This window comes from Zingiber officinale, chromosome 1A (assembly GCF_018446385.1).
Source record: "Zingiber officinale cultivar Zhangliang chromosome 1A, Zo_v1.1, whole genome shotgun sequence".
NCBI lineage: Eukaryota > Viridiplantae > Streptophyta > Magnoliopsida > Zingiberales > Zingiberaceae > Zingiber > Zingiber officinale.
In genome coordinates, this window is record NC_055987.1 from 127566375 (window position 1) to 127694334 (window position 127960).

The 127960-nt window shown below is 38.6% G+C and overlaps 6 protein-coding genes and 1 long non-coding RNA gene across 13 annotated transcripts; 3 read left to right on the plus strand and 4 right to left on the minus strand.

Moving 5' to 3' along the window:
- Positions 1–17855: 17855 nt before the first annotated feature.
- Positions 17856–22611, minus strand: LOC122031857 (presenilin-like protein At1g08700). 2 transcript variants are annotated; one of them, XM_042591056.1, is made up of 2 exons: positions 21266–22611; positions 17856–18405 (listed from the first exon to the last, which is right to left on the minus strand). In XM_042591056.1, exons 1-2 carry the CDS (start codon positions 22520–22522, stop codon positions 18394–18396), a joined length of 1269 nt encoding a protein of 422 aa, XP_042446990.1. In that variant the 5' UTR covers positions 22523–22611; the 3' UTR covers positions 17856–18393. The 2 variants fall into 2 exon arrangements, with proteins under 2 accessions (XP_042446990.1, XP_042446983.1); XM_042591049.1 differs by having other exon boundaries at positions 21215–22611.
- Positions 22612–23072: 461 nt separating this feature from the next.
- LOC122031872 (nuclear pore complex protein NUP214-like) lies at positions 23073–49500 on the plus strand. Of its 4 annotated transcripts, XM_042591077.1 has the most exons (19): positions 23073–23428; positions 23498–23709; positions 25041–25209; positions 28344–28484; positions 29647–29771; positions 31339–31451; positions 32744–32886; positions 33979–34141; positions 34220–34386; positions 34521–34838; positions 34929–35293; positions 38069–38221; positions 38320–38377; positions 44473–44606; positions 44674–44798; positions 45092–45440; positions 46480–46699; positions 46806–48860; positions 49349–49500. In XM_042591077.1, exons 1-19 carry the CDS (start codon positions 23224–23226, stop codon positions 49462–49464), a joined length of 5331 nt encoding a protein of 1776 aa, XP_042447011.1. In that variant the 5' UTR covers positions 23073–23223; the 3' UTR covers positions 49465–49500. The 4 variants fall into 4 exon arrangements, with proteins under 4 accessions (XP_042447011.1, XP_042447001.1, XP_042447019.1 ...); XM_042591067.1 differs by having other exon boundaries at positions 34521–35293; XM_042591085.1 differs by lacking the exon at positions 23073–23428 and having other exon boundaries at positions 23575–23709; positions 25045–25209; positions 34521–35293.
- Positions 49501–50139: 639 nt separating this feature from the next.
- On the plus strand, positions 50140–53850 carry LOC122031892 (myb-related protein 2-like). Of its 3 annotated transcripts, none has more exons than XM_042591106.1 (6): positions 50140–52583; positions 52654–52816; positions 52900–52976; positions 53051–53202; positions 53284–53353; positions 53428–53850. In XM_042591106.1, the coding sequence occupies exons 2-6, from the start codon at positions 52654–52656 to the stop codon at positions 53791–53793; spliced, it is 828 nt and encodes a 275-aa protein (XP_042447040.1). In that variant the 5' UTR covers positions 50140–52583; the 3' UTR covers positions 53794–53850. The 3 variants fall into 3 exon arrangements, with proteins under 3 accessions (XP_042447040.1, XP_042447049.1, XP_042447057.1); XM_042591115.1 differs by having other exon boundaries at positions 53434–53850; XM_042591123.1 differs by lacking the exon at positions 50140–52583 and having other exon boundaries at positions 52719–52816; positions 52887–52976.
- Positions 53851–53975: 125 nt separating this feature from the next.
- LOC122031907 (expansin-A1-like) lies at positions 53976–55143 on the minus strand. Its single transcript, XM_042591135.1, has 3 exons — positions 55007–55143; positions 54590–54905; positions 53976–54476 (listed from the first exon to the last, which is right to left on the minus strand). The coding sequence occupies exons 1-3, from the start codon at positions 55008–55010 to the stop codon at positions 54173–54175; spliced, it is 624 nt and encodes a 207-aa protein (XP_042447069.1). The 5' UTR covers positions 55011–55143; the 3' UTR covers positions 53976–54172.
- Positions 55144–77180: 22037 nt separating this feature from the next.
- LOC122031916 (reticulon-like protein B6) lies at positions 77181–79427 on the plus strand. The gene is made up of 6 exons (XM_042591147.1): positions 77181–77319; positions 77686–77874; positions 78419–78599; positions 78688–78829; positions 78909–78978; positions 79061–79427. Exons 2-6 carry the CDS (start codon positions 77697–77699, stop codon positions 79228–79230), a joined length of 741 nt encoding a protein of 246 aa, XP_042447081.1. The 5' UTR covers positions 77181–77319; positions 77686–77696; the 3' UTR covers positions 79231–79427.
- Positions 79406–81115, minus strand: LOC122031924 (protein LURP-one-related 8-like). The gene is made up of 2 exons (XM_042591158.1): positions 80772–81115; positions 79406–80067 (listed from the first exon to the last, which is right to left on the minus strand). The coding sequence occupies exons 1-2, from the start codon at positions 81036–81038 to the stop codon at positions 79678–79680; spliced, it is 657 nt and encodes a 218-aa protein (XP_042447092.1). The 5' UTR covers positions 81039–81115; the 3' UTR covers positions 79406–79677.
- Positions 81116–91825: 10710 nt separating this feature from the next.
- On the minus strand, positions 91826–93848 carry LOC122031933. Its single transcript, XR_006125898.1, has 2 exons — positions 93526–93848; positions 91826–92150 (listed from the first exon to the last, which is right to left on the minus strand). It is a non-coding gene; the product is annotated as an uncharacterized LOC122031933 (long non-coding RNA).
- Between the last annotated feature and the right edge of the window lie 34112 nt (positions 93849–127960).

The following is a 127960-nucleotide window of genomic DNA, read 5'->3' on the forward strand; positions in this document are numbered from 1 at the left end:
TCTCCTGGTACCTCTCCCACTTTGTCCTCCACGGGGAACTTGATCTTCTGATGGAAGGTTGAGACGACCGCTCGAAATTCGCTGAGCGCCGGTCGTCCCAAAATGACATTGTAGGAAGAGGGAGAGTCGACTACCACGAAGTTTGTTGTTCTTGTCCTCCTGAGCATCTCTTCTCCCAGCGAGGTAGCCAGCCGGATCTGTCCGACCGGCTGAACTTCGTTACCAGTGAACCCATAGAGCGGAGTTGTCATGGGTAACAGCTCGGCTCGATCAATTTGCAACTGATTGAGCGCCTTCTTGAATATGATGTTGACTGAGCTCCCTGTGTCAACAAATACGCGGTGAATAGTGTAATTGGCTATTACCGCTTTGATGAGCAGAGCATCGTCGTGGGGTACTTCAACTCCTTCCAAGTCCTTGGGTCCGAAACTAATTTTGGGACCTTTTGCTCGTTCTCGGCTACAGCCGACCGCATGAATCTGGAGCTGCCGGACGCTCGCCTTTCTAGCTCGGTTGGAGTCTCCTCCGGTCGGCCCGCTGGCAATAACGTTGATCTCGCCTCGGGAAGTATTGCTTCTATTTTCCTCTTCCCGAGCGGACGGTCGGGACCGTTCTCTGGACGCCCGACGATCCTCCTGCCTTAGAGAACGATGCCGATCGGGAGTTTGTTGCTGTGGCCTACCAGCTCGCGTCCGATCGGCTTCATGAGTTCTCCGTTGCCTATCGACTGAAGGCGACCGTCGCCCGGCATTCCGGGGTACGGGATGAGCCACGAAGGGAAGACTTCGGCAATCCCTTGTGTTGTGCGTATCCGTCCGGTGGAAGGAGCAGAACATCGGGGTCCATTTCTTCTTTGGCTTGGGTCGGGCGGCAGCTACCTCTTGCACATGAGACCTGGCGTGGGGGGATCGGATTGCTTCGGCCCTTGGTCCTCTAGGCGGCTGATGAGCGGCTTGCTGTTTCCGCTCGGCTGGAGGAGCCCGCTCGGCTGGAGTTTCCTTTTTCCTTGCCGCTTGTGCTTCTTCCACGTTGATGTATTCGTTCGCCCGGTGTAGCATGTGATCATAGTCTCGGGGCGGCTTTCGGATGAGCGATCGGAAGAAATCCCCATCCACTAGGCCTTGTGTGAAGGCATTCATCATGGTTTCCGAGGTGACCGTTGGAATGTCTATCGCCACTTGGTTGAACCGCTGGATGTAAGCTCGAAGCGATTCACGGGCTTCTTGCTTGATGGCGAACAGACTCACGCTCGTTTTTTGATAGCGCCGACTGCTTGCAAAATGATGGAGGAAGACCGTTCGGAAGTCCTTGAAGCTTGTGATGGACCCGTCCGGCAGCCTCCGGAACCACCGTTGAGCCGATCCCGAGAGAGTGGTGAGAAAAACTCGGCACTTTACTCCATCTGTGTATTGATGGAGAGTGGCTGTGTTATCGAACTTACCCAGATGATCATCCGGGTCGGTTGTCCCATTGTACTCGCCGATCGCCGGAGGCACGTAGTGCTTGGGCAGAGGGTCTTGTAGAATGGCCTCCGAAAATTGGCGATTGATCCGCTCGGGAGATGCGTCCGCTCCGGGGGCTTTCCCTTTTCTGTTGTCTCGTCTTGGTATTTCATCCGAAGATGATCCCCGCTCTCGATTAGTTGCTACAGCTTCAGGAGTGCGGAAGAGAGCCCGATGGAATGGTACTGTCGCTGGTGGTGCTTTCGCTCGGCCACCAGACGCTGATGTTGCTTGTTGCTCCGGCCGCTCGGTTGTGGCTTTCTGTTTTTGCTCCACGAGCTTGGCGGCCCTTATCTCAATCAGAGCGTCGAGTTCCTCGTTCGAAAGCATCACCATGTGTTGTCGTCCAGCCTCGTCCATTGTTCCCGTTCGGATGCAGGAGCGTTCCCACAGACGGCGCCAAATTGATCCTGTCCGAACGGCTGACTCAACGGACGCTGGGCACGTGGCGCTCTCCGGTTGCTGATGTGGGTCTTCGACTGGTCGTAAAAATCTCCGGCGATCCTGCACAGAAGTCGGGCCGGGAAGGGGTTCCCGGCGGCGACCCTCCGACGCTCAAGTCAGGTAAGCGGACAGCAAAAGGTGGCTCCAAAGCTTGTAGAATGCGTACCTCCGGCGAAGTAAGAGGCTCTTTATATAGAGCGGTGAAAGAACTAATGCACATCCACCGAGGCGCATACGTGTCCGCAGCCCATACCTCGGTATGTACCTGTCAGAGAGCTTACCTGACACCATACTGCTACAGTCCAATCACGTCTTCGATGGGACAACAGAACACCTTGTTGTCAGACTTAGAATATGGCCTAGACATAGGACTTGACGGCTGTCAGAAGATGTTCCTATCCTTCACCCACCGCCCGGTCGGGATGTACGTCCGGCCGGCTGGACGGAGACCATCGTCCGGACGGCCTTCATCCCCTGCGCCGTCCGGCCGGCATTGTTTCACCGGGCGAGTGCCTTCCGCTCGGCTCTTAGACATTGTTTCATTGAGCGTCGGAACCCCAACTTTAGTCGAGGCGCCTATTGCCTCAGCTATTCACCGGTTGGTCTGCCTATCCGGTCGGCCACTTGGCATTTTGCCTCCAGCGTGGCAGGGACCCCTCAGAATGGGGGTCCCCCATTCTAACCGTCGGATCAAGGGTGTTTCACCAATTTTGAGAACAAAATAAAATAATAAAAAAATATTATGAAAAATTTGTTCAAAATGGCTATTTCACCAATTTTGACTAATAGTGAAAAAATAAAAGTAATTTTTTAAAAAATAATTAGAGAGAAAAAATAGCAGGCGTAAAAATAATTTTTAATAAAAAATGATATATAATTTTTATTTTAAAAAGGAACCCTTGCTCGATTGGTGGTTTCACTAATTTAGAGTTACCTTGTTCTGATACCACTTATAGGATCGAAAAGAATTAATATATCTCCATAATAGTATGATGTTGTGCACTTTAGGTCTAAGACAATTTTGCTCTTAGGCTCTACCAAAATGCCTTATACCAAAAGAGATATATTTTTCTTAAAAACCCATGATATTTCCCATGTATTTTCAATGTGAGACTATATTTGTAATCTTGTAATCCCAACAATCCCCCCTCAAACAAAGGACCACAGGGTCTCTCTCAAGTATCGGGTCACTTTTAACATGCTCAAGGTCTCTCCTTAAACATTGAGTCACTCTTGACCTGCTCAAGGTCTCCTCTCAAGCATCAGGTCACTGACCTGCTCAGGGCCTCCCCTACTTTGTTTAAGGTTTCACCCACATGGTTCAATCTTGGATCATGCTTCTGACTTGTGCTTCTTCTGATGGTTAGTCTAGTAAAGAGCAACCTCGTTGGATTTTTTCTCTAGTTGCTTACCTCCATTTACCAACTGCAATCACTTGACTTGTTTTTGACCCATAAGGTCTTCTCGTCAATTTTCAGGTCTATAGACCCAACTGGACTTCAACCGATTATCAGGTCTTGCAGACCCAACTAGACTTCCCACCATATATCGAGTCCCGCGGACCTATCTGGACTTCACACCAGCTATCGGGTCCCGCGGATCTAGCTAGATTTCAACCTGGTATTAGATCCTTTAGACCCGTCAATTCCTATATACTTGGTAAAGTAATTATATCACAAAACACTCTAACTTTAATACACTTGTTATTCATCAAAACCTGAATTTGATCATTAGTGCAAATTGTACCAACAGTAAGCACTTCCATGGGCGCCGGTGTTGAGGCACCCGAGCAGGAGGTCCCCTTTGAGCGGAGTCTCTTGTGCTGCTGGCACTGAATCAGTGACTCGCCATAACCCACTAAGTCGGTCGGCAGCGACTTGGATGGAACGACCATCGGGACCATGGTGGGCCGCTCGACAAGTAGCTCCCTTATGGTAGCGGTTGCACTGCTCCTTGCCACTACTCGCATCTCCAGTGTGATCGGCAGAGCTCCCGATCAACAAAAGTCCGTGATTTTCCAACTCGGCAGTACCACATGCATTGATCTCGATGGTAGAGAGCTTACTCTTGTCGCTTAGCAAAGACTTCAACATGACTTTAGCTGCAAAAAAGAAAGAGAAATCAGTTAAATTCTAAGGCGACCTAAGAAGAAAATGTTTACCTAATGAGTCTGACAGCTGTGAGTGGAAGGGACTTAGTCCAAAGATATGCAGAACGCCTTCGTGCAACAGCTTATGTACATGGTACTTCTGACCGGCAAGATGATCGGCCACCTTGAGGTAGGTCGGCTCCCAGTTATACTTGCGCAACATGGGAGGCTGCATTAGCTCCATCTGCCAGTCAGTCGAGAATAATGGGCGCTCGGGAAGGCAAACAAGAAAGTAATGCTCCTTCCAGTGCTTGTTGGAAGAAGACATTTTTTCAAAAATATAGAGCCCATTCGGGCCTGTAGCAGAAAAGTCTCCGCCTCAAAGAGCTTGGGGAAGTAGAAGTAATGAAAGATGCGTGGGACGAGCGAGATGCCATACAAGCGGAATAAGATCACCACCCTCACAGAAACCTAAAGGAGTTTGGAACTAACTGGGGCAAAGGAATATGAAAATTTCTACAAACTTTTGAGAAGAAAGGGTAGATCGAAAAGTGTAGACCGGCTAGAAATTAATTTTTAAAAAAAGTAAGGCAGTCATCCGATGACGTATAGGGGCTTGCATATGTAGTGACAATAATTATTTGGTAGTCATCGGAAATATAGTAAGACATTTGCATCTGCACTATCTCATCGCTGTTAAAATCTGACTAGGTGGACATATACCACAGTCCTTATGTCCACAGTCCAGTGATGGGAGGAGGAGGAGGAGGACGAGGAGGAGGAGGAGGAAACGAGGCAGCCATGGAGAAACAACAAAAAGCAAAAGTAGGGAGGTTGACGAAATTCGAAGACTGGACGAACAAAGAGAGAGAAAGCTTGCGAGGGAGTTTCACCAGCGGGAAGTGATGGAGAAGAAAACCAGTGAAGAGTGCGCATGAGGAAGAAGATACAATAGCGTAAAAGAAAGACGACAAATAAGGGTTTATAAACCCAGAATATAGATGTTCTGAGCCGTCCGATCGAGGGCTACGCAAAACAAGGTCAAGATCTGACCATTGAATTCAAAATGACATTGCCACATCAGCCGCGGATATCCACCTATCATATCAAGTGTGCGGAGGCCGAAAGTGAGACACACTGGCAATAGGGAAGCATTAGTGAGACTTAATTAAAGGGCATAGGTGACGTGCTTGGCATTAATAGTAGAAGAATTGCACAGTTTTTAAGAAATTAGGATGGCGTCGGCGACCATTATGAGGCACTCACTCAGCAAAGGAAGCAACGGGTAGTTGAAAAATTGCCAAGTGTTAGCAACAAGCCTCCCAATCAACGACAATCTCTAACGCGGGAGCAGCCGAGCGGTGACTCTAAACTTAAGTCAGTAAAATACAGTTGAGCGGCAGCTCTAAACTCAAGTCAGTGAAATATAGCCGAGCGACGACTCTAAAACTTGAAATGTCTTATCGACATTTAAGGTTAGTGAAGAGACTGCTTGTCTAATCAGTCAGACTTACAACCTCCTTCAACTAGACTTGAGGGGAAGACTTGTGATACGGGAATAAAAGAAGCATACCGAGGATGAGTCAAAGGTGAGAAAAGCTGCCAACTTGGAGGTCAAAGTTAAGGCGGTTCGAGGAATCACTCGGTCACCAAACTTGGCCGAGCGGATTAGAATGGGCTGATTAGGTATGGTGGTCCGATCGAGCATTAGTATCCACTTAGTAGCCGAATGTCAAAGGAACAAGGTATAACCCGAAGGATAGTTCGACCGGACCGCCTGTTCGGCTAGATGAGGAACAACGTCCCATCATCCGAATGACTAAAGGGAAGAGAGCAGATGTGCACAACTACGACGACTAAATGAAGGATAGTCCAACCAAATCGCCTGTCCGATCGGACCAAGAACAGCTTACTGCGCAAAGCGATCATGGAGAAGAACAACCTTGATCAATCGAGCGGGGAATCCCGGTCGAGCGGCTCCACTGCTCAACCAAACAGTGGGACCCTTTGCTTGCTCATCGTATCCTCCTGGGAGTTCGTGTCGCTCACAATAGGGTATGATCCGCCAGCAAATCGTACGGTGGAAGCTTCTATTATCATATCAAAGATACGCACACTCTATTAAGGAAATGTGTCAGAGACACTTTTCTGACTTATCTTTTCATAGCATAGTTGGGGAGACATGTCTATGCATTGAAAAGCGTGCATGTCCGCTACAAGACTCTATATAAAGGGGGGTCCATGCACCGGCAGAGGTAAGCATTGTTTATGCTAGAGCTCTTGTTGCTACTACAGTTTCTTGCCGTCTTTTCCACTATTCGAGTGGTTGACTTGAGTGTCGGAGGGCTAACACCGGGGACCCCTTCCTTGGCCCGACACTGACGTTCTTTGTGTCACAGAGTGGAGCACAACGAAGTCTTCACCGAGTCAACAGCGAACCCACATCCCCAGCTAGCTGTCTTCACCGATTTCAGACAGGATCAACGATGTTGTGATATATTCTCGATTTGAGGTGGATCATGAACATCTTTGTTTAGTTCAGAAGATGCTTCGACGAGAAGATCTATATGTGAAATTCAGTAAATGCGTATGTTGATTATCTTCTGTGGGATTCTGGGATACGTTGTCTCTAATAGATAGGGGTGTCAATTCGGGTGGGTCGGGTCGGGTTGGGTCGGGTTGAGTTTTTTTTTAACCCAACCCGAACCGACCCGAACCCGAGTTCAACCCAAAACACCTCAACCTGAACCTGAACCCGAACCCGACCAACCTGATCAACCCGAACCCGACCCATATAACTCGAAAATCCTATTCAAAATAACTTTTTTGGACTATTTTCCCTATAATTCTTCACTTTTATCTCAATACTCCATCATTATCATACAAACATTATATTAATATACATAAAAACATCTAAATTTTTAAAATAAAATTTGATTTAACAAAAAAAAAACTCACAAAACCCTATATTTAAGTCAACCCGGGTCAACCCGAATCAACCCGAACTCGACCCGACCTAACCCGAAACTTTTTTACTCTCCAACCCAAACCCAAAAATGCCCAACCCGAACCTGATTTTTTTCGGGTCGACTCGGGTTGGGTCGTCGGGTCGGGTTTATTTTTGACACCCCTACTAATAGAGGTATATCAGTGGACTCATAGAAAATAGAGGTTGATACAAGTCGGGAATAACTGAAGACAGTGTAGGAAGTTCATGGTCTTCTAGATTAGCTAGATATTATTGGGGATTGGTTGAGATATTTTCCAGCATTGTTATATCGTTGACCAAACTGATCAGGAAGGGTATGAAATTTTCTTGGACAGAGGCTTGTGAGACCATTTTTCATGAGCTTAAGTAAAAGCTAATAACTGCAACCATCTTAGTTTTACCTTCTAGTATAGATGAATTTGTACTCTATACAGATATAATTCCTGAAAGATTATGACTGCACCGTTAGTTATCATCTAGAGAAAGCTAATGTGATAGCAGATACTTCAAGTAGAAAATCTCGAGGAGTTTTGTCTTGCCACCAAGTTATGATCACAAGATTGGTATAGAGTTTCCGAGTTAGAATTGATAGAGTAGAGACGGACAGAACCAGGGGCTCTGCTATCCATGGTTGCTTAGTCACCTATTGTTGAGCAGATTTAGAGGGCTCAAACTAGTGATCAACATTTTTGATTTTATGTAGCAGAGAACTCTAGGAAGTACACCTTAGGATAACAAACAGAGTTTTATTGTTATAAGAACGAGATACAATATTCTATGGGGAATTACGTGTTCCTGGGCCACATCCCGTTTAGGAGAATTTACTCCAAGAAGTACATCGATTTGGATTTACGATACATTCAAATAATACACAGATGTATAGACACTTGAAGCGTTCCTATTGGTGGAAATAACATGAAGAAAGACATCGCGAATTTTATAGCTCGATGTCTAGTATATCAACAAGTGAAAGTTGAACATCAGAGACTAACAGGATTGTTTCAGTAGATTCATATATTGGAATGGAAATGATAGCATGCTACGATGGATTTTTTTTATGAGATTACCTAAAACACGGAGAGGATATAATGCGATTTGGGTAATCGCTGATTGGTTGACTAAACTTGCTCATTTTCTATTAAACTGTAGGACGGACCCATTGGATTGCTTAGTAGAGTTATACTGCAGAGAGATTATCAAACTTCGTGGTATACCTCTGAGTATCATATCAGATAGAGATTCGTGATTTACCTCCCAATTCTGGCAAGATTTATAATAAGCCATGAGTATAGAGCTATGTTATAGTATAATTTTTCACCATCACATAAATGGATAGTTTAGCGTACTATATAGACGTTAGGGGATATGCTGATAGCGTGCATTATGGATTTTAGAGATGGTTGTGAAGATCATTTTTGTCTAATGGATTTTACCCACAGTTGGTTAGACAATAATATGAGAGTAGTGGAAGAATGATAAGCTCATAACTTACAGAGTCATAACTATCTACTTGGAAGTGGATCATCATGTAGTTCCGTAAGGGAACCCTTAATCCCTTACTGTTGGAGATTTGTTCATAATACTAGGATGAAGTAGTATATGGATATGTTACTTAGTTGTTACCCTTTAATGAGGATACATGAATTTGAATAGTAAATTTGAGGACTAAATTTTTATTAGTGGGGAGAATGTAAGATACGATAATTTAATAATAAGTATTATTTGAGAAATAACCTTATAAAATTTTTGGAATTTTTTTATTTTTTTTGAAATTTAAACGAAGTTCGCATGACATGTTTAAGAAGATTAATCAATTAGGTTTAGAGAAGATCTGTTTGGAATAACCATTAAATGAGAGTTGGTTGAAGAATTAACTTAGAGTTTAATTTATCAAATCCTAAGTATATAAATACTAATTACAATGACCTAATCACTAACGCCGCATCTCTTCTTCTCCTCCATGACTTTCCCTCCCCACTGCTCATCGTGTTCGCCCTCTTTCCACTCGAATGCCGCTGAAGTCGATTCGCCACCAAGTGTCGTAATCGCTGGAGGAAGGATCAACGCAAGGGGGGGGGGGGGGGGGGGGCTAGGGCTAACTCTCCCTCTCACTTGCGGACCCGATCGATGCCTCTACCATTGACCGCCGACACTGGCCGAGGTGTAACCGATGATCGTCATTCTTCCAACCATAAGAAGGTATGATGTGTCGTTTATTCTTGTTTCCCTTTCCTATCCAATTGCCACCATAGTTTGCCACCAGATTGACACATTTTAGATTACAGATCCCTACTGATGGTGATTCCATCCCTTACCGAATCCCAACCACTATAGTTGGTTGATGATCGCTAAGGTGTTGAGCACTATTGGACAAATTCATCATTTCTAGAGAAGGAGCCAAGCTACGTGCCATAGAGGTAACAATCTGTAGGATACATAATTTTGAATGCCAAATTCCTGTTTAGAATTTTAATTCGTGTAAGAATCTAAAATATGGAAGGGCTAGTGGTGTGGATTGGATTGATTATTAACAATAGGTTGAGAGGATAGCTTCCTTTCAAAATGATTGATGTAAATTAGCTTGGAACTAGTTCATTTCTGGCTTGGAGACTAATTCATTATTGATAGACCCTAATCTAGTTAGTTTGTGGCATGTTTAAGGTTAATTGATCTGAAATAACCTATATCTTTAGGGATATTGTGATTGATTATGAATGAGATTAGTCAATTCTTATTAAGATGAATTAAGTATGGTTGATACATGATGAGTTTAATTTAATCATTAAATTAATTAAGGATGGTAATATGACTAATCTTAATTTGGTCAATGAATGAGATTAATTAAAGTTAATCATTAATTATGGATTAATTAATGATAGTTCGATTGAGATTTTTTCTAATTAGGTTGGAGTTTAAATTTAGCTATTAATTTCATATGTAATTAGCTAAATTATTCATGTGATGCAAGACTCTAATTTGAGGCGAGCATTATGACGTGAGATTTATTTTAGCACGATCAACAGGTAAAGATAGATACTTCTTGCTTGGCCTCTATAGTTCATTGAACTTAGTGAATGATTGTTTTTAATTAATGGATTAAGTTGTTTTACCTTAAATCTGCTCATACTTATCCTTTCTTGATACTCACATGCTTGATTTTAGAGATGATCTAGTTATTTCTATACAGTCTTAGTTTTGGACATCTATACTCTGTAGAGTATACACATGTAAAGTATGTACTGTAAAAGATACCTTGTTGATTGAGGTAACATATTTATTATGCATATGATGTTGAGTGTACACATGTTTGGTATGTGCTCTAGGAGTTACCATATTGACTGTCCATTTGCATGTTGTGTGTATACACGTGTCTGATGTGTACTATTGGAGGAATCATATTGATTATACCTATGTTGTGTATGCACACGTGTTTGGTGTGTACTATCGGAGGAATCATATTGATTATATCTATGTTGTGTGAGCACATGTATCTGGTGTGACTATTGGAAGTATTATGTTGATTATACCTATATTGTAGTATCAAGTATGCATATGTGTCTAGTATGACTTTTGGAGGTATCATATTTATTATACTTACATTGTAGTGTACATACGTGTTTGGTGTGTACTATTGGTATTGCTACTTACTATATATGTTGTTTAGTAGCCACCTGTGAGATATATTCATATCTATAAACTTAGGTGATAGACAGATCATATACCGGATGTACCTATGTTGTTTGGGTTATTGCATTGATGATATTTGCATTTGTATCATGATTATTTTATATCATGTTGACTGTATGTTGACGACCATTGTCTCCTTTATAGTGTGAGAGAGTCGCCAATCATTTTAGCTACTTATTCGACCACTCAGTGAGAGTGATTCTATGATAGTTTGGAGTGGAGCTTGTCCTGTCGTGCCACCCGATTTCTCAGGGGTAGTGATATTCGACGTTGTGAGCAATAAGGGCCCCCATTGTTATGTAGTTAGATAACTACTTAGCAATCTGCCCGCCTCGGCCACTCGAGAGTAGTGGTATCTGAAGGGTAGTATAGTTATCACGGATCTGGCCTCTCGGCCATACAGGGGTTGTGGTGTCTTGAGGGGTGGTTGAGAGTGACCATATTACATGCATGTGATACGCATATGATGCGCGGTGCATCTTTTGGAGATATATCTGTATTTGCTCGTGATTGTTACATTTACTCGAGATATGATTGCTGCATATGGTAATCATGCTTTATACATGTTCATATATCATACATGTATATGTGTTAGTTATATTGCTCAGGTGTTACAAGTAGCTCTATTATTGATTCCTAATGAGTTTACCGATTACTATATCGTATGTGTTAGATTCAGATTGGGTATGCACATTCATTATATTAGTTATGATTATGTTCATTTATTATGCCATAGGTGATCATGTTCTTATTTCCTTATTGAGACTGTATTCTTTAATCTCCATATTTTATATTGACCATGCACTATCTTATCGATTACCCGCTAAGTCACCTGGGCTCGCCACCCCTTTATATGCTTTACGTTTTTCAAGTAACTTGTAGGCGTTGCAGGGTTGCTTGGAGTATCTTATTTGTCAGTCTCACTTCACATCTAAGGACGATCTTTCCTTTGCTTTTGCTTTCTTACATTTCTTTGGATTTTATGTACTTGACATTATAATAATCTTGATGTGGACTTAGTGTTTAGCCTTGTGTCTACTTTTGTTATTTCCGATAGTTGTTATGTAAAACCTAGTCGGCTAATAGTCTATCACTTTTGATTTATAAATTTTCCTTATGTCTTCCACTGTATTTTATTTGTTACCAGCCATCGTGTGGCCTACATATTAAACTACATGATTATATTTTATTCCAGCTATGTGGGCTATAGATTATTATACTTGTACAACCATGATGTTATATATCCAAATTTTATATGTTGTCATAAAAGAAAAGATGTCCATTTTCTGGACAGAAACTTTCTTAGGACATAACAATTTATTAGCATAAAAATCCCTTATAAACATAAGATCAACCTTCGAAAATAAATCATATTATCATTAAGTAATATTATTTAATACTTTATAGAAAATTTTTATTTTATAAAATGTACATATATTCATATATTATAAAATTGCTCATGGTATAATAATTTTATTAAGTCAAATACTTTTTATAATAATTTTAATCAAATTGAAATATTTTTTATATATAATAATTTTATTTAATAGTTTTAATTAAACTATAATAATTCTATTTTATATTATAGTAATTTTAGTAAAAAAATTATTACAACAGATTTTAGATATAAAATGACACAATTTTAATTCTCACGCCATCTACATGTGGAAGTTGCATGGGAACCATTTGATGTCATTCAACCCCTCTACCCATCTCTTCCCCTCCTTTGTTTTTTTGTTTTTTGTTTTGGTTTTTTTCCAGCAGTGCCGTCTCCAATCTCCAAACATACGTCGCTTGCCTCGTGATTTGAGAACGAAGGTGGAACGTCCGGAATCAGCTCCGGTCCTAACATTCAGGAGGCCCTGGGCAAAACGATAAAATAGACCCTAATTTTTTTTAATAAAGTAAAATTTATTTACAATGACTTCTTCTAACTTTCCTAGAAGCAAAATCATCTATAATATTATTAATTTCAAGATTTTCTAAAATATCTTTTTCAATAGATAAAATTACTAATCCATTCAATCTCTCTTGCGACATCGTTGATCTCATGTATGTTTTCAGTAATTTTAATTTTGAGAAACTTCTTTCAGCTGATCCTACAGTAACAGACATAGTCAACAATATTCTATAAGCAATTGCAACATTTGGATAACAATCTATATTTTTTACAAAATTAAGAATATCAACTGCCGATATTATCTCATTTGGTAAAGTTAGTTGTAGTATTTTTAATTCTGTAAACAAATCATCTAACTCAACATCTAATGAATTATCATGCATAAAAGTGGATGTCAGATTAACACAATATTTTCTCAACTCATCATTATCTAATGATTTTAATGTTTTCGAATCAAACAAAAAATCAAATATATTTTCAAATATTTTCATTTCATCAAATCTACTTTTCAAAGAATAAATTGCTATGTCTATAATAATCACAAAATAATCAATTCTAAAAGATTCTTCAGGTGATAGTGAAATTTCATCATCTTCTTTCTCATCAAATTATTTTTTTCTAAAAATACGACGTTTCGTTGAAAATACTGGCTCTATATTCATATCAGATGCAAGACTTTTAGCAATAGTTAAACTTGTTGCAAAACCATCATTCCTATATTTTTCAAAATATGATATTATACCATCTAATTGTTTCATAGCAAAATCAATGCACATAGATTTTGATTGTAACTTCTTACTTATCATGTTTATAGCAAATAAAATATCATACCAAATAATCATACCAAGTAAAAATTCAAAACTTTCAATTGAGTTAACTATACTTTCAGCTTCACTCTTAGACTTTGCATCATCACAAATGTCATATAACTCTAATAAAGCACTTCGCACTTCAAGAGCTTGAAACCTAATAGCTTGAACACTTTTAATACGACTTTCCCAACGCGTGTTTGAAAAAGATTTGATAGTTAATCCTTTCACATTATCAAGTAAAACTTTCCATCTTTTAGGAGAACTTGAAAACAATGTATATATGCGTTGAACTACTCCAAAAAAAGAAACGATTTTAACACAAGAATGTGCCATATCACTAAGAGTCAAATTCAGACTATGACAAGCACATGACATGCATAACGCTCTTGGGTTTATTTCAAGCAACCTCTTTTGAACTCCTTGGTGTTTTCCTTTTATATTAGAACCATTATCGTAACCTTGACCTCTAATATTTTCAATACTAAGATCAAGTGATTTCAAAACATTTTTTAATTCATTAAAAAGTCCAAGACCAGACGTATCATTAACTTTTAGAAACTCTAAAAAATACTCTTCTATTTTCACATTGCTAGATGACATATTAACACATCGTTCTATGAAAGTCATTTGTTCTTGATGACTAATATCCGGAGTACAATCAAGAATTATTGAAAAATATTTTGCCTCCTTAATTTTTTTAATGATAATACTTCTAACATTATCGGCTAAAAGAGAAATCAACTCATTCTGAATTTTATGACCAAGATAATGATGATGAATTTCATTATTTTGAATGCGTCTAATATGATCTTGCATCACAACGTCAAATTCAGCAATCATTTCAATCAACCCTAAAAAGTTTCCATTACTTTCTTGATATAGTTTCTCATTAGATCCCCGAAAAGCCAAACAACGTTTAGAAAGACATTTTACAATTGCTAATATTCTTGTAAGAACTTGTCTCCAACGCTCTCTTTCTTTAAAAATTTCTCGTTATAGATCTTCATCAATTGTTTCATTTTTATCTAATCTCATTTTTAATTCCTTCCAAAAGTTCATATTAGTTATATGTTCAATAGAATTTTCATGTTCTTTAAGTCGTTCACTGATATGTTTCCAATCTCTAAACCCATCATTCGCTAAAGAACTTCTATTGTTTTCAGATTTAAATAACTTGCAACAAAAACAATAAACTTTATCTACATGTTTACTATATATGAACCACTTTCGATCTCTTTCCTCTCCATTACTTAACTTTTTAAAATAATAAGTATTTGAAAAATGTCTAGAGTAGTGATCAAAAGGAAATGTGAGATTTATTTCTCTTATAGACCCCTTTTCAACTAAAATATCACGTGCATTGTTATCAAGATTATCCCAATTTCTTGGGTCATATATATCAAGTGGAGAAATAAATTGTTTATCAATATTATTATTCTCATTATCTACTACATTAGTAACATTTTCATGCTCTCTTAAATTATCTTTATCTTCATTAACATCATGAATTTCATTAGATTCATCATTAACATCATGAATTTCATTAGACTCCTCGCTAACATCATGTATTTCTTTAGACTCATTTATATTATCCCTATTTAAAATTTCTATATTTTCATTAGAACTTGTACTTTTAACAAAGAATTTATTAAGAGCACCTCTTTGTGATTCAGTTAATTATTCTAATTTTTTTTTTCCTTTTTCACATCCAGAAATATGTTTTTTAGGTAACATATTATAATTCACAAAATCACAATTAAAAAGCTATAATTTAAATCAACTTAATCTGAGTATAAAAGGAATAATAGCACCTGGATTGAAATTATTTGTAGGCTTAGCACTTAGCAGCTTAAGCACCCCGCCTCGGACACGGTAGATTGTAGTAAAACACCTGTTATTAATTTAATAATCAAGTCAACATTAAATTCCAAATTTACAATTAATTAATTAACAAAAAATTCCTATTCTATGAACAATTAACTAATTAACAAAAAAATCCTAGTACAGCACCGTGTAGAGTATGTAGACTTGCAATCGTCGGCTTGCAAGTCGCAGCAAGTCAGAGCAGCCGTGTAGAGCAGAGGCGGAGCGATTCGCTAAAGGAGAGGACTCAAAGCCAGAGGAGCAGGCGAGCAGCTGAACAGAACAGGCCCTGGCAGCGGTAGGGAAGCAGTGTTTTCTTCTTCAGCAGTTCAGCTCCTCGTGCAGTCGTGCGTGGATAGACGGACAGTGTGTTTCCGGCAGCGGCGCGACCGCGCGGGGGAGAGCGGAGTACCGGCGGAGAGGGTCCCTGCTGTCCCTCTCTGTCGCGCGGCCCTCCGATGCGCTCGGAGCAGCAGTCGCCGGCCGACGGAGGTGAAGGAGAGTACGCAGTCTTGCAGCCGAACAGGGCGATTTCGCCAAAGGAGCAGCGCTGACGATGGATTTCGTGGAGCAGCAGCCGGCGGATGCAAAAAGCAAAAGGAAGGATGCAAAAAGCAAAAGGAAAACCAGCAGCAGCCGACGGATGCAAAAAGCAAAAGGAAAATAACATAACACTTAACCTAATTACTAAACATATATTTACCTATAAATTTGGGCCCCCCAAAATATTGGGCCCTGGGCAGACGCCCAGGACCGCCCGGCCTCTGGACGGGGCCTGTTCGGAATGAGCATTTCAACACGAGAGTAACACGAACCGTGCTAAATTTCTGATATATAACATTCCAAACCTCATGGCATCATCTTCTCTGATGATAGGTCATGGCGGCAACGACGTCTTCTCCGACAACAAGTCACGGTGGCAGTGGTGATGCCATTACGTGCTGAAGAGGTGAAAGCCAAAGGCGAGGGAAGTGATTTGGACCTTTGGGGTGATGACGAAGACGTGTGAGGAGAAGGCGGCGGCGTAAGAAACAAAAACATATGGAATTAATTGAAACCATAACCTAGGGCAATTAATTTCCAATTTAAATTGACTTAATTATATTTTAACTGAATTATCCTTTAAAAATATTATATAAAATCTATTTTAAATTTTAAAAATTCCTAAATAAATTTTATATATTTAAATTTATTTATTTTACCTGTCATTAACTAATTATTAATCAAATTATTATTCATTTAATTACTAAATTCATTCTAACCAAAAAATCCAAATGATAAGTTTTAATTTTTTTTTTTATAAATCTGTACCGTGATCGTTCCGTGAAATGACATTAGAACTGGAACGATAGAGTCCGTGACGATCGCCGCGATCATTCCGACGAACCATGCTTGCTTATACACTATTAGATCTCCGTCCCACGCCACCATATATGTAGGCTTCAACATGTCGTAGAGAAGCACCCCTAGCCTTCGTCACCTTCGAACTCTGACACCTCCAATATCCTTGACCCCTGATCTCGGCACACATACACGTTGTAGGGAAGCACCCCTGATCTCTATCTTCCTATTCGACTTCTTCCAGCCATTTTGATAGGTGTCAAATCCCAGGACGCGAAACACACCGTCGGTGAACATGCCTTTACTCGCGTACATCCCAGGAGCCATGATATGTTGGGCGGCCACACCCACTCATCCCCCGCCATATCATATGACAGCGCTGAGTTCAAACGGTGGTTGAATCGGTAGTTCCCACCGACTAGGAACATCGCCCGCAACCCAGAGGCGTACGTAGTGGAGTAGTGACGCGGTAGGGACGACCAAGGGCAGATCCAGGGGGGGCAGCATCGGCGGTCGCCCTCCCCGCCGGTAGTGGAATCCCTTCTAGTATGGAGTTCCATCGTGGAGATAGAGGATACCATTCATCGTTCCGTGTAAAAATCACTCATTCATATTTGAATTTATGGATCCACCACGGGGGACGACATCGGCTTACCCTGACTAGATTTCCACTACATTAGTGAAACCGTTTTGGAAGGGCAGCTAAATGACCACCTCACCATGCTCCAATAGATGTGACTAAATTCTCTATGTTAATTGCAATAACAGAGGAATTAAACAACATAATATTAATTTTTAGAAATAGTCTCATGTGTAATTGACTGAATCAATATATTAATTTCAAGAACATAGAAATTAAAAGAATTTAAAAGCATAACTCTTTCATATACTTTTGAAGAAAAGTGATATCCCACGTCCCAAACAGCCCAATAAAAATATTTTTCCCTAGCACAATCATCCTTTATATGGGAGAAATCAGGCACAAGTCATTTGACATCCGGTAAAAAATTAATTCCAAAATTTATTAAAGCAAATGCTCATGCAAATTCCAAATGGCATAACTTTTTTTATATACGATTTATATAAAACAAACATTATAATAATTTCTATGTTAATATATAGAAATATTTTACATGGTTTAGTCAATAGATTTATCCATCAAACTGTATTAGATAATTCAATATATAAAAAAATGTAATTAATTGCTTTATACTCCTTCCAGATTAGAAGTGCCATTGGATAAGAATCCCTTCTTCATATAGATATAATCTCTCTAGTGCCATGATAATCAACATCCACAACTATAATATCTACTACTAATTTATCATTTGTTCAACTGATTGAGCCAGTGTAAAAATAAACTGTGATAAAAATATATTTAAACTATTTATTTGATCTTGTAACGCGGGTCTCTCATGCTACGGAAACTAATGTCTTGAAGCTGTAGGAAACATAAGCTAGCAACAAACATAGATTAGCACTTTACTCTGTCATATGTTCATAGACAGGAACACCAAATGAGTTCATTTATAATAAGTGAAAGGCAGTTGGAGAGGGAAAATGATAAAATTATACATTAAATCCAATGAATTTCGTAAACTAATGGCAGAACAATGATGAATAAAGTAGAGGGGAATAAATGTAGCAGTGAGATACCTGAAGAATGTTGAAAGTTGAGCACGAGCTGAATGCTGTAACAACAGAATCAAGTTCAACTGTTTCAGAAGCAACCAACTACATTTCCATAATCCAACAGTGAAGGCCAGTCAATTAAGCCACTGTTTTTTTTTTTGTAAACAGAGCAGTGGAGCAACTGGTTTGATTTTTGATCAAAATACTAGAGTGGAAAGAGAAATAAGGTAGATCACATGAGTTCATTCCTAAAATTGCCTCCAAATTTATCTAGTCATGGTATCTGATTTAAACTAGCATGCAAACATCAACTGAGGCTTTATTTATTTTCTCCTTTATGGAACAATAATACCCATTATGGAAAGAAAAAACTGCAAGCTAGACATGGTTTTAAATTTTCAACTAACAAATGACTTTCTGGACAGAAAAGAAATGCTTGAAAAAATTAGCAATTAATCAAGCCACATTTAATAATTTGAACCCTGAAATTATTGTTACATAGAACATTAGAAAACAAGTTGCAACCATTCAGAGTATCAAATTTAGCAATGCAATTCTCTGAAGTATCTGAATAATAAAACTTAACAAGTGAACTGTTATATCATACTGGCCTAGGAAATGTCTGTTAAACTAGGATCACAAGCAACACAACAATCAACAGGCACAAGAGAATTGAGATAGAGAGCATTAGAAAACAAATTACAACCATTCAGAATATCAAATTTAGCAATGCAATTCTCTGAAGTTTCTGAATTGTAAAACTTAACAAGTGAACTGTTATAGAGTGATCATGCTGGCCTAGGCAATGTCTGTTAAACTAAGATCACAAGCAAGACAACAATCAATAGTAGAGAATTGAGATAGAGAATATTCAGAGATGAGGATGTTAAGATGAATATATGTTGGTGTAGTTCAATACTAATAGTCAAACTCAGGTTTTGATGAATGACAAATAGTTTAAAATTAAATATTGTGTGATTTGATTCTATTACCGAGTGTGCAAGAATTAAAGGGTCTAGAAGACCTGACACCAGGTTGTCCAATTAGGTCTGAGGATCTGATAACATGATAACTGACACAAAATCCAGATAAGTCAAGGTGTGACCTGATATCTAGCAGGAAGTCCAGCTGGGTCTGCGGGACCTAATAACTGGTTGAAGTCAGGGTTTGTGGATCTGACAACTGGCAGGAAGACCAGGTGGGTCAAGAGGCAAGTCAAATGACTGTAAATGGTAAATGAAGGTAAGTTGTTGGAGAGTGATCCAGGACGAGTCCGGACTATAGGCACTGGTCCAATTTAAAGTTATTTTGGAAGTCTAAGCTGGGACCATGACTAGATCCTGGTCTTGATAAGACAGGATCTAATTAATAATGTCATTTAAATATTATGATAACTCTGTTTTACATGTTATACATGGTTGTGCTAATCTTGTGATGCAGGAAATCAAATGGCTAGAAAAAGGGCTGCAAATGCCTAGAGGTTCGGGCGCCCGAAATTGGTCCAAGCGCTCGAAAAGGGGCCGAACAGGCGACTAGCTATGCTGAGGTGGCAGACTCTGATAAGCCGACACACGTTAGGGTCCAAGCGCCCAGACCGGTCTGGGCACTTGGAGATGGAAGAACTCTCAGAGATAGAGATTCGACAAGACACAAACAGTGGTCCGGGCGCCCGGATAGGTCCAGGCACCCGGGCAACAAACATGGATAAGCCAGTGACGAAGTAGGATCAGATAGGTCTCGATCCAGGCGCCCGGGGTGGTCCAAGCGATCGGAGATGCCCATAAAAGAGCCTTCAACCAGGAGTCTCAACACAACTTTTGTACGCTTATTCTCGACCGTCTAGCTGCTCCAACTTCGTGCTACCACTCCGCTACGACGCTCCTACACCTGATTGCTACAGTTAGACCATCTCTAACACCAGAACTCAATCCAGATCTTCTTCTTCATATGTTGGGTACTTTATTTGCTAAGGAAAGTATAGGGTTGTTACACTTTCCTATTTCTCTTCTTGTACTCGATTACTCTTCCGGGAGTTTACCGGTAGAGAATTTAGTGGATTGACCATTGATAGGTCCGAGAGATCTGAGTCATAGAGTAAGAGTCGCCGAAGGCTCTGAACCAAGTAACCGATCGTGTTTTAGTTTTTCTCGTGTTTTATTTTTCTTTTAATTTGCTGTGCACTCATGTTCTTTTAAGTTTTTACAAGATAAAGTTTTTCAAAATTCACGTGATTCACCCTCTTTCACATGCCTCAATCCTATAGTGTAGATATATGAGGATGGACAGAATACAAAATGAGAACATTAGAGAGAAAGTTGGAGTTACATCTATTGAGGGAAAACTTCGAGAGATACATTTAAGATAATACAGGCATATACTTAGACGACCAATAAATGCTCTAGTTAGGCAATGCGAAATTATGACAAACACACATATCAAACGAGGTAGACCAAAAAAGGTTTGGTTAACAATAATAAAACGAGATAAAATTTATTTAAGTATAGATGATGATATAATAGGAGATAGAGCTCAATGGCATAAAAGGATCCATAACCAACCCCACCTAGTGGGATAAGACTTTGTTGTTGTTGTATCTGAATTGTAAAACTTAACAAGTGAGCTGTTACAAAGAGATCATGCTAGCCTAGGCAATGTTTGTCAAACTAAGATCACAAGCAACACAACAATCAACATGCACAAGAGAATTGAGATAGAGAACATTAGAAAATAAGTTACAACCATTCACAATATCAAATTTAGCAATGCAATTCTCTGAAGTATCTGAATTGGGAAACTTAACAAGTGAGCTGTTATAGAGATCATGCTGGCCTAGGAAATGTCTGTTAAACTAAGATCACAAGTAACACAGCAATCAACAGGCACAAGAGAATTGAGATAGAGAACTATAAAAGAAAAGTAGAATCTGTGATAAAATCAAGATCTTTAATGATTAACCTTTAATGTCTCTACTATGAGATTGAAGGAAACAAAGTGTCAGAACATCACCAAGTTAGTCGATGCTCCAACAACAAATGGCTCCAATAGCAAACGCGTCAAGAAATAGAACCCCACACCCAATGCGATTGAGATTGGAAGGGCAGGTAGCGCATGGCGGCATATCGACAGCAAGATCAATGTGCAGGCAAGACCAGCAATAATTGCAAGGTAGCAAGCATATACTGTCATCAGATCGTACATTGCTGCTCTTCCTACAAGCACACTATAGAACACGAAATCCCCAAGGCCGAGTCTGATTCCTCTTGATGTATCAAATTCCTCGCTTTCTGAAGTGGGCATCAGAGATGAAGAAGAAGAAGGATCTTGATTGCTTTCCACATCTCTCCCCCTCATTGTTGCAATGTATGGTTGATGTACATTGCCGGTGTCACTATTGTTGGGCTCGTTTGACATCAAAGGTGAGGTTTCCTCCTCATTTCTATGTACTTCTATGATTCTGGGGCCTGGATCAGGATTTTGAGTAGAAATGGTAGGATTGGGGGTGGTGGTTTCCACTGGTTGGAGCTCGACGGAGCCAAAGGCGGCCATGGCATGGGAGACAGAGGAGCCGGCTGGGCGAGATTCATAGACGAGCGCAGGGAGCTCCTCCTCCCGGGAGGACGCGAGCTCAACGAGGACGCGGAGGGGGCCCCGGGGGCAGAGCACAGCGGCGAGGTCGTACAGCGCGAGGGCGACGAGAAGAGTCCAAGTGGTCCACTCTGGGAGGCGGGAGAACCAGGCGGCGACGATCACAGCGAGGGCGACAAGGTAGGCCTGGCGGAGGAGGATCGGAACTGCTGCGGAGAGCACGGCGGGAACGCCAATAGCGGAAAGGTTGAGGAGGAGAATCATCGCGGTAACGGCGTCTAGGGGAAGGGAAAGGGCGCGGAGAACAGTGAGGAGGATGGATCCGCCCATGGAGGCGATAACGAAGAAGGCGGAGAACCGGACGTAGTTTCGGAGGAAGCCGGTGAAGCGGTAGTAGTAGAGGACAACGAGAAGAGTGGTGACAACCGCGACAAGGGCCACGAAGGCGGCAGCGTTGAGTAAGGCGCCGACGAAGCGGCGGGCAGGGGGATCGGAGGGGGACTCAGCGTAGACGAGGGTAGCAGCGGTGGTGGCGGAAGCGGCCGAGGATTCGAACGAAGAGATAGAGGAGGGGGATAGGGTAGAGACAAGGAGGACTACGAGGAGCATGCAGATGGAGACGGGAGACATGACGCCGATGATCTCGACACCGAGGGAGTCCAATATGCTTTGCTCCATCGCCGGAGGACGGGGAGAAGCGGCGACAGGAAGGGATCCGGCGAATTGTATAGGCGGAAAGGAAATAAATTTGGGCGGAGAAATTGGAGACGGCCGGGGGCTGGTCTGTGTTTCCGTTAACGTTTTCTTCCCTGTTCACTTTCTGGTAAGGATGGCCTACAATATCTCTTGTAAAATGAAAGGTGCAACTTCTTTATCAACCGCTCGTTCTTAATGATTGGCATCTAAACCTTTGGCTTGTTTTAAATTTTTCTCGTTTTTATTGGAAATAATTGGATATCGATCCGTGATAATCACTTTTTTTATTTTCGACCTAGAAAAATCTGTATTTATTTTGATCTTTATTTTCTTTTTCTTCTCTAGAAATAAAATATAAGGGCCTTGAACAATATTAGCAACGTATTGGTTTGGTGTTTTTCGTTTTTATTTTTTAAAAAATATATATTTTTTAAAAAGTAGAAAATAATTTTATTTTTCAGAAAATTTTTATCTAATCTTTGAAAAAAATATATAAAAAATACAAACTAAACACACAATTTATCAAAAATGAAAATAGAAAACGCAGAACCAAACGCAGTCCAGAGTCTCGCTGCGCGTCCGATTGCGTCTAGGGTTTAAGCTTCTGCTCCTCCTCCACCGATACTGTTTTAACAGCTTGAAACCCTCTTGTTTTCAGTCTTCGCTTCTTCCGACGCTCTCCGATGGCGGAGCGGTCGCCGCGTCATATCCGCCTCGAGGAAGAGATCGATGGCGACCAGGAAGGCACTACCGACTTCGTGTTCTGTCGCATCGGGGAGCCCACGCCCCTGAAGGCTTCTGACTCCCAGTTCGACCTCAAGGATCCACCGTCACGACCTCTCGCCGTATCCGAGCGCTTCCGCGTCATATTTCTGGCCCATTCCGAAGGTGCAAACTCTACTTTACTTTCAGTCCTTGCGTTTTTTGTTCACTTTTCGTGATAGTTCGCTTCCGTAGGGTTCCTGGTGGCTAAGACGAAGGATGTAATCGGGTTGGGGAAGTTGATCAAGGAGAATGGGAAGGGCCCCTGCATTGAAAATTCAAGCATTGTGGATGTAAAGATCGGCAAGGTGTCTCTACTTGCGCTCTCCAATGATTCCTCGGTGCTTGCGGCGGTTGTAGGCAGTGAAATCCAGTTCTTTTATGTGCCATCTCTTGTTAATAATAAGGTTAGAAACCTGATGCCTAGATACTTTAGTTGCTCAAGGATTGATCGCTTTTAGCTGCTGCCATGCTACGGTTTAAATGTGTTACTTACGAACCTCAAATTGGAATGATGAAAATAATATCTCCCATATGATGTAGTGTTATCTTATTATTATTATTAATTCTTGTCGACATTATCATCATAACAAGCTAACATGTAAACCTTTTCTGAAGGCATGATGAAATTTTAGTTCTCTAGGGGACCAACAATCATATATGTGGCTGTTTATGCTGTTACTTGTTGATGCTACTGTATATACCGCTTTAGAGCCTAATGCATAGATTTGCATGTGGAAATGTATTTTTTTCCTCCTAACGAGATGGTAGATGCTTAATTTTAAGCAATGTGGTGTTGTGGGATAACAATGGTATTGAAGGAATTTTCTTTGGGGGGTATGATTTCAATAGGCTGATGTGGTGAAGCAATATCCCAAATTCTAACAGCCTGTGGCTGTTGTTTTCCTCCTGGGAGTTAAAACCAAAGGCCTGCTGCCCCATTTTAATGTGTACAAAGGTGAATATTATCTTGTGGCAATGATATTGAGAAAAAAAATAAACCATTGGAAATGTTTATCCTATTAAGTTTGCATTTATCAACTTTTACTTCAATTTTTACTAAGCAATTAGTTTGCACAAGGAGATATTTTAATCCCTTCTCTTTTAAAATTTGTAATTTAAAGTTGCAAGAAATTATAATCAAAATATACTTTCACTAAGAATATTAGCTATAATCTGCTTAGTTGTGGTTAATCACATAAATAACATCTGAATATTTCTTTTATTTAATGTTCTTACTGATGATGACAAGACATTTACTTAGTTCATTTAGATTGAGCCACAGAATGCTAATGTTCATAATTCAGGAAAAACCAAATTTAGGCTATTTAGCGTTCAAGTTCTGCATTGCACTAATATAGAATCTTCTCATTTACAAATAAGTATCTATTTCACCATTCTGATTGGGTGCACTTTACACAGAAGATCATTCTAGTTAATGGCTTAGAAGATCATTCTAGTTAATGGCTCTGGTAAGGTTGTAAGAATCTCACGTTGTTGGCACCACTACAAAATATCTTCCATTCTAGATCGTCTATTAAAGTTCATCAACTATTTTGTTTGTTGAATTATTATTTTTAATTATTCATTACTTTATATTTATATCCTTTTTTGAGAATTTAGAATTTAATTTAGTATACAATTTTGCACATATATATTTATTGTCTTGATATTAGTCATTAGATAGACTTTAATCATCATTTTTTTAATTTTAAATTTTGAAAACATTTCTGTGTAGGAAGATAAACCTTCTTTTTTATGTTCAATGAGAGATTCTCGCACAATCAAGGACTTCAAATGGCAAAAAAAATCTCAAAAATCTTATGTTGTTCTTGCAAGCGATGGTTTACTTTGTTATGGTCGCATAAAAGAGCCCCTGAAGGCTGCCATGGAAAATATTGATGCAGGTTCCCTCTTTTCATTGCAAAATTGCTAGATGATTTAATATTGAGTTGCAATTTTTGACAATGTAGAAAAATATAATTTCTCCCTGATTCTTTAAAATTTCTTGAAAATTTCACACTTCTATACTGTGTTTGTAGGCTGCCAACTTTGATGGAAGACGTTCAGAAAATGCTCGCCTAGCTAACAGGCTAAATAATATACAATAATAACTTATGCCCTAACCAAATAATTAATCATATCATGGATGAATAGCATATGATAGTGTACATGTCCTTTTGAATACATCATTTCATTATTGGCTATAAAGAAATCCGGATTCTCCAACATGTTTATTTACTAGACTGAGCTGATTGAAATATGAGATTTGTTGATTCTCGACATTTGATCTTTTGCTGCCTACCACTTGCCTCCCCTTTCTTCCTATTTCTCCCACTTAATCTTATTTTTTTCTACTCAGACCATTGATCTCTCTCTCCCTCTCTATGTAAAGAACCCCTTATTGTGAGGTCAACTGCCCCATTTTTGTTTTATTTCAATGTTTTATAAGGTCATCCTTGAGACCTTATATGATTGCAAGGTCATTCCTGGAGAAAGCTTAACTATCCAATATAAGTCAGTAGTGTTGGATATACGCCTCAAACATAGTATCAATAGAAAGAAAATATATATGACTCCTAAAATTAAGTGGTGGAAGTTAAATGATGGGAAGCAAAGTATATTTTAAAGAGAAGGTAGGAGTACAAACATTAGGTGAAATATACGGTGATTCTAATACGACATGTGATAAGATGATATCAAAGTTGAAAATAATAGTTAAGAATGTACTCGGTGAGTCAAAGAGACATGCACCACTAAGTAAGGAATTTTGATAGTGAAATGAGAAAGTACAAGAGAAAGTAACGGAAAAACGAATAGCCTATAAGGAATTATATATTTGTAAGAACGAGGAAAACTTAAAAAAATATACAATAGAAAAAAAAGAAGCTAAGAAAGTAGTGAATGAAGCATAGAATGAACCTTTTGAACGATTATATCAAAAATTGGATATAAAAGAAGGGGAAAGAGACATTTATAGAATAGCTAAAGTGGTCTTCTCCAAATAAAAATGTATTAAAGATGAATGTACTAGGGTACTAGTAAACGATGGAGAAATAAATGAGTAGTGGATGAGATATTTTCATCAACATTTTAATGAAGATTTAGGTGATCAACTTAACTTAGGTAATTTAAGTAGGTCAAATAAGCATAGAAATTTAATTTTTTATCGTAGAATTCAAACTTTAGAAGTAGAATAAGTTTTAAATGGGATGCACAATGGAAAATTTGTTGGACTAGATGATATTCCGATAGAGGTATGGAAGTGCCTAGGAAAACAAGGTATTGAATGACCTATAAAATTATTTAACATGATATTGAAAACGAAAAAATATCTGATCAATAGAGGATAAGTATTCTAGTTATCTTATATAAGAATAAGGGAGATGTACAAAATTGTGCAAACTATAGAGGTATTAAACTAATGAGTCATACCCTGAAACTTTATGGAAAAATAATACAAAAAAGATTAAGGAAGGAGACCTTGGTGTCCGAAAATTAATTTGGGTTAATGTTTGGAAGGTCGACAATAGAAGCTATACATCTTCTTAGACAATTAATTGAAAAATATCGGGAGCAAAAATAAGATCTACACATGGTATTCATTGATTTAGAAAAAACTTATGATAAAGTTTTAAGAGAAATTATACGGAGAATTTTAGAAAAGAGAGGTGTTAGCGCAACATATATTGAACGACCAAACTAAAAACTTCAGGCGGAGTAATTGAAATATTTCCAATAAAAATAGGGTTGCATTAAGAATCAGTTCTAAATCCCTATTTTTTTTACACTAATTATAGATGAACTCATTTGAAGGGGAGCTTTGGCGCAACGGTAAAGTTGTTGTCATGTGACCAAAAGGTCACGGGTTCGAATCCTGGAAACAGTCTCTTGCAAAAAGCAGGATAAGGTTGTGTACAATGGATCCTTCTCCGGGACCTCGCATGGCGGGAGCTTCGTGCAACGGGTTGCCCTTTTTTATGGACGAACTCATTGACTGTGTACACAGTACCGTGGTGCATGTTGTTTGCAGATGATATTGTTTTGGTAGATGAGACACGTGAAAGAGTAAATGCTAAACTAGAATTTTGGTGGGAAACACTAGAAGGGAAAGGTTTTAGGCTTAGTAGAATAAAGACAGAATATATGAAATTTAAGTTTAGCTACTTAATGAGACAATTGTTAAGATAGGAGATGATAAGTTGCTTGGAACCGAGTTTTTAAATATTTAGGATCATTTTTACAAAACGATGGAGGGATTGAGAGATATGTCTTACACAGAATACAAGTTGGATGGTTGAAATGGTGGATAACGTCGAGTGTCTTATGTGACTGAGAAGTATTTCTAAATTTAAAGAAAGTTCTACAAAATCGTTGTGAGATCTGTTATGTTATAGAGTTGAATGTTGGGCTATGACTCGAGCACATGAGTAGAAGATGAGAGTTGCGGAGATGAAGATGTTAAGATGGATGTGTGGACATACGAGGATGGATAGAATAAGAAATGAGAGCATTAGAGAGAAAGTTGGAGTTGCGAGGAAAAAATCCGAGATACACGTTTAAGATAGTACGGGCATATACTTAGACGACCAATAAATGCTCCAGTTAGGCGATGTGAAACTATGACAAACACATATATCAAACGAGGAAGAGGAAGACCCAAGAAAGACTTGGTTAGCAACAATAAAACAAGATAAAATTTATTTAAGTATAGATGATGATATAGTAGGAGATAGAGCTAATGACGTAAAAGGATTTATTTAGCTGACCCCACCTAGTGGGATAAGACTTGATTGTTGTTGTTGGTCAATGTTTTATAAATTGGACTAATGGGTTGACCCATATCTTATTTCTGTTGAATGTTTCTTTGTTTATTTTGATCTGCCACATCATGTACATATCTGACAATTATTACCATATGAAACTAAATTGTTTTTAAACACATTCATTTATATTTGATTTACAATATTGCAATTTGTTTAGAAACGCAGAATACGAATTTAGATATGATTGTGTTTGATTTTCCTTGTTGTATTGATAGTTGATTGGAGCGCAGATGGCGATTTCATTGCTGTTGCAAAAAAGAGTAGTGTAAGCATATTTTCATCTGATTTTAAAGAGAAAATTTGCATGTCCCTATTCGTCCAATCATGGTCAGATGCTGAATGTGAGAGCGTAAGAGGTATGCTCCCCTATATTTTATTGTTTTTGCATTGTCTTTGAACTTGAGTTTGGTAAATTTGTCCTTTCTTGGTGAGCAAATATGGTGTTTTAAAATACTGATTACATCTCAATGGGTAGTAGGTCTGTGCTTTGGATGTTGCTTTATTCTGTCTTTTTTTCTTTCAAACGACGGTTTATCATTTTGAATCTTGATTAACATTATATATACTTCAGTGTACATTTGGTTCAAAGCATTCATGTGTTGTTACGCACCCTCCTTTTGATCATGATATGGAAAGACCCACTCAACATGGGATTTGACTCAGTTAAAATAAACCATCCAGATAGTCTCATATAGCTGGAAGTGCGTTAAACATTATTTATTTTATGTCTTTGATTCATCTTCTATCCATTCCATAATTAGTTAAACCAAATAACATAAATTTGTGTAGCCAATTTAATCTCATCTGGTTATTCAGTCATTTCCATAGAATGTCGAGTCTCTTTTTGTGAAATAAGAATATTCTTTCTATACTAAATTCTTATTTCCAAGTTCCCAGAGCACTTCTCTGACTTCTCAGATTCTCCTATCATTTCTATTTCAGAAGTGGTGTTATTTATTCTGAAGTTTTTTACTGTTTGATAACAGGGTAAAAGCACGCATTTTGAGAGATTAGCTATTAATACCATCTCTCCACTGTCTTGCCAATTTCGGTAGCTTGTAAGCCTATAAAGATTATCATCCCTTTATTCTGATTAAGCATGCACTAGTTTCTTACTGATGGGTACTATAATTTTTTTATATTTATGGATTTCATAAACCATATAGTTGTGACAGTGAGCTAACTGCCATACCTGGATGAGGAACAATTGAATTGGAGTGGCTTTTATGCTTATGTTTATACTTTATTTCTAATATATACCAAGTCTAACCTCCATATACATCCCCCTACATAATACATATACTCTATGGATTAAACCTTCTTCCATGTAGTTCTTAACTTCTGTAACGGTTTGTTTAGAATTCTTTCTGCACATGCTTCAGTTTCCTTTGCAACTGCTTCTGTTTATGACACATGTTGTTTGTATTATTCTTGTGCTTTTAATGTGTCAAATTTCAGTAATTAAAATAATCATTGGCCTCAAAGCTGAAAACATGACATGTTCTTTTAATCACCCAGTGGATTCTGTTGAATGGATACATGATGATAGTATCATTACTGGAAGCATTAGAGTCAATGCAGATGGGAGCGAGGAGGGTTACATGGTTCAGGTGATCAGCAGTGGGGCAAAAAAATTTACCGAGGTCAGTGTTGGTAATTTAACCACATGCAAGATTGATGGCTGGTTATCATGTATTGCAATATTCTGGTTTTATTTTTTGGTGGTCATCTTCTCTAATAGAAGAAAGACAAAAAGGCTCTTTATTTAGAGGATCTGAGAGTTGTTTATCCTTTGAAAATAATTTCTTCATGTAATCTACGTGTTGGATAGAGTATTATATGCATCACCAATCTATCACTCGTGCAAATGATGTGTCTTATCCTTGGGGTAGATTTTTAAACTAAATTGCTAGGACATCTTGAGTTGGGTTTCTCTTGGAAATGATGATTTGATTTAGTGTAATAAAGAACTATCTTATTTGCTGTCGCCAAGAGAACAATGTATTGAAACATATTTACCAAACTGGTCAATAACAATATTGGTAAGTTAAAATACCTCACCAATACTAGATACGGGATTCATTTTTTTGCTATCCTAGCTAGTCAATTTTTAAATCCTTTGCTGGACATGTAAGTTCAAACCTCATTGATATCTCAAAGGTGCTTCTGGTACTATTAGAGCTCACTTACAAGTTGTCAAATAAGCAGGCATTTTTGCAAAAAATATACCTATTTTTTGAGCTTCCCAAAAAAATCCTCCCTACTTTGCAATTTCGTGAAAGACATGCCTAATTTTGAGTTTTCTAAAAAATCCTCCCTACTTTATTTTGGCTGAAGCCTCGTAGTTTGTCACTCTGCAAACTCAAAATACCACTTAATCAGTAAAGTAAACCATTTTTTTTCCAATTATTTTGATAGCTGACTTTTATTTTGGACAAAAATGATACCATGGGTTTGTAAGAACAAGAGGTAACTCTTTTTCTTTTCTTCTTTTTTGAGTTGAAATGTCCTCTAAAGGAATTTTGACCAAAAATTCCTAGATGGTTCAAATCCTATTGTTTTGATTAGAAAATCATACCAAAGGCTTTTTAGGAGTATCAAATTTCAGGTTAAGGTGTTTTATAGTTGAAATGAGCCATTAATGAGATTTGCCAAAATCTCCTTTGGGGGTTATTCTAAACTTAAAAATGGTTTGGACACTCCACTTGAGACTCCTAGTAAGTCTTCTGGGATTTTCAGTAAAGGGTAACATCCTTAGAGTGTTATTTTCAACTTTAAAATGAACTTTGCAACTGAAAAGTATTTGAACACTCCACTTGTGACACCTTGGAAGCCTTTCAGGATTTTTCCTTGAATTCCTCTAACCCAAAGGTTTCTCTATGAATCCACTTGAACCTATAATTTTTTCAAAAAGATTAATCTGTCCCTAAAGCCGCACTGCAGTATTTGCTTATTTATGCAATTTTGTTTTTCCAAGAAAAGCATTTTGTTACTTCTTAATTTGTTTCATGTATAGTCTTGAGGATATCCTATATATACATACAACAACAACTAAGCCTTTATCGCACTAAGTGAAGTAAGTATGGATCCTTCTATGCCATTGAGTTTGATCCCCTACTATATGCTCATCTATATTTAAATTAATTTTATCTTATATATATATATATATATGATAATATCTAACTGTTTCTTTGTTTGTTTATTTTGCAGAGTTCTTGTAATCCAGTGGTCATTTCCTTTCCTTGTTTATTTGAAGGTATTTTGGATGATGTTTTGCCAGCTGGAGCTGGACCCTATTTGCTCTTGAGCTATTTGGATCGTTGGTATGGTTTATATTTAAGCTATTATCACTTACTATAAGATTAAGTTTTATAGTTTGTACAACTTTTTCTAGATGTTTTTATTAATCTTTTCTATCTAGCTGTTTGGCATTTTGACTTGGTTTACGCCTACGATACAAAGACATAAATGTTGTTTTTTCTCCCCAAGCCCTATTTTTTATAAAGGAAACAAGGTTGCTAGGATTACTAAGCTCCATAATTTGTGACGATCCTAGCGTGAAATTATTTCCAGATGAATGGGAAATTTTATTTCTAGAAAAATGCTTTAAATCAGTGGACAAACTTATTTATTATACTGAAATTCTTCTCAAAATGCTGCAATTTAGTTCCTAGTTTCTTGTCATATATTTGTGGGATAGCATGATAATAGGGAATTGTGGAAATTAGTGCAACCATTATATCAATGTTATACAAAATTGATGTTGCTAGTGATGTAGCGTCTTTGCAAAGCTAATAAAATTTTCATGGCTGATCCCATGTTTCAAAAGTTGAATGCATAAGTTGTTTTAAGATTTTTCTCTAACAAAATTTTTTGGGTTATTACCAATTTATGTTTGTGGTAATAATTAACTAGTGTATAATAATTATGATGCACTTTGGCATATTTTTGAACTTTGCAAGTATATTCATGCTAAAAAGTATCTGAAGGTGTAAAATTAAAATTAATATTTTTGTGGGATATTTCCCGGGACCCCGCATACCGGGCTGCCCTTTTTATTTTTGTGGGATATTTATTGTTATTATGTCTTAAAGAAATGTCTTTCTCATATACTAGGAATTATGAATCTTGAACCTATTTCAACTATATTTTGTGCTTCTTCAGGGTCCAATCTAATTTAAGTATATGTAGTTTGAGGTCCAAGTGTTGTGGTTAATGGCCATATACTTCTGATTATTGACTGATTTTTTAGTGTGATTTGTATACTTCCTATTATCTTTTGCATCACAATATTGAACACTATACTTACTACAATACCCTGACTGTATCTTTATCAATATTTGAGGTTTATTTATTTCTCTTCATAATATCTACTGTTAGTCCGATCTATGGTATCAAAGAAAGTTCATGAGAAGTAAGACTTCTGTTGTAGAAATATTTAAGATCGTGCAAACTGTGCTGATCTACCACAATATTACACACTTCTCAATTGGTAGGTCACACACACACACACACACACACACACACTTTTTAGTTACATAATTGTTCTTAACCACGTTAAAATTTGTTGTTGAACATCTATGTCAACTATCATTACTAAAAACTTTTCGCCTAGGGGGCTTCTTCTCACTTCAAATAAAAAGAACATTGATCAGCATGTTGTTCTGGTAAAGGATACAATGGATGAGTACTATCGGAGGGAGGTGTCATGGCTTGAGTTTCAAAATGACAAGTATAAACCTTCTATTGGTCTACAAGGTGAAATTTTCAATTTAAGTTTCACTGTTGTTGCAAACTTGTTGCCCTTTCTATCCTTCTGGTAAACATCATATTTGTTTTTTATAAATCTTAACCAGCTGTTTCTTGTACTTATGCATCATGCTAAGTATGTGCTTGTCCATCAGTTGCAAATTATATTGAACATCTGTCAGCAAGTGCTTTCTATTAGTGCTTCCTTCTGTCATGTTCATTGTTATTTAGGGTTCTTTAATAGTTGAATGCATTCAACAAGGTTGTCAAATTCAGCTTCATAATCATTTTGATTGATTTTTGAATTATCAATTGCATGAATCGTGGATTATAAGGTTCTGTTAAAGCAGAAATAGATTTTTATGTCACCTTGGACCACTTTTTACATGCAAAAGTAGTATATAAAAACAATATAATACCATATTTGCTAGCATAATATTATTATTTGAGCATATTAATGACGATTTGTAAGGAAAAACATATCAAATATTATTTCTTCTCATTTAAAATTAAGATGAAATGGACCAAGTATTTCATCTTTCATTGTTATGGACAATAGGATAGTTTTTTTTTTTTTTTTGATAATCTAGGTGTTTGGGCTTTCGCCCAACTAATTTGGAGGTAGACGACCTTCTCCCTTGGTTCATCATTAAGTGTAAGTCTTAATTGCATTTCAATGGTTGAATAGTTGTATGAAGACAATTCATTTTTTATTCTATTCTTGATATCAACCCTGAGTCTATTGATGGAGCATCTTTACATTTTATGTTGAATATGATACATTATTCCACAAGAACAACTTTAATTGACTAATATGGTAACTAGCAATGGAGCATATGCTAGCTCAGACTCAAGCTGCAAAATATGCACATCAGTCATGTTCAACTTGTTGCATAATATAATGACATGAAAAATTCCCATAGACTTTTAAGTTATAAGTATGTCATTTTTAAGTAGAGGTTGGAGGAATTATATTTATGAGCTTTTAATGTAAAGGATGAAATGATTCTTGATGGTTTGAATCATTATAAAGTATTGTTCTATTTTCATTACATTTATCTTTATGAATGATATTATTTGTATAACATTTTTCTCTTCCAGAAAATGGTGAAGACAATCTGATATTGGGGTTTGGTATCGATAAGATTTCCCTATATGAGAAAGTTGAAGTACAGGTTGACACAGAATTTAAAGAACTATCACCATATTGCATCCTTTTTTGTCTTACGTGTGAAGGGAAGCTTGCCATGTTCCATGTTGCAAGGTAGAGGTCTAGTGTATGATTATTAAGTAGATTGTCTTGAGATTGTTGACTTTTCATTAATGGTTCCTTCTTATTTAGAATTTCAGATACTTCTGATCTTCCTCAACCCTCCATTCCTCCAATGGATGTGCCACTGGAGGATGAGTTATTTTCAAACACTTCCAAAATCAAGAATGGTACAGATGATCTAATACCAATTGACAGGTCAAAACAGATTTCTTATGAAAGCGCTTCTTTTCCTGAAGGTATGAGATGATGCAAAAGCAAAGCAATAATATATTGGTTTTTACAAGATTTCTAGATAATTATTTAATGCTGTAAATTGAGTTTTAGCAATTATATAGATTTTCTTGATAAAAACAATGAACTGTAAAACCAGGTGATGAATTGAAAGATGGAGGAAACAAAAATTTACCTGAGTTTCCTAGAGTCAACACCCAACTTGGTAAGGGGGATGAAAGAGGTGGCGTTTCATTTCATAGGCAATCCATAGGTTACCCTCAACAGACAACCCAGCTTTCCACAAACTTGTCTTCAAAAAATGGACCTGACTCAGTCATTGATAGAACATCTACAGCAGCAGAAACTGTTTCTTCCTCGAGAACCCAAGTGCAAGTTCCTCTCCTTGTTGGTAACATGTCGAGCGAAACTGCTGCGACCAAGAAAAATGAAGCAAAAGGTTTGGTCAAAGGTGTAGGTCAGGTTGCAGTTCCTACATCCAGTTTTCAAAGTGGTGGTTTTTTCAGTTCGAGAAGTATCAACACAAATTCTTCATCATTGGCTTCAGGCACAATTTTCAGTGATTCCGGCGACAAGTTACCGTCAGGACTGGGACAAACACCCGTTTCTTCTCGAAGTAGCATTTCATTTAATCTTCCATCAGTCAGTGCTCCCATTTTAAAAGGAACTGGAGGACCGCCATCTATGATACTCTCTTCAAGCAAAGATGCTCGCAGTGAAGCGCAGACAACTTTTCTGAATAAATCATCTAATGCTGAAGCAGCTGCTGCCACCTCCTTTTCATCACAAGAAAGTTCTGGAATAGGCAAAATTACATTTTCTAAGCAACAACCTTCCTTTTCCAATTTAAGAACTTCAAAGCAATTGCAGATGTCGGATTCTGAACCAGAGCTGGTGAAACAATATAATAATGTATGATATCATCATCTTTTTCCTTTCTTCAGTATCTTGAATTTATTAATTGAAATAAAAATATATTGGCACTTTTATATGAAAGTTCTTAGCTTGGCTTATCCTTGTATCCCATACTGAACATGATTGCAAAAAAATGCTTATGTTTTATAATATTGTACTACTATCTCAAATTGTAAACTTCAACCACTGCTAATCATATTTCATGTTGGTTAAAACTTTTACATAGAGTTTGGTGGTTGCCGTTGAATAGGGACACCACCTCAATTTTTTTTCTCATTTTGTCATTTCCTTGTAAGTATTTTTACCAAAAATTGCTTGGTCTAGTGGTAAGTGACCTAGATATGGAGATGGTAAGTGACCTAGATATGGAGATCTTTCAGCTAAAGGTTGGGATTTGAATTTGTATGATGGCATTGTTAGGAGGGGTTAATCTTGTTGCTTCCGCCTCGAATAGGGAATACACCTCATTCAAAACCAAAAAAGGAATATAAGTATTATTTTTTTTATTCTTCCTGGCAACTCTAGCACTCTCATTTGTGCTGCATTATCTTTTTGTATGTTTTGATTCCTAATGGCTCAAAACTCTTCATATGAATAATATTTTGGTTTTAAGTCTTCATCACAATGGATTGGTGGTGTTCTAATATCAAAATGTGAACCATGCATATCATTGGGTACCTTTTGTACCCAAGACATGAGAGTGTCTGTATTGAAACAAGCATTATTTTTCTTGTTAATCAACTTGTATGCCGTATAACTAAAGTTAATGACTGTTTATGTTTTCTGCTTCATAATTGTCTGTCCTATGCGTTGGTCTTTTCTAATCCTTGCCTATGCCTATCTGTGCTGGGTTAGAATGGCAGATGGGCTCTTCTTCTGCTGCTTTTCCTCTTGTAGTATGTCGTTTTCCCCATTCTTGCCTATGATGTATGTGGTTTAGGAAATTGGAACCTTTCTGTTTAATTGCATTTGCAATTGTCTTACAGACTGTATTTACATTTTAATCACTTAAGTCGCTTCCTTGGCAATCCTTGTGTTGCTCACTAGATTTTTTGAGTTCTTGACTTGCCATTGACTTTTACAATTCCTTACTCAACTCTGTAAACTATGAGTTTTTGTGGTTCCTTAGACTTTTGATTCAGCACACACAATGGTCTAGCTCGATAGCAAGCCTACTACAAGTAGCAGGAGGAAATGCCCCCTACTTAGAGGCAGAGGAGCGTAGAAAAGAAACAACAATTTGTCCTGTCATTGTCAGTAACTGTTGTGTTTTTAAGAGTTGTTTTTAACTCCTTCGTTCTCCTTTTCTTGTTATTAACAACGTTTATCATGACTATTTGCATCTTGAATCCTTGATATCCAGTCTATCTCTATTTTTTTATTAAAAAGGGCAGCCCGGTGCACGAAGCTCCCGCCATGCGGGGTCCCGGGAAGGATCCATTATACGCAGCCTTACCCTGCTTTTTGCAAGAGGCTGTTTTCAGGATTCGAACGCGTGACCTTTTGGTCACAAACTATCTCTGTTTTTTATTAAAATTAAATTTATCATGATTATTTGCATCTTGAATCCTTGATATCCAGTCTATCTCTATTTTTCATTAAAATTAAATTCTTCATCATTTCTATCAGCCCATTTATTTAACATTGAGAAAAATAAAATATATTTGTTTATCCATCTTTTATTTTGCAAGCTAAGGCTATTGAGCTTGCACTACTCGTACCCAGTGCTATACTTGTACTCCTTAGTATTGCTTACATGTAGATGAACTGCCTAACATTCCTTATTTATCCACAGAACATTTGTGTACTGGACGATATGAATTGGTACACCATTCTCCCTTTACATTTAGAATGTTGAGTACAAGATGGAAATCTTAATTGGATGACATCTATGGCATATATCAGTACCAGATATGCTAGTTTCATATCCATTTTTAGGTATATTTGTCATCCATTGTTTTTCCGGGTTAATGTACAGAAACAACCTTTCTACTTTTGTGAGGGAGTACAATCCATAGATCTTGTATTGGCAAGAACTTTCTGTGTTTCTCTGCTCTTTAATTTTAGTATGTGGTATTGCGTAAGCTGTGCAAGTTCAATTTTAAGTGTGCAATCTCAGTTTTCTAAAATGATAGAAAACTGGCCAACTGGCAAAACTGAAATCAAATGTATAATGAACTTGGTTTCTGGTTTGTGATCAATGCTACAATGTGTCACTATTATTAAGGCAACCATCATTGAATTAAGATTTAGTAAAAAAAAGTACTATCTAATTTTTGTTGTTAGGCTACCCTTCTTAGATCTCATAGTTCCTGTACCGTCTGGAGCCACGTGCAGTTGAGTATGTGCCCAAGGAACTTCATGGATCCCTTCTAGAAATTAGCATATATGTGATTAATCTGGAGAGTCATACATGCATGCACTCAACAATAAGAGAGAAACAAGGATCATAATCAGCATAGTCATAAGTGGGTCTGTTACATGGGTCTTTTCCTTAAAATTGAACTGTATTCAAGACTATAGAAAATAGGAATGTAAATCTTCAACTACATTCAATTAAGTAAAACCAAATTTGTAGGCTGTTTTGGTTTTGATGCATCATTGAACTGATCAACTTCCTGGATGGGTCAGTCTTTAACAGCTCCATAGAAAATGCATGTGTGCCATGTAAACCTTATCCTCATCAACAATTTGTTGACACTATTTTAAGCAAGCAGACTTGCAAGTTTAAAATTACGCTATCCACTTAATCATCAAAAATTTTCTGATCAGGTGAAAGAGATGGCCAGGGAACTTGATAATATGTTGGAGCTGATTGAACAAGAAGGGGGATTTCGGGATGCTTGCACTATCTTTCAGCAAAGTGCAGTTCTAGTGCTTGAGGAAGGTCTGAAAAATCTATCAGAGACATTAAAGATACGCAAGGTATCATTTTCATTTCTTTTTCTGATGGTTTTTCAAATGACATTATGTGCGCTTTATCTTACATTTTCAAACTCTGTTAAACCATTTTGTTATTGTAGAGATATGCAGAGGACGCACTCATGGAAGTTCAAAATCTTCAGAGAAAGATGCTACAAGGCATGTGATTTATTGTTTGCAGTCATATTTCTGAACCTGATTCTCATACATTTTCTTGACATTCTTATTAAGAAACGAATGGTCCAAATTTTTGTGGCCATATTCTTGACAAGACCAAATGGGTTGGGTCACCAGCTATTTGGCTTGGCTTGTCATGCTCTGTTGTGTCGCATCACAAATGAGCATGGTTGGATTGTGGCTGCACTTGAGTTGGGGTGAACCAGGCTTTGATCTGCTCCAAATTTGGCTGTATTTTGCATTTTTTTTCCTTCTAAAAAATAAGCTTGTCTGGCACAAACCAGCCTGCAGGCCAAGTTGACTAGCCATGAATCCATTTTGATTTTACATTTAAAGAAAAAGTTTGTTTTCTTTTCAAGTTTCTTTTTAATTTCAAAACTTATAGTTTAAGATTATTTCTTATGGTTTTTATTTCTTTTCTTTTTAAATTCTTTTTAATTTTTGAATGTTAATTAATTTTAATAATTACATGATATTTTAAAGATACTAAAAATATCTGAGCCCAACGAGCTGTGCCTGCCCAAGTGTGACATGACAAGCACTGGGTTGGGCCAAGCTCAGCCCAAAAATATGCATTCCTATCTGGCTGGGCTTAGGCATGTCAACTAGACAAGATGATGCAATCAGAGTAATTAGAGACTATTGAAATATTGTATATTGTTTTGTGTTATTTCGCTAAGAAACTGGTAATACATTTATAATTTTCAGATTCAATTAAGTTGATTCCTGCATTCCTTGCAGTTTTTTTTTCTAAATAAACTCAAGTAGAGAGCGAGATTTTGAGACAACCATCTATGCTTATCTTTTTCTATTTTCAGTCCTAAAGTTGAATAGCATACAATTATGTTAGTCTTGTTGATAATGCTGAATCACAGGCTTATATATCTGAAATTATATGCTCAATTAATTTGTAACTAAAGTTATGCTCACTACTCTTTGGCAATTCACATAAGCCTTTGCATGATAATTTGTTTAAATGATGCTCACATAAAACAAGAAATTGAAAATTGAATCAATGGGTTAAAATTATTTGAGTATTCTTTTAGGACCAAAAGGGATTTAGATATCTCCACAATGAGATGATATTATCCACTTTGGACCTAAGCCCTCATGATTTTATTTTTGGGTTATACCCAAAAGGCCTCATACCAATGGAGCCAATGGAGATATCTTTCCCTTATAAATCTATGATGTTTCTCATGTATTTTCGATGTGGGATTTTGTTTGCAACCTTGCAATCTGACAATTCCCTCTCAAATGAAGGACCACGCTTCCCACGTCCGATCCTCGACCCACTAGGTCTTCTTGCACCTCGGTCCACTCGACTTACTAGAACTTCCTGTCTGGTGTCTAATCCTCTTGATTCGGACATGGGAGCCCCCACTTCCTTTGTTCGAGGTCAATATTCTACTTACATGGTTCAATTAGACTATAGCTCTTGTGCAGACTCGGCGGTTAGACCTTTTGGCATTCCGGGCCCTGATACCAATTGTTAGGACAAAAGGAATTTTGATATCTCCACAATGACATGATGTTGTCCACTTTGGGCCTAATCCCTCATGGTTTTATTTTTGGACTCTACCCAAAATGCCTCATACCATACCAATGGAGATATCTTTTCTTTATAAATCTATGATCTTTCCCATGTATTTTCAATGTGGGACTTTGTTTGCAACCTTGCAACCCAACATATTCTTCTGGCAATTATGAAGTGTTGGTGCAACGGGGTCGGCAAGAGGGGAGGGGTGAATTGCCTGCAATAAGAAAATACTCTCCTCGATCTTTCAACTCTAAAATAGCAATAATAAAATAATAACAAATAAAATAAAAGAAACAGAAAATAAGAGACTCAGCAATTTGACTTGGTTACAACCTAGATGGTTGTTAATCCAAGGTGGTTGAAAAAACGCACTATGAATCTCCTTCTCTGAAGGCGGAGAAGCCTTTTACACTCTTAAAGAGCTCAAGAGTTGCTAGGAAATTGAATACAGAGTTGAATAAATAATTCCTAGCTCCAGGGGCCTTTATATAGCTCTTGGATATCCTATCTCGAGTCTTGAGGGCGCCTCCAAAGGGGTTGAGGGCGCCTCCAAGTGGATAAGCGGATAAAGTTTTATCCGTTCGTTAACGGGCAGTTTGACCAGCTGAGGGCACCCTCAAGGGCATTGAGGGCGCTCTCAATGCCGTTGAGGGCACCCTCACTCTGGTGAGGACAGAGACGCCTCCAACGACTGTTGAGGGCACCTTCAGCTGATTTTCCAACATTTCTTCACCTTCACTTTAGCTTCCAAAGTTCCAATTGCTTGGGTGATTGCGGCCAATCGAAATAGGGCTCATCCGAACTCAATTTCCGGCCTTCTCCTTGAGCAGACTTCCGTCCCGGCTTCTCGTCCCTTGAACGTCGCACACGTTCTTCTCGTCTACTGGTGTATTCTTCCGCAGCTCTTTCGTCCTTCGGACGCATCAAGCCCGTCGGCTCTCTCTCCGTGCCGTCCTTCTCGCTAGCTGCGTCTTCCGCTCGACTTCCTACGCTCCTGCACATTTAGACACAGGATCAAAACCAAATAGGATCTAACCTAACTTGGTTGATCATATCAAAATAACCACGGGGACCAACAATCTCCCCCTTTTTGATGTGCATCAACCCAAGTTAAGTTAGGGAAAAAACAGACAAGAAGTAATTTAAAGAAATTACTAAACTAACATTTTAAGCATAAAGATTGCAATAATAGAATTTGTAATTTTCTAGGTAAAAAAAAAACTTGTTCCTATCCATTTTTTTTTTTAAGTACCAATTAAAAAATATTAACTCTCCTTAAACTTGTTCCTATCTCTCCCCCTTTGATCACAGCAAAAACGGGGTAGGAATTTTTCAAAATAAATTCTAAGCTAATAAAGAACTTTAACCTTTAGACAATTTAAACTACATATTTTTGAGAAATTTCCCAAAAAAATGTTTAGAAAAAAAACTTGTTAAAGCATTATCTAATTTCTATTTTTATGATTTATCAGTAAGTTAATTAAATATTTTTATTTCAATATTTTGGCTTCCAGGCAGTGGCGAGGCACTAGGCCTTTTTGGTTATTGGAGCAACAACCACTTTCTTAGACAAAGTCTCATAAAAAAATTGACTGTTTAATTTTTCTTGCTGAAAGCGCTAGCTTACAAAAATTTAATCTAGAAAAGATTTTGGAACCCAGTATAGGTTCCTTCCTACTGGATTAATCAAGTATTTAGGAGGTACATAACTTTTGGGAACTTTTTTAAGTTGCCCCTGATGTTTTCTAATATACCAATTCAACTTTCCATAAATTCTAAGCTTTGATTTTCGAAATTTGTTTGGTTTAAAGCATGCATGATCATTTTTCAAGTTTTCAATTTCAATTTTTAATTTTTCGTTCTCTAATTTTTAGATTATCATATATTTCTAGAGGGCATGCCTTTGCTAAGTTTAATTTTAACTCGTCATTTTCCTTTTCTAATTTAACTAAATCTTTGGTAAGCACTTTAATGAACTGAAAGTACTACTTGGGAGTTAGAGCACGTACCTTACTTACCTCAATTTCTGATGCTCCCCCTTCATCGCAGTTTTCTTCTTCTGATGATCCTCCCCCTTCATCTATGCTCATCTCTGAGCTGGTTTCTTCTTCAATTTGATGGTTGGCCATCAGTGCTAATCCCGAGAAGGTTTCGACTTCAGATTCGGAGAATGAAGATTCATCCCATGTAGCCTTCAGACTCTTGCGTTTAGAGGGCGTCGGTCTTTGGGACTTCTCCTTGTCCCTTTTCTTCAATTTTGGACAGTCATCCTTGATGTGCCCTTCCTCATTGCAGTTGTAGCATTGGGTCGTTCTTCTGTTGCGTTGATGCTTTCTCGACTGCAATCTAAATTTATTAGTCTTAATAAACTTATTTAACTTCCTTACCAATAGCGCCGCTTCAGTTTCATCGATCGACGCTTCGGAGTCGGGATCGTCCATCTCGGCTTGTAGGGCAACATTGAGATTTAACTTCTCTATTTGTTTAGGTTCTGCAATTCGAGACTCGTGAAGTTCAAATGTAGAAAATAAATTTTCTAGCGTACTTACCTTAAAGTCCTTAGAGATGTAGTATGCATCTACTAAGGACGCCCATTCTGGAGTTCTTGAGAAGGCGTTGAGCGCATACCGGATCGAGTCTCGGTTTGTTACCGATTCTTCGAGGTTGTTTAGTTGAGTTATTAGCTTCTTGATTCTTGCTTGGAGTTGCGCTACCTTCTCGCCATTGTTTATTCGGAGATTTGTAAGCCGAGTTCGGAGGATGTCGCGCCTTGCTAACTTCGCTTCTGAGGTGCTTTCGTGAAGCTCTAGGAATTTTTCCCAGAGGTCTTTGGCGGAGTCGTAGCTTCCGATCCGACTTACCTCATGGAGCGACAGAACGCTGAGTAGATGGAACTTTGCCTTTCCGTTGGCCACGAAATCAGCTTGTTTCTTTTTCTTCCAGTTGTATTCTTTCTCGTCTTTAGGGGCTGCAAAACCATATTTCATAACTAAAAGAATATCAAATTCTGTTTTAAAGAATTCCTCCATTCTGCGTTTCCATGTAGCGAAGTCTCCGTCGAATTTCGGGGGATGAATACTTGCACCTGCCATCGTCTTGATCTTGATGCTTCAGTCGACGGTCAGTCCTTCTGAGACGGTCTAGCTCTGATACCACTTGTTGGTGTAGCGGGGCCGGCAAGAGGGGAGGGGTGAATTGCCTGCAATAAGAAAATACCCTCCTCGATCTTTCAACTCTAAAATAGCAATAATAAAATAATAACAAATAAAATAAAAGAAACAGAAAATAAGAGACTTAGCAATTTGACTTGGTTACAACCTAGATGGTTGTTAATCCAAGGCGGTTGAAAAAGCGTACTACGTATCTCCTTCTTTGAAGGCGGAGAAGCCTTTTACACACTTAAAGAGCTCAAGAGTCGCTAGAAAATTGAATACAGAGTTGAATAAATAATTTCTAGCTCCAGGAACCTTTATATAGCTCTTGGAAATCCTATCTCGAGTCTTGAGGGCGCCTTCAAAGGGGTTGAAGGCGCCTCCAAGTGGATAAGCGGATAAAGTTTTATCCGCTCGTTAACGGGCAGTTTGACCGAGCTGAGGGTGCCCTCAAGGGCATTGAGGGTGCCCTCAATGCTGTTAAGGGCGCCCTCAATGCTGTTGAGGGCGAAGGTGCCTCTAACGACTGTTGAGGGCGCCTTCAGCTGATTTTCCAGCATTTTTTCATCTTCACTTTAGCTTTCGAAGTTCCGATTGCTTGGGTGATTGCGGCCAACCGAAATAGGGACCCAATTTCCAGCCTTCTCCTCGAGCAGGCTTTCGCCTCGGCTTCTCGTCCCTCGAACGTCGCGCACGTTCTTCTCGTCCACTGGTGTACTCTTCCGCAGCTCTTTCGTCCTTCGGACGCACCGAGCCCATCGACTCCCTCCCCGTGCCGTCCTTCTCACTAGCTGCGTTTTCCACTCGACTTTCTGCGCTCCTAAGCTCTTGCACACTTAGACACAGAGATCAAAACCAAACAGGACTTAACCTAACTTGGTTGATCACATCAAAACAACCACGGGGACTAACACGAAGGGGAGCCTTGGTGCAACGGTCAAGTTGTTGGCATGTGATCTTGAGGTCACGGGTTCGAATCGCTGAAACAGCCTCTTGCAAAATGCAAGGTAAGGCTGTGTACAATAGACTCAATGTGGTTTGATTCCCTAAGACTATATAGCGGAAGCTTCGTGTACTGGCTATCCTTTTTTATTCTTCCTGTAACTACAGTTTGGTTAAATTGAAATTTTCTTGATATGGGAACTTGTTTTGTTGTTGAAAGGTCTGATGGCAACTAATGAAAAATAATGCTGTGAATCTGTCCACGTATGCTCTATCTAATCATGAGGGTAGAAATTGTTCAGATTGTTACCAAATATCTTAGTATTTAACAATCCTTTTGAATGCAAGAATATCTGTGTTTCGTCTTTTATATTACCATGTTTTTTCATTATCATTGTCAGTGACTGAAAATTTCTTACACTTTGTATTTTTTGTTCTTTCAGTTTCAGCTAAGCAAGTTTACATGGCGGATATAGTTAAACAAGCTTCTAGTACCCAGTATTGGGATATGTGGAGCCGTCAGAAGTTGAGTCCTGAGGTTGAACAAAAGCAGCAAAATATCCGGAAGGCACACCAGGTCTATCTTACAGCTAAAAATTTCTTCATACGTTTAAGATACTGATGGTTTGTTTCTTTATTTTTAGAATTTGACAAACCAGCTTATACAATTGGAGAAACATTTCAATAATGTTGAGATTAGCAAATTTGGTGGAAGTGATACAATTTCTGCTGGCCAAAGAGCTTTTCACAGTAACCTGAGACAATCAAGGTATGAGTAAGCCATGGGAGGAAACTCGGTGCCATCTTCAGTTTCTGTTTGTTTTGGTCTTTCATGTGCAGTATTTCTTATAGCATATTCCTGCATCACTGTGATAAGTCAATTTTCTCTTTTGTTCTCTGCAGGAAATGTTGTTTTTTGTATATTGCATAGTTGCTTATGATCATCCTATGATTACATTGCCATCTCCCATTTAAGATATTTGCTAAAGAATTATTATTCATTTTCTGCATAATTAACAATCTCCACATGGTAAACTCTATTAGAGATGGTGTGTTTTGCAGGCATAGTCAATCTTTGCATAGTGTTTGTAACACATTAAACTCACAGTTAGCAGCAGCCGAGCAGCTATCTGAACGTCTTAGAAAGCAGATGGATTTGCTTAAGCTAAATGATACTTCAACTAGAAGAACTGGTGTAGCAAGGGAATTGTTAGAATCAATTGGTCTTGCTGGTGAAGACATCACTTTGAAATCTCCAATTGGCAAAAATCCTTTTCATACTCCAGATTCTATGAAGAGAATTTCCTTCATTGATACTTCTAGTGAGGGACGTCTCACGAGAGCTTCAACAAGTGCTTTATCAAACATTGAGCCAGGAACTACAAGAAGGAGAAGAGAATCTCTGGAAAAAGTTAGTACACAACTTATGTCTTTCTGAATTTGCATTTTTTTCGGTGTCTAATTGAATCAAAATAGTGCTTATTCATGTGCTCCATCAATTTCAGCTAATTCATTTTGAATTTGCCTTTCTCCCAGTTGGTTTATCCTACTTTCAGCTTCTGATAATGTCATTTTGTCTTGAATTGGATATTTCACATCAATAGAATGCACATCTTTTTGCTTTGATTCTACATCTGCAAGTGTATTGTAAGCAATGAACAAGTCTCCTTTTGGTGCAAGTTTGATGTGTCATCTTCTTGGAGGTTATTATTCATCTTGGCATGTAATTTTTGTTGCAGGGAACAATATTTACATTTAGAAGCCAGAATAAGGTCAAGTATAAGAGATTTCCAATAGATATATATTCTATAAATCAAATGGTAAAACAGACCCTATAATGCATCTAGTTGATGATACAAAGGTGCATGTCAATAAAATAATATTTTCATCATGCTTGTAAATTTCAGTTTTAGTTACCAGAACAATACGTAATGGAATTAATATAAATTGTGAGCAAATGTGACTTGCCATATTTGTTGTCCAGTGTCATGTATCCATTCTCCATCTGACTCAGGCACACATATCTCACAAGGATCTATTAGCTTTGTGCAATGCAGATAATTGATTGCACTTGTAGGCCTGTTAACAGTTTATGAAATCAATGTGCTGGCTGGAAGTCCAGAATTTTCTTTTCTAGTTTATCTTACTGAAAGTTGATTCATGTTAGAGTTTGGAGATACCGTACCTCAAATCCTTTGAGTAAAAGTCAGTTTAATTTGTATTGTTTCAGATGTTTGGCCTTTTGTATCCACCAATGGATTGAGGTTATTTCGAATTGCTATAATGTACCTGGTCCATTGTTCTCTCTTTCAACTTTAAATTTCAAATTCTAGTTGTTGAAGTAATCTTAATCGTGTATTGAAGTTTTAGAGCAATACATATATACCATTGATTGCATATATTGTGTTGTCAAACAATAGTATTATTTCAAGGTGATTTGCTTAATGCAGAGCCGGACTTGCTTTGAGCCTTCAAAGACGGTTGTGAAAAGAATGACTCAACAAGAAAGTGTCAAAATTGATGTTGGCAATCCCTTCCAGACAGCTAAGAAAGAATTTGATTCTAAACTTGAGATGTATGCCATAATCCAGCAGAAAGCCACTGGAAACTCGTCGTCTTCAACTGATTCCATCAGTAAGGTTCAGCCAGAAGGTTACGCTGTGAGCAAAGGTATGACAGTCAATCATTTCATAATCAACTTGTGCCACTTGGTTTCATTTGTACACCTTCACCTGGATCTTTGCTCTGATGATATCCTTTTTTTCTATTTCTGTAGATGTTTATGTGAAACCCTCTAAGCAGGCCTCTAATTTGCCAACTAGTTCTGTTTTTAAATGGGCCAACGAACCATCTGGAATACCACAAACATTAGTGTCAAAGCCTTATCCTGTTGAAGATGGAAAGAAAATTGTTATTCCAACATCAGTCACATCACCTCAAAAATCTTCTCTTTATGGATCTGGGTCATCACAAATTCCAGAGTTGATATCTCGTCCTATGGAAGGGTTACCTAAAAGCACTATGACATCAACTCCATCTTTATTTAATCGCACTTCAAATGTTCCAAAGGAGAGTATTGTACCAATGAAATCTGTTTCACCACTTCCAACAGTGCCTAATCTCCAGATGGAAGCACCTAAACCTGTGACAACATCTTTAAATCTTGTAAGTGATTTATCAGCTACCAAGAGTACATCAACAGTGGAGAAAGAACAAGGAAACAAACAATCAGATCCCAAGCCTTCCGGGGAAGGCTGGACTTTAAAATTACCAGGAAGCATTCTGCAGTCTGCAGCCTCTCCACAAAAGTCTTCTGCACTATCAACCAAGAGTAATGCATTTTATTTCTCTACAATGTCAACTTCTACATCTTCTGATGTAGGACAAAGGAATCATACAGAGAAAACAACAAACAATGAGCAATTCAGTGTATCTGCACCTAACTTGCAGACCAAGATGGTAGCTTCACAGATTCCATCATCAACATTTGCATTGTCAGCTCCTTCAGCATCAGGTTCTTCTGCATTCACTATGCCTTCCTTACCAACATTTGGAGGATCATCTCCATTCCAGGCTAAAACAGTAGGAGAAACTCGTTTAGCTCATTCAGCATCAGTGTCTACCTCAACTTCTGCTCAGTTTACTTCCTCTTCCCAATCCCAACCATTGGGTTCAAAAACTGATCCTCCATTAACAGCAAGTGAAGGTTTCCAATTTTCACTATCACAACCAATTGAGGTCAATTCAAAATCAGAACCAACCATACCACAAGCTAGCTCACATGACCAGGCTACATCAAAAATTGAACCACTAACATCGCAAGTTCCTGCAAATATGGGTTTGACTGGATCAAGTATGACAAAAGAAGTGAGCTCTGTTCCAATGGTTGGTAATTTGATTCCAGCTTCAACTACTCGAACTGAGGAAGGATCTGCTGTTGAACATCTTGCAATCACCAAAGCAACAGAAAGCAACAATCAATTGGATGCTAACTCAATCCAAGAAGAGGAAATGGAAGAGGAGGTTTCTGATGCAAGTAATGAACTCAACTTGGGAGCCCTTAGTGGATTTGGACTTGGACCATCTTCTTTTTCAAGCACTCCCAAGCCTAACCCATTTGGCAGCAATTTTCTTGTTGGCAATGCAAGCACTGTGGGCTCTGCGCCAGCACTGACAACTCAACCGGGTCAGCTTTTCCGGCCTCCATCTTTTAGCCTCCCAACAGCTAAAAATGTATCACCATCACTATCAGGTAGCCCAACTGGGATATCAAGTGGTATTACAAATGTGTATAGTGGCTTTGGGAAACCATCACAAATTGGTGCAGCACAGCCGGCACTTGGATCAGTATTGAGTAGTAATACTAATGCATTAAGTGGTTTTGGGCAACCATCACAAATTGGTGCAGCACAGCAGGCTCTTGGATCAGTTCTTGGTACTTTTGGAGAATCACGACAGCTAGGTCCTGGTGGATTTGGTGGTGGGTTCGCAAATGTAGGTACAAGTGGTGGAGCTTCAAGTGGATTTTCTGGAAATATTGCCGGAGGTGGTTTTGCAGCTCTTGCTTCTCAAGGAGGCGGCTTTGCTGGTGCTACTGGAGGAGGTTTTGCTGCTGCTGGTTTTGGTACCGGTGGATTTGCTGGTGCTTCTGCAGGAGGTTTTGCTGCTGCCGCCTCCAGTACTAGTGGATTTGCTGCTGCTGCCTCTAGTGGCAGTGGTGGTTTTGCTGGTGCAGGTACTGGAGGAGGATTCACTAGCTTAAATCCTACAATAGGTGGTTTTGGTGGTGCCGCTTCTCAAGGCAGTGGTTTTGGAGGAACTAGTTTTGGTGGTGCGTTAACAGACTTTGCATTTATACTAAAACATATATATATGATTGAATTTTATCCCTCACATTTTCTGTCGTCATTTATGGAATGCTTTTACATTCTAATTTGTTTAACTAAATCTCAACTCAGTTTTAGCTTTCTTGCTCTGGAACACAGATGAATGTAACATGTCTTTTCCATTTCACAATAACACATTATATATGGCATTGTCTATTGATTGATCGGTCTTTAGGAGTATGTATCCCTGATAACACGAAATTTGTTTTATATGCTCTTAAATTAAATAGGTTTATCAAACTTCAAAATGTCAATCTGGTTTATCTGTTTCTCTTCTTGTGTATACTATTTTAGATTTCAGTAATAGACAAAGTTATCAACTAGATCGTCATGAAATTACTTTTTCAAGAGAGTATTTCACTGTAGGATGCCTGCTCACACCATTTTAGCTCTAATTAAACTGATTATCTTTACTGATATTATGGCTTTGTAGGTGGATTTGGAGCTTTTAACAGTACTCAGGGAGGTGCTTTCTCTGCGTTTGGAGGAAGTGGCTCCACTGGAACAGGAAGGCCACCAGCCGAACTGTTCACTCAGATGAGGAGATGAGTTATTGCTACATATCTCTACAAATTATGAGAACAGGTAATGATCGTTTGTCTCTAAGAATCATGCTTGTTGCTGCTACATTTAGAAAAACTAAAACAAATAAAAATTATTCATATTGAAGTTGCAGGCTCTTTTTCTTGTATCGAAGAAAGAATAGCTTTCTTTTGTTATCATTAAAAGGATGGGTGAGCTATCTTGACAGACAAGCATGGATATCTTTGTATTTTGAGACAAGCGTAGATATCTTATTATTTGAATTTTTGCTAATATCCAGATTCGTATGCTTATAATTTTTGTAGGAAAAGTTTTAATTCACCTTGTCTTTCCTCCAGAATTTCAGAGTTTCAAATTGCTGTCCTGTTACCTTCAATCATTGACAGTGTTGTACTATGAAGGAAATATGGACGTGGCATTATTTTTAGAGTTAAAAAATTGTCACTGTACTATTCCGTTACATAAATAATTGGTGTTAGCTGTAGGGTTTAAACGATAACAGTAGCATTTCAATGTTGTTGATCTCTATTTTGAAAAGCATGTAAAGGTTGAGAATGAATTGAAGTTTCCATTTTAATTTTATATGGAATGTTCCAATTCAATTCGTTGCATTAAAGTTATATTTTCTGAAAGCCAAATTCTGACCCAAGATATATATATTTTTTTAAGAAAAATTTTTAGGTATGAAGCTGTGTTTTTTGATGTAAAACTTCTGTATGCTCGGATCTGGCTCAAGCACTGACCAAGAGCATCAAATCATGCAAATTGTATGAACATTGCAGTTCATTAAAATGCAAACTAGCTCCAGTGTGAGTATACACTATTATATGCAATAACCCTTTTTGTACCCATGATATGCAAATTCTTTAGTTTCTGATCGGTTTACTTTCTTGATAACCGGACCGATGGCTGGGAATCATGTCAAACTATGGGATGATTGTTCAAACTTTGCGACTCCAGTATAAGGGTTATGTAACCTTATGTTTTACTCAAACTTTTGGAGATAGTTATGGTTAAGGTTGTGTTGTTGCCAGCCATTGACTAGTTTTTGGAATTGGCATCAGGAATGTGGGCATCTCGCATTACGGCATTAGTTATGTTGATGCTCGTCCGAGGCAATGTGAAGATTGATATAAACTACTGTTTGGATTAGTGCAATGACAGGTAATTTGTAACATTTGACCAGACTTGATCTCGAGCGATGGCCCTAAGTCGGCCACAAGGCTCCCAGTCAAAACTGCCCAAATGGAATAATCCTTCTATGATGCTTCAAAAATGTCCATCCTTCTCCGTAGAGGAAAAGCAGGAACAAGATGAGCTAGTGGTTTTATTTTTATTTTTGTGTTCTTATCGTCGCCCCTTTTTATATGGGTTAAGTAATCTCATATCTTCGAGGAATCTACTATGATTTCTAACAAAGATTAACTGTTTGTTTTTTTATTATGATTTTACAAATATAAAATCTAAAAACTCCAAAGAAAAAAAGGGGCAGATGTAAATTCCTCAGCTAGAAGGGGTCAAATGCAATGGTCATTCTGTCTGTTGCTTCACATAGCTTGCAAAAAACCTTCCCTGCCTACTTCGACAACAAAGAACAGAATCATATTCCAGTGCCACTCACAAAAACATCCTCCAGCTCATAAAAAGTACATGATACATCAGGAAGGAATCAAGTTCCCTAGCTCAAATCTTGCATTCGTAGCAGAAAGTAGTAGTTGAAACTCCACTTCAAGCTTCAATGGAGTTTTCAGTCAGATTAGAAAGACCACCCCATGAGGTAACTAGTAAACACCAATCCATCATCCAACCAACAACTGTAAGTTTCACAACTGGGACAGCTTGTAGTCCTCTTAACACTAAACAGTCCACAATGATGATTAGCGAGAAGTTGAGGCGAGACAAAGAGGCTCTCTTTCATGGGGGCGCAGCATATTCCACTGTCAAGTTTATTTCATCAACATGAGGAAGGGATGCACTTATTCTTATCATGCAAAAGAGGGATTCTTCCATAGACTTTATGGGTTTTTCAATGCTTTGGAGAACAACGAAGGGATGATCAACACTTGGTTATGAGCAACATTCCGCGAACAATGTCCTTAATGACTGCAGATATGGTAATCTCATTGCGATGCTCAATTTAGTGTTTGCAAATCTAGTACTTGTTCCGCGAGAATCATATCCATCCTAGCTATTTAAAAGTGCTAGATATGAATGAGAACAGTTAATAGGCCAGGCCTGCTTCATTTACAACTGTGTGAAACATTCAAGAAATTTCACAAACTATGATGCCTTTCGCAGAGATTGTTTTTCGACTGCCAGATTGTACAATCATATGATCAGATGACACTCGAAAGACGGGATGCTTCAACTTGATCGACAACAGAAGGAAGGATGATACTTATTTCATGTGCTGGATCTCACATCGACAATTGGCTTCGAGTAAATGGATAACTTCTCATCTCCTTTCCACTGTTGACAATGATCGAATGACGAATATAAAGTATCAAGAAGAGAAAAGGGAATCTCATGCTCATTTCATATTCCTTCAGTTGTTTATATAAAAGAATGTATCTGATTCTGCTGTTGCTAACCAGTCAAAGAGAACCTTCAAACTTGCTTAATTAAATAATCTGAGCTCGAATCGAACAAGCCTGTTCGATGTTCAGCTTCTTAGAATTCAGTAACCTGGAAAGATGGCAGTCTCAAAATTCTCTTTACAAGTATATGGTTCTTTGATTTTTTTTTTATCGGTCTTTAGCCAAAGAATAGATATTTAAGGATCTATTCTTCTGCACATACAACTAGTTAAAGTTGTTAGCTAAAAAAAAAAATTGCCTCTGAAGAATATAGTGCCAACTTAAGTCCTTAAGAACAGAAAATCAAGGACTAGATCTCTTTTCGAGTTGCTCTGAAGATCGGATCGACTTACGGGTGGTTTATTCAAATGATTCCAAATTCTCATTTGCATTTGCAATTTGCCTTATAAAGTGAGCTTTGTGCCAACTCTCACCTGCAAGAGAAGCACTTGAGCTTATATAGACATGTCCTGAAGCTATCCGTTTCGACTACTCACCGATACGACACACCCGTAATTCAACCTAGATCAAGGATCCGATACACATAAGGTAAGAAAAGAAAAGAGAAAATAAAGCAAAGAAATGTTAGCCTTTTTGTTTGACGGCCTTACTATTTCAGATGTATCATCATCACCAAGACTTCAACAACATGCTTCAAGGAGGAAGCATTCCTGATGAGTCAGGATTATTCTTGTCAACCGACGCGAAGCCGAGGCTGAAGTGGACACCTGAGCTCCATGATAGGTTCATAGAAGCAGTTAATCAACTTGGTGGAGCAGACAGTAAGTATTCATTCATTCAAACACAAAAACCCAATCTCCTTGCCCTGAGAACTGATTGTTGTTGTTCAAGCATCGTCTTGCAGAAGCTACACCGAAAACAATCATGAGACTCATGGGAATTCCTGGACTGACGCTGTATCACCTCAAAAGCCATCTTCAGGTTCGACTAACTTCACAATTTATTTGTTAATTCCTTCTTCAAAGAATGGTGTTTCTCTTGTTTGGATATTGTAGAAGTGCAGGCTCAGCAAAGCTCAGGCACACACTGGAGGAGGCAGTAAGAGTGGTAAGAGCAGCATCCCAATTTGCAATCAAACTGTCTCAATAAGACACAATGTTGCAGCAGAGAGACCGAGCGAAACTGATATTATTCGACAGCCGAATAGGTAAGGAAGCATAAAAAATTAAGTACTATAATGATTCAAAAATGGATGCATCTTCTTCAACTAAGACACTGTCAATTTCAGGCATATTCAGATAAATGAAGCACTGCTAATGCAAATTGAAGTGCAAAGACAGCTACAAGAACAATTGGAGGTAAATCACTTGGAATTTATCATTTTTCAAACTTGTTGCAGCTCAGTGATGTTGCAAACTGATACTTGTAAAAGGTTCAGAGGCATTTACAACTCCGAATCGAGGCGCAGGGGAAGTACTTGCAGTCTGTGCTGGAGAAGGCTCAAGAGGCACTAGGGAAGCAGAATCAACTCTCTGAACTGGTCTCCAGTGCAGTCTCAAATGGATGCTTAAGCAATGCAGTTCCAGTTCCTGAAGATCTTCTTCCCAACTCCAACAGTAGTTTACTTACACCATCTGAAGGCTTACAAAAGGAACGAGAATCGAATCGAAAGCCATTTTCGTCTTCTATCTCGGGAGGAGGAGGAGCTGCTGCAGAAGCTGACACTGAAAAACTCGATCTCAATGTGGATGAAGATGATGATGAAGGTGCAATTGAGAGCAAAATTGACTTGAACTGAAAGTGAAATAGAAGATGATTTATGGAGAATGTTGAATCAAAATTTGTGTTTTAGATGCTTTTAATGGATTGATATATAATTAGCTCTCCAAAAACATAATTAAGTAGTTGCGCAGCATTACAGATTTGGAGATGACATGAAACAAAAAGCATTCATGATTCATCTCTTCTTCTCCATCAAACTTAAAAAAACCACAACGATACGACATTTAAAGGAAGAAAAAAGACAAGAAAAATTAACTAGATACTGCAAATCGATGAAGTGAAGGCATGGAAATCGACGGGGCCATTTCAAAACAGAGCCCAGAGCTTGTGCATGCCTCGACGGTATACGTTTATTGAACTCCTACTTCTGCTGTGATAAGTGAGGTTCGAGTTGTTCAGAACTGGACGCCGGCGTAAGTCTGGCCGAAGCTCCATCCGGGCGGCGCGACTCCGGCGGATGTGACGCTGTGGCCGTCGCTGGTGGTGATCTTGAATGACAGTGATTGGCCGTCGAGGTAGCTGTTGCTCTGCCAGTTTTGGCCCCAGTTGCGGCTCATCGCCTGCCACCCGGTCCTGGATCCCTTCACCGACACCGCCGCCACGTCGCCGGCGCCGCCGACGTTGGTGATCAGCACCAGGTTGAAGTAGGAGTGGCCGTTGATCGTGAACCTTATCCCCCCTTTCCTCACACACGACACTCTGCGACAAAATTGGACATGATTGATTGAATTTTTCTTTTCTTTTCGATGTTTTAAAAATATTTTGCGTTAGTTTCAATTGTGTTCGTGAATCTTTTAGCACTTTCTTTTCACCTTCTGAATTGAACGGGGACGATGCCGGCTTTGTACTCGGCGATTCGCTGGAACACCGGCTGAGAAAGGTCGAAATGCTGCCGCGGCGGGTTGCACCAGCCGCCGTCGGCGGCGGCGAGGGCGTAGTTGGGCGGGCAGAAGTTGGTGGCGGTGACGACGACGGAGGCGCCGCCAGGGAGGCATCCACCGCCGCCTGCGCACCTGATCTCGTAGCAGGCGCCGCAGCTCCGGCCGCCAGAGAACAGGGCAGTGCTCAGCGCCGCCGTGTTGGTGCCGTAGCCCTGGCTGTAGAGGTTCCCATACCCACAAGCTCCTCCTGTGAATTCCACGATCGTCAAAACTCAAATCAAAATCAGATCTTGATGCCATTGAACTGAAAAAAAAATCGAACTTTGCGAAGATTGTGTGATGAATTACCCATCGTTCCGGCCGCGTCGCCGCCGCCGTAGAAGGTAGCATGAGCAGTGGACCATCCGCCATTGGTGACGGCTCCATGAACATGAAGCACCCTGGCAACGAGGAGGAATGAACAGAGGAAGAAACCAAGCAGGGACTCCATGGCGACGATTAATGAGGAGTGAAGTGAGCGACAGGCAAATCTTCTTATAGATCTCAATAGAGGAAGATTTTGACCTCACAGGTCATCCGAGTTGATATGTGGTAAAATACTTATCACATGAGGTCACGGGGTCGAAATTCAGGATAGTCGAGGTGTAAATCCCCGGTCCCTGTACAACTCACCCCACCTGCCATATGCTCGCTCAGGATATTGTGATTTACCTCCCTTGTGATGACCTTGGGTCGGGTGCGACGGAGGCAATGGGGGTGAGTGATTTCGCCTTTGTCACATTAATAGAGGAAGATTTTGATTTTGATTTTTTTTCTCTCTCTAAAAAAATCACTTTTAAATTTCATTTTATTTTCTAAAGTTCAGTAAATTGCATTTTAATCCATCATAATTTTAAAAGGCATCTTTGATATCTGTATATCTTTACACACGACTGTGTCGGAGATGGACGTTCTTCCTAGTTTCTCTATCAGGTACATAGACGCTTATAGTAATACACCGGTAGCTCAGGTAAACTCTCAATTTTTTATGCACGTGGATGCGTCAATCAAGTTCACTCAACACGAGCTTATACTATTTTGTACGTGGATGCGTCAATCAAGTTCACTCAACACGAGCTTATACTATTTTGTAGATTGTTAAGAGTTGCTTGCGCTTGGTTTATCTAAAAATCAAGGCTCAATTTAATTGAGTGAGTGATCGACTTTTTAATGTCTTTCTTATGTATTAATCATTATTTTAAAGGTTAATAGTCGTCTGTGATTTACCTCCTCTGTGTTGATCCTGAGACGGATTAACGGGAGCGCTGAGGATGAACGTGTTCATCTTTACCATCATTGTAAAATTTTTTAAGGTCCTCTCGGAAGGTACAGTAGTTCAGGTATGAGCTATTGTCATTATATTTTAGGAACAAAACTCGATGAGTCTCTTTAGGATGATGTGGTGATTAAGATGTGGATGTTGTCATATTAGATCATAAGGTCAAAATTTAGCACGTTCAAGCATGTCTTCCCTCATATTTTAGCCACTGTATTAATGATTAGTAGTTATCCGTGTCGGTTTGGTGACGGATTGATGAAGACGCTAGGGACGAGTGAATCATTTTTTTTTTTTTTACCGGATTATAAAATTTTTCAATGCCCTCCATGTTAGTGTAGTTAGTACATATATAAATATTTACTCCAATAGATATCAGAATCAATTTCTAAAATCTTATTAAATGTCTGTAAAAGGTTAATGCATTAAGATAAAATATCCCCTTCAATTTACTTACCTATATTTGAGGTGGGGTCGTGCTCTTAGGGAGGAACTATATCACTTTCTGTCATTGTAAAGTTTTTCCGTAATGTAAGGGCTAAAAATTATTTTTATTAACTTGGGAGTTAAAAGAGAAAACACTCGGAAAATTTTAGGAAAAAAAAGAAAATTCTTTATAAGTTTTCTTTTTTAAAAAAGAGAGATGGACAGGTGGAAGAAAAGAATCATAAACAATGAACTGAAACTGAACTGAACTGCTCAGTAACAAAACTAAAATTATCTTTCACTTCCTAATTCCAATACTGACTTTGACCCTAATGGCCTGCCTGTCTTCTTAGGCTTACAGATTTCAAGGTGCCCAGGTTTTTGAAACTCGCACAATTTTTGTTTTTAATATAGTTTTTTTTTAAAATTTGTTTCTCCTACAGAAAATAGAAATGCATACATAAAGTTGAAAATAAAAAGTTATCAGAAATACAAATCTGATACCACACACCATAACATACTTCCGTAAAAGAAAAGAAAAGAAAAACAAAACAAAAAAAAACAAGAGAGATGATGGCATGCAAACCCTAATCAACCCCAGTGGGGGACCAAGCCCTAAAGCACACAGCTAGCTAATCAACTCATCATCTCAGTTTCAGGAATAAAATCCACAGTAATTATGATATATTTTATCGTAATAATTAGTTGTCTTAATTAGCTTTACAGGGATTTGCTTTAAGATAATTAATTAGCATGGGATATTGTTTGCTTTTGTATATATATAATAATATATAGAGTATTAGGGTTTGTGATATCTCATGCATGCATGCATGTGGAAGAGTGTTCAGCAGCATTTGACTGTACGTTGGTAAATTTCCTAGAGAGTTTCGTGGCCTTTAGACGTTGCCTTGGGAATCGAATCCTCGAATTTGTTCAAAAGGAAGCTGGGAACGGAAGGTGGCGTCCGGTGGGAGAGGAAGGAGATGAGAGAGGGTCAGTCACACGTGGCAACCGCACGACATTAAAGGAAGAACAGATGGCTGTCAACCTTCCACTTTGGGATCCATGGACACCTAGAGCTTTACCTACCTTTATTTTTATTATATATCAAATAAAAGATACATAATCCACTAAAAAAAAATGGTCTTTATGATGAATTTTACGATAATTTTCTTTTATGAAAAAATTGTTAAAAAAATTTTATGCAAAATCTACCATGAAACAAATTCTACTATGAAAATAATATATATTCACGGAAAATTTTGTCATAAATTTTATTTTCTTCGTAAAATTAGTTGAAATTTTATAACAATAAAAAATCGTCACAAAATTGAGAAACACAGATCTAAGACGATTTTTTTTCTTCTCAAATTCAATGACTAATCCGTTTTTGTCATAAATTTTTCAATGAAAAAAGATTTTATTGTCAAATCTTAAATTAAAATATGATGAATTCGACAACTAGTGAGTGGAAAAGAATTTACAAGAAATTCTATAATTTTTTCTTAATAAACTCATTTTCAAAATCCTTTCCCCTTTCTGTCTCCCACTCACCTTCAACCATAAATCTAAATTATTATTAACAGATGACTCAATTTCCTCACTAACATATGAACTCTTCTATGCTATCTCGAGCTCATCATATTTATTCTATATTATATGAATAAAATTAAAATAAATTTATTGTAACAATAATTTATAAATGTATATATTTTTAATTATTTCAAATCTTTATTGCTTTAGCTTTAGCCCCGATCCAAGACTTATTTTTTTTTGTAAAAATTTTGGTGAAAGTTTCTATGGATGAAGATTTCTTCCCCATATATGTGGTCTAAAAAACACAATTAGAGCTAATGAAATAGTTGCAAGTTAAAAAATTATTAATCTACGTCTATGCTCATTTATATTAATAGAACCTCCTGAAGGTCCACGTTAAGCCGACTAGAGAGGGGTGAGTAGCTCGGACAATAAAGTTAAAAAAATTTCTTACTTTTATCTTGACAAGGACATAATATTAGATAATTTAAGTTAATAACATAAAAAGAAACAATTATATAAAACAAGTAAAGGACAAAAAGGTTTTATTTGGTAACAACCTAAGTAGTTGTTAATCTAAGGCAGTTGAAAGCTCCACTAAAAAAATCTCTTTTGTACAAGCGGAGTAGTCTCTTATAGACTTTGGATGCTCAGAAAAAGCTAGGAAAATAAATACAATGATTGTTGAATACTTTCTAGTTCTAGGGGACTTTTTATAGCATTTTGAAAAAGTTACCATTGCTTGGAGGTGCTTCCAAAAGGATCCAGGATGCTTCCAAGCGAATAAACTTTTATCTGCTTGGCAACTGTTGACCAATGACTCAATCGCGTTGGAGGCGCCTCCAAGGGCTTCAGAGGTGCCTTCGCGCTTATGCTCGAGGCGCCTCCACACAATCGAGGCGCCTCAGGTCTTGTTGACTCCAATAGTCAACCTTAGAGTTGACTTGTTTGGACTTCCTTCACGTCCGTCCGGAGTTGAGCTTCGATCTTCTTCTCCAGCAAGCTTCCTCTTCGGTTTTTTGTCCCTCGAATGCTCTACACACGCCCTTGATCTCATCCGCCGATGTACTCTTCCACAGTTTCTCATCCTTCGAATGCACCAAGCCTGTCGACTCGCTTCTTGTGCCATCATTCTCGCTTCCGGCATCTTCCGTTCAACTTCTTGTGTTCGTAAATTCTTGCACACTTAAATACAAGACATCAAAAAACACATGATCTAACTTAACTCAATTGATTACATCAAAATTAATCTCAGGTGCTTACAATCTTCCTCTTTTTTATATGCATCAATCTGAGTTAAGATTAAGGTTAAACTAACAAGTGAAAAGCAAAAGTATTTAAATTAAACAGATAAATGGCAGATAAATTGCAACTAAGTAAGTGTGACAACTAAACAAAAAACCTCCCCCTAAATAGGGTTGTAAATGAACCAAGCGTTCATGAACAAGTTTGGTGTTCGGTTTGGTAAAAGCTTATTTATGTTCATTCAATATACATAAGATTAATTAAACAAACAACCTTGAACAACTCGTTAAACTAAACAAACAAGCTTGAACACATATGTGTTTAGCTCGTTAACGTTCGTGAACAATGTTCACGAACCATATTCATTAATAAAACTCTTTTCAATATGATAAATAAATAATAAAATAAAATAAATAAATAGATTTAAATTATCAAACTCAATAACCAATTAAACAATTAAAAATTTCAAACAATCAAACAATTTTAAATTGAGAGCTTGATAATATCTAAACGAACCAAGGTCAAACCAAGCTAAAGCCAAGCTTGAATTGAGAGCTTGATAACATCTAAACGAACCGAGCTCAAGCCAAGCTTCAAACAAGTTCAAGCTCATAAAAAATAAACCAAACCAAACTTGAATACTTATTTCAAAAGTTTGGTTTATTTTAAGTTCGGCTCAGCTCGACTTGATTACCTTATCAAATAAGCTCGAACACTCCAAAGCTCGGCTCAGCTCAGCTTGTTTACAACCCAACCCCTAAACTTGATATGTAGTTATTCTTCCCCTTTAATCATATCAAAAATTAAATTTTTGGTATCTGTTTGCATAATATCTAAATTTCTATATTTTTACTAAAATTTTTTTCATATAAAATATTTTTTAAGAGATATTTCTTATATTTACCATAAATAATTTAAAAATTATTTTTAAGTGATAAAAAATTCAAAAAAATTGTCAATATTTCACAAAATCATTCAAACTAGAATAAAATGTTTTACAAAATATATATTTTTATTTTGATTAAATAAATATTTTTTAGCATAAATAATCATTTTCTAAATAAAATGCTCAAAAATAGATTTTGTTATAAAAAATTGTTACTAATTTTTCTAAGCAAATAAAATATAATTTTTATCTAAAAAAATTAAAATTTTCAAAAATAATTTTTTGAAAATTTTTAATTAATAATTTTTTTTACAGTAAAAAAATTATAATAATTCAGATAACGGTCGAAAAATGTTAAAACTTTTTTCTAGAGACAGGGAACATAATATTTTATGAAAAAAAAGTTTTCCAAAATATTTTAATTTTAAAATTTAGTTTGTGGAACAAAAATTCACAAAAAATTAATTACTCATCAAAGAAATTTTATACTAACAAATAATCCATTTGTGCATAAAAAAAAAATTAAACAGAAAACATGAATAGTAGGTAAACGAAATAATTAATTATATCAAACATATTAATAATTAATGCAAATTCAATTTAAGCATACATATAAAAATAATTTAATAGTTTAAAATAGATTTAGGAACCCAATATAGATGTTTACCTACTAGATTAATCAAATATTTTCTTAGAATATATTTTCGTGTCACTTTGCTAATTTGATCCTTGTGAATTCTAAAATATCAATTAAGCTCTTGAAAAATTTAAATTCTCAACATTTGAACATGTATAGTTCTTTTCTAATGTTTTTATCTTATCTTATATTTTAATTTTTCATTTTTAGTACTTTATCATAATGAAGGGGAGCCTTGGCGCAACAGTAAAGTTGTTACCATGTGACCAAAATGTCACGGGTTCGAATCCTGGAAACAGCCTCTTACAAAAAGCAGGGTAAGGCTACGTACAATGAATCCTTCCCCGGGACTATCTTCCCCTTCATCGATACTTATTTCGAACGAGCTTTCATTGTCTTCTTGATGATTCACCATCAGTGCTAACCCAGAGTATTCTTCTAGCTTAGACTTGGATGAGGACTCGTCCTATGTTGCTTTCAACTTCTTGTGCTTGGATCTGCTTGTCCTTTTGTCTTTTTCTTTGTTTTTCAACTTTGGGTAGTTATCTTTCATATATCCTTCTTCTTAGGAGTTGTAGCATCGAATCTTCATTTTACTCCAAAAAAATTTTGTTGCCCATCTCTTGTCAAAATTGTTAGATTTTAAAAATTTTGAAAACTTTCACATCAAAAAGGCTTCTTCATTTTCATCTTCATTGAGAGAAGTTTCAGAGTCTGGTTCATCCCTTTTTTCTTTTAGGATGATGTTTTGACTCGACTCCTTTCTTAGTCCTGTGCATCTAGATTCATGAAGTTCTAATATAAAAAATAAGCTTTCTAACATACTTATCTCTAGATCTTTAGAGATGTACTAGGAGTCGATTATCGATGTCCAATCCGGGGTCCTCAGGAAAGCATTAAGAGCATACCTTAGGGAGTTTCTGTTCGTCATCATTTTTTTGAGATTTGTGAGTCTAGTGATCAGCTCCTTCAGTTTAGCGTGCAGTTTGACAATTGACTCTCCTTCTTTCAGCCAAAGGTTCGTCAGTTGATTCCGAAGCAAGTCCCATCTTGCGAGCTTCACTTCGAAGGTCCCTTCATGAAGCTCTAGAAATTTTTCCTAGAGCTCTTTTGCAGAGTCATAGGCGCCTACCCGATTACCCTCCTGAAGTGGCAATACACACAGGAGATGGAATTCGACCTTCCTGTTCGCTGTGAACTTGTTATGTTGCTTCTTGCTCCATCAAAATTCTTCTAGTTCTCTTCCGTTCTCATCTTTTGGTGCTTTAAAACCGTATTTACTAGTTAGCAAAATTTCAAAATTTGTTTAAAAAGATACCTGTATTTTACGCCTCTAGACAGTAAACTCTCCCTCGAACTTTGATGGGTGGATGCATGTTTTGACCATTGTCTGCTTTGCTTTAAGCGGCAGTTAGTCCTTCTTAAATAGTTGGGCTTTGATACCAATTGAAGGTCTACATTAGGCCGGCTAGAGGAGGGAGGGGGGAGGGTGAATAGCCCTGACAAGAAAGTTAAAAATTTCTTTTGCTTTATCTTAGCAATTTACATACAAATCTTCTCCTATTGGTGATCCTAGGGGTAGTGTTTCTACGAAGCAATCTCCTACGTATAAATCATCTCTCAACCGACATTAATCCACAAGAATTAGCATATACTCCCATGTCTGAAGTATCTTCTAAAGCTGCAGAATAATCCTCACACTCAACATCATCAAAAATATCTAGAAATAAATCAATATCAGAAAAGAAATCCATACTGCTCAACTCCTCTAAGATATTCATACTAAGAATAGAATGATCTTCTCTTGGGTGCTTCATGGCATCAAGAATACTAAACTGGACCACTGTGTCTCCTATCTCCATAAAAAGTGTCCTCGCATGAACATTAATCTTTGTCCTTGCAGTTTTTAGGAATGGTCGCTTAAGAATAAGTGAGGATCTATTGGCCAGATAGTCTTCCTCCATATTTAGGATATGAAAATCTATAGGGAAAGTAAGTTCTCTCACCTTAACTAATATATCTTCAATAACTCTAGTTGGATGAGTCTGACTGCGGTCAGCTAACTGAATAACAATCCTTGTAGGTTGTAATGGTCCAATCCCTAAAGTCTGAAAAATTAATCTTGGCATGACATTAATTGGAGCTCCCAAATCTAGCATAGCATTCTCAAATAGATTGCTCCCAATCTCACAAGGCACAGTGAATACTCCAGAATCTTCACATTTCTGAGGTATTGGTTGAATAAGTGTTGATACATTCTTTCCCATACTAATCAACTCATTTCCCTTCAATTTCTTTTTATATACACAAAGATCCTTTAAAAACTTTGCATACTTGAGAATTTGTTTAATCATTGTGAGTAAGGGAACATTTACATTTACCTCCACCTTGCTAAATAAATTCACAAGCTCTTAAAATTCTCTAGCCTTTTCCTCCTCTACATTTTTCCTTAGTTGTACTTTACGTTGAGGAAAGGGTAAACGAATGTTTGGCTCGACAACTTGCTGTGCTGGAATTACTGTTGGATTTTCTGTTGGAATTGCAACTGGTTCAGCTGGAATGGAGCTGTTGGAATTTCCCGGATTCATGCGACTCTTCTCTTGTTCTTGAACTAAAATCATTGGATCAATATGAATGGGGTTTGAGCTTGAGTTTTGATAGAAGTCAATTGCTGAAAAGTCCAAATCATGGTTGTTTGAGGCTATTCGAGGGATGCTGGAATCTGGAAAAGGAATCACTGGAAATTTTTCAGCAACATCAGTTCCTCTTAAATCCTCACCTGAAATTTGTCTTCCACTTCTCAAAGTTAATGCACTAACATTACCCTTAGGATTATGTGTTGATTGAGAAGGCAATTGACTTGATCCTTAAGCTTTCATTTAATTAATGTTGGAAGCCAATTGTCCAATCTGCTTCTTAATATTTTGCAAGGTAGAATCAGTTCTTTGCTGATGTTGTTGCTGCTGCAATAATTGTTGCATCATTTCCTCCATCCTAGCTTAATGTGCATCTGAATTTGAAGTGTTGGAGCTTCCTTGAGTCAAACTTAGTCTTGAAGGAGCTGAAAGTGCTTGCTAATTTTGATTATGCCCTTGCTGAAAATTCTGTTGTTATTGATTGTGCTGAAATGGGAACTTATTTTGTTGATTATACTGAAAATGATGTTGATACGGCTGCTGCTAGAATGCATGTTGATTATGCTAAATTTAATTCTGAGCAGGTTGAAAAGGTATCTGAAAACCTTAAGATTGCTAGCAATTCTGACTAGAAGTTGATTGTTGATAGAATGCATTCTCATATTTCAAATTTGGATGATCTCTCCAGCCAAGATTATAAATAGAAGAATGAGGATCATATTTTATAAATTGAGCTCTAGAAAATGCTGCTAATGACTTATCTTGATGAAGATTGGGACATAATTCTGAATTATGATCTTGGCTCGAACAAATACCATAAACTCCCCTTGATTGATATGGAAATTGTATATTTGGAAGTAAAGATGTTTGGCTAGCATTGCCCAATGCCAATTGCTTCACCAAAGATGTTAACTCCAACAATGAGTTCCTTATCTTCTTTTGTTCTAATTTGAATCTCTTCAACTCCTCTTGCAGTTAATGTCCTAGCTACTTCTAAATTATTGTGAATTCTCTGCCATATTAGAAATAAGCTCTCTAGTTTGCTCTGGAGTTTTGTTTACTGAAGCTATAGATAACAAACCCTTATAGAAGTACTGTACTAATAATTGCTCACTTATCCGGTGCTGAGGACAACTGGAATATAATTTATTAAATCTCTCCCAACAATTATACAGTGTCTCTCCCACTACTTGTTGAATCCTATAAATACTCTTCCTAATAGTTACGGTTCTTGAAGCTGGAAAGAATTTCTCCAAGAAATCCTTCTTCTTCATATCAATCCACGATGCAATATATTCAGGTGGCAAATAGTACAACCAATCTTTTGCTACTCCCGTTAAAGAAAATGAAAAAACTGTTAGCTTGATATCCTTTACTGAAATACCCTATGGCTTTATGGTAGAACAAATTACATGGAACTCATGTAAATGTCTATTTAGGTCTTTTCCATATAATCCTTGAAATTTGGATAGCAAATGGATCAGTCCCGATCTCAACTTAAAGTCTTTTGCTAAATCTAGATAAGTGATACATGAATACTTGAATGTCTCATCAGGAGCTGCAAGCTCCTTCAGAGTCCTATTATGTTCTCCATGGAAGTATCAAAGTGTGAAGAAGTATTATTAGAAACTTCTGAGGATTTCTCCTAAATTCTCAAAGTCTTGAAAGTTCTTTCAATCTCTGGATCTAACTCAAATAATTTGTCTTTTGAAATCCTGATCATAAAAACAAGTCAAACTGAGAATACAAGTAGATATTCAATAAAATCAAATAGGATGCAAAACAAGAAAATGAAACTATGCACAATCTAAAATCAAAGACACACTACTAGTGGTTCCTCGACAATGACGTCAAAATTTGATGTTAACTATTTTGCATGTCACATAACACTTCAAATTACTTTAATTATTGAAACCCATATAAACTCAAGGGTATAGTTATAATAAGGAGTCTCAAGTCTGTTGGTGCAATATCCCTCAGGTCAAGGTTGACCTGGGTAACCAAGCTGAGTCTTGGTTTGGGTTTAGATGTTTGACAATAAGATATTGATTGAAGAAGAGTCAAGTAGGTCAAGGTTGACTGGATACTTGACTGGGAAGTCCTAACTGGGATGTTAGGCAAAATGAAAGACCTAGTGAGTGAAGCTAGGCAGTATGAAAGTTCTGGTGAGTGAAGCCAGGCAGAAGAAAAGTCCTGGTGAGTGAAGCCAGGCAGAAGGAAGTCCTAGTGAGTGAAGCTAGGCAGATGGAAATCCTGGTGAGTGAAGCCAGGTGAAAGTCCTAGTGAGTGAAGCTAGGCAGATGGAAAACCCTAGTGAGTGAAGCTAGGTGAAAGTCCTGGTGAGTGAAGCCAGGCAAGGGAAAATCCAGATGGATCAAGGAGGATCGGACATCTGGTGCTGGGAAGTCCAAGTAGGTCAAAGGATTGACCGGATACTTGGCACAGAGAAAAGTCCAAGTGGGTCAAAGGGATTGACCGGACACTTGGTAAGGGAGTCCTAGCAGGTCAAGGGAGTGACTAGATGCTAGGCATGACATACCAACAGGTCAAGGTTGACCGGATGTTGGTTTGGGATGTTTAGGACTTGGTTTTGGACAAAAACCAAGTGCTGGATCGATCAGTGGATCGATCCAGGCTCTGGATCGATCAGTGGATCGATCCAGACCTGTCCCAGCGAACAGAGAGCTTCTGGATCGATCCGTGGATCGATCCAGAGGTCCCAATCGATCAGTGGATCGATTGGGACGCGGCTGCTTCGCGCGATAAGCGCTGGATCGATCCGTGGATCGATCCAGGCGCGTTTCCAGAGCACAGAGGCGCTCTGGATCGATCCGTGGATCAATCCAAAGCCTCCCCGATCGATTGGGAACATTCGAATCGATCGGGATCCGACCGTTGACATCGTTTATAGCTGCAGGCGTTCGATGGCTGCGGGTATCTCTTCACGATTTCATCTCAGATCTTCGCCAGCTCCTCCACAGCGCTCTCAAAGATCATATCGCCAGTTCTTGAAGGATCTTGGAAGCTTTCCAAGTCAAGAGGCGGATCAAAGGCAAGAAGAGAAGCTAGGGTTAGGGTTTTCTGTACTCATTGTAAGCTTTGCGCTTGTATTTTGTTTCCCTTTCCTTTCTTCTTGTACGGAGAGTCTTGTAGGGCTTCTCCGCCCTCGGTAGTTACCGAAAAGGAGTGTTTTCATAGTGGAGGGTGCGTGCGTGGTGTGGATCCTTGGACTAGTCACCTCTTGTGAGGTGGATACCAAGTAAACCAACCGTGTTAGCGTTGTTGTATTTGTTTCTGTATTTTCCGCTGCACATCTTTGAAGGAACAAGCAACGCCGAGCACCGAGCGAACGCGACGAGCTATTCACCCCCCCCCCTCTAGCTACTTTTGGTCCTAACAAGTGGTATCAGAGCAAGGTTGCTCTTCACCGGAATCATCGCCGGAAGGGTCAAGCATATCAAGAAAAGCTAGAGGGTGAAGAAGTTGGAGCAAATTCTTCAAGTTCAAGACTTTATCAAGCTCAACTTCAAGATGCAATTCCAAGATGGACTTGGATTTGACACAAGGGTGGCTCCACCATACACTTCTACGAGTTTCGATTCTTGGAAATCAAGAATCGAAAATTTTCTTATGATGGAGATAGAGCAATGGTTTGCTCTAATGGAAGGCTTCAAGGCTCCAAGAAATTCAAAGGGCAAAGTTCTAAAGAAAAGCAAATGGAGCACGGAACAAGTCCAAAGGTGCGAGGCAAATGACAAAGTGACCAAGCTTTTGGTCAATTTATTGCCAAGCACCATTCTTTGCAAAATTGGAGAAGTTGAAGATGCAAAGGAACTTTGGAGCAAATTGGCTAAGCTTCATGAAGAGATCCCCTCCACTGCACAAGAATCCAGAGAGGGTGACTCTTTGGAGCAAGACCAAGAGGAGGACTCCGAGGTTGAGAGATACTCAACCTCCGAAGAAGAGGAAATCCAAGAAGCTTCATCCTCAAGGGAATGCAACGAAGGGAACAAGGAGGGAGCATACTCCTTGTTTCATATTCAAGATGATGAAGCCTCCACCTCTAGGATTGAGGGGGAGCAATCCTTGGTGACACCGGATCAAGAAGAAGAAGAAGCTTCTACATCCGGGTCAAGAGAAGAAGAGGAGGAAGAAGCTTCTACCTCCACAAGTCAAGAAAAATCAAATGGAGGAGAATCAAGGTCCGATCAAGAGGAAGCTTCTACCTCCGGATCCAAAGAAAAAGATGCCACCCCTACAAGCAAAGGTATAAATATTTCAATTAATAATAAAAATCATATAATATGTTTTGAGTGTAGGGAACATGGGCACTATAAGAGCAAGTGTCCCAACTTGGCCAAGAAGAAGGGCCAAGTGGCACAAAAGGGCAAGGAGAAGCCCAAGGTGACCACCCCCGGGACAAAGAAGAGCAAGGAGCACATTGTGTGCTTCTTGTGTCAACAAAAAGGGCATTATCGAAGTCAATGCCCCAAGGGGAAGAAGATGGTCAAGGCTCAAGGAGGCACTAGTCAAGGGGGAGCCTCCAAGGTAAAAAGGAAGGTAACTTTCATTGAGCCTATTCCTTTGCAAAATGGTAAAAAGCATGCTAGGTCAAATTTTTATCATTTTAATGCGATTTACCATAAGAATAGGAAGCATGAGGGCTTTAAGGAAAAGCATGTGGCCCTACATGCCAAAACTACTATCCCTAAGGCTAGGAATGTAGGTAAAAACCTAGGCAAGAACACTAAGGATAATAGATACAAGCCCAAGAATAAAAATGCTCATGGATCAAATGAAAAATCAAAAACTAAGGACTTAGTGATAGAAAATCAAGTCTTGAGATCAAGGCTTGATAAAATGGAAAAGACCCTAAAAAGGATGGAAAATATCCTATTAGGGCAAAATGAGCATAACCTAGGTTTAGGGGTACAAAAGCCATCCAATGGCCATAGAGATTTGGGATACAAACCAAAGGCTAAGAAGGATGTGTCCTCTTACCATAGAGTTCCATATAGTTATGGAACAAACCCTAGGTCTAGTGGTCAAGCCAAAAATACTAAGGAAGTCATCCCTAAGAGTACTTTTGCAACAAATGTGACTAAGACTTCTAAGAAGTCTAAGAAAGTCACAAACAAGGTCACAAGGGAGGCTATCCCTAGAGTTGACCTAGAAAATGTGACCAAGGCTTCTAAGAAGCCCAACAAGGTCACTAGGAAGGTATCTAGGGAAGTTATCCCTAGTGAGTACCTAGAGCATCCAAGGAGCACCAATAGGTGTTGGGTTCCTAGGAGCATCTTCTCTACCTCATAGATGGGTTAGAGAGTGTCAACTCCGATTAGAAGGGTAGTTAACCCAACTTTGAGGAAATTGACACTCAAGGAGCATTTTCAGGGTTTTTGTTAACCTTTGAAAATGAAATGGAATTATTACTTTCTCTTTGAAAGAGTAAAATGTGTCTAATGGTGGAAGAATTGATTTTAATCTTAAATGGCACATATTGGGAAATTCATAAGAACTATCAAGTTGGGATTTTGGTATGTTCTTAGGCAATTTAAGGCAATCCGAGCCTTAATTTAAAAGTGCTACTCTTGTGGAAAAATGGAATATGCCAACATTTGAGGAATATGCTTAATTTTAATTGGCATAAATTAATCAAGGGAATAAGAAATGCAAACTTAGGCTTTGGCATTTTCTTGAAGCACTTTAGGGCAATCTAGGTTTAAGTTGTAAGTTTAGCTAAGACTTTAAGGATACTTAGATAGTTAATCTAGGTATATTTTATTTATGCTAAACCTTGCCATGATTGTTTGCCCATCATATGCCATGACATCATGTCTATTTTTGCATTCATGTTTTATTATGAAAAATCCAAAAATACCATGTCATGACATTCATACATCATGTAGTAATAGGATATTTTCTTTTGAAAATTATTTTCTGTTGATGTATGCCATAACATAATCATGCGTTAAGTTTAATTCCTTGTAATTAAGGACAAATGGCATTTAACGGCACTTATTGACAAGTGACATCCTAGGTAGATGTCTAATATTTCTAAAATGCCTAGATAAAAATGCATGATCCCTAGATTAGGGCAAAAACCAAAATCTACATCTCACAAAGACCTCTAAGGTGACTTGTATGTGTTTTAGTGCATATTATATACAAGTGAGATGTTAGGATGATGAACAAAGCTCAAGATGTTGATTTAGTGCATTCCTTTGAGTTTTAAATTCATCAAAACACATAGTTATGTGTTTTCCCATCATTGGGAAAGCTAATATACAAGTCATGTGTATTATGCCCAAGGAACATGATGGGATATTGGTTTTGAAAATGTTTTTGGAAAACCTTGGTGAAGGCTATCTTTTGATAGTAATCACCATTGAATAGTTAGACACAAACTTGAAGAAAAACACTAAAGTTTTTGCAAGTTTTCAAGGTTGTGTCAATCTTTGAAAATATGATGTATTTTCATAGAAAGCTATTTTTCCATGATTAAGTATGCCCTAAATAATGTCTACACGAAATTTCATAATTTTTAGATTTTTGTAGAATTTTCTAGGGGTTTCTGAAGTTGACTGAAATCGAATTTCAGCAACTATCAGAGCTCCGATCGATCCATGGATCGATTGGAGTTCCTGAATCGATCCATGGATCGATTCAAACGGCAATTCCCGCGAGCAGAAGCTCGCTGGATCGATCAGCCGATCGATCCAGGGAGTCTGAATCGATCGATTCAGAAAGGTTCAATCGATTGGAACCCAACTCCAATCGATCCAAGTTGCTGATTTTGGCTGGGAAGGCCTGATTTCAGCATCTTTGAACCTCTTTGAATCTAGGTAACCATTCCAAACCCCTTAAATACATCTGTATACATACAAAGGGTGTTTTCATGTTGAAAACAAGGATGGATTGGTTAACGAAGACTAAGTAGAAGTTTAGGTTGAGGTTGTTTCAAATTTTGAATATTTGAACCTCAAAACTTCTAAATTTGGGTTTCCTAAAGGTTTAGGGATTCCAAGTCATTGTTGGTGCAATGACAGAAGTTACCACCATGTCTTTAGGGGGAGGGACTCTTTAAAGACATGAAAATTATTTTTCATGAACCTTGGAAGGTGGTTAACCGTCTGTTGTGAACTTGCTCAAGGTTGAGCATTTAAACTTGAAATGGGGAGAAATGGGGAGTGGATATCCTCATTATTTCAAGTGGACACTCATGTGGTAGATAAGGCTCAAGGTTGGGTAGTTGTCTACATTGAGGGAGAAGTTAAGGATAAATGAAGGGTATGAGACCTTCATTATCGTGTTGATCACAACGAGTGATGTTGTGAACAACGATGAGCAACTCTTCAGGGGGAGAGTCTTCAACAAATGGATTTGTTGAAGTGTGCCTAGAATTGGAGCATAGGTTGATGTGTGTCCAACGATGGGTTGATGTGTGCCAATAGGGGGAGAATGTATGGTTAAGCTTAGTCCTTCATTACCTATGGGAAGGTCATAGGGGGAGAATGAAAGGACTCATGAAAGGGAGTAAGTTAGGCTTTCATTACCTAGAGGGAGTTTGCCCTCTTAGGGGAGAATGAAGAGCTTAATTTATGCTCTCATTACCTAGTGGCATGAAGAAGGAGGCTATGGGATTAGCCTAACTTACATATGGGATTGTAAGTGTTATTGTGGTATTGTCAAACATCAAAAAGGGGGAGATTGTTGGTGCAATATCCCTCAGGTCAAGGTTGACCTGGGTAACCAAGCTGAGTCTTGGTTTGGGTTTAGATGTTTGACAATAAGATATTAATTGAAGAAGAGTCAAGTAGGTCAAGGTTGACTGGATACTTGACTGGGAAGTCCTAACTGGGATGTTAGGCAAAATGAAAGACTTAGTGAGTGAAGCTAGGCAGTATGAAAGTTCTGGTGAGTGAAGCCAGGCAGAAGAAAAGTCCTGGTGAGTGAAGCCAGGCAGAAGGAAGTCCTAGTGAGTGAAGCTAGGCAGATGGAAATCCTGGTGAGTGAAGCCAGGTGAAAGTCCTAGTGAGTGAAGCTAGGCAGATGGAAAACCCTAGTGAGTGAAGCTAGGTGAAAGTCCTGGTGAGTGAAGCCAGGCAAGGGAAAATCCAGATGGATCAAGGATGATCGGACATCTGGTGCTGGGAAGTCCAAGTAGGTCAAAGGGATTGACCGGATACTTGGCACAGAGAAAAGTCCAAGTGGGTCAAAGGGATTGACCGGACACTTGGTAAGGGAGTCCTAGCAGGTCAAGGGAGTGACTAGATGCTAGGCATGACATACCAACAGGTCAAGGTTGACCGGATGTTGGTTTGGGAGGTTTAGGACTTGGTTTTGGACAAAAACCAAGTGCTGGATCGATCAGTGGATCGATCCAGGCTCTGGATCGATCAGTGGATCGATCCGCACCTGTCCAGCGAACAGAGCTTCGGATCGATCCGTGGATCGATCCAGAGGTCCCAATCGATCAATGGATCGATTGGGACGTGGCTGCGCGATAAGCGCCGGATCGATCCGTGGATCGATCCGCCGCTCGATCAGAAGCTCGGATCGATCCGTGGATCGATCCAAAGCCTCCCGATCGATTGGGAACATTCGAATCGATCGGATCCGACCGCTGACATCGTTATAGGCCGCAGGCGCTCGATGGCTGCGGTATCTCTTCACGATTTCATCTCCCAGCTCCTCCTCAACGCTCTCAAAGATCATATCGCCAGTTCTTGAAGGATCTTGGAAGCTTTCCAAGTCAAGAGGCGGATCAAAGGCAAGAAGAGAAGCTAGGGTTAGGGTTTTCTGTACTCATTGTAAGCTTTGCGCTTGTATTTTGTTTCCCTTTCCTTTCTTCTTGTACGGAGAGTCTTGTAGGGCTTCTCCGCCCTCGGTAGTTACCGAAAAGGAGTGTTTTCATAGTGGAGGGTGCGTGCGTGGTGTGGATCCTTGGACTAGTCACCTCTTGTGAGGTGGATACCAAGTAAACCAACCGTGTTAGCGTTGTTGTATTTGTTTCTGTATTTTCCGCTGCACATCTTTGAAGGAACAAGCAACGCTGAGCACCGAGCGAACGCGACGAGCTATTCACCCTCCTAGCTACTTTTGGTCCTAACAAAGTCATATTTTTTTCAGGGAATACTAATTGTGTGTGTAAATTCTAGATTTAAAACTATTTTTTTGGGTTTTCTTATCACACTTTGGGAAATTGGTTTTGGTTAAACTAAAAGTAAATATATGAAAGTTATGTAACCAAAGAATGATAAATCATGCTAACTAGGAATAGAAATGTTCTACAATTTTACTAATAATCAAACAATATTAAGCTCTTCTTTAGTAAACTCTAGAGATCAAATTCAAATCAATTAAGATATCTCCCACTGAATTAAATGAAATAAACCCGGAACTCAATCAACCAATCCACAAAACTTAAACTCTAGCTCTCATGAAACACGATCATCTCAACAAGTTAGCAATAATAAAATTTAGATTCCATGCATTCACTAAACTTGAACTAAAGATTTCAGACACTAGCTGAATCAATTGACAACTCAAGTGAGAACATACAACATTAAAATCTCCCAATGTCAATGCAATATTAGTCAAGAAACTATAAAGAATTTGCTTTGGAATTAAGCTAGTGAATGCAGTTCTAAAGGTTTCCAGATTCTAATAATAGATTAAGGAAAAGAAAATCATAGAATCTTCAAAATCTGCTTCCGAAGGCATCAGTAAAACCTATTCCAACTTGTATCCCTAATTTCAGAACTCCTCGACAATTCAAATTGTAGCAAATCTAGCTCAACACATCAAATGTTTTTGAACTTAAGAAAAGATTTCAAACCGACTCAGTAATTGCAATAGGAAATTGAACACAGAAATTCAAACTAAAAAAAAAACTAAACTGCGAATGAAAGAATTCAGATCATTAGATCTGAGCCATTTAGATTAAAATTATATGTAAAGAAAATGTTCCACAACTTAAATTGAAATTATACTCCTTCTCTCTGTAGTGACACAAAGATGCTCTTGGAGACCTCCCTTCAAGCAATCGCCTGAGAAAATCCAAGCTCCCAGCTTGTACAAACGACTCTAACAACTCCTGGGTACCTCCCTTCAAGCTCGTGATTGGCTGACACACTCAACGCACGATGAATCAGAGTATTGTAACTGGTACTTGCTCACTTGATCGATTGATCTGATCGATTCAGGAGTCGCGAGTAGAATGACAGATGAAATGGAATTGAAAATGTCGGTAAAACTCCGCTGTCATCTCTGTTGGAAGTGGAAACTGTAGATCAAAGAACCTCCCTCTGATCCGCGGCGAGGTAGGGGAAACACAAGAAACAAAATCGCAATTAGAGAAACTCTGCCTGATGCACTCTTCCCTTTAGGCGATGGCCACTAGTGGCTCGATGTTCGTTGTAGATGAAGAAAGTCGATTCTCAGATCTGGAAGTGAAGCGGGGCTCCGCGATGGTGCTCGCAAGAAGAAATTAGCATGGTGAACAGTGGCGAAGCCACTGTTCTTCATGCCAGGATCAAGCTTTTAAACTCCCATTGAATTGGTTCAGCTGGCTCAAGTTGGGTTCAGTTGGTTCACAAGGTTTGGATTCGAATTACGAGCTGGCTGCAATTGGTTGAACCTGAATGCAATCAATGAGTCCAATCCTACAAAACCCAATTACATTTGTAAAGTAAAATGTTGTTAAGAGTAATAAATGTGGTTAGCTCAAATCAATCCTTGCTTAATAAAACCAACTTGCAAATCAATTTCTCATTCAAAATAGTCTCTATAACTAGACAATTCCTGCAAAATAAAATGCCACATAAACACATCATCACCAAACATCTGGTCCTCCAAACCTGTTTGGACTTTCTCTGATCCTGCTTAGTGCTTGATCAATTTAATCAACTAAGACTTTCCTACAACATCAAGTTAGCACAATATATATAAAATAGTAACATAAAATAGCATTAGTAGGGTCACACATGCTTGAAATTCACTTCTCCAAAACTTCTTATTACCTAGGGTTACCTCCCCCTAGGGTTTTCTATTGTTTAGTTTTACTCATTAGGATTTTCACCACCTAGCTTCACTCACTAGAGTCTATCTTCACTCACTAGGACTTTCATCACCTAGTTTTACTCATTAGAGTCTAGTTTCACTCAATAGGGTATAGCTTCACTCACAAGGGTCTAGTTCACTTACTAAGACTTTCACCGTCTGACTTCACTTACCATAACTTTCATCACTTAGCTTCACTCACTAGGACTTAGCTTCACTCACTAAGAATTTCACTACCTGGCTTCACTCATCAAGGCCTAGCTTTACTCATCAGGACTTCCATCACCTAGGGTTACCTCCCCCTAAAATTTTTCCTTGCGTAGAGTTGACTCCTCCAAGACTTCTCACTTGGCCAACCTCAGTTAGGACTTCCCTTGCTAGTCATATGGTCCTGACTAGATTTCTTTCACATCCAAACATCAAGTCCCGTTTGGATCAACCCTTAGTCAAACTGACTAGACTTAGGTACATTGTCAAATATCGAAACCCTAAAGGATGATTGCACTAACAGTTATATGTCAAGATGATTTGAATTGATTATCTCAAGCTATCGCCCTAACAAGCCAATTACCAACTTCATTCGAGCTCTTTATGGGATTACATGAGCCAGTGGGAATGTAGTGTCCGAGACAATCTATTGTCGAGTCGTTAAGTGCTCCGAGTACTAAGTTCGTGAAGCCAATGCTAAATGCTCGGGATGGACACCAAACAAACCTGAAGCCTAAGTTCGAGTGGGTTGTGTGAGGAGCATCGCCCGAGGAACAAAAACAACAAGTCTTGTAGCAAGACAATCTCTTTAAAACAAATTCGTTCCCTCTAGCAGTGCTAAGAAGTCATGCTTGGACATTTGTTTTCCGAGATAAAATGGTGATACCACTAACATAACATACAGATTATCATAGTGAACTGAGTGTATGCCTAAACACTATCACAGATATCCGTCGAGTAAAAAATTGCTTGATAGAAAGAAAGAAGAACAAAAAATGAGAGTATCAAGTGGAATGATCTCTCGTCTTTTTTTGTTAATAATCTCTCTTTGTTTTTTGTTCAAACTTTCTTTACTTGATTCCTCCTCTCATAAGGCTGTCACTCTTGAGTAGTACGTAACAAGTCATCTATGTAGCTTGATCATCAAGCTTGAGTAACAAGCCAAAGTGCGTATTTGAGTAACCAGTCAAGCCGGTCTTGAGCAAGAGGGTAGATCCTCTGGTCCGCTTTTTGTGAACCAGGGGAGGACCGACCACTTACATGTATTAGTGGGGAGTCATGGCCCCCACCTATTTTATAGGTGGGTACCATGACTCTCCACTAATACATATAAGTGGGTCCTCCTCTAGATCGCAAAAAGCTGACTAGAGGATCTGGGCTGCATGAGCAATAAGCTAAGCATGTGAAAGAGAATGGTGACAAACATTAGCTCACGTGGACACATTATGACTCGATAGATCCGATACGAACATTTGCATTTACAATAGAATCTTGGTTAATTTAGGGTTTGGATTCGCATGCCCTTCTACTCTAAATATCAACCACTTCTCGATGTCATCCAACTCACAATATGAACTAATATCTTTTTCATAGTAGAGCAGTTTTTTCCATCCATCACTTTATTCATTCACATTTTTCAATAATATTTTCTGTTAAGAGTGTCAAAAATAAATCTGATCTGATGACCCAATCCGAATCGATATGAATAAAATCAAGTTCGAGTTAAGCATTTTCAAGTTCAGGTTGTTGGGGTTGCAAGGTTGCAAACGTAGTCTCACATTAAAAATGCATGAGAAAGATCATGGGTTTATAAGAGAAAAATATCTCCATTAGCATGAGACCTTTTGGGAAGAGCTCAAGAACAAAACCATGAGGGCTTAGATCTAAAGTGGGCAATATCATACCATTGTAGAGATATCTAAATTCTTTTCGATTCTTCAATTGGTATAAGATCCTGGACTGCCAGAAGGTTAGACACCAGGCAGGAAGTCCTAGTAGGTCGGGTGGACCAAGGGGCAGGAAGACCTGGTGGGTCGAGGATCGAATGTGGAAAGCCTGTGGTCCTTTGTTTTGGGGGGAGGGGGAGATTGTTAGGGTTGCAAGATTACAAATATAGTCTCACATTGAAAACATATGGAAAAGATCATGAGTTTATAAGAGAAAGATATCTCCATTGGCATGAAACCTTTTGGGAAGAACCCAAGAACAAAATCATGAGCGAGGTATCTAATTTTTTTTCGATCCTATACAGGTCAGGTTCGAATTAGAGGATTTTCGGATTGGATCGGGTCAAGTTCGGGTTAACTTGGGTTGAAACGGATTGACCAAAATATAGGGTTTAGTGGATCTTTTAGGGTTAAATCAAATTTTATTTTGAAAATTAAGATATTTTTATGTATATTAATATCGATGTTAATATGATAATGATGGAATATTGAGATAAAAGTGAAGAATTTTAAGGAAAATAGTTAAAAAAAATCGTTTTGAATCAAATTTTCAAATTATCTGAGTCGGAATCAGATTGATCGAGTTCAAATTCAAATTTAAAAATTTCAAGTTGAATTCAGAATCAAATTGAGTTAAAAAAAATTCAATCTAATTCAACCATCCGAATTGACACCACTATTTTATGTCAAGTTATGTGGTTCGGGGTAGCATCAAAAGTTGATAAAACTGGTGTCATTTTGGCAATTCTGAAACATTGGGGCCATTTAGAAAATGGTAAATTCAGAGGGGTAAAAATGAAATATATATTTATAAATTTACAAAATTCCAATTTTTTTGGGCCTCCGCCATCTACTCTGGTTAATGGCTCCGGTTCCTGTTTAATCGAGAGCGAGGAGAGAGAGAAAGAGGAAACCGAGCAAGGGGATGAGAATCCATTTCCCAAGAGCAGAGACTCTATTTGGAATCGTCCTGTGCCTCTAGGTATGTATTCTTCGATCGAACTCTTCCTCGATTTCAATTGCATTGGGGATGTTTGTCGTTTCGTTTTCCTTTTCCGTTTCGAATCGAAAGGGGAAAACTTTTTAGGCGATCGGAAAATGTCGTCTGATGTTCTCCCGATCTTGGCAGTTGCAGCGTGTATCGATTCTTTTCACATAGGGCTATTTCCAAATCAATCAAGCTTCACTCTTTCTTCTGCCACAAACAGAATATGTTTGTTTCTGGGACGATTTTGTAATGATCCGATGGAAAAGAAAGATTCTTTTTATTGCGTTCTAGAGTTTGATTTTTTGATTGATGGATCAACTTTACTCCGTGTAAGTTTGGATTGGATTTCCATTTTTGCAGAGGAGTTGTGAATGATGATGTCAAAGATGAGCGAGCACATTGAACAGATCAATGAGATGATCCGTGAGTTCAGGGGTTCACCATCGTCTTCAGATTCGGAAAGTGAGAAGCCTTCTTCTCACAATTCACGGAAGAAGCATTTATTTGGGAGGAAGGAACCAATCCATGCCTTACTCGGAGGAGGAAAGTGTATGTTTCTATTGTCATCACAACATTTATTTACAGCGTGTATCAGTTTTATCCTTGGAATTGAATTTTCCTATTCACTTCTTGTGCAATTGCTAGAGTAAAACAAATAATGTTATTGTGGATTAATGGAGGCTTAAAGATATAAGGATTGGGAAACATGAACAATATAGCAATCTTTCACTGATGGAAAGAAGATGAATTGGATCAGGATCAATTTTAAGTTAAAAGGAAATTGTGGAAATATATTCTTGGTGTGTGTGGATAATCACTGACTAAACATGGAGCTTCTTGGTCTTTTAGTCAATTCAAGGTAGAATTTCGACTTTCTTAGATTTTGTTTTGAAACAAGCATTTCACAAATACAATAGTTGTTGCCTTGCCAGTGGATGTTATAGATTTTCTTGCTTGGAGAATTAGTCGATCGAGTTAGTATTAACTTAGTCTCTTGTTTGCTAGTAGGTATCAGTGCGGCCTAAATTTTCCATTAATCACATACACTAGTTCAGTGAATACATCCTGATTTATGACTTTGTTTTTCTTTCAGCCGCTGATATTATTCTATGGAGGAACAAGCAATTGTCTGGAAGCATACTTGCTGGAGTTACTGTCATATGGCTTCTTTTCGAATGGATTGGATATCATCTATTGACTTTTATCTGCCACTCTCTTATACTTACATTGGTTGTGTGTTTCCTTTGGTCTAGTACAGCATCTTTTGTCAATAGGTAATTAAGCCAAAATATGTTCTCTTGGAACAGCAATCTGATAAGAGTTTGAATTGCCTCATGATGTTTTCCTAACTCATGGTGTTAGGTCTCCACCAAAATTTCCTGAAATTATTATACCTGAGGATGCATTCTTATGGATAGCGCATGTGGTAAGACATGAAATGAATGAAGCATTTGCAACTTTTCGATATGTCGCTTCCGGGAAGGACTTAAAGAATTTTTTGAAGGTATGTTCTCTCTTTTCTTCTTCTTGGCTTTCTTCATTTTGTCGGCTTCAAATTTTTCATCGAAAAAGGTATTTCGTAGGTGATTGGAGGTCTGTGGATCGCATCAATAGTGGGTAACTGGTTCAGTTTCTTGACGCTTATATACATCGGTCAGTTTCTTAATTCTTCTGTTCTAAATTTCACAATTTTACGACTCAAAATATAACTATCTTGGATCTTGAATGGGGCCAGTCTTTATGCTTGTGTATACGGCTCCAGTCCTGTATGAGAAGTATGAAGACCATGTCGACGCAGCTGCTCAGAAGGCGATCCGTAAAATTAACAAGCACTACGCAGTCCTCAACAGAAAGGTACTGCAGAAACTTTCAGGGGCACCTTGTTCCAGCAAGAAGCAGAACTGAGTCAATCTCTTCGACGTCTTTTTTACAACGAGTAATCTTCAGAACAAATGTGTAGATTGCATTACAGGCTATTGTTTGCATAGAGATTGTTAGTAGATGCTTGATTTCAAGCAAATGCATTCTTTCAACTTTCAGTTGCATTCTTTTATTTCTTCACAAAAGAAGACATCGTTCCTTTGAATTCAGACGTGAGTTTAAGAATTAGAGATGCCTGAATAGACTGCATTAGGTTGCCTTAATACATATATATCTTGCTCTTTCTACAGAACAAAAAGAAGAATGCAAACTAACACACTTTGTACTCTTGAGTTCTTTCTTATCATCTCATCTCATTAGGTTCACAATTGATATTTGTTCTCCTTGTGTGTTTCTTAATTCTAACTCCAAATGAGATGGATGCTAAAATAAAGCCTAGCAATCTTACAAATTCAAGCTCTGCAACAATAACTAAAAGAGCATCCAGCCGTCCAAAAGCGACCGCTGGGATCCAAACATCTGCTCAAGGAGTATCACCATTGCCATGGCAAAGGATGCATCCAGCCCTGGCTCTATGATTAGCCAGAAGACATCAAGGCCAAGGGCAACCCCCTGGGCACTTTCCTTCCTCTTGATCTCTGCCAATTGCCGCCGCTCATCGTCAAAGAAAGCACAGCTCCGTCGTGAGTAAGTGCCTTCGACGTTGTAGCCAAGGCGAGAGTTGGAGCCTGAAGCACAAGGAGTTGCATGTGCCAGAGTCTTGGAGTGCAGGAGCCGAGCGTGATTCTTCTTGACAGTAAACTGAGGGTTGATGGTCTCTTCGGCATTGTAGATGAGCCACTGATCACCTAAACTGAGCCTCTGCATGTTCAAAATTCAAATGCTGAATGATCAGTTATGAAAAGTGGAATCTACCGACTACTAGCAAAATCACATCAAGGCCCCCCTCATGCTAGTTCTGTCTCTAAGAACAGAATTTAGCATATCAACAAACACTCGGTAAGCATTCTTTCAGCCCTAGCATTCCTTTGTTCCCTTGTAACCAGAGAAATATATACATAGACTACAGAAATAAGAGAAGGGTCTTTGATCCACACTAAGTCAATCTCCTATTGAATTCTACCAATGGTGCTCGAGAGTATTTGACCAGACGAATAACTCATCAGTCTTTGTTCTAAAGCACGCAGCAATGATTCCACAAGAATAGTCAAGGTCTTTTCTCCAAAGTTGGTGGCCATCAAATTCTATGTCATAAGCCATCTGCTAGTGTGTCCTTAGGAAGATTCTTCATGATTTCTGTGTAAGTATTTGGTATTTCTCCATTTGCTCTTTAAGCTTCTAAAATGTTTGTTCAATTTTACTTGCAAAGATCTAATTACCTAAATCTTGAATGAAAACAGTAGGCTGCTGGATTCAAGAAAGCTGAAAAATGGTAGCTACAAATTTAGGGAAAGCATCAAATGATCCATGGTAAATCAAACCAACTACAAAGCCAATTTTTCGAGATTCACCAGAACGAAAACCACAGTTTTAGGGATTCGACACAGATTGGTCCTTTGCCTTACCTTTCTCCGGATCGTGTGGAGCGGCTTCCCATCGGCGTCCATGAGAAGGATCTCATTCCTACTCCCCACGGCGTAGTTATCGACCCGGAACACCAAGTTCCCCTCCGAGTCGAAGACCGTGAAGCCGTTCCCGTTGAAGAGGAGCGACTTCCGCCACACCGTCAGCTCCACCGCCGTCCGCCCGTCGCCGCCGCAGGGGGGCTCGGCCCCAGGCGACTCCGCGGACACATTCGACGCCGGGGTAGCGTTGGGGTGTATCTTCGCCATTTTCCTCCGGGGCCGAGAAAATGGAGAAGCTAAGGAAGCGATCGGCGATGGCGACTTCGACCTCGGCAGGACGGCGAGTATTTAAAGCCCCCAGCTTCCAGGACCACCCCAGCACCAACACGTGCGAAGCGAGTGAGTATGAACATTCTCTCCATCTTTCTCTAATTCCCAAAAGGTCCTCGAAGTTATAGAATTGTTTTTTTTAAAACCCTCAAAGATTTCATAAATACCACACCGCCCCAACTTTTTTTTTAAAAAAAATTCTACATATTAATTTATCTAGCAAAATAAAAGCACATTAATATAAAACATTTTGTATTAGTGGAGAATAACTTTAAATATTGATGTTTTTCTTTAATATAATTTCCAAAGTCCATACAAAAAGGGCAGAATAACTTTACTAGAATATACAAAAAAAAAAAAAATGAAGAAGATAAACACACAAACAAACATAATTATTTTAACAATATTGTAAAATACAAAATCCAAAGTTGACTTGCGATTTTAAAAAGTCATGCAATAATACATATTCCAAAGTTGAAAGAACATCAAATCAATGCCAAACATGATTCTCTACTTTATTTATGCACCAAAAACAAAAACAAAAAAAATAAAAAACATAAGCATTTGCAATAATTGGTTATGTGGCTTAGGAATGTTAGAAAAGATAGGTGTTACAGAGTAAAGAAAGGAATGAGGTAGTGGAGAAGCTCATGAACATTAGCAACCATGAATGGGAAGTAGGCATGTACTTGATAATGATGTTGATTGTTCCGAACCTCACTAAGTGGGTGCTTGATTCGTTCATTTGTTTATCTCTTTCGAGTTTCCAATTCGATGGTGCAATTTAGCATTATGTTTGTGGCACACTAGGTGCTTGGGAAATTTTGGAAAGGCCATGGATGTTTCATTCTCGATCGACTAATCTTTGTACTATTAATATTGATAGATTGTTGCATTAATTACGTTAGGTTTGGAGGGGGGGCTTATTGGATAGGCATCATGACTTGAATGGAAAATTAGCTCAAAAATATTTTTCAAAGTTTGGCAACCTTTCTTTCTCACAGTTTTGTTGTTTCACCAATTATTTTTGTTTGTATTTTTTTGGAAGTTTGTAACACATGTTGAATTTCATCAATATTTCATTTTCATACAAACTTCATTTTCATTTTCTTCATGTTTTAATTTTATGACTAGCTCTGTGCGATAAACTTACATATAAACTACTCCACACCCATCACACGAAAAAAAAAGGTGCCTCGTATTTTCAGTTTCACAAAATGATACAAGCTTATTGCATAGTATAATGTGAAAATATTTAATTTTATTAAAAATCATAAATCAAATTGAACAATCTTCTCCTTCAAATTTATTTTTCCTATAAGAATTAAATTAGTTTTATATATATATATATATATATATATATATATATATATAAAGCTCCTCCATGATCCTACGTATAAGCCGGTCGCTTAACTGAAATGTCTTTTATTGAATATATTTCAGGCTGATCTTTCATTTGGCCGGGCATTTATAGTAAACCCTATGAAATGAAGCACCTTTAACCTGTATTGATACCAATCTGCTCTATCGTGTGCTAAATACTGCGAAGATCTGTTCAGAGACTAGTATGGTGTTTATAGTATGCCAAAGATCTATTCAAAGAACCATATGATAAATTATGTATGTTAGAGTCTTTATTTTTAGGGACGATATGACCTCAGGTAATTTTAAACCTAGCCAACCTCTGCCCGACCAGCTATATATGTAGAGTCTTCTAAAGATAAGTATCTTTAAGCCCGCTCGGTCCTTTGTCCGACCGGACGTACATAGAAAGTCTTATGTTTAGTCGGCCTTTATCTGATCGATCATATATTAAGAGCTTTACGAGGCTAAGGGCGCTAAGCCCAGTGGCCTTTGCCCGACTGGGCATGTACAAAGAACCTTATGTTCGACCAGTCTTTATCCAACCGATCATATATTAAGATCTTTATGAGGCTAAGGGCACCAATCCCGACGACCGGCCTTTGCCCGGTTGGGCGTGCACAAAGAGCCTTATGTTCGATCGGCCTTTATTTGATCGATCGTATATTAAGGTCTTTGCGAGGCTATGTATTTGGGATTAGCCGAACTTTGTCCGGTCAGGCATACACAAAGAGTCTTATGTTCGACCGACCTTTATCCGGCCGATCTAGTATAAAGAGGTATATGAGGCTAAGTATTTTTAAGCATGCTCGGTCTTTGTCTGACCGGACGTACACAGAGAGTCCTATGTTCGACTGACCTATATCTTATCGATCTAGTATAAAGATGTTTATGAGGCTAAGTGTCTTTAAGCCCGCCCGATCTTTGTCTGTCTAAGCGTACACAGAGAGCCTTATGTTCAACCGACCTATATTTGGCCAATCTAGTATAAAGAGGTTTATGAGGCTAAGTATCTTTAAGCCCGCCCGTTCTTTGTCCGACCGGGCGTACACAGAGAGCCTTATGTTTGACCGACTTGTATCTGGTCGATCTAGTATAAAGAAGTTTATGAGGCTATGTGTCTTTAAGCCCTCCTGCTCTTTGTTCGACCGGACATACACAGAGAGCCTTATATTCGATTGACCTTTATCCAGCTGATCTAGTATAAAGATTTTTAGAAGGCTTAAGCGTTTATAGCCCGGTCGAACTTTCCTCCAGCAGAGCTCCTTTGAACCCGACCGACCATTTACTGACCTAGCGTATTATTTCTTTAATTTCAATCGTAAAGCCCTAGAGTCTTTATATCTGATGGATTTGTAACCGGTCGGTCTTATACGAGCGTCCTTCTTTAGGGTCCTGCGGGTAGGACTCTAGATCCGCTTAATGTAATCTGTATCACTAGCCTTCCCTTCGAGTTTAGTTGAAAGATGTGTAAGCGACTAACTGGATTCAAGTCCTATTTTTGCCCACTCGCCTTCTTACTATGGTCATTCGGTAGTTCGTGCTCTTACTTGTGCCTTGGACATTTACTGGGTGTACAAAGGGCCTTTAAAAAGGCATTTTGGCTACAAAATGTGTTGCTTGTCATGTTCATCATAAATGCTCATTTATGGGTAAGTGTCACGTGGTACTACTATTCATTCTCTACAATGTCTTCTGGCATTCTCCACTTCACATAATGCAATGGCAAGTTCAACTTTGCAAATCAACAACCCTCCTTAGTCCTGATGTTTCAATCTAACGGTGACAATTAAACTACCTTTTATAAAACCCTAGGCTCTATGGGTTCCTTGCACTTTGTCCTTTATCTTTTCGGGTTCATTTTCTCCAACGACCTTCTTTCTTCTGTCTATTTTCTCCGACGACCTTCCTTCCTCTGCATCCCTTTTTTCTTTAATCCTAGATAACCTAGTAAGTTACTCATCATCTATCTAAGTTTCGTTCTATCATGGCTCAGGAATCTTTTGCCCCTTGGTATACTTCTACTTCTTCAAGTTTTGATGTCTTTGATCAGGCTTACCTCTACTCTAGATATGAAATCCCTCATGATTATCGTATTTGTCTTTCTTCCCCGAACGATCGTCCTCACCTTCCTCCTGATAATCATATCACTTTCTTTTCCGATCAATTAGTGGTCGGTCCACGTTTCCCCATTCATCCTTTTTTTAGCGACAGTAAGCCAAATTTGCATATCCCATTGCAACAGTTTGTGCTGAACACTTTTCGTTATATATGCGGTATGTTCATGTTATTTCGTCTATTTGGAATTCCTCCTACTCCCCATTATCTTTATCTGTTTGCTTACCCTAAAAAATTAGAACTCGGGGTTTTCCTCTTCCAGTCCCGATTGAAAGTGATCTTCTTCGAGAACATGTCATGCTCAAATAAGGGTTAAAAATTTCACTTCTTCTTCTTAGAGATGCCAAATCTTGCTACTTGGTCTATCAATTGGCAATCTTCCTTTCCTCCTCTTCCTAACCCTACAAAACTTAAGCAGAATCCAATCTTCCTTTCTTATCTTCCCAAGCTGAGTAATCAATGTTTTAAAATTCACAAGTGGTTACAGGAAGACTTTTTATACCTTTTTGGTTTGAGCCCCATTCAAAAGAGACTACCCTATCCTTTTGATAAGTTTTGATAATTTTGATATTTACACTATTGCTAACTAAGGTTTTTTTTTTATTTTATACAGTGGATGCTATTCTTATGTCCTTGATTGATGAATTAATCGATCTGAGAGTGGAGGAGCTTCGTACCAAGGAACAATGGTTATTAGCTGAGCTGGGCTTACCATTACCTCCTCCATCTAACGAGGCATCCGAAGATCTCACAACTGAGGCAAGTGCAACTGCTGCATCTGTGGAGTTACCTACAAATCTTCCTCCGATATCTGCGAGCTCTCTTTCAGAGAAAGCGACTTCACCAAAAAGAAAATGAAAGAAGTGCAAGCTAACCCTTGCCCCTTATCCTATGAGGAAAGCAACTTCCGTTCAATCAGATCCCACCTGGGAACATATATGAGAGCAATCCCCCGAGCAAATCTTGGTCTTCCTTTTATCTTACCCTCTCAACTTCTACCCATGTCCAAACTCAAGAGGATACTTCTTTACCAGACTGCGCTTCAGATCCCATTCCTGATGTATCTCCTGGCACGAAGACTACCCTTGCTCCTCCTGAGTGTCCTCCCCAATCATTAATCATTTTTCCTTTGCCTTCCACCCAAGCTTCAATTTCTCCAACATCTTTTCTTCCTTCTACCCTCCTAATATTCTTAGGAGGTTGCTTAATAGATGCTTGGACTGAGGCCAAAAACTAGCTCAGCGAACTCACACCTACAAAGTTAGCAGATGAATTTTCTTATGAGCAAACTAAGGTATTGTAATTTAATCAATTATCCTTAACTTATTTTGAATGCTCCTCACTAGGCTTACCTTTTAGCATTGGGCAATTAGCATGAGTGCTACTCAGTAATTGCATGAATTGGCTAAAGAAAATGAGTTATTAAAGCAGTAAATTTCCGAAGTGATTTCTACACAAGCCTCTGAGCGAATAAAAGAATTATCTGCTCAACTTAAAGAGTCTTAAGAGCTAGCTACAACTGAGCGCAATAAGACGACCCAGTGGACAACCACCTTGAATGCTCTTAAGGCCCAACTTCAGTCGGAAACAAGCCTCCGAGAAGAAATAACAATGAAACTTGACAATCAAACTGTAGAGAATAGGCAATTATGCGCTCAACTTCAGGAATTAATGTCCACCTATGCAACCGAACGAGTTGCTAAAGAATATGAGTTGATGGCCCAAAAGGCTGAACAGGATTCCTTGCTCTTAAATTTACTAACTGCCCAAATTGAAACAACAACTGCCAAAGTGGCATTAACAGCCTATTGGGCGGGGGAGGATGAGCGATTTGAAGTGAGGAAGAAAATCTTTTTTAACACACATGGCTTCAATGCATCCATTGTCGACTCCATTTCCAGGGCTCTTTTTCTCGGAAAAGAGGGAGTGATGGCACAGTTAAAAGAAGGTGGATATATAGCTTCTGATCCTCCCACCAGCTTTTTAGACCACAAGAAGATAGTTCATTCTGCCCTATCTAGCTTGCTTCCTTATTTGTTTAACTAATAAATTGATTTTTAGTATCCGCTATACCTTTGTTGCATGTTTAAGTCTTTGGTTAAACTCATTAACCACATTTTCTATAAAATTTTGTTGTGTATCAACCGTCGTTTTTAATATATGGGTGCTATATTAAAGATAACCTGACTCCATTTGGGTAAAAGCTCGGATGAGATAGGACAACGCTGCTTAGGACCAACCAAACTTGAAACTCGTTTAAGTTTATACTTGGTCGGATGTAAGCCTTAAAAAAGAACTAACTATAATACTCATTGCTTATTTAAGTAAAGGAACCAAGGATTGGTCGAAATTAAACATGCCCAGTATAACCTCTATTCTGAATTAAGAATTACCTTGGTCCAAATGTAGTCTAGTTTGAGACATTTTTAACTTAGTATCTCCCGAACGAGTTTTGAAAACTCGTCCGAGCTTAGGATTAGTAAGGACTTGTCATGCTATCCCCTTGAAGGATTATACAAAAAACTGTGCTTACCTCAATAAAAACATTGACACCCTAGGTAAATGCACGTCAAATCAATTATCACTGCAGTCTTTTTATTGGTGGCACGTGCGTGTGCTTCATCATAGATGTACAACCTTTTATCTACCCCCTACTTTTTCTAACTATCTGACGGTTCACAACTGAACCTGTCTTTTCATTATAATCCGTCGGTTTAAGTCGAGAGGTATTTTCGAAGAATCCTTATAAAGTATTTGTGAAAAAGATTGAAAACCCTAAGGCTTTGTTCTTTTCTTCTTTTTCGTTGTTACTTTTTTTCAACACTTTACTCATCTCCTCTATTTGTTTTTGTAACATTTTCTTTCAAAAATGGATAAGAGTGACAAGTGGTATACACAATATTCTTCTAGCTTCACCATTGATGATGCCTATGACCTCAATATCAACTATGACCTTCCTACCTTTATAGTCATCCCTACCAGTGAAGATCGTCCTAATCGTCCTCTATCAGAGAGCATCGTCGTCTTTAGGGAACAAGTGGTATCGGGACTCTGTTTTCCCTTGCATCCATTTTTTGTTGCTGTCGGCTAATATTTCAACATTTCGCTACACTAACTTGTTCCCCAATCCCTTAACATCTTAAGTGGTGTCGTTGTTGTCTTTTGTTTGCTCAACATCCCCTTATCTCCTCACTTATTCCACTATTATGTGTATCCTCGCCAAATAGCGAATGATTTGTTCAAATTTCAAGTTCACCCTAAAGCAATTTTGTTCAACAGAGTTCCAGCCCAAGAAGAGTGGAGGGATAAATATTTCTTTATTCGTCTTCCAACTCTTTCGCCTATTGCCACCACATGACAACAAAATCTCTCCCCCATCCCTAATTTAGGTAACATCTCCACAGATCCCATCCTTCGGAAAGCTTTAGAGTGACTGAAAGGCATGAAATTCAGCTTATTGGCGATGACCATAGAAGGTTTATTATTTATTTTTGGACTGACCTTGGTAAACCTGGAACTAAGTGTCCCCTTTGATGAGTAAAAATTCTTATCTTCCTCATAATTACCATTTGTTATATAAGCTTTTAACCTTTACTTATTTTTACAGTTGAAGTCATTCTTCTAGCTTTTTTGTATAAAAACACTCAGCTAACAAGAGTAGTCTTAAACACGATGGGGGAGGATTTATTGAAGGAGCATCAACTCGAGCAAGCTTCTGCGTCTACTAGCCCTCTCCCCCCGGCTGAACCTACTCATGAGTCCCCTTTCGACTTCTCGGATACTCCTCTTATCATTAGGTGCAAAAAGCCCCGAACAGAGGCTTCCGGCCTGGATATGCTTGAGCAACCCCTCACCAAAAGGTCTCTCCTTGCTTTGGCCGAGATCTCTTTTGATTGAGGTAAAGAGCCTAGGTCTCAAAAATATAGTCGTTCTCGTTTTGCAATTGCTATGATGAGGCCAGCCATGTGTCTGAAGGCTCAATACCTTATCAACGTCTTGGGTCGGTTGGACAAATATCAGAATCTTTACCTGTCCAACTGGCTCCTATTCATTTACAATTGCCTGATATCCCTCTTGGTCCTCCTTCAAGGCCTATGTCTTCAACTAAATCCTCATGTCTTTTTAAGTTATCCCATGGGTTGCCATCTCAATAGGGAGTGGATACTACTTCACCCTTATCTTACAGGATACTTAAATTGAAGGGTCCATTAGCGGAGTCATGGGTACAAGCGTATAAACAAGCACAAGGTATCACGATTTTAGAGTGTGCTGATGAACACGACCAAAACGCTATTGCAGTAAGTTTATGACTAAGTTTTCTAAAATTAGTTTTATGAACTATAACTTTGTTGTTATTCTATTCAGTTCTATGCCTCTGAATTACACTTGGGTCAATTGTTTGTGGATTTAGAAAGGGCCAACAAAGTTTTGAAGGATCACGTGGAAGAACTAGAGGTTGCTTCCACTATTCCTGGTAATGAAATGACCTAATTGTAGGGAAAATAGAGGAACAGGCTGAGCTCATTTTTTGTATGGAAAAGACTTTACAAGACTACCAATGGTTATTGAAGTCTCAAGAGATGGACAAGCAGAGTTTAGAACTCCAGTTACAAGGCAGCGAGTCTAAGCTCTAGGTGGAGAGAGCAATGAAAGATAAAGTCCTTTCAGACCTAGCTCACAAGACTACTTTGCTAGAGGAACTAGGGCTTGCATATGCATCCAGATCTCCTGAACTAACTGAAGAACTATCTACTAAGAATTTCTTGCTACTAAAGCAGTAAACGGAGTTAAATGTACAAGAAGTTTAGAGAGAACCCCTACAGGCCCAGTTGGATGTTGCAAAAGTTAAAATAGACGCTGTTCAGGTCGAGTCATCTACTTATCAAGCTGGGGAGAATGAACGCATATATGCAAGGAGGAGAGCTTATCTCTACTCTGTTGATTTTAAAAGAAAATTAGCTAAGAGATTTTTCAGAACACTCAATCATGCAGTGGGGGGAGTGATCTAACAGCTGTGGGAGGATGATCATCTATCATCAGAACCTTCTCGCTAATCTATAAACCAACACCAACTTCTCAGAGAGCTCCTGAGGGATCTTTTGAACAAATACGACTAAATTTTTTCATGCTAGATTTCACGTCATGTAACTATATGTGATTATTGAATAGGACCAAAATCAAATATCTAAATATTTCTTAAATATTGTAAAATGTTACCTGCCCCTTTGCAAATCTCTAGAACTACCAATATTTCAATATTTCCAATAAAAATAGATCTCATACATGCTCTTTAATATATATATATATATACATATATATTTTCATTGTAATAGGACTGACAAGTAAATACACTTAGCAAAACGACCGGAGCAAACGAATTACATTGTAAGAACTTCCCAAACTGAATAATATACCGGATGGGCTGGGTGCGCCGAGTAAAATAATTAGATCGGATATTTATAAGCAATCTTCATAATGGATTTCCAGACTGAATAATTGAAAGCATATAATACCGAGCGAAATAAATAGACTGGATACTTATAAATAACTTTTATAAAGAATTCTTAAACTGAATAATGAACTGGATGAGTACATAATGTCGAGCGAAATAAATAGACCGGATACTTATACTTGGGTTTAAAGTCGCAGCTTGACTGTATATAGTTTAAAGTCGTAATTCGACTATATCAAGTTTAAAGTCGCAGTCCGATTGTATAGAGTTTAAAGTCATAGTTCGACTGTATAGAATTTAAAGTCATCATTCGACTATATATGGTTTAAAGACGTAGTTCAACTGTGTAGAGTTTAAAGTCATCATTCAACTATATAGAGTTTAAAGTCATAGTTTGACTATATAGAGTTTAAAGTCACAATTCGACTATATAGAGTTTAAAGTCATAATTCGACTATATAGAGTTTAAAGTCGTAGTTCAACTGTATAGAGTTTAAAGTCGCAATTAGACTAGATAGAGTTTAAAGTCGTAGTTCGACTGTGTAGAATTTAAAGTCATCATTAGGGCTGTGCAAAAATATCGATAAACCGAAAACCGGACCCAAACCGATAGTTTACCGGTTCCGGTTAATCGGTTAATCGGTTTTAACCGGTTCCGATTAACCGGTTCGGTTTTTGGTTTAGTATTTTTAAAATCGATTTAACCGGTAAACCGGTTAATCTGGGGCTAATAACAAGTGATAAATAAATCACGCTGATTGATTAACGTTTTAAGCATTTTCTTTTTACTAATTAATCACGCTGCCGGCTTGCCGACACTCTCGAGTCTCGAACACCAAGCATCAATTACTGTTATAATATATATTAAAAATAAATAAATAAATAAAATTTCAGAATTTCTAATGCTTGTAGTTCCTTTAGTGGGACGTCGAAGGCTCAAAGCCAATATCCCTTGACACCTCAACCTCACTAATGATTTTTCTAACCCATTTGGTCATTTGGACGCTCGAGTACACACATGGCTCAGTTATTGAGCATCACACACATGGCTTGAGTACACCTTAAGCTCAGTGCCCCACTGCCCCTTCTCTTCCTCACCAGCGACGGTGAAGAAGCAGTATTCACAATGTGGCGAGCCCTCCCCAGTCCCCACTCTCCTCGCCATCGTGTTGATTTTGGTGGTCGGCGAGGCTCCGTTGGCATGCAGCTACAACATCACCAAGATCCTAGCAGCTCACCCAGAATTCTCCACCTTTAACCACTAGGCTGGCAAACGAAATCAACCGCCGGCAGACCATTACCCTCCTTGCTGTGGATAAATCCGGCATGGTTGGTTGACCTCCTTGCGAAGCATTTCTCCATCCTCACCATCCGAAACGTTCTTGCCCTCCACATTCTCTCACTGATTACTACGGGTCCAAGAAGCTCCATCAGCTCACGTCAACTACTTGCCGGTTGGGCTTTAGTCCACTTAGCTAGCTGGGCTAGGCTTTAGTCCACTTAGTGGCACTTAACAAGCCTACCAGTTCTCGGTTGGAACCGGTTAACCAACCAAAACCGGTTCAACTGGAACCGATATAACCGGTAATAATACCGGTTGGTTAACCGGTTGTCTATAAAATACGATTAACCGGAATTAACCGGAACCGATAAACCGATAAACCGGTTAACCGACCGGTTGAACAGGCCTAGTCGTCATTCGACTGTATATGGTTTAAAGTCGCAGTTCGACTGTATATATAAAACATCCCTAGACTTCCCTCACCTACTTGGAACCCATAACAAAAACATATGCAACATTTACCAATCAATTGTATACCAATGTTCAATCAAAGGACAAACCCTCTAAAACATTGTCATTAATGAACTATGCTAGGAACCTTATCGAATGAACTGCCATACTCAATGTACACGTAGCATCACAATCCAAGGAGTTCATCACAAAGATAGGGAAGCACCAAGATATTTTTCCATACAATTAAAGAAAAGACTCAAAAGAAACAAAAGCCTTTATAGCACTCCTAAAGACACCCAGACAGTGTGTCATGTGTCTATCCCGCCTCCTCGTCTATCCCGTCTGCATTGTCTCCATCATATCCTAGGAGGTGTCCCTCTCACTTGTAACATAAGCATCATGAGTTTATGAACCCAGCAAGTATATTACAATATGAAAGGTATGACATCATAATAAAGTAAGAGCAGTAGCTAATAAGCATGGAACATAAACTTAAATGCAATATATAATGGGAAAAACATAACTAAGATACGAAATTCCGGAAAGCATACTAAGTAGGAAAGCCTTCACACATAGTAAGGGTGGATATGTCACACATGTAGTAACCACCATTTGAGCCAGTTAATCAGTCCATAATCATAACCCTAAAGGTACCTCCTAGGAGAACATGCAGTCATAAGGTTGAAGCTAACATAAGTTATAGTATCAGTCATGTTTGGAAGGGCCCTCCCGGAGCTAATCTCTAGGCACCCAACTCGTAATATCACCACATGTGGCATACACATCCTACTATCCTATATCATTAGCATGACTTACACATATCATTTCTTGCAAACATACATGCACAATCCGTGAACAGAACCTACGTGAGAGAAGCATAACTCTATCTATTTCCTAATCATGCATATTTCAAAGAAGTACTGGAAAATAGACATTTGATATTCACGCAAATCTTGAGGTAATAAAGGAAGGACTGCTACGTTAACCAACACCCAACCTCTTTCTCCCCAACTGTCCCAGCATTTCAGATCCTCTAGAGAAACAATCTCAACGCTGAAACCAATTCGAAACCAAAATGAAATAAAACATTATAGAGAACCCAAGCTACCACAAGAGATTATGATCACAGCAAAACATCAACCTAATCTTCAAATCCGCACTGAAAACTCGACACCATCACAAAAGAAAATGAGACAATCTTAAAGACCTTACAAGTCACTAGGATCATTCCCAGAACTTTCAATCCATTGAGCAAAGGAACTTATCGTAACAAAATGTGAAAAACAGTATTTCACACCTCACCGAAAACAAATCACCAGTACTTAATCCAATTCCAAAGTTTATGTGGATAAAAATCCGAAGGAACATTGTAAAGAACAGGGCATTAAAAAAAGAATTGCGCAACATCCCAAATATCACTGAGTTCATCAGTACGCACATAACCAAGAACAAATCAGACATCGAAAAATCCCCATGAAGAACCACAACGCCATCATCCAACCCAAAACCCTCAAGAAGTTTGGATCCAGGAACCCAAACTGTCGAGAAGAAGCTAACACACCCCATTCAATCACAAATGCCCAGTTCCATGGTGGAAATCCAATAAAATTCTCTAACCGAATCAAGAACATTATGAAATCTCAAACCGAAGCAGGAATATCACAGAAAATAAAATAAAAAAAATCAATCCACAACACCATCCACCAATCGGACCTTGTAGGCAAGTATATCGACCCCTCTAGCTACCTATTCCTTACCTCACCGATCCCACATTGTCATAGAGGAGTGTACTTGTCTTTCCCTTGCTCTTCCCCTCTTCGTGCTGCTTCTAGAAACGATGCCGCGGGTGAGATGGATTCTACGTCTGATCGCGTCGTCCTCGGAGAATCGCCTACGTGAAGTGGCGCCTGGCCGGATCTCAGAGCCCAGCGGGAAGATCGGTCGGAGATCACGAGGTGGAGAGGGAGAAGAAGTGTGACATTTTCGGAAGGCACCGTAAAGAGAAGAATCAGGCAACTTCTGATTTTATACCTAGGTCATCTAACACACTTAGGGTAATTTAAGGTCAATCAACCCCCAACTAATTGAGTGACATATGTTTCCATCAAGCTTCATATCTCTATCCCCTTGAAACGTGTCGTACGAGTTCATTTGAAATTTTTAAAAAATCCTAAAATTTGTAGAAAATTTTATAAGTTAATCTCATAATTATCATTCGTGTGACCATAGAAAATTTCATAAATAATCTCCCTAATTATGCTCGTGAGATCTGATAATTCTTCCCCCACTTAAAAAAAAATTCGTCCTCAAAATTTGACTTACCGAATAATTCGGGGTAGCGGTTGAGCATATCCAGTTCAGTCTCCCAGGTAGTTTCCTCCATCAGCTAATTTTCCCATAGGGCCTTTACCATTCTGATCTCCTTGTTCCTCAGCTTCCGGACTTGACAATCAAGGATTTATTTTGGCACTTCCTTATAAGATAGGTCTGGTGTCCACTGCACATACTCATGACCAATCATATGAGAAAGATTAGAAATGTACCTCCTAAGCATGGATATATGGAACACGTTATGAACTCCTGACAAGTTCGGTGGTAGAGCAACCCGATATGCTCGAGTTCTGATCCGATCCAAGATCTCAAAAGGCCCAATATACCTTGGACTGAGCTTCCCCTTCTTGCTGAACCTCAATACCCCCTTCATCGGTGACACCTTGAGAAATACATAATCCCCTACTACAAACTCTAAATCTCTTCGTCTTTGATCGGCATAGTTCTTCTAGTGACTTTTTGCTGATTGCATCCCGTCTCGAATCTTAGCCACCAGATTCACTGTATGAGTCACTATGTCTGAACCCAAAATTGCCCTCTGTCTTACCTCATCCCAATGCAATGGGTTCTGCACTTTTTTTTATATAACGCTTCATACGGAGTCATACCTATTGTGGCTTGATAACTGTTATTGTAGGTAAACTCTACCAGGGACAACTTTGACTTCTAGCTTCCTTTGAAGACTACCATACATGCTCCCAGTAGATCCTCCAAAATTTGAGTCACCCGTTCAAATTGACCATCAGTATGTGGATGAAAGGCGGTACTAAACGTGAGCTTTGTACCTAATCCATGGTGCAAACTTTCCTATAATCCAGATGCAAATTTTGGATCTCTATCTAACACGATCTGAGCTAGAATTCCATGTAACCGTACTACCTCTCGTATATACAGTTCTACATATTACGTCATAGTGAAAGTGGTTTTTATTGGCAGAAAGTATGCTGATTTCGTCAGTCGATCCATAATAACCCACACCGCATTTGATCCTCTGGGTGAGGTTGGTAATTCCACCACGAAATCCATTGCAAAATCTTCCCACTTCCAAATGGGAATCGGTGTTGGTGCGGGAAGCATTCGATGATCGAACCTGTATTTTGATTAAGTCAAAGGGACGAAAGTTAAGTTGTCTTGTTATCTAACAAGATTAATTGAACTTGCAAGAAAGTCCTAAGTTGTCTTAGGCAAAAGTCCTAGTAGATTCTAGGCAGGCGAAAAACCCTAGAGGGCAGAAAATCCTAGGGGCGGAAAACCCTAAGTCCTAGGGGGTGGTAACCCTAGGTCCTAGGAGGTGGTAACTCTAGGTGGTGGAAAGTCCTAGCTGCGGTTAGGCAGGTGAAAAACCCTAGGGGATGGTAACCCTAGGTCCTAGGGGATGGTAACCCTATGTCCTATGGGGTGGTAACCCTAGGTCCTAGGGGATGATAACTCTAGTCCTAGGGGTGGGTAACCCTAGGCAGAAAGTCCAGTCGGTTTGGAGGACCAAGCTAACAACAGGTAAACTCTCTTGAGAGTAGTAGGTGAGAGCGCGTTCCCTGATGAGGGAACAGTAGGCATCGGTTCGACCTAGAGTTTCAACGAAACTCGAAGGCAGAACCGGACAGTCAGAGGCTGTCATAATTTCACATTATATATATATTATTTTTGCCTGAACTTTGTTTTGTAGAAAACAAGGGCTGTTGAGGGCTCCCTCAATGTAGTTGAGGGCGGAGGTGCCTCAACAGTTGTTGAGGGCGCCTCTAGTTGCTTTTCCAACACTACTTCATCTTCACTTTAGCTTCCGAAGTCCCGATAGCTTAGGTAATTGTGGCTAACCGAAATAGGACTCACCCGAATTCAATTGCGGACTTCTCCTCGAGCAGGCTTCCGCCCAGGCTTCTCGTCCCTCGAACATCGCGCACGTCTTCTCGTCCACCGGTGTACTCTTCCATAGTTCTTTCATCCTTTGGACGCACCGAGCCCGTCAGCTCCCTTCCTGTGTCGTCTTTCTCACTAGCTGCGTCTTCCGCTCGACTTCTTGTGCTTCTAAGCTTCTGCACACTTAGACACAGGGATCAAAACCAAACATGACTTATAACTTAGTTGATTACATCAAAACAACCACGAGGTCCAACAATCTCCTCCTTTTTTATGTGCATCAACCCAAGTTCAAGTTAGGGTAAAATAAACAAACAAGAAGTAATTTAAAGAAATTACTAAACTAACATTTTAAGCATAAAGATTGCAATAATAGAATTTACAATTTGCTAAGTAAAAAATATTAACTTGTTCCTATCAAAAAAAAAGTTTTTAGGTACCAACTTTTAAAAAATATTAACTCCCCCTAAACTTGTTTTCCTATCTCTCCCTCTTTGATCACAACAAAAAACGGGGTAGGAATTTTTCAAAATAAATTCTAAGTTAACAAAGAACTCTAACTTTTGAGAAATTTCCAAAAAATGTTTAAAAAAAAACTTGTTAAAGCATTGTTTAATTTCTATTTTCATGCTTTATTAGTAAGTTACTTAAATACTTTATTTCAATATTTTGGCTTCCAGGAAGTGGAGAGGCACTAGGCCTTCTTGGTTATTGTAGCAACAACCACTTTCTTAGACAAAGTCTTATAAAGAAATTAACTGTTTACTTTTTCTTGCTGAAAGCGCTAACTTACAAAAATTTAATCTAGAAAAGATTTTGGAACCCAGTATAGGTTCCTTCTTACTGGATTAATAAAAAACTTAGAGGGTATATAATTTCTCAGAATTTTTCTAAGTTATCCTTAGTGATGTTTAATGTACCAATTTAATTTTCCATAAGTTCTAAGTTTTGATTTTTGAAATTTATTTAAGCATGCATGATCATTTTTTAATTTTTAATTTTTCATTCTCTAATTTTAGATTATCGTACATTTTTAGAGGACATGCTTTTGCTAAGTTTAATTTTAACTCATTATTTTCCCTTTCTAACTTAACTAAGTCTTTAGTAAGCACTTTAATGAACTGAAAGGATTACTTGGGAGTTAGAGCACATACCTTACCTTAATTTCTGATGCTCCCCCTTCATCGCAGCTTTCTTCTCCCCTTCATCTATGCTCATTTCTGAGCTAGTCTCATCTTCTTCTACTTGATGGTTGGCCATCAGTGCTAATCTTGAGAAGGCTTTGACTTCATATTCGGAGGATGATGATTCATCCCATGTAGCCTTCAGACTCTTGCGTTTAGTGGACGTTGGTCTTTGGGACTTCTCCTTGTCCCTTTTCTTCAACTTTGGGCAGTCATCCTTGATGTGCCCTTCCTCATTGCAGTTATAACATCAGACCGTCCTTCTGTTGCGTTGATGTTTTCTCGACTGCGATCTAAATTTATTAGTTTTAATAAACTTATTTAACTTCCTTACCAATAGCACCGCTTCATTTTCATCGATCAATGCTTCAGAGTCAGGATCGTCCATCTCGGCTTGTAGGGCAACATTGAGATTTGACTTCTCTATTTGTTTAGGTTCTGCAATTCAAGATTCGTGAAGTTCAACTGTAGAAAATAAATTTTCTAGCGTACTTATCTCAAAGTCCTTAGAGATGTAGTATGCATCTATTAAGGATGCCCATTCTGGAGTTCTTGGGAAGGAGTTGAGCACATACCATATTGAGTCTCGGTTTGTTACCGTTTCTCCGAGATTGCTTAGTTGAGTTATCAGCTCCTTAGTTCTCGCTTGTAGTTGCGCTACCTTTTCACTGTTGTTCATCCGGAGATTTGTCAGCTGAGTCCAGAGGATGTCGCGCTTTGTTAACTTCGCTTCTGAGGTTCCTTTGTGGAGCTCCAGGAATTTTTCCCAGAGGTCTTTGGCGGAGTCGTAGCTTCCGATCCGACTTACCTCCTGGGGTGGCAGGATGCTGAGCAGATGGAACTCTGCCTTTCCATTGGTCACGAAATCAGCTTGCTCCTTTTTCGTCCAGTTCCTTGTCTTTAGGGGTTGCAAAACCGTATTTCATAATTAAAAAAATATCAAACTCGGTTTTGAAGAATACCTCCATTTGGCGTTTCCATGTTGCGAAGTCTCCGTTAAATTTCGGGGGATGAATACTTGCACCGGCCATCGTCTTGATCTTGATGCTTCAGTCGGCGGTCAGTCCTTCTGAGGCGGTCTGGCTCTGATACCGCTTGTTGGTGCAGCGGGGCTGACAAGAGGGGAGGGGTAAATTGCCTGCAAAAGAAAAATACCCTCATCATGCTTTCAACTTTAAAAATAGCAACAATAATAAAAATAAACGAAATAGAAAATAAGAGACTCAGGAAATTAACTTGGTTACAACCTAGGTGGTTGTTAATCCAAGGTGGTTGAACAGCTCTACTAGAAATGTTTCCTTCACTATAGGTGGAGAAGCCTTTTTACACACTAAGGAAGCTCAGATGTTGCTAGGAATTGAATACAGAGTTAAATGAATAATTTCCTAGCTTTAGGGGTCTTTATATAGCTCATGGAAATCCTATCTCGAGTCTTAAGGGCACCTCCAAAGGGGTTGAGGGCGCCTCCAAGTGGATAAGCGGATAAAACTTTATCCGCACGCAAACGACCATGTTGACTCAGTTGAGGGCGCCCTCAAGGACATTGAGGGCTCCCTCAATGCTGTTGAGGGTGCCCTCACTCTGGTGAGGGCGAAGGTGCCTCAATAGTTGTTGAGGGCGCCTCCAGCTACTTTTCCAGCATTTCTTCGTCTTCACTTTAGCTTCCGAAGTCCCGATAGCTTGGGTGATTACGGCCAGCCAAAATAGGGCTCACCCGAACCCAATTTCTGGCCTTCTCCTCGAGCAGGCTTCCGCCCCGGCTTCTCGTCCCTCGAACGTCATGCACGTTCTTCTCATCCACCGGTGTACTCTTCCCAGCTCTTTCATCCTTCGGATGCACCAAGCCTGTCGGCTCCCTTCCCGTACTGTCATTCTCGCTAGCCGCGTCTTCCGCTCAACTTCCTGCACTCTTAAGCTCTTACACAGTTAGCCACAGAGATCAAAACCAAACAGTACCTAACCTAACTTGGTTGATCATATCAAAACAACCACGAGGTCTAACAAATATTTCTTAAAATTTTAAAAACTTTCAGAAATAATAATTTCTAAATTAACAGAATATTTATAAATTTAATTTTCTAAAATTATTTTAGAAACTTTCCAAAGTAAAATTTTCTAACAATTTAGAAAAATTCTAAAAATGGAAAATTCTTAATAATTCTAAAAAAACCAAAAAAAATTAATTACAATACTAATTACAAATTGTAAAATAATTTTACGATTATGTCAAAGCACAATCAGACTCTGATACCACTGTTGGTTATGCCCGATGTGATGTGTGCTAAAAACATATTTTATAAACGTGTACAATGAAAAATTTAATTATAAATAAACTAATTTATTACATCACACACATCACGTGCATGCAAGATACAATTGCGTAGACAAGATCATAAAATAAAATGAAATCGAATAACAATTATTTTAGGTATACTTTATGAATGACCTGTAACGAGAAGGGCATCAACCTTTTGCAATGTTATCGAATCTCACCTCTATTTGTATCCATGTCGAGGTCTTCAAGACAACTCCAAGAGAACAAGCTTTGCCTTTGGAAGGTACTAGCCATGAGTGAAGGAGAAAGATCAAGAAGAGGAAGAAAAAGCAAAAAAAAGATATTCTTCCTTTGGGTGACTCACGGCAACAAGAGGAGAACCTCTTGTTGTGGCCGACGACAAGAGAGAGGGAGAGGGAGAGAGAGGTATTGTGTTTAGGTTTTCAAAACCTAATCAATACAATAATAAATATTGTACTAATTTTCTCTTAACCATATCAATATATAGTCCTCTTTAATGAGTTGGATTAGAATGCTCAAATTCAACCCATTATGCTTTAACTAAAATTAGCTCATTAAGCCCTTAGTTTGGTTCACAACTAAATTAAGTTGTTATAGCTAAACCAAATTAGTTTATAACTAATCCAAATAGGGTCCAACTCTTTCATAAGAGATGTTGCTTATCCACACTTCCATTCTAATAAATATTTTCATATTTATCTTATGTGGTTCAACTAAACATTTATCTCTTGATCTGAGAATCCTATTCTCTAACTTGTTTTATATCTTTTAGAGACTCATAATGCGTGTGACCTAATAGATTCCCGATTTATCTTTGTTGTCCATAATTAACTATTTAATTATGGAACAATCATGAGTACACTAGTAGTATATTATGATCTCCAATTAATCAAAAAATCACAGTTGATCTCAAAACTAATTCTGGACCCTTCAGTAGCTATAATGAGTCATGTCTCATTCCTTTCACTTGTCTTATACCCACTTGATTCAGGACATGGTCTATGTGTCTGCCCCCACTAGGTTGACTACGTCACACCTAGCTCAAGTAATACTTCTTGATTTTGTGAATTCAAATTACTCGTACATGTGTATAAGAGTCTCATACTCTTAACATATGATGCTTTGACCAAAGACTTTGAGTAATAATCCTAATGAGTGATCATAGGGTATACGTCTCCTTGCAAGGAGCGGTGAATCCTCTATGTGCTATCCAAACACCTTTCGATACTTTGACTTATATTCAATCATCTTGGGTCCACACTTCTTAGAGATGTTTGCTTAAAATGTCAAAGTATAAGTCTCTATGACCAAGATGACTTATATACTTCAAGTCGAAGGAAACTTGCACTCAAGCTATAATAAGAACTTCATAGACATATCTATATATGTAGAGAACCATATAAAGTCTTATAGCAAGTCACTCCAATGAACTAGTTACCATAACTAGCATCCACGTTTAACTCTCGACATTCTAATGTCTTCAGCTAGTGAGAAATAGCGGCTTGGCTGAACCAAGGAGTATAACTCGTGTTAGTCTTACAGAATTACTGATGTCTGAATGCACTAATTTGATGACTAAGGAAATTCCAATACATTCATAATTGTACATGTAGAGATAATTACAAGTTGTGATCTAATAACAAATTCTCTCATGCTATGAATTATATTGTAGACATTCAGTAAATGAGTTTAAGACTGTTCAACCATATATTATGTACTCAAATAGTGAATCTATATTTATCAAATAAATGGTAAAATCATAAGGTGATTGCCTTAGGACATCCCTCAAAATCGAACATAATTTTAAGTACATGAGTTTCTATGAGATTTCCTTCCTGCATCTTGCCTTGAAATAAAGCATTAGATATTTCAAATCTCTTGTGCCTTGTCTGCCCCTGATACAGTTGTTTAAGATGTGCAACCATATCATAAGTATCCATGTTCTCATGTTGCTTCTGAAGCTCAATGTTCATGGTAGCAAGCAAAAGTCATGGCACATCTAATGCACCATCTTGATGCTTCTTATGAGCATCCCTATAAGCACGAGTAGTAATAGTGACGGGTGGTTCAGGGATAGTTTACTCTAGGGCGTACCGTTTTCATTTATTCTTACTTGAGGATAATTCTCAAGTTTCTGTACTAGCCTAGGAAATTAGCTCAATTAAGCTTGTCCTTATCAACGATAGATCAGAGAGAGAGAGAGAGAGAGCATTTGACGTACTAGACGACATGGTTATCTATAATAAAAAAGCATAAATAAGTATCATATTTTAATCGTTTAATTAGACCTTTAATTAAATGATTCTTTCACTAAATTCTAAATCTTGGTAGGAGTAAGTCATGGATGTGGGCAACCGTAGGTTACCCACATGATACTTGCTCTAAACCCAAAAGCAATGACATTTAAGTGGGACAAGATCTATATTATACTTCATCTTGCATTAACTTTGGCTAATCGCCCATGACTTATATAATTTAGGTAGGTAACGTTTACTAATTACATTATATGCAACTCTTGTTTAGTGAGGTGAACAAGATTATCTGTTCATTTGCCCATCGTATGAAATCCATAATATAACTCATCTTGAGTTAGCTTTGGCTAATTGCTCAAGACTAGTATAATTTGAATTACATCATATGGGATAGACCTTTAAGTCCTCAATCCAATTAAGGTAATTTAGTTAAGTCACACCCAAAGTTTAATAGTCGAACATCACAATTGTCCTGTCGCATTCTATCAAAATAAATTAAATCACTTTGCTTTGGAAAAACAGAATACAATTAATTGAGGTAATAGTGAGTACTAAACATTGGTAGACATATTAAAAGGGTCTAATTACGATTAAACTACAAATACATCGCATACAATCATGGTATATCATGACATACATCAACATATATGCTAAATAGAATGTAATATGGTTATGACCCCATCTACTACGATCTTCTCAAGCTAATGAGAAGATCAAAAAGTCAACCTAGGTAAAAGTATCTTCTCCAAGTGCTTCCTTGGTCGTTGTGTGTTGTTGTCCTTCTCCCTTTTTTACCATCCTCTGATAGACTAGTTCGTTTTCTGATTTGTACATTACAACATTTAAAGAAACCTCAAGTTACATTCAAGGGCAATCTAAATTTACAATAAGAATAAAAAAGAAAGGCATGACACGTAGGTCGTATTATGAATTACAACACATACACACACACAATCATATCGGGTTAAATGGTCATAACCATGCACCATGTCATATAACATTCACAATAGATCTATGACATATAATTTACTATGATTTCAGTAACGAATTATGAGCCACAACACCACAGCAGTCCCGCTAGCCGGTTAGTGGGCGGGGGTCAAGGGGGAAGGACCCCTTGTGGGGGTTTCAGGGAGCAACACCCCCAAAGTAAAATTATTTTTCAAACTCATTTGAATGAGTTATTGCCATACTTGAGACTAACAAAACTGTTCATAAAATTTTGTGTGTTTCACACAATCTGTTCTTCACAGATGCCAACTCGAGATCACCCATAGTCATGTATGCTTCTAACGAAAGAAATCAGACTATAGCACGCGTTCATAACACTATGAAGATGTTATATCCTCTAGTTTGTTCAACATGAAATAAATATTTATAACGTGATGCAAATCATAATAAAAGGCTCATGCAGTTTCTATATAACATATTAAAACATTACTACAACTTAGTATACGCCTTCGCAAGCGACCCTAATACCACTGTTAGGATCTTGAGCGCAAAACAACACAAGCAAGTGGAATATTATCAAGATCCTTTTCAGAAGATCCATGCGAAGGAAACTGTATACTAGTTGAATTGAGAGTTCTACCTTTATTGTGTAAACACGAACTCCAGACATTAACTTTTCTTTAAATGCAGATCTCAACGCGATCAAGTGTTTAAACCTCTATGGTATCCATATGAACATGTTCTCCCACTCGTCTCACAAACTCATGACTTGTAAAAGAAACAACCTCGGTTGTGCTAACTGAAGGATCGATAGAAAGTGATAGAGGGGGGGGGGGGGGGAATATTGCTCTTTAAAAACTTTTCTTTTCATATCATAAAACCAATCAAAGTAAGAAGCGGAAATTAAAACAGATGACTCAGGTGGTTACTTGGTTCGAAGTCTATGTTAACTCCTAATCCAAGACCTGCGATCCTTAACTGCACCGTTGGGCAATCCACTATGATTCTTTTTTCTGAAATCATCAGAAAGAAGCAATGTGTACAAATGCAAGTAGAAGATAGTGACAACCTACTATCTTCTTTTCAATTTAAGTATAAAGCAAGCTTAAATAAATATACCAACAAAAGTGGAAGACGAAGCTCGGTCGACACTTGAACGACGCAGCAGCTTGCTTGAAGACAAGTAGCAGAGTAATAGCATGAGCAGCTTTGCACAGAGATGAACTGATGAAATTTATTCATTTTTGAGCCTCGGACCTCAAGCTCCTTTTTATAAGAATGTCAACGATTGGTCGACCGATCCTTGGGTTCAGTAGACTGAACCCGCTCCCTTCCTTCTTCGTTGAGATCCGATCTTTGGGTATTGATGACATTTAATGGTTTGATCGACCGATCACTTTGTTTGATCGATCGAACAGTAAATTTTCCTGTTCACCGAGATTCGCACTTAATGCTTCATTAATGTAGCGATCGATCGACTGGGTTTCCTTCTCTACTTTAGCTCGGTGAGATCTGTGCCACATCACCAAGGTTCGGTCGACTGATCAGACTTCGATCAAACTTTGATCTGCTTTGGTCTGAACTAGTCTCTGGTCTGAGTTACCTTTGTTCGATCGATCGATCCTAGTGTTCGGTCGACCGATAAACTTTCACTCCTACAACACAAATTTAGAACAAGAGCTCCTGTAAAACAAAGTTAGCACAGTTATATATGAATAATAGTAAGATGCATGAGTAGTAATTGACAGAAACATTGTCTTGATCTCAACTTGGAAACTTTTCTGATTTTTTCAGTTGGATCAGCGACCTAGGATTTGTTCCCTTCCAGAACATGACCCCACTGTCGCTCCTTCAGTTGTTTACCTCAACCTACCTGTCGCCAAACATGGTTCTCCAGACCTATTTAGACTTTACTGCTTAGCATCGGATCGACACACTAGGACTTTCCCTCGAACTACAGTCCTCCAAACCTATCGAGCTTCCTTGCCAAGTGTCAGGCCCTCTCGACCCACTTGGTCTTTCCACCTAGCCTCCACGATCTGCTAAGACTTTCTCTAGATTGAGTAAACAGCCTGCACACTCAGTCAATTTGTTAAATCACAACAAGACTTAACTTGAACCTTTGACAACATCAAAACTCAGGTTCGATTCTGGTGCACCATGCACCAACAATCTCCCCCTTTTTGATGTTTGGCAACCAAGGTTCACAGTTAAGTTAATATATGCAAAAATAAACAAGCAGTTTTTACTTAACACTCCTCCTGAGTTAAACAACTCCCCCTGAATTCACTATCTCTCCCCATTTGGCACACATAAAAATAGGGATAACTTGAACAACAAGTAACAAAATAGCTTGAAAAGCTTGAATATAAAATTCCCAAGGTGATTTTGAAATCTTGATTTCTAAGGTATTCTCTAAGTATTGCACCAATGATGAAATACCGTTTCTCAAAAATATTCTCACTATATTCCTAAGGTATTCCCTTTTGAAAGACTATAATAAGATGCATTTTGGGTTTTCAAAATGATCATGATTCCAAGCTAATTTCAAAAATGTTTATTCAAGGAATTTTTAAAAATTCACTTAGTAAAATTTTTCAAGAATATTTTTTTAAAAAAAATATTTCAAGACTTAAAATATTTTTTCATAACTAAGATACTTCCAAAATAATTTTCAACTAATTTTGTAAGAGTGATTAAAAATATTTTCAAACTATTCTTATCAAATATCTTTTCAAAGGATTTTTGATCAAAACATGTTTTCTTAAGTATGATTTTGAAGAAAATATTTTTAAAAGAGAATGCTTGAACTTAAAATTTTTCAACCCCTTTTTGAAGATATATTTTCAAAAATATTTCATTTTGAAACTCTTTTTAAAATTTCTCTTTCAATATAGTCTCTCCCCCTTAACCAGACACACTTTTGGATATCCTTGTTACCCATAAGGAATACATTCCTATACGTGTCTAAGGGTCATAGTTGACTTAAAAATCTAAAGATTTAGGTGGTGATCAATAATTTATATATAATACACTCAATCAATCATCAATCAAAATTTTAAAAAATAAATTTATAAGTTTTCAAAAACCTTTAAAAATATTGTTAATTGACTATATCATCTCACCCATTCTAAATTATCAAATATGATAATCCTATAGTTGTGTGAGATGACTTTATTAATTTTGAGTTGTAATTTGAATTGAGTTAAAATTGAGTTTGAATTAAACTTGCATTAAGATTAAGTTAATGGTAACATTATTATTTTGTAAGTTAACTAAATTAATATTTTTTTTATTAATTTATTAACTTATGTTTAGTTTAGAAATTTTAAGGTTAATTGTTAAAGATAGTTAATTAATTAAGAATTAATTTTAGGTTAAGTTGATTTTTGATTATTAATTGGTTTAAGAATTAATTTTAATTGTTATGGTAAATTTATATAGATTGCTTTTTATATTAGTTATTGAATTGATTAAGTTGATTAATATAGTTTATTAATTGATTAGATTAATTAATTAATTAATAGTTAATAATTAATTTAGTTTGTCTTTATTTAATTACTAAATAAGTTAATGTTTATTTAATTTAAGTTTTAAGTAATTTTAATTTTGAATTACATTTTATGTTTTAATTTGTTCAGTTACTTCAACTAAGTTTAAATTAAGTTAATTAGATTTAAATTATTAAGAATTTTGAAAAAGTTGTTCAACCCATTTTAGATTCAAACTTAGCTTTAGGTTAATAAGTAAGTTCCCTAAGGATAAGTTTTCAGTTTAGTGGTGATGCATATGACCTTCTTATATATCAATGGTAGACCATTTACTGAATATTTTTCAAAATATTCCTGTTCAAAAAACTTAATACTAAGTTTTGGTCTAACTAGCCCATGTTTGACTGGGATAACTTCGGTCAGATTCATTAAGTCTAGTGCACCAGGTAGAATACACAAGATTCAGCCTAGACATGCCTTCGACAAAACTTCCTTGACGTACTATCATCTTAATCCATTTCGATGCTATGTTATTAGGGGTTGGTAAACTTTTTTAACTAACCATTTCAAGCTAAGCATAAGGAGATAATGCATGACATGATATATAACAGGTAAGTGTGCATGATCATGACAAGTCAATCAAATCAAACAAGTCATATTATTATTATTATTATTATTATTATTATTATTATTATTATTCTTCTTCTTCTTCTTGTTTTTTATGATTATTATTGTTTTGTTATCATTATTGTTGTTGTTATTATTATTATTATTATTGTTTATTATTATTATTATTATTTGTTTTATTTTTGTTGTTTTATTATTATTGTTTTATTATTATTTTTAAATTATTGATTAGTTTCATAATTAAAGGGTACATGATTATAATTAGGCTTGTGGAAGTTTTTTTTTAGATTTGGTTTTGATTTGTAACATAGATCTAGATTTTGTGAATTGATAAAATTATTAATAATGTTTTCTAATTTATCAATTTTATTTTTCAAAATATTATTTCATTTTTCTAGTTTTCTAAAATTTGTATTTGCATTCAATTTTGAATTTTTACCGTACTAGTTTCTTATTTTTGCTTTCTAAATTTTTCATTAAATTTTGTTTATTGTTAATCAACTTTAGATAATTATTATTTTAATTTAAATTTAAATTATCTTGAGTAAATAAATTTTGATTAGCTAGATCTAGGTCTTGATTAAGGTTTAGGTTGATTTGATCATTTTTAGTTACATTTGAATTATTTAAATTTTTATTAATTAAATTATTTTTGTTAAGTAATGTTAACGTAGGATTTCATACTTTTTTAAATTCATAATACAATCCAAACAGGAAAGATCTAAAGAATATAAATTTTCATGTAAAATAAATTTATTTATCTTAATTGCTCCCCTGAATCCTTAGATCTTCTTTCCGGACATTGAAATTTGTAATGACCCATTCATTTACATTTGAAGCATTCGTTCTGGTCCTTCCTTTTCCGGACTCCAGACATTGGTTCCTCCTTTACCTCCGGTTGTACGGATCGGTTCATTGGATATTTACTTTTATAGTGTCCTTTTTCACTGCACTTAAAATATGTTATGTGATCTTTAAATTTTATATTTATAATATTACCTTTTGAATCCTCGTTAGGATTCTCCCCTTTGATTGTTGTCATCTTGGATTCGGGCTCGAGTGTTTGTTTGGACTCAGGTTCGGATCCATCTGCTTCCTCCTCAGCCATAGGCCCATAGCGCAATAAAGTTGATTTGGTCTTTTTCTTCTTGGTCTGACTCTGAGGAAAGCTCTCCGGATTCGGATTCGGACTCGGATTTGAACTCACTTTTGCCTTGATCTTCTAGCTTTGACAGAGTCTCGTGTAGCTCGATTAATTTGGTTCAGAGTTCGAATGCGTTCTTGTAATCTTCTAATTGACACCAAATTTTGTTTGGCAAAACACTAATTAAAATATTCATTATCTTTGTGTTTGCTTCTGAGTTTCAGGAAGGTTGTTTCAATGCAATCCAATTGTCAAAGATATCACTCCCGATGAAAGACTTCATTCCTTGCCTCCAACAATTGAAGTACACTTGATCGTACGGTGAAGGGTTGTAGATGCTTCGCCCTTCTTGATATGTCATCGACATTCTAGCACAAGGGAATTAAAAGAAGAAAAATTTTCAAGACTTTCATCTTGGGATTAGTAGTGTGGGATAAAAGAAATAAAAATAATCTTTTTAAGAAGAAGAGAAAAAGTTTTTAAAATTACTTTGAAAAATGATTAAGTATTTTCAGAGCTACCAGACTCTGATATTAATTGAAGGATCGATTGAGGGGGGGGGGGGTTAATATCACTCTTTAAAAATTTTTCTTTTCGTATCGTAAAACCAATCAAAGTAAGCAGCGGAAATTAAAACAGATGACTCAGGTGGTTACTTGGTTTGAAGCCTACGTTGACTCTTACTCCAAGACTCGCGATCCTTGACCGCGCCATTAGGCAATCCACTATGATTCTTCTTTCCAAAATCTTTGGAAAGAAACAATGTATACAAATGCAAGTATAAGATAGTAACAATCTACTATCTTCTTTTCAATTTAAGTATAAAGCAAGCTTAAATAAATATACCGATAAAAGTGGAAGATGAAGCTCGGTCGGCACTTGAATGATGCAGCAGCTTGCTTGAAGATAAATAGCAGAGTAGTAGCAAGAGCAACTTTGCACCAAGATGAATTGGTGAAATTGATTCATTTTTAAGCCTCGAACCTCGAGCTCCTTTTTATAAGAATGTCAACGATCGGTCGATCGATCGAACCCACCCCCTTCCTTCTTCGCTGATATCCGATCTTCGGGCATTAATGACATTTAATGGTTCGGTCAAGTGATCGCCTTGTTCGGTCGATTGAATAGTGAATTTTCCTGTTCGTTGAGATTCACACTTAATGCTTCATTAATGTTGCGATCGTTCGGTTGACCGATCCTCTGGTTAGGTTGACCGATCAACCATATTTCCTTCTCTACTTTGGCTCGGTGAGATCTATGCCACATCATCAAGGTTTAGTCAACCAATCCTCTGGTTCAGTCAACCGATCAGTCTTCGATCGAACTTAGCTTTGCTTTAGTCTAAACTAGTCTCTGGTCTAAGTTAGCTTTGTTCAATTGACCAATCCTAGTGTTTGGTTGACTAATAAACTTCGGTTTTGCAACACAAAGTTAGAACAAGAGTTCCTGCAAAATAGAGTTAGCACAATAATATATAAATAATAGTAAGATACATGAGTAGTAATTGATAGTAACACTGCCTTGATCTCAACTTGGAAATCTTTTCGATTTCTTTAGTTGGATCAACGACCTAGGATTTGTTCCTTTCCGGAACACGACCTCACTATCGCTCCTCCAGTTGCTTACCTCAACCTACCTGCCAAACATGGTCCTCTAGACTTGTTTGGACTTTACCGCTTAGCATCATATCGGTACACCAGGACTTTCCCTTGAACTATAATCCTCCAGACCTATCGAGCTTCCTTCCCAAGTGTCGGGCCCTCTCAACCCACTTGGTCTTTCCGCCTGACTTTCACGATCTGCTAAAACTTTCTCCATATTGAGTAAGTCAGCACACTCAGTCAACTTGTTAGATCACAACAAGACTTAACTTAAACCTTTGACAACATCAAAACTCAAGTTTAATTCTGGTGCACCCTGCACCAACACTAACAACCCCTCAAGGAAGTTTCGACCAAGAAGAAGAAGAGGAGGAGGAAGAAGATGAAAAGTCTCATATATAAAATACAATATCAAAAATCCTTTTATATTCATCAAATGAATACCAAGGGAGTTTGCCCTTTGGTATTCCTCTTATTAATGCATGATTAATCCAATTTAATCATCATTGTCTTTTGATCTTTTTTCTTCAATGAGTGGATTCAATTGAGTCTAACTCGGATTAGACTCAATCCAATCCAATGAGTCTAACTTATTGAGTAACCTAATAATATTAAAGCCTATAATAATTTAGTCAAATTAAATTAAACCTATCTCCAAATCAACATGTTCTTTGTGTGTAACCCAATAGGGTCTCGTAACATTGACAATGTATCTAAAACTATTTTAGATACATAAACAATGAGTGACATCTAACAATGCATCATTGCTACCCAAATGATTAGAATGTCGAGATCTGACCTAACATTTCTATGTCTATTATCTTTTATGACTTGGTCCTTCTATTCTTGATATCTAGATTGATCAATGAGGCATAAATCATGCCATTCTCTTATCAATCTTTATGTTAAGTAGACACACTCAATCAAATAAACTTAATATATCATATTAACTAATTTGAGTATGACCATGCATTCTTGTGTCCTACTTAATCAAGGGAACCATAGATATCACTTCTGTTATATGGAAGGGATAGATCTCATCTACATCACTCACATCCCTCCACATAACTTATTGCATACCCAATGATCGATTTTATAGTCTACCTTGTTATAGGTCATGTAAAATATCGAACCAGATAATATTTAAATAATAAGGTTATTTGACCAATAATCTTATTGAAATTTTTAGGAATTTTTAAAAATTTTCTGAGATTTAATTGGAGCTTGTATGGCGTATTTAGAGAGGATGCGTTTATGGGCTTGAGAAAAAGCCTGTTTAGATTACCCTTTAAGTAGGAGTTAATAACGGTCATTAACGCCCAATTAACCTAAGTGCTAAATAAAAACCCTAAGTTTTTATTTTCCTCTCATCCCCGCCGAGCTCTCCACGTTCCCGTGCCCTAAGCCCGACGCGTCACCATCCCTCTCCCGCTCACGACCCTCGGCTCCCCAAAATCCACCGTCGGCTCTCCTCTCCTCTGCTGAGCCATTGCCACCGGTCTCCTTTCTTCCTTGCGCGGGAGCAGCCTAGCAGCCGGTGATTTCTCTCCTCCCTCCCTCTCACACTCGCACGCGCCGGCGGCGCTGTGCGCCGTGCCATCGCCGCCTCCCCGTCGGCCGACAACATCCCCCACCGCCGGCCTCTTTTCTCTCCCGAGCCACAGCCGAGCCTCTTCCTCTCCTCGCACGCAAACACCACAGCAGCCAGCAACCCTCCTCCTCACGCGGGCGCCAACCGTCGAGCACCGGCTCTCCTCCTCCTCGCACGAGCACCGCAAAGCCACCGACCCTCTTCTCTCCGAGTTGTTTCCTTGCTGTCTCCACCAACGATGTAACTTCTATTAGATGCATGCAGTTGATCCCTGTTTATTCATTTCTATAATTATTATAATAACCTAGCTGCTAAATTTCTAATTTTGAAGTCAAAATGCTCATAATCCTTAGAAGTTTATTATTGAAATGAGTTGGTTGCTCATGGGGACGGTGTCAGAACTGACAAAGTATCTATATCCTCTAAGCAATCTCCTAAAGCTTAGATTGGTATAATTCAGATCTACTCTTCTCAAATCTGGAATAATTAGCAATGTAATTGATAGACAAACATCTCAATATAAATCAACATTCAACAGTGTCAAGGAATGTATTCTACAACCCCCTAGAATGTGTGTCCGAGAGGTGTGAACATTTTCTATGGAGCTCGAAGGGATTTTTAGATGCTTTGTTGATTGTCTAGGGTTAAATAGCTGGGTTTTTCTTGTGGTATTTGAGGATGTTGTAACAGATTTGAGTGGATTGGGGATTGTCTCTGTTGTCGCTTTATTTTCATGATGGTTCCAGACTTCTAGTATCGATTGGTAGAACGAGATTTGGGAGTTGTTTAGTTAGTTACTTCCTATGTAATTAGCTAAATATATTATGTGATCGCAGGACTTTGTTTCAGGACGAGCGTCTCGACGTAGGATTTCCGGACACGATCTACGTATAAAGGCGGGCACTTCTTGCTTTGTTTCTTTTAGTTCTTTGAACTTTATGCATGAACTAATTTTGGATAAGGACTGTTTTACCTTGACTCCACTCTTACTTTCCTGTACTTGATACTTTCACTCAAAACCTTTGAGTTACTCATTTTTATATCCATACAGTCTCGTGTTGTTGTCCATGATCAGTAGCAGATACTAGATACCATGTTTGTATGTTTTGACTGTTGCTTATTTATGTACGATATTGAGCATGCTGGCTTCATGTAGCATACCTGTTTCTGCTTATATATATATATATATATATATATATATATATATATATATATATATATATATATATGATGACTGTTGCATTGTTCGCATCATGTCATTGCATGCATGCCGCATCCTCAGCCACTCGTGATAGTGGTAGCTGGAGTTGATGTCACTTATCCTGTCGTGCCGCACTCGGCCACTCTTGTGAGTGGTAGCTGGAGTACGAGTAGCAGGGACCCCGTCGTAGATGTAGCTAGTTAGCTACTATGCAACTGTCCCCTCGGCCACTTGTGTGAGTGGTAGCTGGAGTGGTGTACAGTCTGTCACTGACCCGGCCTCTCGACCATACAGGGGTCATGGTGCAGAGAGGTGGGCGGGAGTGACCATCCGTACATACGCTGTTGTTATTATATTTGCTATGGCTGCTGCTGTTTATATATGCTGTTATTGCTTATTACTGTTGTTCACATATGCTGATATGCTTACTTAGGTTGAGATATATTTTCATTGGAGATGTTTAGTCATTGGAAATTTGTATATACCTTGCTTATTACCTCTGTAGTATGAGCAGTACTGTAGCAGATTAGTACCAGTTCTGACCTATTATACCTAGCATAGGATATGGTTTCAGGTATGAGCATTTATTTTGGTTCTATTATAGTATCTGCTATTCTTCCTATGAGGCTGTAAACTGTTGACACTCTCTACTTATATGTTACGTTCATGCACTATCTCTTTCCTTACCCGCTGAGTTCCAATACTCACCACCCCGTAAAATGGTTTTCTTTCGCTAGGTAACAAGTAGATGAGTCATGGATGCTTGGAGAGATGCCGGCTGCCAGCCCTGGGTCCTACGTCACACTTGAGGATAGTTTTCGTTTTGGTTTTGTTATCGTTTGGGGTGGTATATTGATTTTTGTGTATTCTGTTTTTCAATAAGTCGAGGTGAATTTTGGGTCAAGTCTGTGATGACAGGTATTTTGGGTTAGTGTCGTTGTTGGTTTTACGTTCGTATCGTTTATGTCTTCCGCTGCTGTGTGTTTAAGTTCAGCCGTGTAGGCTTGTTAAACTGCGTGATTGTATTTATTTTGTTCCAGCCGAGTGGGCTGATGTTATACATTGCGTGGTTGTGTTTATTTCAACTTATATATATATTCCAGCCGAGTGTGGCTGAGGTATATTTTGTATGTAGTAATGTTTCAGATTGTCACCTGTACAGGGGAGATGCTGCCGAAATTTCTTCGGACAGTGACTCCTCTGGGGCGTGACAGGTCATGTTTGCTGATACCAAAGTACACAACTTCTTATGTAGGGAATCATAATGACTTTAAGTCTATGGACTATTTATACCAATAATCACTATGAGAATATTTATGACACTCATATAACGATCCATGAAACATCTCATGACAGGTCAATTTAGTACATATTCTCTAATATATACCTATGTGTTAACTTGATATCTCATATCCATAACTTGTAAGATTAAGTCATCAATTAACCTACATGTTAGTTTCAATGTATTAATATTATCCTTGTATATTAATGTTTGACTAGGAATAATTAAGACTAGTGTCTATATATATCTACAAGCTCCCACTATCAATTCAACCAATTGATATGCTGTATACTAGAACCTACTATCTTAGGACATTACTTATTCATCTAGCACAGATCTGAAATAAATGCAATAACCATTGTCTTTTATTAATGAAATATGATACAATATGCCCTAAGCCAATCAACTCTTGAATAACTCATAGGACCTACATTAATAGAGGGGGCGCTCGTGACCACTTGATTAAATTTCTTGATGTAAGCCCTGAATGATTCCTTAGGCCCTTTCTTGAAAGAAAAAGGCTTAATGTCGTCTTATGATAACGACAACTGCTAGCAAAGTGATGCAGAAAAGCTTTGTGAAAGTCCTTAAAACAGCATACGGATTCGATCGGGAGTTGGTTGAACCACCTTTGTGCCAAGTCGAACAGGGTCGTGAGGAACACTCAACACTTGACTCCATCCATGTACTGATGGAAGATAGTTGCGCTTTCAAATTTGAGTAAGTAGTCCTCTAGGTCAGTCGCCCCTCCATATTCTCTGATCGAGAGAGGTTGAAAATGAGTTTGCAATTTATCTTCCAAGATTTCTTGGGAGAACAACATGCTTGCTTACTCGAGGGAGCTACTGGTCATTGGGGCTTTTCCTTTACGATGGTCTCGGACGGGTGCATTTTCAGAGGATGATCCTTGAGGCCACTCAACTCTGCCCATGTCTTCAAGGGGTGTGCGGAACAACGCTTGATGATATGCTATCGGTGATGGGCGCACGGGCGGGAGGCTAGTCTAATATACATGTGCTTGTGGGAAGGTAGTTGGGGGAGGCTAGATCGGCTGGAACCCGGTCATGCCTTCCATTTGAGTACCTTGCTAGGCCTGATGGTCGGTCGCAGACACAGCGAGCTCGTTCGGAAGATGGCACTGGGTCGCTGCTTGCTAGTGCTGCACCATTTCTATCCGCTCGAGTGGCTATCAACAGTTCAAAATCTTCCTATGATAGTGTCATAGTGGTGAGTCGTCAAGTCTCGTTCATCCTCATGTTTCATATGTAGGCGAAGTTCCCACATATGACGTCAAATATAATCCTTTCTGAAATCGATGCTGATGGAATGCTCGATACATAGCTCGGATGTTAACTAAATGAAGACTCCTCACTGTCAAAAGATAACTTCAAAACACTCCTACATATTAAAAGGAGTGTTAGTGACCGGATCAGGGAAGGGTGCTCCGACGTAGGTCCTCCGACGCTTAAGTCGATAATGGTAGTGTAGGATTGAAAGAGTACGATAGAGGGGGGGAGGTGAATATCGCACTTTTAAAAACTTTTCTTTTCGTGTTTTAAAGACAATTAGAATATGCAGCAGAAAGTAAAAATCTCGTTTGGTTACTTAGTTCGGAGCCTAGGTCAACTCATACTCCAAGACCCGCGATCCTTGATCGCATCGTTGGACAATTCACTAAAACTCTTATTTTTGAAAACCTCGGAAAGAAGCAGTGCGTACAAATAAGTAAGATAGTAATAACCTACTATCTTATGAATAAATAAGTATAATTACAAGCTAGTAAAATTATATCGACTTAAGAATGAGTATGCAGCTTGTCAGCACTTCTTAGAGCTGTATCTTGCGTGTGAAGAGTAGTTGTAGCACGAACAGTAGCTTGTACATAGATGAACTTCGAACCAATCAGATTTCGTTACCCAGCCTAGGACCTCGAGCTCACTTTTATAAGAGTTGTCGACGTTCGATAGACTAATCCTTGGGTTCAGTCGACCGAATCGGCTACCTTCCATCTTCACTGAGATCTGATGCTGATTTGATCTTCGGCATTTAATGACAATTAAGTGTTCGGTCGACTGATCCCCTTATTGGGTCAACCGAACATAGATCCTTCCCTATTCACTGAGATCTGGAATTAATATGTCATTTGTTGGGAGCGATTATGTAGCTAGAGGGGGGGGTGAATAGCTCGGTGCGCTCATCGTTGTCTTCGTTGCTTGTTTCTTCAAGATATGCAGTGGAAAATACAAAGAAACAAAATACACAACGCTAACAAGAGGATTTACTTGGTATCCACCTTACAAGAGGTGACTAATCCAAGGATCCACACACTCACGCACCCTCTACTATGAAAACCCTCCTTTATGGTAACTACTAAAGGCAGAGAAGCCCTAGAAGTTCACACTACAAGAAGAAAGGGAAAGGGAGCAAAATATAAGCAAAGGCTTACAAGTTTGCACAAGAAAACCCTAACCCTAACTTTCTTCTTCAGATGTAGATCCGCCTCTTGACTTGGAAAAACCTCCAAGAACCTTCAAGAACTGGCAATTTGAACTTTGTGGAGAAGCTGTGGAGTTGCTGTGAAGATCTGAAATGAAATTTGGAAGTTCTGCCGAAGGAATCGAACGCCTGCAGCTAAATATGATGCCAACGGTCGGATCCCGATCGATTGGATTACTCTCAATTGATCGGGGAGGCTTTGGATCGATCGGCTGATCGATCCAGAGCGCCTCTGTGCTCTCGAGAAAACGCCTGGATCGATCGGCTGATCGATCCAGCCTTTATCGCACAAAATCGCAACCCCTAATCGATCCACTGATCGATTGGAGGCTCCCAATCGATCCACTGATCGATTGGAGGCTCCCAATCGATCCACTGATCGATTGGAAGGCTTTTTGTTCGCGCGACACTTCTCCCCAATCGATCCACCAATCAATTGGGAGAAGGCTTGTCGCGGGGACTTTCCCAATCGATCGACCGATTGATTGGGTATGAGCCAATTGATCGGTTGATCGATCCAACTCATGATTTCTCCCAAAATCAAGTCTAAAGTCCCTTAAACCAACATCCAGTCAACCATGACCTGTTGGTTCATCGTGCCTAGCATCCGGTCACCCTTGACCTGCTAGGACTTACTCACCAAGTGTCCGGTCAATCCCTTTGACCTACTTTGGATTTTCCTCCTCGTGCCAAATATCCGGTCAATCCCTTTGACCTACTTGGACTTTCCTCCTCGTGCCAAGTATTCGGTCAATCCCTTTGACCTACTTGGACTTTCCTCCTCGTGTCAAGTATTCGGTCAATCCCTTTGACCTACTTGGACTTTCCTCCTCGTGCCAAGTATCCGGTGAATCCCTTTGACATACTTGGACTTTCTAACACCAGATGTCCGATCAGCCTTAATCCATCTGGACTTCCTCGTGCCTGGCTTCACTCACCAGGACTTCCTTCTGCCTAGCTTTACTCACTTGGTCTTTCACCTGGCTTCACTCACCAGGATTTCCTTTTGCCTAGCTTCACTCACTAGGTCTTTCACCTGGCTTCACTCACCAGGACTTCCTTCTGCCTAGCTTCACTCACTAGGTCTTTCACCTGGCTTCACTCACTAGGATTTCCTTTTGCCTAGCTTCACTCACTAGGTCTTTCACCTGGCTTCACTCACCAGGACTTCCTTCTGCCTAGCTTCACTCACTAGGTCTTTCACCTGGCTTTACTCGCCAGGATTTCCTTCTGCCTAGCTTCACTCACTAGGTCTTTCACCTTGCTTCACTCACCAGGATTTTCAATCTGCCTGGTTTCACTCATCAGAACTTTCTAGTCAAGTATCAAGTCACTCTTGATCTACTTGACTCTCCTTCACAATCTCCCCACATGAACAATCACACCTGCAATCTCCATGTATTGTCTACATGTATTGTTAAACATCGAAACCACAACATCAAGACTCGAGCTTGACTCAATTCAAGCTCAGTTAACACGATCAACCTTGACCTGAGGAATATTGCACCAACAATCTCCCTCTTTTTGATGCTTGACAATACCTTCTTTAAGTTAGACTAATCCCATAGCCTCAACCTTCTTCATGCCACTAGGTAATGAAGACGTAAGTTAAACCCTACATTCTCCCCCTAAGAGGGCAAACTTCCTCTTAGATAATGACGACATAACTTAAACCCTTCATTCTCCCCCTATTGGCACACATCAAATTCATTCCCATCTTTGGGCACACATCAAAAACAAACTTTCCTCCTTAAGAGTTTCCCTTCATTGTTTGCAACTTTACTCGTTGCGCACAACACAATAATGAAGGTCTCATACCCTTTATTATTCTCAACGCTCATCCTTGAGCATATACCACTTGGTATATTCACTTGTTGTATTCACACGATTCAAATGAAGGTCTCATACCCTTCATTATCATCAAATGCTCATTCTTGAGCATACACTACTTCAATAATGAAGATATCCACTCTCCATTACATTCAAATGCCCAACCTTGAGCATTTTCGCTAAAGAAGGTTAACTACCTTCCAAGGTGTATGAAAAATAGATTTTCATGTCTTTAAAGAGTAACTCCTCCTAAAGACATGCACGTAACTTCTGTAATTGCACCAACAATGACTTGGAATCCCTAAAACTTTAGGAAACCCAAATTCATAAGTTTTGAGGTTCAAAAATTCAATAATGAAACCAAACCTCTACCTAGTCTTCCTTAACCAATCCATCCTTGTTTTCATTATGAAAACTCCCCTTAAATGTGTATAAATATGTTTTGAGGGGTTAGGAATGATTATCTAGACTAAAGGGGGTTCAAAATGCTGAAATTAGGCTTTACCAGCCAAAATCAACATTTCCAATAGATTGGAGTTAGGTCCCAATCGATTTAACCCTGTTGAATCGATCCATTAATCGATTCAGACTACTTGGATCGATCGACTGATCGATCTAGCGAGCTTTTGCTCACGAGAACTGCCTTCTCAATCGATCGCCCGATCGATTGAGGCACTCCAATCGATCGGGTGATCGGTTGGAGCTCTGAAATTACTGAAATTTCATTTCAGTCAATTTCAGAAACCTCTAGAAAATTCTACAAAATTCCAAAAATCATAAAAATCGTTGTAGACATTATTTAGGGCATATAGTATCATGGAAAAATAGTTTTCTAAGAAAATACTTCATATTTTCAAAAATTGACACAAACTTGAAAACTTGTAAACACTTTAGTATTTTCTTCAAGTTTGTGTTCAACTATTCAATGATGATTACTATCAAAAGATAATCTTCACCAAGGTTTTCCAAAAGCATTTTAAAATGATTTTCAAACCAATATCCAACCGTGTTCCTTGGACTCAATGCACATGACTTGTACATTAGTTTTTCCAATGATTGGAAAACACATAACTATGTGTTTTGATGAACTTAAAACTCACAAGAATGCACTAAATCAACATCTTGAGTTTGGTTCATCATTCTAACATCTCACTTGTATTTAATATGTATGAAACCACATACAAGTCACCTTATAGTTCTTTCGTGAGATGTAAATCTTGGTTTTGCCCTAATCTAGGGATCATGCATATCTACCTAGGCATTTTGAGGTTATGAACATCCACCAAGGATGTTACTTGTTAATAAATGCCATTAGTCCTTAATTGCAAGGAATAAACTAATGCATGATAATGTTATGACATACATCAAAAAGATGTAATTTCCAACAGAAAATTTCCTATAACTACATGATGTATGTATGACATGACATGGTATTTTTGTGTTTTTCATAATAAGACATGAATGCAAAAATAAATATGATGTCATGACATATGATGGGCAAATACAGCATGACAAATTAGCATAAAAGAAATACCTAGATTATCTATCTAAGTATCCTTAATCCTTAGCTAAATTAAAATTTAACCTAGATTGCCCAATTTCATCAAGAAAATGTCAAACCCAATTTTGACATTTTCTTTGCCTTTTCCTACATTGTGCCAATTTAATTTAAGCATATTCCTCAAAATTTGACACAAATTACTCTCTCAAAGAGTAACCAATTGAATTAAGGCATACATTGCCTTTAATTTCCTAAGAACATACCAAAATCCCAACTTGGTAGTTCTTATAATTTTCTCAATTTGTGTCACTTAAAATATCATCCAATTTATCAAATTGTGACACATTTTACTCTTGTAAGAGTAAGTAAAAATTTTTTTCATTTTCAACGGTTAACAATAACCTTGAAAATGCTCCTTGTGTGTCAACTTTATCATGATTAGGTTAACTACCCTTTCAATTTGAGTTGACACTCTCTAACCCATCTATGGGGTAGAGAAAATGCTCCTAGGAACCCAAAACCTATTAGTGCTCCTTGGATGCTCTAGGTATTTGCTAAGGATAACCTCCCTAGATACCTTTCTAGTGACTTTGTTTGCCTTCTTAGAAGCCCTGGTCACCTTTTCTAGGTCAACCCTAGGGATTTCTTCCCTTGTAACCTTCTTTGTGACTTTCTTAGACTTCTTAGAAGTCTTAGTCACATTTGTTGCAAAAATACTCTTAGGGATAACCTCCCTAGTACTTTTGACTTGACTCTCAGATCTAGACTCGATTCCATAGCTATATGAAACCCTATGGTAAGAAATTACATCCTTCTTAGCTTTGGATTTGTATCCCAAACCTCTATGGCCATTGGATGACCTTTGTGCTCCTAAACCTAGGTTTTATTCATTTTGCCCTTTTAGGATATTTTCCATCCTTTTTAGGGTCTTTTCTAACTTATCAAGTCTTGACCTCAAGACTTGATTTTCTATTTTTAAGTCCTTAGCTTTAGGTTTTTCAATAAATTCATGAGCATTTTTATTTCTAGACCTATAACTAAAATTCTTAGTTTACTTGTCTAGATTTTTATCTACCTTTCTAACCCTAGGTGTGGTAGTTTTAGCATGGAGAGCCATATGTTTTTCTTTAATACTACGATGCTCCCTATTTTTATGGTAAATAGCATTAAAATAATAAATATTAGAACTAGCATGCTTTTTATCATTATTTAAGGGGATATGCTCAATAAATGATACCTTTCTTTTTACCTTGGAGGCTCCCCCTTGATTTGTGCTTCCTCCAAGAGCCTTGACCGCTTTCTTCCCCTTGGGACATTGTCTCCTGTAATGTCCCTTTTGATTGCAAGAGAAGCACACAATGTGCTCCTTGCTCTTCTTTGTTCTGGGAACGGTCTCCTTGGGCTTCTCCTTGCCCTTTAGTGCCACTTGACCCTTCTTCTTGGCCAATTTGGGGCACTTGCTCTTGTAATGCCCTTTTCCCCTACACTCAAAGCAAATAATATGATTTTTATTATTAACAATTGAAATTGATATACCTTTGCCTATAGGGATGACATCTTTTTCTTTTGATCCGGAGGTAGAGGCTTCCTCTTGATCCGATAATGATGCTCCTCCAATAGATTCGACTCGACTTGTGGAGGTGGAAGCTTCTTCATCCTCTTCTTCTCTCGACCCGGATGTGGAGACTTCTCCTTCTTCTTGATCCGGTGTCACCGAAGGTCGCTCCCCCTCAATCCTAGAGGTGGAGACTTCTTCATCTTCATCTTGTACATGGAACAAGGAGTATGCCCTTTCCTTGGCCTCTTCATTACATTCCTTTGAAGATGAGGCTTCTTGGACCTCTTCTTCTTTGGAAGTTGAGCATCTCTCAACTTCGGAATTCTCTTCCTCTTGGTCTTGATCCAATGAGTCACCCTCTTTGGATTCTTCTTGAATTTGTACAGTAGAGGGGATCTCATGAATCTTTGCCAACTTGCTCCATAGCTCCTTGGCATCCTTGAATCTCCAACTTGAGCCAAAATATTGCTTGGCAATAAATTGACCAAAAGCTTGGTCACTTTATCATTTTCCTTGCTCCTTTGAACTTGCTCTTGACTCCATTTGCTCTTCTTGAGGACTTTACCCTTTGGATTTCTTGGAGCCTCGAAACCTTCCATTAGAGCAAACCATTGCTCTATCTCCATCATCAAGAAATTTTCGATTCTTGATCTCTAAGAATCGAAGCTTGTTGATACATATGGTGGAGGCACCCTTGTGTCGAATCCAAGTCCGTCTTGGAATTCCATGTCGAAGTTGAGCTTGAAGAAATCTTTGACTTGAAGAATTTTGCTCCAACTTCTTCACCCTCTAGCTCTTTTCCCTTTCCGGCAATGATTCCGATGAAGAACAATCTTACTCTGATACCACTTGTTGGGACCGATTATGTAGCTAGAGGGGGGGGGGGTGAATAGCTCGGTGCGCTCGTCATTGTCTTCGTTGCTTGTTTCTTCAAGATATGCAGTGGAAAATACAAAGAAACAAAATACACAATGCTAACAAGAGGATTTACTTGGTATCCGCCTCACAAGAGGTGACTAATCCAAGGATCCATACACTCACGCACCCTCCACTATGAAAACCCTCCTTTATGGTAACTACCAAAGGCGGAGAAGCCCTACAAGTTCACACTACAAGAAGAAAGGAAAGGGAACAAAATACAAGCAAAGGCTTACAAGTTTGCACAAGAAAACCCTAACCCTAACTTTCTTCTTCAGCTGTAGATCCACCTCTTGACTTGGAAAAACCTCCAAGAACCTTCAAGAACTGGCGATCTGAACTTTGTGGAGAAGCTGTGCAGTTGCTGTGAAGATCTGAAATGAAATCTAGAAGTTCTGCCAAAGGAATCGAATGCCTGTAGCTAAATATGATGCCAACAGTCGAATCCCGATCGATTGGATTGCTCCCAATCGATCGGGGAGGCTTTGGACCGATCGGCTGATCGATCCAGAGCGCCTCTGTGCTCTCAGGAAAATGCCTGGATCGATCGGTTGATCGATCCAGCCTTTATCGCGCAGAATCGCGACCCCCAATCGATCCACTGATCGATTGGAGGCTCCCAATCGATCCACTGATCAATTGGGAGGCTTTCTGTTCGCGCGACACTTCTCCCCAATCGATCCACAGATCGATTGGGAGAAGGCTTGTCGCGGGGACTCTCCTAATTGATCGACCGATCGATTGGGCATGAGCCAATCGATCGGTTGATCGATCCAGCTCATGATTTCTCCCAAAATCAAGTCTAAAGTCCCTTAAACCAACATCCGGTCAACCATGACCTGTTGGTTCATTGTGCCTAGCATCTGGTCACCCTTGACCTGCTAGGACTTGCTCACCAAGTGTCCGGTCAATCCCTTTGACCCACTTGGACTTTTCTCCTCGTGCCAGGTATATGGTCAATCCTTTTGACCTATTTTGGACTTTCCTCCTCGTGCCAAATATCCGGTCAATCCCTTTGACCTACTTGGACTTTCCTCCTCATGCCAAGTATCCGGTCAATCCCTTTGACCTACTTGGACTTTCCAACACCAGATGTCCGATCAGTCTTGATCCATCTGGACTTCCTCGTGCCTGGCTTCACTCACCAGGACTTCCTTCTGCCTAGCTTCACTCACTAGGTCTTTCACCTGGCTTCACTCACCAGGACTTCCTTCTGCCTAGCTTCACTCACTAGGTCTTTCACATGGCTTCACTCACCAGGATTTCCTTCTGCCTAGCTTCACTCACTAGGTCTTTCACCTGGCTTCACTCACTAGGGTTTCCTTTTGCCTAGCTTCACTCACTAGGTCTTTCACCTAACTTCACTATCAGGATTTCCAATCTGCTTGGCTTCACTCACCAAAACTTTCTAGTCAAGTATCTAGTCACTCTTGACCTACTTGACTCTCCTTCACAATCTCCCCACATGAACAATCGCACCTGCAATCTCCATGTGTTGTCTACATGTATTGTCAAACATCGAAACCACAACATCAAGACTTGAGCTTGACTCAATTCAAGCTCAATCAACACGATCAACCTTGACCTAAGGAATATTGCTCCAACAAAGTGAGGTTTGTTCGGTCGACCGATCCTCTAGTTCAGTCGATCGATTAGTCGCTCTTCCTTCTTTGCTTCTGCTCGATCTGAACTGTGCTGAGTCATTAGGGTTTGGTCGACCGATCCTCTGGTTCGATTGACCGATCCTTTGGTTCGATCGACCGATCAAGCTTTAATCGGACCCTGCTTTGTTTTGGTCTGAACTGATATATGCTCTAAGTTGGCCTTGTTTAGTCAACCGATCATCTGGTTCGATCGACCGATCATGCCAAACCTGCAAAATTGTGTTAGACAATAATCCTGCAAAACATATATTAGCACAATAATAATATATCTAATGCATGAGTAAAGCTGTCAGACGGGTCAACCCATGGCGGGGCGGGTCGGCCCGTGGCGGGCCAACCATTTGGTGGGGCGGGGCGGGGCGGGCTGTCATTTTGGCGGGTTGGGAAATTTCCAATCCGACCAAATCCAAGGTGAGTCGCGGGTTTGGCGGACCAACCCGCGGGCCTATCAAATTTTTTTAAAAAATTTAAAAAAAAATAGTTCATATCTTCAATGTTTTACTTCGAAAATATTTTATCAATTAAATGTATTCATAAACAAGTATTTTAAATATAAATGGACATAAACAAGTACTTATGTTGGGTCAAAAGTACTATTTTTATTTTAAAATTATAACAAATAAAGATAATAAACTGGCATAAAATTGTGCAATGAAGAGGAATAGTAATTAGGACTCCTGGCTGTGCATCGAGTAGTTTAGATCAGTGGTACCCTGGCTGTGCGTGCGTAAACGAATCAAATAAGAAGGTCGTCTACTTTTAAGAAGGCCATCTAGTTTGGGTACACACACCAAGCTCTTCATTGTGCATAATGTATGTTTCAGATTTATCCCATAAATGAATCAAATAAGAAGGTCATCTACTTTTAAGATTAATCGACTGTGCGCATATATATTTCTGTAACTTTTGTCTATCACACTCAACTTCACAAGTATGAGCTTTTCCTAATTAGTATTCCTCTCAACGAAGAAGATAATGAAATGCTACAATTTAACCCTTGGTACTCTCGCAGTTGCAGCATTGACTACTGATATAAACTGCTTACATGTGTTTCTCAACCCGTGGGCCAACCCAAGCCCATCGCGGGCCGACTCGCGCGGGTCACGGGCCTAGGTGGGTCAGCCCCCGACGGACTTGGGTTGATAAAATTCCAACCCAGCCCGCTTAAATTGTTTGGCGGGGCGGGCCAACCCGACCGACCTAACCCAAATTGACGGCTCTATGCATGAGTAATAATAATAGACAGTTTAACTATTTTGATCTCAACTTAGAAACCTGTTGGAGCAATCCCAATGGTCCGTGCGACCATGTGCTTTGGTGTTTAGGCAAAGGGTTTAAGTTAGGTTCACCCTTGTATTTGATATGTGTATATGAGTGTGCAGGTATGCAGGATACACATGTGACTCAGGTTGATGGCTTCGGGTTCGGTGAAAGATAGAGCATCCGAGGGATCATGGACAAGGCAAAGAGGACAAGGGCCGAGGGAAGCGACTTCGAGGCATACACGAAGGATGGCATTGGGGACGAGCCGCGAGCTTGAATGCATCCGAGGGACTAGAGCCAAAGGAAGTAGGCTTGAAGGTAAGAGGTCAAGACTACAAAGAAGCGTCAAGTGAGTCATAAGGGTGAGGGTACGAGTGCATGAGAGATTATACTCGGAGTAAAATCCTAGTTTTAGGGGTTTACTGTAGCGTCACTGCAGCAGTACTATAGTGTTACTGTAGCAGTACTATAGCAGTCGACTGGTGCAGTCGACCGCACAGTCGACTGGGTGCGAACATAATTGTTCTGTTCGTTCGGTCAGTGTGGATTAGTCGACTGCATGTTTTAGCAGTCAACTGCACCAGTTGACTGCTAGTTTTAGCAGTCGACTGGTATCGAGCCGTTGGGATGTAACGGTTGAATTTCTACAGAGGGCAGTCGACTGGTAGGCGGGGTTTTCAACCCGCGGCCTATATAACCAAAGCTTGGGAGCTTGGTTATAGCTGACGAAATTAGTGGTGGTAAACCCTAATTAGTAGTCTACTAGTCTCAAGAGTCTTGGTTGGTGTTGTGGTGAGGTTTCTCTATCCACAAGGAGCTACTTGAGATAGCCGGAGTTTGTCGGGGGCTAATCCACCGACGGATCAAGATCGTCCATCTCAAGGACACGCCGTGGAGTAGGAGCCCTAATCTCTGAACCACGTTAAACGAACGTGTTAGCGGTTTGCTTGTTTTTCTTTCCTTTAGTGTTTAGCTTTTATATTTGTAGTTAGTTTGTATTTCCGCTGCGTATACTAACGAGTGTAGGAAGCAATCGATTTGGAGGTGCCGTCTATCCAACCCCTCTTCAAGCCGGCCACCGATCCCCTACAAAACCTTCCCAGTTTCTTCAATTGGATTAGTGACCTTAGGTTATTTCTTTCAGGAACACGACCTCACCGTCGCTCCTCCAGTTATATACATCACCTGCCAAACATTGGTCCTCTAGACCTGTTTGGAATTTACCTACTCAGTGTGTTGATCACCTGATCCACTAAAACTTTTCCTGCAATACTACATTGGCCAACAACAATATAGTAACACAGAATACTATGATAAACCTAAACTTAGATTTACCGAGATCCGCTGGTCCGGTCAATCGCGCATCCGATCAACCTTGCTTGGAGTTCACTCCTCCAAGACTTCTAGGTTATCTCCCCCTAGGATTTTCTCCATCTGGCTTTACTCACCAGAACCTAAGGTTACCACCCCTAAGGTTTTCTCCACCTGGCTTCACTCACCAAAACTGAGTATTCGACTGCCCAGGGATCAGGTCCTCTAGACCTATCAAATCCACCTGACTTCCACGATCTACCGAGATTTCCCTTGCCTCAATATTCGGCTACCCAGGGATCAGGTCCTCCAGACCTATCGAATCCACTTGGCTTCCACGATCTATCGAGATTCACTTGCTTAGCCTGCAACTAGGACTTTCCTTACCTAACCGCAGTTAGGACTAGTCACTCGGTTGACTTCCCACCCTTGCCTAGCCACGACTAGGACTTCCCATGATTATCGGACATTAAAATCTTAGAGGTCGATTACACCAATAGGTAGAAGGTAATGAACAATAGTATGAATGAACAATGGAAACTGTGTAGTCTCGTGTAATGTGAGTGTACCTATGCCTATAGAGGGAGATATGTTTTTATAGTGTTACTGTTTGTCTGTGCACGAATCTCAAAGCATTTTCAGAAAAGGACATGCCATAAAGATGCTTTGACACTTTTCCCAAAATAGATCCGCAATCTCTGCGTTGACAGGGAGGAAGCTTATGACACACAGCTTGCATATAGAATATTCGCTGTCCTTTGTGGCATAAAACGACAAAAAGGAATATGAGGTCGTTGGTTGGGGCCCACAACCTGCTTACCTGGCAAATTGACAAAGCTTTTTCTATGACTCGTTTGACAGTTGCTTGGCCGACCGGACATATAGAATGTCATCAAGGACTCACCCCTTACTCGGTCTATCGGTTTTAACCAAAGAGTTCAACGGACCGAGTATCCATTACGTCCAATCAGATCGTAGTTCCGATAGGCTGAAATGCTTGATCGAACTATTCAGTTGTGTTATCTTAAAGAAATCTTGGCCTTAGAGAGTGCTGACTCATTTTGCGCTAGTTGCCCATATTGAGTAGAGTCGTCAATTTGGGTTAGGCCCATCGGGTTGGCCCGCCCCGCCAAACAATTTAAGCGGGTTGGGTTGGAATTTAATCAACCCAAGTCCACCGCGGGCCGACCCGTCTAGGCCCGCGACCCGCGCGGGTCGGCCCGCGATGGGCTTGGGTTGGCCCGCGGGTTGAGAAACACATGTAAGCAGTTTATATCAGTAGTCAATGCTGCAACTGCGAGAGTATACCAAAGGTTAAATTGTAGCATTTCATTATCTTCTTCGTTGAGAGGAATACTAATTAGGAAAAGCTCATACTTATGAAGTTGAGTGTGATAGACAAAAGTTAAAGAAATATATATGCGCACAAAGTCGATTAATCTTAAAAGTAGATAATCTTCTTATTTGATTCATTTATGGAATAAATCTGAAACATACATTATGCACAATGAAGAGCTTGGTGTGTGTACCCAAACTAGATGGCCTTCTTAAAAGTAGACGACCTTCTTATTTGATTCGTTTACGCACGCACAACCAGGGTACCACTGATCTAAACTGCTCGATGCACAGCCAGGAGTCCTAATTACTATTCCTCTTCATTGCACAATTTTATGTCAGTTTATTATCTTTCTTTGTTATAATTTTAAAATAAAAATAGTACTTTTGACCCAACATAAGTACTTGTTTATGTCCATTTATATTTAAAATACTTGTTTATGAATGAGCAATGATATGCTCAAGGGAAAAAACTCAAGGATAGACACATAAAGTCATAGCCCACTAT

What these genes read in the sequence shown, in the direction of transcription:
- LOC122031907 (XM_042591135.1), bottom strand. An exon ending in GTCCCCGTTCAATTCAGAAG is followed by an intron (nt 54,477 to 54,589) that starts GTGAAAAGAAAG and finishes ATTTTGTCGCAG; the next exon opens with AGTGTCGTGTGTGAGGAAAG.
- LOC122031916 (XM_042591147.1), top strand. Translation starts at nt 77,697, where the DNA reads ATGATGATGTCAAAGATGAGCGAGCACATTGAACAGATCAATGAGATG. An exon ending in ACAGCATCTTTTGTCAATAG is followed by an intron (nt 78,600 to 78,687) that starts GTAATTAAGCCA and finishes TCATGGTGTTAG; the next exon opens with GTCTCCACCAAAATTTCCTG. An exon ending in ACTTAAAGAATTTTTTGAAG is followed by an intron (nt 78,830 to 78,908) that starts GTATGTTCTCTC and finishes GGTATTTCGTAG; the next exon opens with GTGATTGGAGGTCTGTGGAT.
- LOC122031924 (XM_042591158.1), bottom strand. Translation starts at nt 81,038, where the DNA reads ATGGCGAAGATACACCCCAACGCTACCCCGGCGTCGAATGTGTCCGCG. An exon ending in TCCACACGATCCGGAGAAAG is followed by an intron (nt 80,068 to 80,771) that starts GTAAGGCAAAGG and finishes TTGAACATGCAG; the next exon opens with AGGCTCAGTTTAGGTGATCA.
- LOC122031892 (XM_042591106.1), top strand. Translation starts at nt 52,654, where the DNA reads ATGTATCATCATCACCAAGACTTCAACAACATGCTTCAAGGAGGAAGC. An exon ending in ATTATTCGACAGCCGAATAG is followed by an intron (nt 53,203 to 53,283) that starts GTAAGGAAGCAT and finishes TGTCAATTTCAG; the next exon opens with GCATATTCAGATAAATGAAG. An exon ending in AGCTACAAGAACAATTGGAG is followed by an intron (nt 53,354 to 53,427) that starts GTAAATCACTTG and finishes TACTTGTAAAAG; the next exon opens with GTTCAGAGGCATTTACAACT.
- LOC122031857 (XM_042591056.1), bottom strand. Translation starts at nt 22,522, where the DNA reads ATGGAGCAAAGCATATTGGACTCCCTCGGTGTCGAGATCATCGGCGTC.
- LOC122031872 (XM_042591067.1), top strand. Translation starts at nt 23,224, where the DNA reads ATGGCGGAGCGGTCGCCGCGTCATATCCGCCTCGAGGAAGAGATCGAT. An exon ending in TGGTGAAACAATATAATAAT is followed by an intron (nt 35,294 to 38,068) that starts GTATGATATCAT and finishes TTTTCTGATCAG; the next exon opens with GTGAAAGAGATGGCCAGGGA. An exon ending in AGACATTAAAGATACGCAAG is followed by an intron (nt 38,222 to 38,319) that starts GTATCATTTTCA and finishes TTGTTATTGTAG; the next exon opens with AGATATGCAGAGGACGCACT.